The 144,179-nt window shown below is 39.1% G+C and overlaps 2 protein-coding genes and 1 non-coding gene across 5 annotated transcripts; all 3 read right to left on the reverse strand.

Moving 5' to 3' along the window:
• Window positions 1-9,776: 9,776 nt before the first annotated feature.
• POC1B (POC1 centriolar protein B) lies at window positions 9,777-116,991 on the reverse strand. 3 transcript variants are annotated; one of them, XM_036866292.1, is made up of 12 exons: window positions 116,816-116,991; window positions 116,064-116,148; window positions 95,354-95,525; window positions 90,884-91,063; window positions 68,668-68,775; window positions 68,422-68,537; window positions 67,196-67,260; window positions 65,040-65,108; window positions 64,150-64,302; window positions 49,814-49,894; window positions 14,739-14,957; window positions 9,777-11,311 (listed from the first exon to the last, which is right to left on the reverse strand). In XM_036866292.1, the coding sequence occupies exons 1-12, from the start codon at window positions 116,828-116,830 to the stop codon at window positions 11,207-11,209; spliced, it is 1,368 nt and encodes a 455-aa protein (XP_036722187.1). In that variant the 5' UTR covers window positions 116,831-116,991; the 3' UTR covers window positions 9,777-11,206. The 3 variants fall into 3 exon arrangements, with proteins under 3 accessions (XP_036722187.1, XP_036722188.1, XP_036722186.1); XM_036866291.1 differs by having other exon boundaries at window positions 10,153-11,311; window positions 67,196-67,329; window positions 116,816-116,990; XM_036866293.1 differs by lacking the exon at window positions 49,814-49,894 and having other exon boundaries at window positions 67,196-67,329.
• On the reverse strand, window positions 34,138-34,239 carry LOC118902902. Its single transcript, XR_005021619.1, has one exon. It is a non-coding gene; the product is annotated as a U6 spliceosomal RNA (small nuclear RNA).
• Window positions 113,370-115,744, reverse strand: LOC118902204 (polypeptide N-acetylgalactosaminyltransferase 4). The gene has a single exon (XM_036866290.1). The coding sequence runs from the start codon at window positions 115,493-115,495 to the stop codon at window positions 113,747-113,749; it is 1,749 nt and encodes a 582-aa protein (XP_036722185.1). The 5' UTR covers window positions 115,496-115,744; the 3' UTR covers window positions 113,370-113,746.
• Window positions 116,992-144,179: the final 27,188 nt, after the last annotated feature.

Genomic DNA, 144,179 nt, shown 5'->3' on the forward strand with positions numbered 1-144,179 from the left:
AAGTGGGGTGTAAAAGACCCACCCCCTTATTATTGTGTTACTGTCAGTGTCTCCTTTTATGGCTGTTAGTGTTTGTCATATATATCGAGATGCTCCTATGTTGGGTGCATATATATTTCAATTGTTATACCTTCTCAGATTGATCCCTTGATCAGCACGTAGTGTCCTTTGTCTCATGTAACAGTCTTTATTTCAAAGTCTATTTCTTCTGATATGAGTATTGCTACTCCAGCTTTCTTTTGATTTCCATTTGCATGGAATAACTTTTTCCATTTCCTCACTTTCAGTCTGTATGTGTCCCTAGATCTGAAGTGGGTCTCTTGTAGACAGCATATATATGGGTCTTGTTTTTGTATCTATTCAGCCAGTCTATGTCTTTTGGTTTGAGAATTAAATTCGTTTATGTTTAAGGTAATTATCTATATGTATATTCCTATTGCCATTTTGTTAATTGTTTTGGATTTGTTTTTCTAGGTCTTTTTTTCTTCCCTTCCTCTTTTGTTCTCTTCTCTTGTGATTTGATGACTAACTTTAGTGTTGTGTTGGGATTGCTTTTTCTTTTGTGTGTGTATCTATTGTAGATTTTCAGTTTGCAGTTACCATGAGGTTTTGATATAGCCATATATATATATCTCACACACGAAATTGTTTCAAGTTGCTGGTCTCTTAATTTCAAATGCATTTCCAATATATTCTGCATTTGTACTCTCCTCATGATTGCTGGTTTTGATATCATATTTGTATGTGGATGACTTCTTACCTTTACGTTTGCCTTTATCAGTGAGCTTTCCCATTCATAATTTTCTCATTTCTAGTTGTGGCCTTTTCTTTTCTGCCTAGAGAAGTTCCTTTAGCGTCTGTCATAAAGCTGGTTTGGTGGTGCTGAATTCTCTTAGGTTTTGCTTGTCTGTAAAGCTTTTGATTTCTCCCTTGAATCTGAACGAGAGCCTTGCTGGGTAGAGTATTCTTGGTTGTAGGTTTTTCCCTTTCATCACTTTAAATATATCATGCCACTCCCTTCTGTCCTGCAGAGTTTCTGCTGAAAAATCAGCTGATAACCTTATGGGGATTCCCTTGTATGTTACATGTTGCTTTTCCCTTGTTGCTTTTAGTATTTTCTCCTTGCGTTTAATTTTTGTCAATTGGATTAATGTGTGTCTTGTTGTGTTCCTCCTTGGGTTTATCCTGTATGGGACTCTCTGTGCTTCCTGGACTTGGGTGACTGTTTCCTTTCCCATGTTAGGTAAGTTTTTGGCTATTATCTCTTCAAATATTTTCTCAGGCCCTTTCTCTCTCTCTTCTCCTTCTGGGACCCCTATAATGTGAATGTTGGTGTGTTTAATGTTGTTCCAGAGGTCTCTGAGAGTGTCCTTATTTCTATTCATTCTTTTTTTTTTAATATGTTCCATGACAACGATCTCCACCAATCTGTCTTCCAGCTCACTTATTTGTTCTTCTGTCTCATTTTTTCTGCTAATTGATTCCTTCTAGAGTGTTTTTCATTTCAGTTATTGTATTGTTCACCTCTGTTTATTTGATTTTTAAATCTTCTAGCTCTTTTTTAAACATTTCTTGTATCTTCTCGGTCTGTGCCTCCATTCTTTTTCTGAGATCTTAGATCGTCTTTACTATCATTACTCTTAATTCTTTTTCAGGCAGATTGTCTATCTCCACTTCACTTAGTCGTTCTTCTGGGGTTTTATCTTGTTCCTTTGTCTGGAACATATTTCCCTGCCGTTTCGTTTTGTCTAACTTCCTGTGTTTGCAGTCTCCGTTTCTGAGGCTGCAGGTTTGTAGTTCCTCTAGCTTCTGGTGTCTGCAACCTGGTGGGTGAGGTTGGTTGGGGGGTTTGTGCAGGTTTCCTGGTGGGAGGGACTGGTGCCTGCCTACTGATGGGTGGAACTGGGTCCTGTCCCTCTGGTGGGCAGGGCCGTGTCAAGGGTTGTGTTTAGAAGTAGCTGTGTGCTCAGGATGACTTTAGGCAGCCTGTCTGCTCATGGGTCGGGCTGTATCCTACCCTGTTGGTTGTTTGGCCTGAGGCATTCCAGCAGTGGATCCTGCAGGTTGTTGGGTGGGGCCAGGTCTCAGTGCCAAAATGGCGACCTCCAGGAGAGCTCACAGTCATGAATATTCCCCGGGGCCTCCACCACCGTCGTCCTTGTCCCCACAGTGAGCCACAGTCAACCCCTGCCTCCCCAGGAGACCCTCCAAGACCCGCAGGTAGGTCTGGCCCAGGCTGCTGTGGAGTCACTGCTTTGCCCTGCATCCCAGTGCACATGAAACCTAGTGTGGACCCTCCAGGAGTGGACTCTCTGTTTCCCCCAATCCTGTGGAGCTCCTGCACTCAAGCCCCACTGGCCTTCAAAGCCAAATGCTCTGGGGACTCCTTCTCCTGATGCCATACCCTCAGACTGGGGAGCCTGACATGGGGCTCAGGATTCTCACTCCTGTGGGAAAACCTCTGTGATATAATTATTTTCCAGTTTGTGGGTTACCCACTCGCTGGTTATTGGATTTGATTATATTGTGAAAGTGCCCCTCCTACCATCTTGTTGTGATTTCTTGTCTTTTAATATAGAATATCTTTTTTGGTTGGGTCCATTCTTTTTTATTGTTGGTTGTTCAGAAGTTAGTTGTGATATTGGTGTTTTCATGAGAGGAGGTGAGCTCAAGTCCTTCTACTCCACCATTATGTCTCGAACATGTTTTGTTTTGCTGTTAAAATAAGGAAACCAACTCCTGTTGAGCCCCGAGCTCACTGTTTTTTTGCTGCCTCTGGAGTGGCAGGTAAATCCCTCTTGAATTCTGGATCCTTGTGCCATGGCTTCTTTTCCCCCCTGAGCTTTCAGAATTATTCGAAGCTTTTCCTGGGAGTAAACTTTCTGAATCTTGTATAGGCAGCATCCTTCCCAGTCTCTTCTGGGAATGCCTCTTGCGTCATATTGATTTGAGTAGATATTAAGAGATCTCGTTAATGGCTGGATGATGAATCCTTTACATTAGAGAAACTTCTAAATTGGTAAATTTTTAGAGAGTTCTCATTACTAACAGCTGCTTCATTGGTAACTATAAAAAAACAAATTAGAAGGTAGAAAAAATATTTAGTGTTTAACCTGAGAACTCCCTTAATTTAAAACAAACAAACAAACAGAAAAACGGTTTGGGAAGCCTTATTTGTGGTCTCCACTTCCCCTCAATGAGTCTCACAGATGCTAATAAAAACAGTAGGATCATTAATAGGTTGATTAACAGAGAAAAAGAAAAAACTGAAGGAAAGTCTAGAGACTTCCTCCCAATGAGGTGGAAATTTTAAAAGTACTTGTCCCAAATGGATAAAGAAGTCTTTAGGTGGTTATTAAGAATTGGGATAAATTAAATGGACATCAGTGGTATTAAAACAAAGATTTGGTACAACAGTACCTAAGGCTGGATGACCCAAAGAGACCCCCTTTTTGATTCCCAACATTAAAGCACTCCAAACGAGTTTGCTCTATTTCTCCCAGCTTATACATATACTTAAAAATGTTGGAAGAAAATTACTCTGAGATACTTGACAAATAATTACTTGCGCAACAGTTAGGCCTAGTTAAAATCAAGTTAAAAGATTGATAAAAGGGCCTGAGTCCCTTGGCTCAACCCCTCACTGGGGACCCCAGAGCCTTTTATACGAAAATTGATAAATGGTCAGGAATAAAAAGAAAGGAAAGCTTCTAGGACTCCTTGTAACAGCAAGGCTTTTTTATTGTGTCCTAATTGAAACTAAAAGCTAAACGTGTAAGAGTTGATAGAATTGAGATGAAAGTTTATAAAAATTGGTATATTTAAATATGCATTATTGAAGATGGTTACATCTCTTTTGCCTAATTGTATTGTGGGATAAACAGTATGTCTCACTGGGGAATGCTTCCCCTGCTTGGTATTATAAGTCAGGGCATATGAATCTGTCTCTCAGGAAACATTAATTAAACATACTAAGGAAACCAATGGGGTTACCTGAGACTGTACACTACAAAGTAAAAACTGCAAGGTAATATTCAGGGGCTAATAAAAGAAAAAAAAAAAAACAACAGAAACTTTACTCTGGGTCTAGCCTGTGCACTCAGAAAGAGGGACTTAGTTGAATGCTTTGTGCAAGCTTTTGAAGGCTTGATAAACGAAACTAAAATTCTAAAACATAGAACTCTTAAATTTCAGTTTAGTTGGAAATCTTCTCACTTGTATGAAAAAAGCAAATGAAAGAAGCTGTAGTTGGGCAAATCAATCTTTTAATATCATTTAGGAGGCAGACCAGTTCTTTGGAGAATTAAAAGCAGCTATCTTTGTCTTGCAAATCTCTACAAATCAGAAATTTAGATATAACCCACAATGACCTGAGACTGAGCCTAATCAGTTCAATCAGAAAGAACCTGAAACCAAGGAGAGAAAAAGTGGCCTTTTAAAACTCGAACAACTGGAAAGGCTCCCTCACCTAGAATCTAAATTATAGCCTCCTTAAGTGTTTATCAAGGACAAATAAAAATCTTATGTCTTTTCCACAAAGAGTAAAGCCCTAGTCATCTGAGCAAATAAATTTAGCTTATTTCAACTATTATTTATAAACTAAGTTTATATTATGTTTATATTGTTTATAAACTTACTTTATATTGTAAGTTTATATCTATGTAAGTTTATATTGTAACACCTGATTCATAACTAAGTGTTAAAGTGAAGCTATGAGATTTCTAATTATGTCTTTTTATGTCTGTGTATATTATACATATAACATATCTCTACCTACAGAAAATATGACCAAAATTAAATTTATAAAAGAGCTTTGTTTGACTTGAAAGTAAGCACTTACAAATAAAATATTTCTAAATATAATAGAAACTGGTCAGAATGAATTTGAGGTTCACATGATCTAAGAAATATCCAATATTAAGTTAATATCTGGTATTAAAGCTAGCTTAGGCTTGTTGGTTTATCAATATAGACATGTCTTACTTTTATTGTACCTAGGTTAACTGAAGGTCAGTAAGGTCATGTTATTTCTGTTGGAGAATTTGTCAGCAAGAAGAAAAAATTAACTTGGTATATTTTCATAACTTGTAAAACAAAAGTAAATGAGGAGTTTTCAGGTGAACTCTTCAGGAATTATATTTTGGGTATGTCTGTCTAAAATAGTTTCTCCAGATTTCTGGTAACCTGAGTTTTGCTAAGTTAAATGATGGGAAACCATTGAATATCAAAGTCATTTCAAATAAGATAAAATACTGCAACATTAAATGCTAAGCAGGTCTAAAATTACCTACCTTTGTATCCTTATGAGAAGGAAAGAGGAAGGAAATTATGCTATGAGAAGATGTATGTTTCTGGAGGTTATGGATTATTCCAGTCAGGAAATGCTGGTATGACAGAGAGTTCACAATTACTTGCTGCTTGTCAGTTTTTGCTAGAGATTAAGGTTTTTAAGGGTTAAAATTGTAATATGTAGTTAAAGCTACTAAAAATGAGGGAAGCATTTCAGTATGCAAGGAAAATAGGATGTGTGTCTTCAGCAAAAGAAGGTATGAGGAATGGAAATATATTTTGTTAAGTGAAAAGAGTGATTTTTGTTCTAGAGCTGGTTCTTGATGGAAAAATACAGGACAAACTCATACGGATTCAGAAAGTCGTGAAAGGTTTATGGAAAGGGAGCCCTGAAAAGTAGTTTTGTGCATGGTTAGGCTGAGATTAAATTTAATTAGGTAAATGGATTTTGTTAAAAGTGGGCTGGTGCAGGACTGGATTTGGTTCCTCTCTTTGTTAAGAGAACAAATTTTTCTTGGAATACTGCTTTTGATTGTGTTCCTTTACCTTCAAGTGATTTGTATTTGCTTTTGAAATATTTTGTCACTTATGTTAAATAAGTATTGTTTCACAGTGACCTATGATCCTATTTGACCAAGTGTCTTGAAACCTTTTTGATATTTTTGACAGACTTCTCAAATATCAAATTCTAATTGAAGTTCTTTTGACCTCCAGCTAACTCTGGAATGCCTCAGAGGAACCCTGAGGCACCTTAGAGAAATGTTAAACTAATTAAGCTTATTCGGTATGTTAAATTACTTGAAGCATTGTTAAATGATTGGAGACAAACTTTAGGTTATATTGTATGGGTAAATGTCATTAATATAGATATTCCAAAATTTATATGAAATTCCTAAAAATCTGATATGTCCTGGTATGTTATCAGTCATAATTCTATTTATCTCAAAATGTTGTATGTCACAAAAGTATCCCAAATTTCTTGTCAGTTGCATTGTAATCAGATCTTTAACAATGCCATTTTAAGTCTATCATTTAAAAACAATCATTGTTTTACTCTGATTTTATAAAATGAGAATCTTCAAGAAGATTCATAAAAAGGATTTTTTAACAAATTAAGTTTCTGATAACTTTTATATCATACAACTGAACTGGGTAGGAAATTTTAAAACTCTAATGAAAAAACCTGATGACTTCATCCAGATCAACAGGAGGAATTAGTTACATGGGACTGAATGAACTGATACATAAGACAATTTTATGACTCTTTTCTGAAATATACTGCCTTTTACTCTTTTCCAGAAAATCTTTCCTCTTATGCTGTGACCTGCAACAAGTTGATAAAGTATACTTTTGTAAATGATTATGAAACATTTAGCTTTTTCTCTCTACCTGATTCTTCCAGAATTTGGCTTCTCCAGGTGGCTCCCCTGTGGACTTGATGGCCTATTGCAACCAGATTATAACTAGTTATACTAATCATTGTTTTAATTTGCTCTCTCTTGTTGTTTTCAAATTATTTATACCTTGTGTCTCTCTCTGCTGTACTATGATCTTATTAATGCTACTAGCTATAGTACTTATTCTGTCTATTTTATAGGATTGTTATCTCTTGCACTACCCAATGTGTAACCAGGCCTCTGACAAAATTAATGATGGCTAAAAGTCTTGAGGTAGTTGATCATATATAACTCTACATAGAATAATTGTAATAGTGCAACTCTAGATATGGGAAGAAGCAACAAAGGAAAACATTACCTGGATCATAATAGTCTAGTAAGACAGCTGATCCAGAGAATTTTAGAAGATCAATAGCCCTAATCCAAAAAATGAGCGGATTGAATAGCCTATCACACAGTCTTCGCCTGATCTAGGAATGAGCCTTCCTAGCACTGTGGGACAAAATTGGTCATTAAATGCCTCCCAAACGTTGGTTGAATTTATGACCAAGAGGAAAGTTGTGGACATAGAATGTTACCAGCATTTCAGTAAACAAAGGATGCTGCAGCCACTGAGGCCACCCCCAGCTGTGCACCCTGAGGGGAATTCAGGATGGAGAAAAACAGGATGCTGGCCCTAGATAGTTAAGGTGCATATCAAAGGAATAATTTCAATAGGCCCAGACTCTTGCATCTTCTCATACGTGGAAAAGTGCTAAAATTCATTAACTTGAGATGTCTGGTTTTTCTCTAACGGTAATCTTTTGATGTTCTGACTACCTGTTTTTGTTCGTTTGTTTGTATTGTTTTGTTTGCAAAACTCCTTTATATCCTGGCTCCTGTTTTAACCTCTTTGGAAATAATCCCTCAGAGCTATCTGAGAAGCTGTATCTTAGGCTTAAGTCCTTAGTAAGCCCACTGAGTAAAACATAATTCTCAACTTCTAGGTTGAGCATGTTTTTTGGACACCTATCTGTTGAGCTCCTCCTCTGCACGAGGTACTGTGGTAGATGGGAGTATAAAGATGACAGTGCTTGGTTTTTGAGAAGGTCAGGTCGCAGTGGAAGAGGCAGTACTGTGACTGTGTTGCAGCCTGTGTTGTACCAGAGCTACATGCCAGAGGGGGTGAACGGAGGGTTACTCTTCCATATAGGCTGCTTAGGAAGAGCACCTCTGAAAAGGCGGCATGTGAGCAGGGCTGGAATGTTACGAGGGGTACCTGGGGACAGAGCTCCAGGCAGAGGAAACGGCAAGTACAAATGCCCTCAAGTACAGATGCCCTTAGGTAGGAACCATTTTGCTTCTACAAAGGGAAGCAGAGAGGCCACTGTTGCCAGAGGGCAGTGAGTAAGGGTGACCCCCAAGGGGGAGGGGAGGTCTAAGGTGAAGGGCTTAGGAGCACATCACTACTGGCAAGTCTTGGGCTTTTACTCTAAGATGGGAAGTCCTGGAGGGTTTGGAGCTGAAGAGCCACATGTTTGAACTCCGGCTTCTCTTTTTTTTTTTTTTTTTTAACACCTTTATTAGAGTATAATTGCTTTACAATGGTGTGTTAGTTTCTGCTTTATAACAAAGCGAATCAGCTATATGTATACATATGTCCCCATATCTCCTCCCTCTTGCGTCTCCCTCCCACCCTCCCTATCCCACCCCTCTAGGTGGTCACAAAGCGCCGAGCTGATCTCCCTGTGCTATGCAGCTGCTTCCCACTGGCTATCTGTTTTACATTTGGTAGTGTATATATGTCCATGCCACTCTCTCACTTCGTCCCAGCTTACCCTTCCCCCTCCCCATGTCCTCAAGTCCATTCTCTCTACATCTGTGTCTTTATTCCTGTCCTGCCCCTGGGTTCTTCAGAACCATTTTTTTTTTCTTTAGATTCCATATATATGTGTTAGCATATGGTATTTGTTTTTCTCTTTCTGACTTACTTCACTCTGTATGACAGACTCTAGGTCCATCCACCTCACTACAAATAACTCAATTTCGTTTCTTTTCATGGCTGAGTAATATTCCATTGTATATATGTGCCACATCTTCTTTATCCATTCATCTGTCGATGGACACTTAGGTTGCTTCCATTTCCTGGCTATTGTAAAATAGAGCTGCAGTGAACATTGTGGTACGTGACTCTTTTTGAATTACGGTTTTCTCAGTGTATATGCCCAGTAGTGGGATTGCTGGGTCGTATGGTATGAACTCAGGCTTTTCAAGAACCACTGTGGCCTGCTGTGCAAGGGTGACACTGGGAGATAGTTAAGAGGCACTGCAGTCATCCAGGTAAGAGATGATGGTGGCCTGGGTTTTGGTGGCTGATGGAGGTGTGAGAAATTATCAGGTGTTTCATATGTTCTCATGAGATTTGCTGAAGGAATGGGAGTGGAGTGTGAGACCAAGGATTCAAGGATAACTGTGAGGTCTTCAGCCTGAGCGCCTTGAAGGAGAGTTGCCATTTATGGAGATGGGAAGACGAGGGGAGGAGCTGGCTGTGGGTGGGGGCGAGGCGCAGCAGAGTTTGGCTTTGGACATCTTCAGAGACTGCCTGCCATGTCGTCCAAGTGGAGATGTTGATCATGCAGTGAACATGCAGCTAGGACAGATGAGAGGCTGGCATCTGAAGAAAAGAAGCCTCAAAAGCATAAAAGAGGTGTGGGGGGATTATAAAATAACCCTCCTGAAAAAGTGTCAAGGCTTTTAAACTTACGTCATCACTGTTTTTATATCACTTATAAAGTTCTATGACTGTAAAAGTGTGTGGCAATACCATGTTGCAGGAAGTGGCTATAGCTGGTCAGTGGTTTCTGAAGTGTGGGCCTGAGGCTAACAGCATTAAATCTCCTGTGAGCTTGTTAGAGATGCAGATTATTGGGCCTCACCAGACCAGACCTAGTGAATCATAAACCCAGGGCAAAGGGCCGGAACTGTTTTGACAACTTCTCCGGGAGATTGTTATGAAGGTTAAAGTTGAGTGAGCTAGATAAGAAGTTTGGTATTTCTAGATTTTAATCATTTAAAAAGAAACAACTTTTTTTAAAGGTAAAATGTCTTTATTGTTTGAAGCATTAAAAAAGTAGACAAAAATTAGTATGACATTTCATTTCTTAGTCTTCTCAATGAGGTTATAAAAATACAGTGCCACTTAGTCTTATAAACTCTTGAAACTGTCTAGACGTTCACACTTAGTATTATCTGAAGTCATTAAAACACACGAGATGATAAAACAAAATCACCTCATAAATACAATCAAAATTGCTTTGAGAAATTTCTAAATATAGACTCCTAGATAAATAGGACTTTTTTCTTTTCCAAAACATAGACAGTATTTCCCCCATGTTATGCCTACAGGCATCATAAATGTGGACTGCCTTCTCCTACCTTCTGTTCTAGATATAGATTAACAGAAATGCAAACTAAATTCAGTTTTTTTCAATTTAATCTCTTATTTTGTTTAAGATAAAATTCTTAATTTAAAACCAAGATCTTTTAGAATGCCTGGCTCATTTTCATTTTGTTTCAAATCACAATTCATTAAAAAAAAAAAATAGGAAGACGATGCAAATGTTCTTTTAAAGTACTTATATTCAGCTACAAAATCACCTTAAACATTTCTGAAGAATGTGAACATGCATGTGTGTATATTTTTAAATATTTTTGCTGTTGCATCGTTCTGGGTTTTGAGGATTCTGCACTAACTTAATCTTCGTAAACTGAGATCACAGGTTTGGATACAACCCAAATCATTCAGTGCATTCATCTACGGAAGCAGATTCGTGCACTTTACATATTTCTAACTCTTCATTTTCCTTCAGGTTGGTCAAAGAATAAACAATGTATACCATAAATTAAATCGAAACCCACTGCCATATGTCCTGTATGTGCTGTTGCTAATTAAAATAAGTGTATTCTTGCTGTGGAAATTCTGCAGTTTGGGAGTTGTATGAGATCATCTTTTCAAGGCATAGGTAAAGAATAAATTTTTTTTTAACGGAAAGAAATACAAATCAGATCATTAATTCATTCTCTGCATACAAAATGCTATTTTAGAGGTAAGTGAATTATTTCACCCCAAGGGTACTGTTTACACGAAAAAAGTACACCAATTGTTTAAGGAATTGCCTGAACATGGTCAATTTGAAATAACAATGAAATACTGAGATTTGATTACTTTACTGGCAGGATTTGGACAATTAATGAAAACTGACATTTAAAATAATATGGGGGAAAATACAGAGCCACTTGAATGCTTATCACTTTATTACTGCAATCATAAATGGTAATGATTTGAATTAGTCCTCGACATTGATTTGTGTGTTTACATTAGTCCTTAATTATGCCTTTTCTGCCTTTTGTTTTGTTGCTCACCCTTTTAAGAAATGCCATGATAATTAGCACATGGTTGTGTTGCATAAAGCATCTTGTACTACCTTCCTGAGTACGTGTACATGTGTTCATTTCTCATGCCTCTGCTCATATTTTTCTATTTAACTTTTCTGTTGGATAGCATTGAAAAGCCTTTGCTGATTTTCAAGGCAGTCTTTCAGTTTATCCTCTGTCAAAGTCAGTCGCTGCTCCAAGATTGAAACAGTCTGCAAAAAAGGAGGGCAAAATAATCAATGCCCGGTGACCTGGTGGTGAGGATGATGATGATAATCTCAGCATTGATCTTTTTCAGAACTGGAATGCCACCCTTTTGCCAGGAGGTTGGCTCAGAAATGAGCCCCAGAACTTGCCCCGCTTCTGTGCCCTAACACAAGGCAAAGCACTGTCAAGCAGTTTGAGGAAAAGAAAAAAAAGGAACCATTTGAGGAAAACGGAGTAAATGATCAAGCCTCTGTAGGTAATTCTGAAGTCTGATCTTCTAAAGCATCGATGCCAGGGAAGAGGCCACATGAGGCATGTTACGTAGTGTCACAGGTGACATGGAATGTGGGAGGTGGGGATGGAATGCCACATAACCCCACCGCTACTTAAATGGCATCACTGGTCATTCTGTCACAATCAATCCATGACGGACCATACCTATATTACCCTAGACAGCTGGATACCTAGCTTACTTTGAAAATATAATGACTGCTACCCCTTTCTGCACCCAGAAGATGACAGCAACTCATAGGGTTGTTAGGAAGACTGACTAAATGAAATACGGCATGTAAAATGCTTAAGCTAGTGCCTGGCACACAGGACTTCATGAATCTTAGCTATTCTAACTCCTTCAGCTCATAAGTGAGTATATAACTACACACACACGCGTGACTACTTTTAAATCTAATTGTGATAGACGACTTCATCTTCAGTCTTTTATCTTTAAAAAAAACTATACGATAAAATAGATTCAGGAAGTTGCACAAAAAACATGTGGCACTTAATGAACTCTCATGAGAAAAGCACCGTTATGACCAACACCCAGGTCAAGAACTAGAACTCTGCCAGCCACCCAGAGTGCCTTGCGTGCGCCTTCCCCCATAACAGCCCCTATCCTGACCATTATAATAATCACTTTTCTGCATGTCTTTATGGTTTTATCTTTCAAGTGTACATCCCTAGACACTATATCTTACCCATTTTCAAGATTTGATGTCATTTAAAGTCTTTTAATCTACAGATCCCCACTCTCTCCATTTATTTTCTTTATAATTTGTCTTTTGACAGGTTCAGGCCATTTGACCTGCAGAGCCTCTACCAGTCTGGATTTCAGGGACTGCGTACTCTGGGTACAGTTTAATCTGTTCTTCTACCCTCTGTATTTTATGTAAATTGGAAGCTGGATTCAAAGGCTTGGTAAGACTCAGGTTAGATCCCTCGGTAAGACTATTCTTTCTTTTGAGGGCACAATAATAACATTTGCTTCTTTTTCTGTGTTGTTAGAGATTGCCAGTGATATTCTAATTCCATCACTTAAAAAATTTATTAGTTGGGATAATTTATACAAGACACTTCTCTCATATATTATTTGGTTACCTGGTAGTACAGTTCATATAGGAAAAGCAACATAAATGCTTGGTTACTTTAGTTGACAAGTTTCAAAATAATGAATTGATTCCCTACCAGCCTCTGAAGGTAATCAGTTTAAAACAAAAACATTATCTATCTAATAGTTTTTGCTCTCATATTCCATACTATAGATCATGATTCATTGAAATTAATGGCAATGCTGATAATACTTTCTACTATTTCTTGAGTGCCTACTATGTGCCAAGCATTTTGCCTGATACTTTACATATATTATCACAATGTAAGATGCAAAAGCTTTTGATATGTGTATTATCAACACCTTTAACACTGGTTAACTCCACTTACCTACCAACCATCTTAAAAGTTATAATGAGAAAGTGATACTACAATCTGTACTGAATTATAAGCACTGCCACTGGGTTAGGAGATGTTCAGTCATCTGTAATTAAAGTGAATCTGAATGTGTTTATTTTACTTGTTATTTGCCCACAGATTCACACTGTTCCCATTTTGCAAGTGTGCTGTGCCTGCTTTTAACTTTTCATATTTGAAGGAAAGTCCTTCAAAATTAAAAGTAAAAAATTACAGACTTTCAGTAAAGTTTAAAGTGATCCATTTAACCTTGAATCAGGAAAAAAGAAGGCAAACTGAGTCACGAAGCTGACAGAGTAGAAGATGGAAAGACCCTAAAGAGTACCTGCCACCCAATGTGACAGTGCAGGTGAGGAAGCCAGGGCCCTGGGAAACAGGCCAACCAAAACTAAAGCTGGCATGAAGCTGAGAGAACAACTGCCTTTTAAAGGAAAGGAAAGTCTGATAAACACGAAGTCACCTCTAGCACAATACTGCAAAGCAAAATTGATGATTTTCCTATGATTTTCATTGAACAGATCTTATGACTCCAAGGTCTCACAAGGCTCGTTCCCACAATGTCATGACCCACATCCACATCCCTTAACTCCAAGGCCCTGAGATGTTATCTAAAGGGTAAAAATTTTAATTACTGGCTCTTAACCCAAAATGGAACCTTAAAAGTCCGATGCCAGGGCGTTGAATTCTCTGGAGACGAGAACTGGACATCTGGATGATTCTTAACTGCCCTGACGATTATAATGTACAGCCAGGGTTGAGAATAAGAATTAGATGATTTCTATGCATGAGCAATTTCAACTTGAAATATTTATTCTGCAAAAGTAATTGACGTCTTCTCTAGTTCACATTATAGCCTCTTTCTGTATAATTTAGGACGGTGTCTGCTCTAACAAATATTAATATCCTCATTCTGTTTATCAAAGAGGAACAATAAGAATTCTTCAAAGGAAACACTGAGCAGAGCTGGAAGGGCAACCTCTGATGTATCCATCTTAATACACCACTTCCATTAAATGACATCTGTATTTCCTGACCAAGAGTTGGAAGACCTTTGATATATTAAGATCCATGGTATCCCTTCTTGCAGAAGTATATTGACATCAAAGGACTGGGTAATATTCTAAAAGGGGAATGTGGAAACCTCACCTCCAGAAGAACAGAGCATCAACATAAGGAGCTTTGGAATGAGGGAAGTTATACAGTGGACAGAGAGAACTTCTTCAGAGTGAAAAACTAAAGCACTGCCAATATTTCATTCTAACCGAAATGATTAATCCCAATACATCTTTCTTATTGCCCGAAATATTTCTTTGATAATGTCCAAATCTGAATACATGGCATCAAAAATTCTTAGGGCAAAACAAATATTACTGTCCAAAATCAAATAATACATTTGTAGCATGAAGTACATGGTCTCCCCCATTCGCTTGTGGTCCTCAGATGCCAGATGATTGATAGAGTACAGTGTGTGTGTGCACACATGCATACGTGTATATGTGTGCATGGGCTCTGACTTTGCCTCTATAAGGTTTAGAGCAGCTCAGCACAGCAGGCGCTGCTATATTAACTACCACCTTTGAGCTTGCCTTGCTAAGAAAGAACATTTTCTCCCTGCTCTGCTAGTTCTGCAATCTTCTGTAACTAGGATTTTGTACGTCTTACCCCCAAGTGAAAAGCGCGCCAACCCACCTGTGTCAAAACATTGAGCTGTTCCATAATATGCTCTAACGCATCGGTCACAGCGAGCGGTATGTTTCGTTGACTCTCAGAAGGGAGGTAGCTCATTTCTTCTGTTTTCTTTTTCAAGGTTGTAGGTGAACATTCTGATGACATTAAAGAAGGGTTCAAGAAATAGCCGCAGATCTCTTCACCCTTGTCTGGTAGAGTTCGAACAGTGGTTTCTGTTGTCTTTGACACCATAGAAAAGATAGGAAGAGTTATATTTTCCAAACTTTAAAATGATATAAAAGTTTTCAACATTCCTCTTTTAAAAGCCCAGCTTTCATTTAATTGTTCATCTTCAACTACAGCAGATTATGGAAATTACAATTATAAGGAAAAAAAGGCTACAAAAGGATGGACGAAATTCACAATTTTCCTTGATTTTTTTTTTCAATAAAATATACTTTGTATGTATCTGTCTGAAAGATCAGGTGTTCTACCATTAAAAAGGTGGTTACATGCTAATTCTTGATTTTTAAAAAGTCACATCCATTAAGATGACTATTATTTGATTTCTTTGGGGAGGAGACAAGATGGCAGAGTAGAAGGACTTGAGCTTACCTCCCCTCATGAAAACACCAAAATCACACAGCTAACTAACTGCTGAACAACAATCGAAAAAAAAAAGAGAACCTACCAAAAAGATACTCTACATCCAAAGACAAAGAAGAAGCCACACAAGACAGTAGGAGGGGCGCATTCACAGTATAATCAAATCCCATAACCACCAGGTGGGTGACCCACAAACTGGAAAATAATTATATCACAGAGGTTTTCCCACAGGAGGGAGAGTTCTGAGCCCCATGTCAGGCCCCCCCCCCAGCCAGGGGGGACTGGCATCAGGAGGAAGAGGAGCCCCCAGAGCATTTGGCTTTGATGGCCAGTGGGGCTTGAGTGCAGGAGCTCCACAGGACTGGGGGAAACAGAGACTCCACTCCTGGAGGGCCCACACAAGGTTTCATGCGCACTGAGATTCAGGGCAAAGCAGTGACTCCACAGGAGCCTGGGCCAGACCTACCTGTGGGTCTTGGAGGGTCTCCTGGGGAGGCGGGGGTTGACTGTGGCTCACTGTGGGGACAAGGACGATGGTGGTGGAGGCCCCAGGGAATATTCATCAGCGTGAGCTCTCCTGGAGGTCGCCATTTTGGCACTGAGACCTGGCCCCACCCAACAACCTGCAGGCTCCACTGCTGGGACGCCTCAAGCCAAACAACCAACAGGGTGGGAACAACCACCGCCCATCAGCAGACAGGCTGCCTAAAGTCATCCTGAGCCCACAGCCACCTCTAAACACACCCCTTGACATGGCCTTGCCCACCAGAGGGAAAAGACCCAGCTCCACCCATCAGTGGGCAGGCACCAGTCCCTCCCACCAGGAAGCCTGCACAAACCCCTGGACCAACCTCACCCACCAGGGTGCAGGCACCAGAAGCTAGAGGAACTACAAACCTGCAGCCTCAGAAACGGAGACTGCAAACACAGGAAGTTAGACAAAACGAAACGGCAGGGAAATATGTTCCAGACAAAGGAACAAGGTAAAACCCCAGAGGAACAACTAAGTGAAGTGGAGATAGACAATCTGCCTGAAAAAGAATTAAGAGTAATGATAGTAAAGATGATCCAAGATCTCAGAAAAAGAATGGAGGCACAGACCGAGAAGATACAAGAAATGTTTGTTTGAAAAAGAACTAGAAGATTTAAAAATCAAATGAACAGAGGTGAACAATATAATAACTGAAATGAAAAATACTCTAGAAGGAATCAATTAGCAGAATAAATGAGGCAGAAGAACAAGTGAGCTGGAAGACAGATTGGTGGAGATCACTGTCATGGAACATATTAAAGAAAAAATGAATAGAAATAAGGACACTCTCAGAGACCTCTGGAACAACATTAAACACACCAACATTCACATTATAGGGGTCCCAGAAGGAGAAGAGAGAGAGAAAGGGCCTGAGAAAATATTTGAAGAGATAATAGCCAAAAACTTACCTAACATGGGAAAGGAAACAGTCACCCAAGTCCAGGAAGCACAGAGAGTCCCATACAGGATAAACCCAAGGAGGAACACAACAAGACACACACTAATCCAATTGACAAAAATTAAACGCAAGGAGAAAATACTAAAAGCAACAAGGGAAAAGCAACATGTAATATCAAGGGAATCCCCATAAGGTTATCAGCTGATTTTTCAGCAGAAACTCTGCAGGCCAGAAGGGAGTGTCATAATATATTTAAAGTGATGAAAGGGAAAAACCTACAACCAAGAATACTCTACCCAGCAAGGCTCTCATTCAGATTCGAGGGAGAAATCAAAAGCTTTACAGACAAGCAAAAGCTAAGAGAATTCAGCACCACCAAACCAGCTTTATGACAGATGCTAAAGGAACTTCTCTAGGCAGAAAAGAAAAGGCCGCAACTAGAAATGAGAAAATTACGATTGGGAAAGCTCACTGATAAAGGCAATCGTAAAGGTAAGAAGTCATCCACATATAAATATGATATCAAAACCAGCAATCATGAGGAGAGTACAAATGCAGAATATATTGGTAATGCATTTGAAATTAAGAGACCAGCAACTTGAAACAATCTCGTGTGTGTGTGTGTGTGTGTATATGGCTATATCAAAACCTCACGGTAACTGCAAACTGAAAATCTACAATAGATAAAGACACACACAAAAGAAAAAGCAATCCCAACACAACACTAAAGTTAGTCATCAAATCACAAGAGAAGAGAACAAAAGAGGAAGGGAAGAAAAAAGACCTAGAAAAACAAATCGAAAACAATTAACAAAATGGCAATAAGAACATACATATAGATAATTACCTTAAACATAAACGAATTTAATGCTCAAACCAAAAGACATAGACTGGCTGAATAGATACAAAAACAAGACCCATATATATTGCTGTCTACAAGAGACCCATTTCAGATCTAGGGACACATACAGACTGAAAGTGAGGGAATGGAAAAAGGTATTCCATGCAAATGGAAATCAAAAGAAAGCTGGAATAACAATACTCATATCAGAAGAAATAGACTTTAAAATAAAGACTGTTACAAGAGACAAGGGCACTACATGATGATCAAGGGATCAATCTGAGAAGAAGGTATAACAATTGAAATATATATGCACCCAACATAGGAGCATCTCAATATATAAGGCAAACACTAACAGCCATAAAAAGAGAAACTGACAGTAACACAATAATGGGGGGGGCGGGTCTTTAACACCCCACTTACATCAATGGACAGATCATCCAGACAGAAAATCAGTAAGGAAACACAGGCCTTAAATGACACATTAGACCAGATAGACTTAATTGATATTTATAGTGCATTCCATTCAAAAGCAGTAGAATAGACATTCTTCTCAAGTGCACATGGAACATTCTCCAGGATAGAGTACATGCTGGGCCACAAAGCAAACCTTGGTATATTTAAGAAAATGGAAGTCATATCAACGATCTTTTTTGACCACAACGCTATGAGATTAGAAATCAACTACAAGGAAAAAAACTGTAAAAAACACAAACACGTGGAGGCTAAACAATATGCTACTAAACAACCAATGGATCACTGAGGAAATCAATAAATACCTAGAGACAAATGAAAACGAAAGCACGATGTTCTGAAACCTATGGGATGCAGCAAAAGCAGTTCTAAGAGAGAAATTTACAGTGATACAATCTTACCTCAGGAAACAAGAAAAATCTCAAATAAACCTAACCTTACACCTAAAGCAACTAGAGAAAGAGCAACAGACAAAACCCAAAGTTAGTACAAGGAAAGAAATCATAAAGATCAGAGGAGACATAAAAAATAGAGACATAGAAAAGATCAATGAAACTAAAATCTGGTTCTTTGAAAAGATAAATAAAATTGACAAACCTTTAGCCAGACTCAAAGAAAAAAAAGGAGAGAGCTCAAATCAATAAAATTCGAAATGAAAAAGAAGTTAAAACAGACACCACAGAAATACAAAGGATCATAAGAGACTACTACAAGCAACTCTATGCCAATAAAATGGGCAACCTAGAAGAAATGGAAAAATTATTATGTATAATATTCCAAGACTGAACCAGAAAGAAATAGAAAATATAAACAGACCAATCACAAGTACTGAAATTGAAACTGATTAAAAATCTTCCAACAAACAAAAGTCCAGAACCAGATGGCTTCACAGGTGAATTCTATCAAACATTTAGAGAAGAGTTAACACCTGTCTTTCTGAAACTATTCTGAAAAATTGAACAGTATAGAGGTTCCTTAAAAAACTAAAAACAGAACTGCCATATGATCCAGCAATCCCACTCCTGGGCATATATCTGGAGAAAACCATAATTCGAAAAGATACATGCACCCCATTGTTCATTGCAGCACTATTTACAATAGCCAGGACACGGAAGCAACCTAAATGTTCACTGATAGATGAATGGATAAAGAAGATGTGGTACATATATACAATGAGATATTACTCAGATGTAAAAAAGAATGAAATAATGCTATTTGCAGCAACATGGATGTACCTAAAGATTATCATACTAAGTGAAGTAAGTCAGACAGAGAAAGATAAATATATGATATCACTTATACGTGGAATCTAAAAGGATGATACAAATGAGCTTATTTACAAAAGAGAAACAGACTCACAGACTTTGAAGACAAACTTATGGTTACCAAAGGGGAAAGGTCGGGGGGAGGGATAAATTAGGAGTTTTGGATTAACATCTACACACTACTATATATAAAATAGATAATCAACAAGGACCAACTTATAGCATAGGGAATTCTACTCAATATTCTGTAAAAACGTATATGGGAAAAGAATCTGAAAAAGAATGGATATATATATATGTACAGCTGAATCACTTTGCTGTACACCTGAAACTAAACATTGTAAATCAATTATACCCCAATATAAAATAAAAAATATTACTTTTAAAAGTGAAAATAATAAGCATTGGTGGAGAAATTGGAACCCTCCTGCATTGCTGTGGGAGTATAAAATGGTCAGCTGATGTGGAAAACAGTTTGGCTATTCCTCAAAGGTTGCAACACAGAATTAGCATACAATCTAGCAATTCCACTCCTGAGTATATATCCACAAGAACTGAAAGCAAGGACTTGAACAGATACTTGTACACCAATATTCATAGTGGCATTATTCACAATAGTCAAAAGATAAAAACAACCCAGTACCAATCAACAGGTAAATGTATAAACAAAATGTGGTACACACATACAATTGAATATTATTTAACCATAAAAATAAATAGAATTCTACTACATGCTACAACATGGATGAACCTTGAAAACATACTAAGTGAAAACAAGACACAAAATACCATATGATTCCACTAATATGAGGTACCTGGAATAGGCAAATTCAGAGAGAGTATAGGTTACCATGAGCTGGAGGGGAGAAGAAACATGCAGTTTATGTACCCATTGCTTAATGAGGACAGAGTTTCTGTTTGAAATGATGACAAAGATCTCAAAATAGTGATGGGTACACAACATTGTGAATACTTAATGCCAGGGAAGCGTACACTTAAAAATGGTTAAAATGGTCAATTTTATGATATGTGTATTTTACCACAATAAAACAAATAAGCCCTCCAAACATATAGCAATAAAAATCTAAAAATAAAATTAAGAAAACAACTCAGTCTACATGAGCATCAAAAAGAATAAAATGGGGCTTCCCTGGTGGCGCAGTGGTTGAGAATCTGCCTGCCAATGCAGGGGCACGGGTTTGAGCCCTGGTCTGGGAAGATCCCACATGCCGCGGAGCGACTAAGCCCGTGAGCCACAATTGCTGACCCTGCGCGTCTGGAGCCTGTGCTCCGCAACGGGAGAGGCCACGATAGTGAGAGGCCCACGCACCGCGATGAAGAGTGGCCCCCACTTGCCGCAACTAGAGAAAGCCCTCACACAGAAATGACGAAGACCCAACACAGACATAAATAAATAAATTAATTAAAAAAAAAAAATAAAATGTTTAGGAATAAATTTAACAAAAACAGTGCAAGGCTTATATACCAAACACTACAAATAAACCATCAATGAAAGAAAGTAAAGACCTAAATAAATGAAAAGACATTCCATACCCCATGTTCATGGAACAGAAGACTTAATATTGTTAAGATGGCAATATTCCCCAAATTGATATATACAGGTTCAATACAATCCCCATCAAAATCCCAGCTGCCTGTTTAAAAGAAATTGACATGCTGGTCTTAAAAGGCATATAGAAATGCAAGGAACCCAGAATAGCCAAAATAATATTGAAGGACACAGTTCAAGACTCACATTTCCCAGTTTCAAAATTCACTACAAAACTACAGTAATCAAGACAGCATGGGACTGGCATAAGGACAGACATATAGATCAATGGAATAGATAGACCTTTCCATATATGGTCAATTGATTTTTGACAAGGTTCCCAAGATAATTTAATGGAAAATAATAGTCTTTTTCAAGAAACTGTGCTGGGAAAACTGTGTATTTAAATTCAAAAGAATGGATTTGGGCCCCTACCTCACACCATATACAGGATTAACTCAAAATGGATCATAAAGTTAACTATAGGAGCTAAAACAATACAAATCTTAGAAGACAACATAGGAGTAAATTTTCCTCACCTTGGATTAGACTGAAGCTTCTTAGATACAATACCAAACTACAAATGACAAAATAAATAACAAATTGGACTTTATCAAAACATAAAACTTTTGTGCTTCAAAAGACAACAAGAGGGACTTCCCAGTGGTCCAGTGGCTAAGACTCCATGCTCCCAATGCAGGGGGCCCGGGTTCGATCCCTGGTCAGGCGGCTATATACCATGTGCCGTAACTAAGAGTTTGCATGCCACAACGAAGATCCTGCACGCAGCAAAGAAGATCTCGCATGTCTCAACTAAGACCCGGCGCAGCCAAATAGATAAGTAAATATTTTTTAAAAGTAGGTAACAAGAAAGTGGGAACAAATCACGCAGAATTGGGGAAAATATTTGCAAATCATGTATTTGGTAAGAGACTTGTATGAGAACATATAAAGAACTCTTAACAACTCAACAATAAAAAGGCAACCCAATTAAAAATGGTCAAAGGATTTGAACAGACATTTCTCTAAAGAAGATACACAAATGGCCAATAAGCACATAAAAAGACGCTCAATATCATTAGTTATCAGGGAAATGCAAATCAAAACCACAATGAGATACCAATTCATACCCATTAGGATGACTAAAATAAAAAAGAATATAACAAGTGTTGGTTAAGATGTAGAGAAACTCGAATCCTCATACATTGCTGGTGGGATTGTAAAATGATGCAGTCACTTTGGAAAACAGTTTGGAAAAATTCCTCAAAACATTAAACATTGAACTACTATGACCCAGTGATTCCACTCCTTGGTATATACCCAGGAGAAATGACATCCTTTACATATATCCACATAAAACTTGTACATGAATACACAGCAGCATTATTTAGAATAGCCAATAAAATGGAAACAACCTATATGCATCAGAATGTTGTGATAATTAATGGAAAAACAAAATGTGGTATTATCCTTACAATGGATATTAGTTACCCACAAAAAAAGAATGAAGTACTGATACATGCTACAACACGATGAACCTTGGAAACAGTAGGCTGAGTTAAAGAAGCCATATACAAAGGCCACATATTATGTGATTCCATATGTATGAAATAGTCAGAATAGACAAATACAGGAAGACAGACTGAGATTAGTGGTTGCCAGGGGCTGGGAGGAGGGAAGAATGGGCAGAGGTTGATAATGGGTATGTAGGTGATGAAAATACTCTAAAATTATTTTTGGAGTGATTAAATATTCTAAAATTAGACAGCGGTGATGGTTGCACAGCTTTGTGAATATTCTAAAAATCGTTAAATTGTACACTTTAAAATGGCGAGTTTTCTAGTATGTGAATTATCTCATTAAAGCTATTTTAAAAACAAAGAATCCAAATAGATGCATCACAGAAATCACAGAATTTTTTAAAATTTTAATCAATTTTCCATTCCTGGTTATCACTGGCATATGAGAGTTCCAGACAGAAGGTACCTCAAACATGGCAAGTGTACTTCTAATGATGACGATGGTGGTGACAACCAGCATGTACAGAGCTTACTGTGTACTTGGCATTGTTTCAAGTGCTTTACGCATGTTAACTGGTTTGATCTTCACAATAACCCTATCAGGTATGTTCTGTTCTACTACTATTCTCATTTTTCAAACTAGGAAGCAGAGATACAGAGAGACTAAATAACTTGCCCAAGCTCACACAGGTAGGAAAGGTGTATGAAACATAACCAGTCATAAATCTAAGAGATGCCAAAGCACTCTGGGTATTGTGACCTTGGGATCAAATCCACTGTTCTCCATGATCTTCCCAACCATTTTTAGGAAGATGAAAACTTTCAAATTTCCCTCTGTCATAATCTTACTAATTCATCATTTGTTGAAAATAATAAAAACAAACTCAAAATCCACCACCCCCAGTTCAAGCTTATTTTAAAATATGCATAAAACACATCTTAGTACTCCTACCCAGCTGAGTGGATCTGCTCAGGTTCTTTTCGTTTGTTCACTTAACAAACACTTCTGGAGCCTCGCTCTGTGTGAGGCGCAGTTCTCAATGGTGAGAACCCAGCAGTGGGTGGCAGTACCCAAGATTCTGCTCTCCTGAAGCTTATGTTCTGGTACCTTCAGTCATTTGGTACTTTATCTTTTCTACTTTTGTTTTGTTGCATACCAGCCTATGTTTATCTCCAAAACCATCCTGGTCTCTGAGCAGTTATGCTCTGTACCCCCAGTTTTCCACCTTTGTGATATACCTGACAATATTAGGGTCTGAACCTAAAATACCTGAATGAAAATGACTTTTTTGGGCAGAAAGCACTCATTAAAATCCACACCCCCCCAAATAATCCTATTACTAACGCTTTGAATTACTTAACTCTGTGTGACGAAGAAAATCTGAAACTGTCCTTGAAATGTTCAGAAGCAAAACTCCGAGCAATCATAGATCATAGAACAAGGTCACATAAAGGATTTTTAATGCCACTCATTAGCTGGGCCCAGGAGCACCTATGACCTACTTATTCATGTCTTGAGCTAAGGGAACTTAGAAAACAACCTACAGCACTTATCTACCTGGGTCCCCAGCTATTGGCTGGTGGCAAACACTGAATGAAATGAAAGCAGTGTAAAAATGGTATGGAATATGTGAAGAGTTCACCAAGAAGTCCTGTCTCACAGTCACAGTCTGCATTCCTGATCCTAGGCAGCCGCCTCATTGACTGGGGACATTGTATGGACGGCCGTGCACAGCCATCCTCACCCTAAAATAAATAATTCCTGCTCAAAAGACAGACTTTTTTTTTTTTTTTTGTAACATTGCTTCTGCTGTGCCTTCTCTGCCCTCCTAGCATGACTGAATCTTTTTTGATCTCCAAATTTCAGCTTAATTGTCATATCTTCAGAAAAGTAGTCCCTGACCACCCTAATGAAGGTGGTCTGTCTACTGGCTACCATGGCATCCTGATGTCTTCTTCCATAACTGATGAGAGTTGTCTTTTCCTTCTCTATTGTCTGTCTCCCTCACTAGACTGTGCTATGCCTACTCTTCTGACCACTGTACCCACTGGATTTAGCAGAAACGTAAATATTTTTGAATATGTTAACCACTCACATGCAGAGTTTATCACCGTTCTCACAGATGGAAACCAAACTCTCTATGACCAGGACAGTCTTTTTTACACGGATCACAACATACCTAAGTATGTACACACATGGTCGCAAATATAACTAATCTTATTGTAGTAGCAGCTCCAGCCCTTCATGGGAAAAGGCCTCTAATCTAATTAACACATTGGTCATCGAACCCTGGGGGATTGCAGTCAGGGTGGTTAGTGAAGAAAGAGCAATAGGAAATGGGCAAAGAAAGATTTAAGGCCATAGACAGTCTAGGCAGGAAAAGATCCCCATAACCTTAACAATAGTTTTCTTGTTTGGGACCAAAAAAAAAAAAAAATACTATCATATGACACATAAAGATGAATAGAACAGGGAAAAGGGTATGGGCAGAGAGAGAAAAAAAGTACGAGATCTCCATCCCACATTAGCCAACTGACAGATCTGTTCTCTGGTCTCTCAAAGCTATTTGGACCTAGATATTAGCAGATTCTTTCCCACCGACCAAGCCTGCCTTTGCTTCCTGTTTGTACAGGAAAAGAGCAAGATGCACAGCTTGGGGAAGTTCCAACGCTCTCATTCATAAAATTAAAAAAAAAAAAATGAAAAGGGAAAAAAATATGTTTAAGATTCTGGGTTATTAAAAGTCTAGCAAATGAGGCTGCAGTACCTGCTTGCTCCCAATATATTGAGGTCCTCTCCTACTTCAGAGTTGCTAATATTCATTTTTTGCGTGAATGCTTACTGAACACTGACATTATACTAAGCATTTACCAATGTTAAATGTGAGTACAATGTGATACCGGCAATCAAGGAGGAGTCTCTATTATGGGGAGAGAATTAAGACAGAGCAAGGCCGGGATCCCCTGCAGTGCCTGGCACATACCAGCAGTGAATAAACAAGAAACACAAGCAAATGACTGTAAGAAAAGAACAAATGCTTTGGAAGTCCATAAAAGGAAGAAATCACACATGTTCCCTTACCTCTTACTTTTTTGCAGACACTTGAAGTACAGCAGGGTAACAATAACATTCATTGATTGATTCAGCAAACAAAGGCCTCCTATACGTAGGCATTAAAGCTACAGCAAAGAACAAATCAGATATGGTACCTTCCTTCACGGAGCTTACAGTTCTCCAGGGAGCCAATTCCTTCAAATGGATGGCAGGGCAATTACCACGCTTAAGTTCTCCTTGGATAAACTCATGGTTGCCATCTCAAAGATGGGAAAGACAGCCTCACCAAGTGCACAGAATGAAGGTGTGTGGCTAAGAAATCCTTATCTCTACAGGTTAAAAGGCTCCACTTTCCCTCTGAACATATACAGTAGAGTAAAAAATACAGAGTTGACTGATGCAAACTACTTTGATAGTCCCGAGAGCTATATATAAAACCTGTCACATTCTGGGGACAAACGACTCTTAACAGGTTGTTTAAATGCCATGATTAATTTTAATGCATAAAGTTTCATTTGTCACATTAGAGAATGAATTCTTTTAAAGCATCAACAGAAAGTGAAAATTGTGGCATTTGCAAGTAAATTTTTATTGGGAAATTAACCATTCAACAATGTAATCAAGGTCTACACATTTAAACTACTACTATTTATATCATTAACAATGAAACATTCAAGATACTGTGGTGCCCAATTACATATGGAAGTTCATGCATTATATTTATTCTCTTTCTTCCTCTCCTCTCCTCTCCCCCTTCTACTACCCTTCCTACTTACCCCCACTCACTGTCTGGGCTGGCAAGTCAGAACTAATCACTGGCACCACTTCACTCTCAAGGAGGCAAAAGACCTGTACTCTGAAAACTATAAGATGCTGATGAAAGAAATCAAAGATGACACAAACAGATGGAAAGATATACCGTGTTCTTGGACTGGAAGAATCAATATTGTGAAAATGTACTACCCGAGGTAATCTATAGAGTCAGTGCCATCCCTATCAAATTACCAATGGCATTATTCACAGAACTAGAACAAATAATTTTTAAATTTGTGTGGAACACAAAAGACCCAGAATAGACAAAACAATCTTGAGAAAGAAAAACAGAGCTGGAGGAATCATGCTCCCTGACTTCAGTCTATACACAAAGCTACAGTCATCAAAACACTGTGGTACTGGCACAAAAACAGAAATATAAATCAATGGAACAGGATAGAAAGCCCAGAAATAAACCCACGCACTTATGGTCAATTAACCTACAACAAAGGAGGCAAGAATATACAATGAAGAAAAGACAGTCTCTTCAATAAGTGGTGCTGAGAAAACTAGACAGCTACATGTAAAGGAGTGAAATTAGAACATTCTCTAACACCATACACTCTCATAAGTCTTTGTTCATGCCTAGTAGAGCATTCATCACTTCTCATTATATTTGTGCTTTCATGTCTATATTCCCTACCAGGTCATGGGGGTTACTCTCTTGAGGGTAGGAGCCATAACTTGGTCATCTTTCTTCCTCGGGTGCCTAGCACAGTGCATGAGACACATACAGGGCTCAACATTTGTTGAACTGAATTCAACTGACCATCCTGCATCTGCTGAGCCATCCTCAAAATGTAAATATTAATAATTTGACAGTGTTTGGAGAGAAGTATTGATATAAACCCAAAGTCAAGCCAGTACGATTCTCTACTAAAAATTACTATCTTAAATGCCTCCTCAAAGGCACAATGAGGGAGCAATGGAAGCCTTTATCACTTAACTGCAAATCACTTCTTGATTTTTATCCCCCAAAAGTATATTTGATGGTTTCTGGTGAAATAGCATAAGGATCTTCTGACAAGTGTGAACATGCAAAAGGAGGTACTTCACTTGTAAAGATAAGCAGTGACCTGAACTGCAGATATATATTTAATAAATTGGTTAAAATAAGTCAGTTTGGGCTTATACTTAACATTTCTAGTTTTGATTTAATTCTGTAAGTAGAGAACAAAACAGACCAAAGTCAGAAAAGTCTATCCAAAAGTGGTCTTGATCCCTCTAGCTAAAGTGAGTTTCCCATCACTGAAGGTTCTAAAATAGACTAGGGATGATCACTTGTCAGGGATATTGTGAGAAGTATACAAACATCAGATCAGGAAATTCAGACTGAATGCCCTTTAAAAGTCTGTTCCATTCCTGACATTCTGAGATTTTTTAAATCACTACACACACACACACACACACACACACACACTCACTTATAAAATGCCTGCCTGAAATAGACTAGGATAACAAAAAATACCTTTTGCCTGGACAAAAATAAAAGCACATACTGCTTTTCAAAGAAAGAATGGATCATTTATCTTCAACAATAACATTTAGAATAGGGATTAGAAACTCCAATAATCTTTATATGGGATATAAAACAATGAAGACATACCATTTATTCAAACAAAATTGTTTTTATTTAGCACCTACGTGCCAGGAAAATTCTAGGTGCCAGAGATATAGGAGTATATTAGTTTCCTACCACTGCTGTAACAAATTACCACAAGTTTAGTGGCTTAAACCAACACAAATTTACTTACTATCTTGAAGTTCTGAAGGTCCAAATAGATCTTATGGGGCTAAAATCAAGGTGTCAGCAGAGCTGTGTTCCTTCTGGAGGCTCTAGGGGAGAATCTGTCCTTGCCTTTTCCAGCTCCTTGAGGCTGCCTACATTCGTGGCTCTAGGCTGCATCACTCCAATCTCCACTTCTCTGATTCCTATGCCTCCCTTCTTCCCCTGTAAGGACCATTGTGAGTGTATTGGACCATAATCTAGGATAATCTCCCCATCTCAAGATCCTTAACTTAATCACATTTGCAAAGCCCCTCTGCCATGTAAAGAAACATATTCACAGATTCTGGGGATGAGGACTTGGACATCTTTATGGACCATTACTCTGCCTAATACAAGAAATGGTTAAACAAAAGAGACCCTGTTGACATGGGGTTATATTCCAGTGAATAAATATAAAGATATGTGATGTAATGTCAGGTAGTAACAATGGTTATGAAGAAAAATAAAGCTGGGCAAGGTGTTACATTATGATTTAGCTCCACTGATGATACATTTTTAAATTGGGGTAGAGAATAAATTGGGGGCATGTTAAGTTTGAGATGCCTATGAGCCTTCCAAGGGGAAAAATCATGAATACAATTGGAAATATATGATTCTAGATTTCTGCGGAGAGGTTGGAACTAAAGATATAAATTTGGGAGTTATCAGAATATATATACATATATTTACCGGTTTTTATAAAGGATACAAATGAACAGCCAGGTGAAGAGGTACATAAGGCAAGGTCTGGAAGGGTACCAATTGCAGAAGCTCCTATTCCCTTGGAGTTGGGGTATTCGGCATATAACTACTTACAGCCATGGCTCTACGATCAAACAAGAGGGAGGGGCCAAACAAGAGAACAGTGGCAAAGACTTTAGAAGGCAGGAAGAGAAGGAGCAGGAAAGGTGACTAGCGACCCATGAGGTAGGAGGAGTACTGGACCAGAAGGTAGGTAAGGAAAATGTTTCAAGGGGAAGGGAGTGATCACTAAGACCAAGTCCTATAGAAAGGCTGATTTGGATGAATCACTGGGACCTTCACATGAGTGGAATGGTGGGGACAAAAGCTTAACTGAAGTGGATTCAGAAGAGTAGAAAGTGAAGAAATGAAGACTGAATATATGCCTTTCTTTTGAGGAGTTTTGCTATAAAGGGGAGCAGAGCAATGAGACAGGACTTGGAAAGGGATGAGGGGTCAAATGAAGTTTTCCTTTTAAAAGATGGGAAATACATTACAAACGTGGGCTGATGGAAAAGATCAAACAGAAAGAGAGCACTGATGTCACAGGATGGTGAGGAGACAACTACTTGGTAAATGGATTGCTAGGCAGTACTGAGTGCCCCTGGAGCTTTGTATAAATAAATTTAAAGGGAGATCAGTCAGCATGGCTGTCTAGTCGAATTCAGTTGCTTGGGTGTAGGTATAGAGTCGGCAGAAAAAAATAGATTTAACCAGGCTGAAGTTTTTTGGGGTGAGTACAATGGAGAGAGAAAGGGGCAAGGGTATGGCTATGATGATGGACTATAGAATCTAAGCCCATAAAGGTGAGACACATAGACACAGAAGGTGGGCAATGAAAAGGCAGAGGCTCAGTGGATTGGAGGTCCTTCTGGGGTTGATGAATTATCAAAACTGAAGGACTAGAGGAAGTGGTGGCCAGTGTGTGGGAGGCTTTACACTGAGTTTACCATTAACACAAAGGATTTAGACAGTCACTGAGTTCCTCTGAGAATCCTGACCAAGAGAGGATGGCTGTCTTTCAGAAGTGACTCAGAGTGTTGCTCTGTCTTTGGTTCTTTCCTTGCGATCAAAAGCCAGTGTTAACCAAGAAGCGGATGGATTAATCAGAAAAACAGAACAAAGAGCTATGGAGTCACCCATGTGGGGCTGTCACAGGACCACAACACAGGCAGGATTCGTTCCCAATTTCTAAAACTCTTAAGAAGAAAAGGCTGTTGATCCTGAAGAAGAAAACTGCATCTCTTCTATGTTATATCTGCGCAGTGTATTGTATATCCCTGTAGGGACATACCCACCTGATTCAGTCTGATTGATTTAAAAATACTTCTAGGATAAAATCAGAGACTGTCATGTGAAATTTGTGTCTCCCAGACTAAAGTCGCTGAGCTGAGAAAGCCTTCTGTTTATCCCTTGGGAAAAATCATACATCTTTTTCTCAAAGAGAGAAAAAGAGGCTTTGGGGATAAGGTTTTACTGAGGGCTTTGATTTTTCTTCTTCAAACCAAATTGGAAATTTCATGTTTGTCAGAAGACTTGAAAAACACCCCCGCCCCAATGCAACTATCAACTAGAATATCTGAGTGATTAATTCAGTGCCCTTGAAAATGACAGCCGAGGCCATAAATCTGTCTATCTTTGTCTTTGATCTTTACTGTCATCTCCAGAGAAGCTTATTAATTTTGAAGCCACGAATAGGTAGGATACAGCTAGGACAAATAAAATCTGTACAAAAATTTCCTTTCATGTTTCACTATTTACATGATTAGGCAAACATAACCTATGAATCCCTTAAAGGAATATTTGTCTTCTAATGCCCTATGCTGAGTCTAGAACTGTGCACTGCGCCAGATAAATTTTAATTAATGATAAAGTACTTACCAGAATTATCTGGGGGAGGTGGAGGGAGACAGCAGGTAGTCAGTGAACTAGAATTAGTACTCTCTCTTCTGAGTTAATATAAAACTAAAAATTCTAATCCCAGTATTCTAGACAAATAGAATACCAATAAAACTTTCTGTAAATTACAAAGAGAAAACAAGTAGTCATTACATCTTTGGTGAATCCTGCTGTTATACCCCAAAGGCCTACAGAATAAGGGATTCATTCTTATTATCTCTTTCATATAGAATCAACAAGAATATTTTATGCAAGTTGCTGAAATGACAAGGGCAGAAATCAACCATTATTTATAGCGATACCTTACTGTGTTCAAAAAAGGTGTGTGCATGTGTGAATCTAAATTCTGAGGCAGGTAATAACTTATATTGTACAATGATGTACTTTTTTAAAAGATATTTTACATTCAAGTAAGGATTACATCTTGGAAAAAACTGAAGTTTGACTTGGAAAACCACATTTGGTTTAGTTTCACCCACATCATGTCTCAAAAAAGCCATCTGTTCACCTTTCAGAAAGCTGCCCCTTCTTTGCATGCAGAACAGCAATCAAGTGAAATTAATACAGGCATGAATAAGCAATGCAACCTCACTGCAACACTAACATTTCTGAATGAATCTGTAATCCCTCTTTTTATCTCATAATAACTGATTTTTTTAAGTTCCAATTTTGCTTTCAAAAATTCGTTGAAAATAAAACTACTAAGTGAAGTAAGTCAGAAAGAGAAAAATATCACATATCATTTATATGTGGAATCTAAAATATTACACAAATGAACCTATCTATGAAACAGAAACAGACTCACAGACATAGAGAACAGACTTTTGGTTACCAAGAGGGTGGGGGAGGAATGGATTGGGAATTTGGGATTAGCAGATATAAACTATTATATGTAGAATGGATAAACCACAAGGTCCTACAGTATAGCACAGGGAACTATATTCAATACCCTGTGATAAACCATAATGGAAAAGAATATGAAAAAGAATGTATATATATGTATAACTGAATCACTTTGCTGTATGGCAGAAATTAACACATTGTAAATCAACTACAATAAAATAAAAATTTTTTTAATTCAGTGAAGAGATATAAGAATAATAAAGCAACCCTCTCCCCTACCTTAAGAAACAAAGTATACCCTTTTATGATCTATCTCCCTACCTTTCCCTCTTGAAGGATACCACCATCTTGAATATTGTGCCTATCATCCCAATCTATGTCCCTTTACTTTTATCACATAGGTAGACATCCCTAAACAGCAGTATTGCTTTTGTGTGTATTCGAGCTTCACATAAAATAGTATTAGATCTCTTTAGTATTTTCTGTTAACCAACATCGTTGGATTTGTCTATGGTGTTGCAGGTAAGTCTACTTCACTTATTTTCCCTGCCAAATAGTATTCCATTGATTGGGTATTCCACAATTTATGTGTCCTTTGTACTGTTAACTAGCATTGAATCCCACAGTAAGCATTCTTATAAATGTCTCCTGTACACAGGTAGGTGAGTTCCCCTAACGTGTCATAGTTGAGTTATAGTTTTACCAGATACTGTCCCAAATGGTAGAATCAACTTACTCTTCCATGAGCAGAAGAAAATCCCCCCTTTTTCTACAAGGTCAAAAATATTTGATTGTCAGGCATTTTAAATTTTAACAAAATTATGGGCAGGAAATGGTATCCCATGGTTTTAATTTCATTGTTTGTTTCCTTGATTACTGGTAACTTGAGCATATTTTATGTGTATATTGATCATTCTTCTGCAAATTACCTATTTAAGTCCTCTGTCCACTTTTTAGTTGGTCTACTTCTTTTTTCTAATTTATATTTAAGAGTTCCTTCTATAGAGAGAAATGCAAATCAAAACAACAATGAGGTACCACCTCACGCCAATTAGAATGGCCATCATTTAAAAGTCTACAAATAACAAATGCTGGAGAGGATGTGGAGGAAAGGAAACCCTGTTACACTGTTGCTGGGAATGTAGGTTGGTGTAACCACTGTAGAAAACAGTATGAAGTTTCCTCAGAAAACTAAAAATAGAACTACATATGATCCAGCAATCCCACTCCTGGGCATATATCCAGACAAAACTATAATTCAAAAAGACACATACATCCCTATGTTCTTAAAACAGCACTATTCACAACAGCCAAGACATGGAAGCAACCTATATGTCCTTCGACAGATGAATGGATAAATAAGATGTGGTACATATATACAATGGAATACTACTAATCCATAAAAAAGAATGCCGTGTGCGGCAACATGGATGCAACCAGAGATTATCATACTAAGTAAAGTAAGTCAGAAAGAGAAATACCATATGATATCACATATATGTGGAATCTAAAATATGACACAAATGAACCTATCTATGAAACAGAAACAGAATCAGGGATATAGAGAATAGACTGGTGGTTGCCAAGGGGGGAGGGGGGTGGGGGAGGGATGGAGTGGGAGTTTGGGATTAGCAGATGCAAACTTATATAGAAAATGGATAAGCAACAAGGTCCTACCGTAGAGCACAGAGAACTATATTCAATGTCCTGTGATAAACCATAATGGAAAAGAATATGAAAAAGAATGTATGTGTGTGTGTGTGTGTGTATGTATATATATATATATATATATATATATATATATATATATATATATATATATATAACTGAATCACTTTGCTGTATGGCAGAAATTAACACAACATTGTAATTCAACTATACTTCAATAAAAATTTTAAAAAGTTCCTTATATATTATGGATACCAATACCTTGTTTATATGTGTAATACATCCCCTACTCTGTGGATTGTGTTCACTTTTATTTTATGGGATTTTTTACAGAAGTTTTTTGTTTTAAATGTAGTCAAATTTAGTAAACTTTTTCTTTTATGATTTGTACATTTTATATTTTGCTTAAGCAATCCTTGCCTACCCAGAATACATAAATATATTCTTCTGTTTTCTTTTAGAAGTTTTGAAGTATGGGGTTTCACACTTAAGCCTTTAACCCATCTGGTATTGATTTCATTTGTGGTTAAAAGTAAGAACATAATATATATTTTTTTCATATAGCTAGCTGTCCCAGCAACATTTATTGAACAGTTGACTTAGTGACAAACCCATCTTCATGGGTCTACAAAATCAGGCCTTTCATAGACCAACCATCTGCACTTGTGTGGGTCTGCTTATGTGCTCTCCATTGTGGACTCTTTGTCTCTCTGTGTAACAATATCACACTTAGACCTTAACGAGTCCCCAACCTTCAAATTTCTTCAAAATTGTCCTGTCTGTTTTGGGCCCTTTGCTCTTCCATGTATGCCATAAAATCAACTTTTTAGGTTTCATGAAAAATCTTAATAGGATGTTTATTGGAATTGCCTGAATTTGTAGATTTATTCAGGGAGAACTAACGTCTTTATGACACTGAGCTTCCCTAACTACAAACATAATATTCCAAAACACATGGAACATTTAATAAATTTCAACTTATCCTCTCGTGGAGGCCACTCTAATATTTTCTGTATCTTTTCAATTTTAGTATACGTGCTGCAAAAGCAAATACACCACCACCATTTTAGTATCATTATAATGTACATGGAGAGCCAACCAAACCAACAAGCCAAATGTTGTCCTCAAATAACTATCCTCATTATTTTTATGAAACACAAAATTATCACAGAGTCAGGATTATTTAGAATAAATTTCTGAAAAATTATTTCCTGGGCTTGCTGACTAAGATAAATAATGCCATTCTTTGACCTTTTTTACAGGCCTATTTTCTGTTCCTCAAAACTCTTCAAGTGCCAAGTTCAGGAGAAGTGAGCTGTGTGTTAAGTCATGAGATAATTTTTTTTTTTAATTGCACATACACAGTAACTCATGCTTTGCTCACTTGAATAAGACTAGCTTCTTTACTGTGTTTTAATACTATGAAGAGGCAATTTTAAGGCAGGAATTTATCCAATCATTTAACAAAGCTACATTCAGAAAACTGGCAAGCTTTTCCGAACATCTTTTAGAGGGCAAATATTATATTTATTTATGTTCTATTCACCATCTAGCATAATGTGAACATTCTAGTACGATTAATGATAACTGTGATTATAACAGTAATGTATATTCACAGCTGGGTATTGAGAACCACTCTTCTATTTATTGTTCATTATATCATTCAAAAGACAGAGAGTGAAAGCTTTCTATGTGATCTCAGTATACACAGTGCACTTTATGTAAGTTGACTTTAATTTGCATTTGCAAAATAATGAAGCCTTTCCTCATCTTCCCCAAATAGATGCAATTTGCCTGTTCTAAATCTCTAGAAAAATTCAATTTTGTTTCTTAAAGGTAATTATCGATTTTCCCTGCATTTCTGCTGTTTGTGATACTGTATAATTATCCATGCTATCATATAATATGGCGCTATATTAATGGGGCATCAAGTCACACAGACTTGGGTTTAATCTTGTCTCTTCTGTGTACTGACTGTATGACCTTGGACAAATTACTTGGCTTCTCTAAGTTAGTTTCCTCACCTGTAAAATGAAGAAAATAACCCTGGGCTACATTATAAGGTTGCTGTGAGAATATAGGTAAAGAGTTTAATCTATAGTTTGTGATCAATTATCTATCATTATCAATATTATCATATTGTGTCCTCCCCCCAACTCCACTAAAATCTAAATTGCACCTTTCTAGAAGGCAGAAGCCATAGCTCACCTTCTTTCAGATAGTTGACAATACGGTGAGTGCCTCCTATGTGTAAGGCACACATAAAGTAATTAATAAAATTTGTTGAATTAAAGATATTTTTCTATCCATTATATTCAAACTAAAAAAAATTCTTCTATGTCTGGTTTCTCAAATTAGTTAATAGGCTACTTAAGGGCAGGTGGAAGTTCAAAAAATAAATGAACAAGCCATACTAAATAAAGTAGTAAATGGATAAGCATATGCTGAATATACATTTAAAATGAAAATCACTGTTCAGCAAATCCAAAACAAAATATTAAGACATTTTCAGATATAGTTAAAAAGGAAAAAAAGTTTCCATTTTCAGGCAGCTGCCTGAGAAATGTACATAATACTTTTTTAAAACACTTAGTAGACAAAGGTCCAACATCTTTTTAAAAATTCTGGTCCCATCATTTAATGGGTGAAAAATGATTTCCTAATAATAATACAGGAAGCCAGTCTAACATCAAGCATTTAAATCTATGAATCTCATCTGAAATATTTAACCCCTTGATAAAGATTATATAACTGGACATAGTTGAAAAATTATGGCATAAAATCTTCAGGACAAAGAGCTTATGAGTAGAAAATCAGTAACAAATACTTCATTATAAATAAAAGGCCATGATAACAATATTACTGTTTGATAGACATACTATATTTTTCTTTCCTACATTTTTGTGTATAGAAAGGTATGGGTGTTTTGCTCCTTTCTAATTTTGCTGGTGGAAGAAACTCAGAAACCAAAGGATAACAACAATCACTGATAACTAACAAGGACCTACTGTATAGCACAGAGAACTATACTCAATATATTTTTAATAACCTGTAAGGGAAAAGAATCTGAAAAAAAAAAGTATATATATATATATATATAAAACTGAAACTAACACAACATTATAAATCAACTATACTTCAATTAAAAAATTAATTTTAAAATGACTGTCTTTATAAGGAAAGATTTTCGTTTCTTTTTTTTTTTTTTAACCAATTATCATGGGGAAAATGGTCCAGGAGAATTAATATTCAAATGCTACCATAAAGTTCAAAAATATTTTTCACAGATGTCATGAGTCAAAGAGAATATGAACTACATTCTATAACTTTATTACAAGTGTGGTTAAGAATCATGAAAATTTATCTACACTAAACACATACCCAGAGGAGTAAGCAGGAAGTTCTTAAAAAAGAAAGCCATTGACACCACTAATGCACATCTGCTACTTACAGCCATTAAATGCAACCAGTTTTATCTGCTTTATATTTCAGTCGCCGTATTTACCAAATAACCAGCATTATTCAAGCAAACAGTCTTCTAATTACCACTCCTGATGAATGAGATGAGGTTCCTGGTGATCATCTATCTGTCATGATCATTACCGTATTTAGTATGAAGCTGCAGTTCGGGGATCATCCTGTGGGCCCTCACGGCTTGAGCAATCAGTTAAAGGTTCCCAGATCTGTATTTCTGCCTGGATGCTCCATGCCCAAGACCTGTCTCTGTCCTGTCTTGGTAAACAGTGCCATTATCTACGCAGGGGCTTCAAATGTGGGAGCTGTTCTAGAGTCTTCCCTCTCCTATGTCTAACCAGTAAACAGAACCTTTAACTCTTTCTCTTCAAGATCTCACGGCTCAGTCTCCTCTTCTTCATTTCCCCCTATGTTACTGCTCAAGATCAAGCACCCCCCCACTCCGTATCTAGATTACGACTGCACTTGCCTCCTAATTTTCATGCCTCCCAGCCTCACCTCCCCCTAACCCCTCCTTTATCACGTCTCTAGAGTAACTGTCCTAAAACTCAAATTTGCTCTTGTCATGGTTCCCTGAATTCACCATCCCCTCTTAAGCCTTGTCACCTATACAGATGCTGAACTCTGTCCTTGTTCTCCATAATGGTAGGCAAATTCTTAAAGAAACAGCTCAAGTTTCAACCATTTCCAGGAAGTTATCTCTGATTACGTTTTCTGTCCCCCACCCAAATTTTCTAGCACTCACACACATGCGCATATGTGTGTACACACACACACACACACACACACACACACACACACACAGTCCTTATTTAACCACTCCACTGATGTACTCCCATAGCAACTTAGGCATTTATCACTATTATTGGACTCTTTCATCTGTGCATTCTCATTGCTTGGTATATAATAGATGCACAGCAAATGTATTCAGTAAAAGAAAGAATAATCTATTCTAGCTGTCTATTTGCTCACCCTGCCCCCTCCACTCACTGTTCAACTCACTTCATACTGGCTCGCACCTGTATTAGTCCATTGAAAAAGCTCTCCAAAAGGTAACCAAAAATTTCTGCTAAATTGATTATTATAAAAATCCTTCTCTTGGCTTTCAGCAATGTTGACACTCCCATCTTCTTTAAACACTCCTCTCTTGGCTGTCCTGACATCACATTCTCCTGCCCATGCCTGGGCTCCAGCCCTCTTTTCAGTCCCTAGAGCATACCAAGGTCCCTGCAAGCCAGTCTTTGCATACACAGTTCCCTCAGCCTAGGACACTCCAGTACTCCTAATCTTCTCACACCAACTCTTACTGGAGCTTTAGATCAGCACTTTTCAAACTTTAATGAACACGTAAATCACCTGGGGATCTTATTAAAATGCAGCGTCTGATGCAGTAGCTCTGGGGTGGGACCCAAGACTCTGCATTTCTAAGAAGCTCCCAGGTGATGCTCAAACAAACCATGGACCACATCTTGAATAGCAAGGTTTTATATCTCAGCTTAAAACAACTTTTTCAGGGAAACTTTCTCTGATTTCGCCTCACCTATACTCCTGACTTAGTCAAATGCCCACAATTCATACTGTCACTGTACTATGTAACTTTCCATGATAGCTTTTGCTTATCATTATAACCCACATTCATCCTCCTCCCTCTCAACCCCCTACTCCTATCTAGTGCCTGGCATGTTCATTTTTGAGAAATGAATGAACAATGTCTACTGAGTTAGCCCCTAACTTAGGCTGAGTCACTTCCCTTCGTGATGCTGCACACCAAAGCTTCACTGCCCTGAGCTCAGCTCCTGCAGAAATACAGCTCATCTGTGGTTAGTACTCTGAAAGATTTTCTATTCCTGCCAAGATTCACTCATTTGGGGTCTGCAGAGCTATGGCAGGAGAGTAATTAATTCCATATGTACTCGTTTTGCTACTCTAACAAGCTGGTTGGCCACAGTCTCCACATACAGTCTACTAGTACTCCAGATTTTCTTGTGCCAGGTATATAAGCAGCAGAGGACAAAAAGCAAATCCTAGTTAATGTGGTCAGATCCAAATCTCCCACCCTGCTGTGAGGACTGGCACCGGGAAGGGTAGAGGCAGGAGGAAAAGACAAAAACTTTCAGTACATTCTGATTTTTTTCCATTCAAAATTCATTGTTTAGCTTCTCATAAAATTCATTTTTCTCTTACATTTAGGAAAATAATTTTGACTAAAAATACTGTAGGAAAAATTATATAAGTTAATGGCTGGATACAACAGCTAGAACATTTGCATGAAATAAGTTGTGATGGGGAATATACTGGAAGAGCTTAATTGCATAAAACACGACAAGCAGAAGCAATGCCACTGCTGCCAAGAGAACTGCCTGGAAAAAGTGCCAAAGTAAAACTAAAAATAAACAAATAAAACATAATTTGAGATAAACTCCAGGAATGTCATTTCGCTTGACTAATAAATACAAGAAAATAATCATAGCACATAGTAACAGAAATAACAAGATCCTAATGCTTGATTAAAATATTAATCATATAATACCTTAGGGAAAACTATTGCTCTCTAAATAAAAAGTTTCAAATACATTTCAGGGAAGAGATAATTTATTTTTAAATAGAAAAATTTTTTTCTCAATTCTGTTTCATAAACCTATCAGTAAACTCAATTTTAAAAATGGTGATATTTTAAAAAACATATTATTTGTTTAAAATTTTTCATGTCATTTAATTGTATATCAGAAAGAGGTTGTTTTCCCTGAGTTGGGAGGAAGAGGGTGTGACTCTCTGATAGATTAGTGCCCAAAATGTAAAACAGCCATAGTTTTATGGCATTTATAATTCATAGAACATATATAAACGATTTCTTGAAAAAGAACAAAGTTTTTAAATAGTGTTCACAGCTTGAATTTTTTTCAGTAATTTTACTGTGTACTGAATTTTACAGAAAGTACAGAGAATTTTCTAAAAGTACAAATCTGGGAGAGTGCATTTCTTAGTCAAATTCTTCAAAATTTCAGCTGATTTTCCAAAGCACACAACTGTCTTCACTTTATCTTAAAATAATGCATTTCCAGTTCTGTTTAAAACAAGTAATTATTTATCAACAAGTAATTAAAATTTCATTAGATGATTAATTATTATCCCTAAAATGCATTGTTTCTGAATTTAGAATAACATTTACTCTGGTACTTTGCCTGATGCTAGATGTTATTTAAAATGAATTTAGTTTACACAATATCAACCTTAGAGAATGGACAAAATGGGACACAGATTCATTCAACTGAACATGTAGCTTCAAACAGAAGAATTTTCCAAGTGAATTACAAAATGTCTTTTAAAGTTTCACCTATGGGAACAAGGTGTACTATTACTGTAACACTGTAATTATGGATTTGGGCATGATTTCAAGCCTAGCCCATAAGATTTCCAGCCCAATAAACAGAATATTTACCAAGAAAACATAGCGCTGCTTAAAAATAAAAGTCAATGGAAAAATAGGATTCACTTCATAAAATTCACACTGTAACCAAATCTGATGGAAACTAACTATCACCTATTCCACAAAGGAAATAATATCTGCACACACCAGAACGAATAGCAATAACACCACCAAAGAAACCTTATGCACACACAATTCTTGCTACAAAGAATACTCTTTCTTAAAAAAAAAAAGAAAAAAGAAGAAACAAAAAAATGAAAATAAGTGACAGAGTGAGGTTGGGGACCTGGGAAGACCAGTAAAAGAAAAGTAACTACAAAGCCCTACCAAGGAGGTAAAGCCCATGCTCACTTTTTGTCAACTGTCATAGTGATGTTCTATATAGCGATTCTTCTACTGACCCAGAATCAAATTCAGAATCATACACATGCATTTAGTTGTTGTTAAACATGGCATGGCTATATAATATTCCATCACTTGATATACTATAGTTTTATTTAACTAATACTCTCTTAAAGGATATTTGACTTGTGTCCATTTGTTGTTATAAGTAATGCTGAAATAAACATCCTTGAATACAAGTCTTTTTCTGTACTTCTATTTCTTTAGGATGGTTTAGGATCTTTAGGATGATCATTCAGGATCCAGCAGGAAAACAGAAACCACAACAGTTATTTTAGCAGAGAGAATTTAATATAGGGAACTGGTTAAAAAGGTTTGGAAGTCTGCAAGGGCTAAAAGGGATCACAGAGGTGAGAAGAAATAGTAAATGCATGAAGCAACTAACTCTCTAGGGCTGAAGGAACAAAGGAAAGAAGTTGGTTTGTTAGAAACTTAGACACTTAGAGGCCCCTCACTGAGTTGAGATGGTTTGTTCATAGGAGGGAAGAGGAATGTTCATTAAAAAGACATTCTGAAAGGAAGAGGAAATGCCTGGCATTCCTTCTCCATCTCCCCTTCAACTTAAAACAAACAACATGTAACTCTTATGTGCTTCAGTAAAATAATCCAAACAAATACACGAAAAGTAAAGGAATTTTGCCACCATAAATGCTGAAACCCACCAAAATTCTGTAGTGATCTGGAAAGCAATTTAAAAAGAACATATGATATAAAAACTGGGCTTTACAGTGGCCATCACTATCTCAAGTAAAGGAAAAAGAAAATACGTAGGAATTAGGGGAAAAAAATTATACCAGAACATTCTTCAGTTGTAAAAGTCATTCCAAGTCAGTCTCAATTTTTAAATTACAGGGGTGGGTGGATTGGCTGGTTTGAAGCAGCAGAGTGTTCTGTGTGCTCGAGGATGTATGATCGTGCACACAGTATGTTATCTTCTACTGATGCCTGACTGTTTCCGAAAGTAAAAGCAAGGAGACTGAAAGACACAGATGGAACTAGACAAGAACCAGCACTGGGCATCAGCAGCCAGTTCACGCAGATTATGAGGATTTTAATCTCTCTGAAGTCCTAATATAGTTTACATAACCTGACTTCGTAAAGCACAAAGAACTGACTGAAAAATTCACTTCAGCAGACTTGCTGACCACTTCCACCAAACAATTAGCTGTCAGGTGGCGAAATAAAGGAGCAAAGCCAACTAGCTTCACTGTATAAGCAGCACCCAATTACTCAAAACCAGATGGGTGTAATGTACAGAACAGCTGAAAGCGAAGCGCGCTATCTTCCAGGCAACCCTGACAGACCTGCCAATGGCATTTAGCTCCATAGTAAACCATCCTCCAGGTCAGCAGGAAGCTCATTATGGGCTGACAGTCCAGGAGACAAGCACTTTGCAGAATGCTCCCCTAGTAATTTCCTGTGTGAAAAGCTCACTGCTGTTCCTGCATTCCTCAGGGTGCATTTCTTCTCATCTCTGAGGATGTTGCTCTTCCACAGGAAGAGGAAGGAACCAGTTGTTACTGGATGTGTGGGCTGAGGCTGTCGGGCATTTTCGGCACGCCTCAGTCTCAACTGTGGGAACTGGGGATGCGGCTTAGATTCCCAGGCCTGCGACAGTCTGGATGACTGCAGCAGTTTAGAAATACAGTAGCTCAGGAAGTTGGAAGGCAGAAATAATACCTGGAACGTCAACACCTCCAGTTCCCAGAAAGGTGCTAATTTTCTAAAGGAAATTAAAAAACGTATTTACTCTGTTGGGCTCCCAAATAGCACGTTTTATAAAATCCTTTTGTAGAGTTCTCTCTCTCTCTTTACATTTCATAAAGAAAAGTTTAAGTCCTAAATCACTTTTGTCAACAGGTTATAAAGACCAGTTTCACTACATAAATTTTTAACTAGGACTATGCTTAAAAATTTACTTAGTATAAAATTTTTGGTAAAAGGAAATACTCATTAATGTAAGCTTTCTTTCTCGGTGACCTTGAAACTTAAAGGGAATGAAGCTCAAATTAGTAAGTCGTTAAGGATAGTTAAATCAAACATTTGGGACTTATGATTATTATGATTTTTATCAAAAAGTATATTTTATTTGGAGGAAAAAAGAAACCCTCTGACCCACACTATTACTCTCTTTTTACAGTGGTACTATCTTAGTAAATCAGCTTTAAAAAAAAAGCCACGTTCCTTTAACAGACTAAAAGTTTTAGTTGCTTGTTTTTTTTTCTATAATCCCCCAAACACATTTTTTTTAAAGGTCAGCTATCACATTCACAACTGTTGGTAGGTCTTATAACATATAGGTCATGTTGTACTTCTAAAGCAAGGATGCAACTAATTTGGAAATCGTCTCTTCCTCTCTAATGTTTTCTCTATCTCTAAAATAACTTGTATCTGAAAAAACCATAAATGTGTTTTCTATTCTAAAGGGTGAGAGATTTGTGGAAGTGTATTTTTGCTTATTTACTTCTGTTAGTTTTATCATGTATGTCTTATTTTTAAAATGCTTTGACAATTTAATTACTTTATTTCTTTCAATTTCAAAGGGTGATGTTTTAAAATTATTTCTCAGCCCTGATAAGAATTCATCTTTTACTCCTACTAAGCATCCTAACTTTTTGAGACACTGGATTATTAACTTTCTGAGACACTGGATTAAAAAAAAAAAAATTACTGTATCTCACTTGACATATTCACTATCATTTGAAATTAAGACTAAATGTCTTTTAATAAAATGAGGATAAATTGTGGAAAGCACCTCTGTGTACAGTCCATAGGCGGATTTTACAAATGCCTATGTTCATTTTCTTTCAAACACTTAGAGTGGGAGCAGGAGAAAAATACCGAGGGCCACTGAACTGATGCCTAAAGATACGATAAACATGTCTGTTTCCTAAAGCTTAGCAAGCAACAACAAAGTTACAAACATATCTAGTTTCAGAAATCATATGCCCTGAATTTACAAATCAAATGCTACCTTATAAACTGTTGCAAAGTTTAAACACTTAAAAAAGAATTTCACCTACCTCCAAATTTAGAAGCTGTTTATATGTAAATGCAGGAATGTTAGCATACAGAAAAGCAGTGTAAGCAGGAGGTTTGCGCAACATGATTTTTATTGATTTTCCTGTAAAGGTAAATGAGGTATCTGGGGACAATACATCACATATTGCCATTTTACACTTTCAAGTTACAAATTTTAGTTTTGAACATTTAGGTTCGCATACACTGTGTTCTTTCAAGTAAGTCTTTCCAAATCTTTGCTTACATAAGCAGTTAGGAACTGGAATAGCTCTGAACTGGTTACGCAATGTTGTCTAGTAACCAGGACGAACTGTTGCCACAACAACCATGGAGATATCCTCTCTGTAGCTGTAAGTTTACTCTTTGTATGTCCTTTTATTTTACCAATATATCAATATTTTTCAGAGAGTATATATCATATGACAATCTCCATGAAAGTGGATAACTTTTTTCTTCCTAAAAATAGGCTGATGCGACAGCCTTTCCAAAAGGGAAACCAATAAACCTCGCTGAAAAATGCAAACCTAAAGGACACCTAGGAAGGACTATGTTTTACCACTGTGCTTCTCAAAGTCACAGAAACAGCACAGCATCTCTTGCTTTGATTCAGCTGATCACTTTCCTAATCCCAGAAAAGAAGATAGGAAAATCACAAATCTTTTTTTCTCTCAGCAACCCCTCTGGCAAAATGATGCTGAGCCAGGAGATAAGCTTGGCCAGCCTGAGATTACTCAGGGCTGCGCCTTACTACCCCTGGGGAAAGGAGACAGGGAATCCCACAGCGGACATCCAGTCCATCAGGAAATCCTCTTGGCTCCACCTTCAAAATACATCCAGAATCAGATCACTTAACACCACCTCCTCTGCTATCACCCTGGATCAAGCCACTTCTGTCTCCTGTCTGATGATTTCATTAGCTTCCGAACTGGTCTCTTTGCTCTCCTCCACCATCACCCCCAGCTGATTCTCAACACAGTAGCCAGAGTGAACCTGTTAAAACACTCATCAGATTATGCCCCTTTCTCTGCAGGAAACCCTCCAGTGGCTCCTCCTCACTCCCAATCTGGCCTTCCAGCACTGCTCCCATGGGCTGGAGTACCTCCCCAGATATTCATCTAACTTGTTCACGTCATTCCTTCAGTTCCTTCCACAAATGTAGAAGTCACCTTTCACATGACTCTTGTCCTGGCCATACTATCTAAATGCACCCTTCTTCCTACCTAACTTTGGTGCTATTTACACCTTTGCATTGTTTCTGTCTACTATACTATATGGTCTACTTTTTTTAAATCTGTGAATTGCTTGTCTCCTCCTCTAGAATATACAACGTAGGCTTCTCTGGGGCAGGTATTTTTTGTTACTCAAGAAGTATTGATTGAGAGCTAAAAATGTGTGTGAGTATGTATGCGCCCAGCATCCTACCACATCTGCTATCCATTGAGTTAGGCAACGCAGAGACTCCAGATTAGACGGCTGCACTTTCATTACCATGGTACGTATTGTATTTTCAATTACTTCTGAGGCATCTACTTATACCTTGCTTTCCCCACCTGGAATGTCTCTATCAAAATCCTACCCATCTTCCGTCAGGTCAAGAACTGGTCAAATGTTTTCTTCTAGAGAAGTCTTCTAGTTTCCTCTAGCCCATTCATGACCTTTTCTGAATCCTTCTGTTAACAACCTTTCATTTGACAATCATATACCCTTGGCATCTAGTATATTGAAACTGCCACTTACTTCTTACACTGTTATTTCTCTCTGGCTCGGCTGTAAGTTTCTCGAGGTGAGGCGGCCAGCTTGGCATCCTGCCTTCAGTATATCATAGCATGCCTCCATGCAGTGTGGTATAAATATTTGACTGATGGAGCAAGAAAAGGCTGTAGACCTTGATTTTCTTCTGTGATATAACTGCAGATTCTCAGTTTATTGTGAATAATTCATTTAACCTGAAAACTGTCCCTAATTCTAAAGAAAGGCATCAATATTACATTCATACTCTACACAGCTGCCAGAGTGAAGGAAGGCAAGGACACTCTTTGAGTTCTCTGAGTCCAGTGTTTTGAGTCAATCAGAGTAATACTAGCAAGATCATCAATTTCATTGTGTTCATTTGTTGGACAAATAGTAATAAAATACATCAAAACCTAGGAATATAGTTTACCTAAAAATAACAATTTTAATAATCCTAGAGTATTTTAAATAAATTCTGTTTAGTTAGTATTAAAAAACAAAACAAAACAAAAAACACCACTTTATATTAGGACCCAGAAGAGAAATTACTGTCCTATTTGCCTTTGCGGGGAGAGGAGCTGAGGACGTAGCCGCACCCCATGTGCTGATGCTAAATGCCTTGTACAATTCTGATGACAAAACTTTGGTCTATTTCTAATAGAATAAATTAAAACAGTAAAAGACTCAATGGGACTCTTGAACTAAATAATCTTTAGAAGATCAGCAAATAACAAGAGACAACATAATTGGAACAAGATTCAGAAATTTGAGATCAACATTTTTAAACTATGTCTATGTGACAGCCAGTACATCCCTTTACAGAAACTTTTTTTTTTTACAACAAAACTTTAAAAATGCAGATTGGGAACAGCTTATTTTGATCCTGAAATATTGTATCAAATTTCCTGCCTGGCATTAGAGACACAAGTGCAAGCCACAAAGATACCAACTGTTACACTGTATGCCATAATTCCTTCTCTGTTGTAAGAAGGCATCAGAGCATAGATATCAATACACTTAGATCTAGAAATGATCCTGAATGTAATATTAAATCAAGTCAAAACAGGAACAGAAGCCAACTATTTCTTACACCATAAAAAACCTGCTTTTATCCTACTAAGAAATTTCACAAATTAAGGTTTAAAGAGTAATCTTTTTACATCTCATCTTGATGAAAATGAATTTCTAAAGAAACTTTCTTCCAGTCTGCAAAAACCAAACAAACAAATCCCCAAAATAAACAGTAACCACAATAACAAAAACCAAAACCACCTGTAAATACTGCTTTTTTTTTTTTTTGCTTCCAATACTTCTCTGTTTTTTCATTATAATTACATGCAAAGTTCACACCACAGTAGTGCTTCATGCCAGAATAGAAACAAATCTCCTTTACATTTATGTTTGATTTGTTGTGCAGAAGCAAAAGAAAAGCAGCCAATACAGAGGAGATGACAGATTAAGAATTACCACTAGATTAATGGAAAGGCAAACAATTACCGTGATTGCGCTTTAGTTTTCTAACCACTTATCTACCAATGAGCTAAAAGAAAGACACATACATTGAAAATTTAAAGGAAAGCTCTTTAAAGATACTCTTTATAAAAATCTAAATGCTTCATGAATATCTGTCTTCAGAAAATGTGTTAGTAAAATAAATAAAATCAGGAGTCCTTATGTCTTGCCAGGAGGCAAGCAGCTATCTTCCAGATTGTAAAAAAATCTATCTAAGTGGGACATCATTAGCCTAATTCCAAACCAATTTATAGCAAACAAGTTTTTGTTTTCTTGTTTGTTTTATTTTTATGTAGCATCAAGCACACAACTCAAAGTAACAGTGGAGTCTTCCTTCTAATGCTTATGTGTGGGGCTGAACCATGGGAAATCACTGATATGTATTAGATCGTTTTTGCCTACAAAATGGCAATATCATATAATTCAGTCTAATAGTACCCCTTATGTGGGTAATAACTGTACTCTTCAATCTTATTATTCTGCTTTGTAACACAACTGCAAACGTGTCACATGTTTATTATAAAAATTGTCTTCCCTGTAGAGAACAGACTTGTGGTTGCCAAGGGGGAGGGGGGGGAATGGACTGAGAGTTTGGGGTTAGCAGATGCAAACTATTACATATAGAATGGATACACAACAAGGTCCTATTATATAGCGCAGGGAACTATATTCAATATCCTGAGATAAACCATAGTGGAAAAGAATATGAAAAAGAATTATGTATATGTATAACTGAATTACTTTGCTGTAGAGCAGACATTAACACAACATTGTAAATCAAATATACTTCAATTAAAAAAAAAAAAAAGAATTGTCTTTTTGTCCCACGTACCCTGTATTCCCGAGTTAGGGTCCTATAACGTAGACACTTGACTTTGGCACTTCTACATTACCATCCAGGGACAGACATCCTGCTATCGCTTGCTAGGTGGTACTTATGCCCACCTCCATAGCACACTACTGAGAACACCTGGATTCCTCAGGTCATGAGGTTTTGCAAATTTCGAAGGGTACTGGCAGGGAGAGTGAGTCTCAAAGCTCCGATCAAAGATTTTTGATGATCTCTGATATCTTCTAGGCCAGAAACACCCAATTTTAGTCTACCAACTACCTCACAAGAAGGCAGCACGTCTCAAAAACCACCTATCTTTTGCTCCTCTCACTAGTGGGGCAAAAACCCAACTCACCAGAACTTGTAAATTTCAACAGTGAGACTTTTGAGTAATTCATTGAACGTAAGTATTGAGCACCTACTATAAGCTAAGCACTGTGGCAAGAATTTGATGTCTAGTTAATTTTTAATGTCATAAGTAAGTTATTAATGCAGCAATGTTTGTAGTGTTATTTTATAAACATGAACATTGTAAGAGACCAGACCACAGATCCACTTAAGGTCCTAGCTGTCACCAACAATTCTTGGACCTCTCTTTGACAATCAGCCCCTGGGTTGACCCTCCAGCTGATTTCCTGTCTCTGGAACTTCTCATGAGTGATCTAGGAGTCTTCTCTGCATGAATTAACACTGAAAAGACCCTGTAATAAGCAGACTACTTTCTGACACAGCATAGACTCAAGATAGACTAGTTCTCTGCAGAATTCCTCTACAATAAATACAATTCTTGAGATCTACTGGAGAGTTTGTAATGTTGTAATGTCAAGTGTTTTTCTTATTTGTTTTCTTTTTTGGCCGCGTATTAATAATTTACCCAAAATATTTAACTATACTGACATCATCACAGTAGTGTCACCAAAGATCATGCCATTCCTCCTATTTGTTCTTTTTTTTTTTTAAATTAATAAATTAATTAATTTGGCTGTGTTGGGTCTTCGTTGCTGCATGAGGGCTTTCTCTAGTTGTGGTGAGCAGGGGCTGCTCTTCATTGTGGTGCGTGGGCTTCTCGTTGTGGTGGCTTCTCTTGTTGCGGAGCACGGGCTCTAGGCACGTGGGCTTCAGTAGTTGTGACACGCAGGCTCAGTAGTTGTGGCTCGCAGGCTCTAGAGTGCAGGCTCAGTAGTTGTGGCGCATGGGCTTAGTTGCTCCACAGCACGTGGGATCTTCCCGGACTAGGGCTCAAACCCGTGTCCCCTGCTTTGGCAGGCGGATTCTTTTTTTTTTTTTTTTTTAGAATTTTTTTTAGAAAATTTTATTTATGGCTGTGTTGGGTCTTCGTTTCTGTGCGAGGGCTTTCTCTAGTTGTGGCAAGCGGGGGCCACTCTTCATCGCGGTGCACGGGCCTCTCACTATCGTGGCCTCCCTTGTTGTGGAGCACAGGCTCCAGACGCGCAGGCTCAGTAATTGTGGCTCACGGGCCCAGTTGCTCCGTGGCATGTGGGATCTTCCCGGACCAGGGCTCGAACCCGTGTCCCCTGCATTGGCAGGCAGATTCTCAACCACTGCGCCACCAGGGAAGCCCGGCAGGCAGATTCTTAACCACTGCACCACCAGGGAAGTCCCCCCATTCGTTCTTATTACTAGTTTTGCCCTGACTAGCAGAATTGATGGCAGAAGTAATCTGCTTTGCAAAGATTAAGCAGACTCAAATTGAAATGCTAAAACTCTCAATTTTTGAAGTCTTTGGATACATTTAGTAAATAAATTATATGTATGCAATTTTTTAAAACAAAATTGCAAGTGTTAGAAATACTTCTTAATTTCTGGATTATCCATCAAGAGAGACGAACAAAGGGAAATGATTGCTTTTCTTACACCTTCTAAGGAGACTAGACGTAAGTTTAGCCTCTGAAAGGCAATTACCAAAGAAGGAAATCTGTTCTGTGACAGCAAGTGAAATGTCACATGGGTGGCACCTTAGGAGATGAGACGGTATGGATCCTACTGAGCTCAAGGTCCTCAAATTGAAGCTTTTCTGGAAATTGGTACTGCTCCCCCTTGTGGCTATTTAGACACATTGTAAATATGACTTTTGTACAAGGTTCTTTCTATGCTAAGATGTTAGGCTATTTAGCCCATTTTTTATCTTCTCTCCCACACACTTTTTAAGGAAAATGGATTGTGCCAAACAATTAAATACCATTTAAATGCCAAAGAAAACTTACTGTGGTAGAATCAAAAGAAAGGATGTCCACAACAGGGGGAGTAGAGGTCTGCAAATCGATTACATCAAGCTTTGGATTAATCTGTATATATACATTAAAAAAAGCTAATATTAGATTTTTATACCATAGGAAAGTGGATGCCATTTCTAATAATCTAGAGGGTATTTCCTAATATATTCTAAAATTAAAATATTCATATATTAGCATGGATACAAAAATTTTAAATAAAATATTAGCCTATCAAATCTAACAATATATAAGAAAAGATCATTGTGAGCAAGTTGAATTTATCCCAGGAATAAAAAGTTGCTTTTACATTAGAAAATCAATGGGATTCACCTATAAAGGGATTTTAAAAATAAAATAAAATGACCCACCTCAAAAGATGCAGAAAAAAATCCTAGCCAGTTCAGTAAGACAAGAAAAGGAAATAAAAGCATTAAGATGTAAGAATTAGAACAGAAGAAATAAAAATTGTCATTCATATATAATTATCTATAAAGAAATCCCAAAAGAATCTACTGCTGAATCATTAAAACTAAGAGAGTTTACTAGATCCAAAATTGATATACAAAATCAATTACCTGTCTGTACTTCAGCACACAGAAAATGTAAATTTTTAAAAATCATAATTTACAATACTATAGAAATTTTTAAATACATCAGGAAAAAAGCCCAAAAATGCATATGACCTTTACAGAAAAAAAATAAATAAAACTCATGTAAAGACATTAAAGAAGTCTTTAAAAAATAGGAAGCAATACCATGAAGAGTTCAGAAGCAAAGCCCTGTATATATGGAAAACAAATACAAAGGAAAAATGGTGTTACAAATCAATAGAGGAAGGATGACTTGTACCTAAGAAAACGGGCTCACTAAATAGATCCCTGCCTAATACTACACACAAAGATGGACAGCAGATAAATTATAAACCTAAATGGTATGTTAAAACTATAAAGTTAGTAGAAGTAAATGTGTAAGAGTATCTTTCTGGGGGGCTTCCCTGGTGGCGGAGTGGTTGGGAATCTGCCTGCCAATGCAGGGTACACGGGTTCGAGCCCTGGTCTGGGAAGATCCCACAAGCCGTGGAGCAACTAGGCCCGTGAGCCACAACTACTGAGCCTGCGCATCTGGAGCCTGTGCCCCGCAACAAGAGACGCCGCGATAGTGATAGGCCCGCGCACCGTGATGAGGAGTGGCCCCCGCTTGCCGCAACTAGAGAAAGTCCTTGCACAGAAACGAAGACCCAACACAGCCAAAAATAAATAAATAAATAAATAAATTAAAAAAAAAAAAAAAAAAAAGAATATCTTTCTGACCCAGGGTAGAGAAGAACATCTTAAAAGCTGCAAAAGTAAAACCATCAGGCAAAAAATAAATATATTAAAAAAAAATTGATCCATCTGTTTACCCCAAAATTAAGGATTTCTGTTTAACAATGGTTACCACAAAGTTAACAATCAGATAATGGAATAGGAGGAGATATTATATCTGAAACTGAAAAAGGACAAATATCTAAAATATATAAGAAAAACCTACAAATCAATGTGAAAAGAAGAGCAATCCTAAGGAAAAAATTATAGAAAACCTAACAGTTATCTAGAATATGAAGAGATTTTCAGAAACATTAGTAGTAATTAGAAAAGGGACGATTAAAGCAAAATACCACTTAACACCTACAAGATTGCAAAAGCTAGAAAGTTCAATGATGCTGACATTGTTTAGAGCAACACTGTAATGGCAAAAACAAAAACAAACCGTAGTCTTGCAGAAACTAACACAACACTGTAAATCAACTATATGTCAATAAACAGTAAATTAATTAGAAAAACAAACCACAATCAGAAATCTCCACCTGTTTATCAACAGTAGAATAAATGTATAATGGGAATTACTACTGTAGTAAATTCACTGGAATCCTATACAGCTGTGAAAATGAATGAAATACAACTATGTGCAACAACATATGAATGTATGAATTCAGAATTCATGTACATGAATCTCAGGATTTTAATGCTGATTTATATATTTATATATATATATAATATATAAATATATATTATATATATATATTTAATGCTGATTTATAGTAAAATATATGCAGTATGATTCCATTTATATAAAGTTTAAAACTATCCAAAATGAAAAAATATCTAAGTATTGATTCAATCATAAATAGTAAAATTTAAAAGAACAGCAAGGGGATAATTAGAGTGGTGACTACTTCTGAGGGAGATTATTTCAGAATTCAGAAAAACAAAAAAGGAAAGAAACCACATGATCACCATTTATTTACTAAACATTATGAATACAAAGAAGTAAACAAAGGGCAACAGAGATAGCAGAACTTGGTATCAAATAAATGCTACCAGCAAAAAGCATACTGGCGAACCTCAAAAGAGAAACTGTTGACTGAGCACTTAGTGAGAAAGGCTTCCTGTGGAGGAAACAGAGCTTATGATGGCTCCTTTAGAAAAGGTTTATAAAACAAAAGCAAAAAGAGAGAGACAGAGATGAGGTTACAAGCCTCCCTGAGCATAGAGGCAAACACAACTGCTGACACGATACTGCTGCACAGGGCAGCGGCGAGAGAGGGTGGCAAGGGTCAAATTGTGAGGGGTGAAGGAATTTGGGAAGGCAAAGAAAAACTGGAGGCTAAAATGTGCTTTAGAAAGATCAATCTGACAGGAACCTGTAGAGTGTCAAGAATAAAGTAGGGGTAACAGTGAGGACAACACTGCAACAGTCAGGGACTGTGGTAAGAGGAGTGGAATGATTTTAACGGCACTTATCAAGTTTGATGGGTACAGCTGTAGTTTTGGAAATATTAATAAGCATTTACATCTATCCAGCCACTTGTCTCAGAAGTAGAGGTGTATACTCCCAATAATCCCCACACTGCAGTAAAGAAGGAATTAGAACCATGCAGGACTATCTGCTTGGCCCACCAACACCTATGTTTCTTTCTGGCCATTCCACAGAGCAGAACGCACAACCTTCTTCCTATCAGCTCTGAGGCCAGAGTTGAGGCAAAGATAAGAAACCTGAGGCTGACTCGCTCTCCTTTTAATCTTGGGCGAGCTGTCCAGAAAGAGTGCTTGCAGACACATTATTCTCATTTACCTACTGCCACCTAGTGTAGATATGAAATTGTTTACCAATGAAAAATACAATCTGGTTTTGCCATCTGAAACTGGAATTGCTCAAAAAAACACTAAATCACATGGAAACGGTCAGCATTTCTCATAGAGAAATCCTTGAGCTTCTATGGGCTGGGAAACTTTTGATGTAACAATATTTTACTGTATTGTACCACAGTTGCTGCCATATACATTAAATGGAGCAGGAAATTCTTACTAAGTAAAAGTTTACAGTCTTCTCTGCAAAGAAAATATGCTGAGGCAGTGACACTTACAGTTCAGGTCTTTGCAAGCTAACCTCCATGAATATTAACAGTACTGTCTATCTCTCCATTTTTATTAAAGGAAAGAATGCTTCAGTAACTACAGTTGCCTTGAAATGGGGTTGGCTGCCTTATGAGAGGCTGAGTTCTCCATCACCGAACAAGGGATTCATGCATGAGGGAGGGTTAGTATACATGACCTTACCAATACCATCCCACTCTGAGGTTCTGGTGTATCCATCATACTGAGGAGTCCATGAGCACAAACCCTGCTTCTAACAAATTCTGAAGGGCAAGAAGGGCAAGAAATATGCCCATCTTGTTCACTGTTGCACACTTTAAAGCTAGTACGATGTCCAATATCTGTTAACAGGATGAAATTAAATTTTTATTCTATTGAAGCACTGTTGAAGGTACAGAATGGAACCAGAGTGACTGGGTTGAAATTCTCATGTTGTTACTTACTAGCTTTAAGATTTAATTCACAGACTAGGAACCAAGATGGCGGAGTAGAAGGACATGCTCTCACTCCCTCTTGCGAGAACGCCAGAATCACAACTAGCTGCTGGACAATCATAGATAGGAAGACACTGGAACTCACCAAAAAAGATACCCCACATCCAAAGACAAAGGAGAAGCCACAATGAGATGGTGAGAGGGGCGCAATCACAGTAAAATCAAATCCCATAACTGCTGGGTGGGTGACTTACAGACTGGCGAACACTTATACCACAGAAGTCCACCCACTGGAGTGAAGGTTCTGAGCCCCACGTCAGGCTTCCCAACCTGGGGGTCTGGCAACGGGAGGAGGAATTCCTAGAGAATCAGACTTTGAAGGCTAGTGGGATTTGATTGCAGGACTTCGACAGGACTGGGGGAAACAGACACTCCACTCTTGGAGGGCACACACAAAGTAGTGTGCGCATCAGGACCCAGGGGAAGGAGCAGTGACCCCAGGGGAGACTGAACCAGACCTACCTGCTAGTGTTGGAGGGTCTCCTGCAGAGGCGGGGGGTGGCTGTGGCTCACCGTGGGGACAAGGACACTGGCAGCAGTAGTTCTGGGAAGTACTGCTTGGCATGAGCCCTCCCAGGGTCTGTCATTAGCCCCACCAAAGAGCCCAGGTAGGATCCAGTGTTGGGTTGCCTCAGGCCAAACAACCAACAGGGAGGGAACCCAGCCCCACCCATAAGCAGTCAAGCAGATTAAAGTTTTACTGAGCTCTGCCCACCATAGCAACAGTCAACTCTACCCACCACCAGTCCCTCCCATCAGGAAACTTACACAAGCCACTTAGATAGCCTCATCCACGAGAGGGCAGAGAGCAGAAGCAAGAAGAACTATAATCCTGCAGCCTGTGGAACAATAACCACATTCACAGAAAGATAGACAAGATGAAAAGGCAGAGGGCTATGTACCAGATGAAGGAACAAGATAAAATCCCAGAAAAACAACTAAATGAAGTGGAGATAGGCAACCTTCCAGAAAAAGAATTCAGAATAATGATAGTGAAGATGATCCAGGACCTCGGAAAAAGAATGGAGGCAAAGATCGAGAAGATGCAAGAAATGTTTAACAAAGACCTAGAAGAATTAAAGGACAAACAAACAGAGATGAACAATACAATAACTGAAATGAAAACTACACTAGAAGGAATCAATAGCAGAATAACTGAGGCAGAAGAACGGATAAGTGACCTGGAAGACAGAATGGTGGAATTCACTGAGCGGAACAAAATAAAGAAAAAATAATGAAAAGAAATGAAGACAGCATAAGAGACCTCTGGGACAACATTAAACGCAACAACATTCGCATTATAGGGGACCCAGAAGGAGAAGGGAGAGAGAAAGGACCCGAGAAAATATTTGAAGAGATTATAGTCGAAAACATCCCTAGCATGGAAAAGCAAATAGCCACCCAAGTCCAGGAAGCGCAGCGAGTCCCATACAGGATAAACCCAAGGAGAAACACGCCGAGACACATAGTAATCAAACTGGCAAAAATTAAAGACAAAGAAAAATTATTGAAAGCAGCAAGGGACAAACGACAAATAACACACAAGGGAACTCCCGTAAGGTTAACAGCTGATTTCTCCACAGAAACTCTACAAGCCACAGGGGAGTGGCATGATATACTTAAAGTGATGAAAGGGAAGAACCTACAACCAAGATTACTCTACCCAGCAAGGATCTCATTCAGATTCTATGGAGAAATCAAACGCTATACAGAGAAGCAAAAGCTAAGAGAATTCAGCACCACCAAACTGGCTCTACAACAAATGCTAAAGGAAATTCTCTAAGTGGGAAACACAAGAGAACAAAAGGACCTACAAAAACAAACCCAAAACAATTAAGAAAATGGTCATAGGAACATACATATCGATAATTACCTTAAACGTGAATGGATTAAATGCTCCAACCAAAAGACACAGGCTTGCTGAATGGATACCAAAACAAGACCCATCTATATGCTGCCTCTAAGAGACCCACTTCAGACCTAGGGACACATTCAGACTGAAAGTGAGGGGATGGAAAAAGATATTCCATGCAAATGGAAATCAAAACAAAGCTGGAGTAGCAATACTCATATCAGATAAAATAGACTTTAAAACAAAGAATGTTACAAGAGACAAGGAAGGACACTACATAATGATCAAGGGATCAATCCAAGAAGAAGATATAACAATTATAAATATATATGCACCCAACATAGGAGCACCTCAATACATAAGGCAACTGCTAACAGCTATAAAAGACAAAATCGACAGTAACACAATAATTGTGGGGGACTTTAACACCTCACTTACACCAATGGACAGATCATCCAAAACGAAAATAAATAAGGAAACAGAAGCTTTAAATGACACAATAGACCAGATAGATTTAATTGATATTTATAGGACATTCCATCCAAAAACAGCAGATTACATTTTCTTCTCAAGTGTGCACAGAACATTCTCCAGGATAGATCACATCTCAGGTCACAAATCAAGCCTCAGTAAATTTAAGAAAACTGAAATCATATCAAGCATCTTTTCTGACCACAACGCTATGAGATCAGAAATCAATTACAGGGGAAAAAACGTAAAAATCACAAACACATGGAGGCTAAACAATACGTTACTAAATAACCAAGAGATCACTGAAGAAATCAAAGAGGAAATCAAAAAATACCTAGAGACAAATGACAATGAAAACACGATGATCCAAAACCTATGGGATGCAGCAAAAGCAGTTCTAAGAGGGAAGTAGCTTTATAGCTATACAAGCTTACCTCAAGAAACAAGAAAAATCTCAAATAAATGATCTAACGTTACACCTAAAGGAACTAGAGAAAGAAGAACAAACAAAACCCAAAGTTAGCAGAAGGAAAGAAATCATAAAGATCAGAGCAGAAATAAATGAAATAGAAACAAAGAAAACAATAGCAAAGATCAATAAAACTAAAAGCTGGTTCTTTGAGGAGATAAACAAAATTGATAAATCATTAACCAGACTCATCAAGAAAAAGAAGGAGAGGACTCAAATCAACACAATTAGAACTGAAAAAGGAGAAGTTACAACAGACACCACAGAAACACAAAGCATCCTAAGAGACTAAGAGACTACTACAAGCAAATCTATGCCAATAAAAGGGACAACCTGGAAGAAATGGACAAATTCTTAGAAAGGTATAACCTTCCAAGACTGAACCAGGAAGAAATAGAAAATATGAACAGACCAATCAGAAGTAATGAAATTGAAACTGTGATTAAAAATCTGCCAACAAACAAAAGTCCAGGACCAGATGGCTTCACAGGTGAATTCTATCCAACATTTAGAGAAGAGCCAACACCCATCCTTCTCAAACTCTTCCAAAATATTGCAGAGAAAGGAACACACCCAAACTCATTCTATGAGGCCACCATCACCCTGATACCAAAACCAGACAAAGATACTACAAAAAAAGAAAATTACAGACCAATATCACTGATGAATACAGATGCAAAAATCCTCAACAAAATACTAGCAAACAGAATCCAACAACACATTAAAAGGATCATACACCATGATCAAGTGGGACTTATCCCAGGGATGCAAGGATTCTTCAATATATGCAAATCAATCAATGTGATACACCATATTAACAAATTGAAGAATAAAAACCATATGATCATCTCAATAGATGCAGAAAAAGCTTTTGACAAAATTCAACACCCATTTCTGATAAAAACTCCTCAGAAAGTGGGCATAGAGGGAACCTACCTCAACATAGTAAAGGCCATATACGACAAACCCACAGCAAACATCATTCTCAATGGTGAAAAGCTGAAAGCATTTCCTCTAAGATCAGGAACATGACAAAGATGTCCACTCTCACCACTATTATTCAACATAGTTTTGGAAGTCCTAGCCACGGCAATCAGAGAAGAAAAAGAAATAAAAGGAATACAAATTGGAAAAGAAGAAGTAAAACTGTCACTGTTTGCAGATGACATGATACTATACATAGAGAATCCTAAAGATGCCACCAGAAAACTACTAGAGCTAATCAATGAATTTGGTAAAGTTGCAGGATATAAAATTAATGCACAGAAATCTCTTGCATTCCTATACACTAATGATGAAAAATCTGAAAGAGAAATTAAGGAAACACTCCCATTTACCATTGCAACAAAAAGAATAAAATACCTAGGAATAAACCTACCTAGGGAGACAAAAGACCTGTATGCACAAAACTCTAAGACACTGATGAAAGAAATTAAAGATGATACCAACAGATGGAGAGATATACCATGTTCTTGGATTGGAAGAATCAATATTGTGAAAATGACTATACTACCCAAAGCAATCTACAGATTCAATGCCATCCCTATCAAATTACCAATGGCATTTTTTAGGGAACTAGAACAAAAAATCTTAAAATTTGTATGGAGACACAAAAGACCCCGAATAGCCAAAGCAGTCTTGAGGGAAAAAAACGGAGCTGGAGGAATCAGACTCCCTGACTTCAGACTATACTGCAAAGCTACAGTAATCAAGACAATATGGTACTGGCACAAAAACAGAAACACAGATCAATGGAACAAGATAGAAAGCCCAGAGATAAACCCATGCACCTATGGCCAACGAATCTACGACAAAGGAGGCTAGGATATACAATGGAGAAAAGAGAGTCTCTTCAATAAATGGTGCTGGGAAAACTGGACAGCTACATGTAAAAGAATGAAATTGGAACACTCCCTAACACCATACACAAAAATAAACTCAAAATGGATTAGAGACCTAAATGTAAGACCGGACACTATAAAACTCTTAGAGGAAAACATAAGAAGAATACTCTTTGACATAAATCACAGCAAGATCTTTTGTGATCCACCTCCTAGAGTAATGGAAATAAAAACAGAAATAAACAAATGGGATCTAATGAAACTTCAAAGCTTTTGCACAGCAAAGGAAACCATAAACAAGACGAAAAGACAACCCTCAGAATGGGAGAAAATATTTGCAAATGAATCAACGGACAAAGGATTAATCTCCAAAATATATAAACAGCTCATGCAGCTCAATATTAAAGAAACAAACAACCCAATCCAAAAATGGGCAGAAGACCTAAATAGTCATTTCTCCAAAGAAGACATACAGATGGCCAAGAAGCACATGAAAAGCTGCTCAACATCACTAATTATTAGAGAAATGCAAATCAAAACTACAATGAGATATCACCTCACACCAGTTAGAATGGGCATCATCAGAAAATCTACAAACAACAAATGCTGGAGAGGGTGTGGACAAAAGGGAACCCTCTTGCACTGTTGGTGGGAATGTAAGTTGATACAGCCACTATGGAGAACAGTATGGAGGTTCGCTAAAAAACTAAAAATAGAACTACCATATGACCCAGCAATCCCACTACTGAGCAGATACCCTGAGAAAACCATAATTCAAAGAGTCATGTACCACAATGTTCATTGAAGCTCTATTTACAATAGCCAGGACATGGAAGCAACCTAAGTGTCCATCGACAGACGAATGGATAAAGAAGACGTGGCACACATATACAATGGAATATTATTCAGCCGTAAAGAGAAATGAAATTGAGTTATTTGTAGTGAGGTGGATGGACCTAGAGTCTCTCATACAGAGTGAAGTAAGTCAGAAAGAGGAAAACAAATATCGTATATTAACGCATGTATGTGGAACCTAGAAAAATGGTACAGATGAACTGGTTTGCAGGGCAGAAGTTGAGACACAGATGTAGAGAACAAACGTATGGAAACCAAGGGGGGAAAGCCGCGGGGGGGTGGGGATGGTGGTGTGATGAATTGGGAGATTGGGATTGACATGTATACACTGATGTGTATAAAATTGATGACTAATAAGAACCTGCTGTATAAAAAAAATAAATAAAATAAAATTTAAAAATTAAAAAAAAAAGATTTAATTCACATGTGCCTCAGTTTCTCATGGGATAAATATGGTGCTTACTTTATAGAGTTTTTTTTTTTTTTATTTTTTTTTATTTTTTTTTTATAGAGTTTTAAGGAAGATTTAATGACAATTTGTGTAAGGCTATTAGAAAAATGTTGCATGTGTTAGATATTATTATTATTACTGCTTTTATTATTATGTAATCTCTGAAGAACAGTTTTTGAGGCCCAAAACAGTGTAGACATATAGCACAGCTAGAACTAAAATACAAAACTGATAAAGGAGTGGTCATTTTTTTAATCATAAATTATAATGTGTCAACCTTAATAGAAGGTTGAGATAAAACCCAATCTCAGACTCCAAGACTTAAATTGATCACTTGTAGTTTTCAACTATGAACCGTGGCCGGACTACCATAAAATATCATTATATAAATATTTGGTTAAGTTAAAGGAAGTTTTCCTTCCTGATCAATGTCATACAGAATTTCCTATGCAATGTGTAGATTAAGGTAATCTCAAGTGGCCATTACAAAATTAGAAGCCATCAAAACAATTATTTTATTAACAAATTCTTTTTAACAAACTAACCATTACCCCTTCCTACAATATTCGGCAACTCTCCTAGAATAGCTATTTTGATGCCTTTCTGTCACCAAGATCTACCACCATCTCTTAGAATGGCTCTATGTCTTCCCATCAAAATATGCAAAAGGGTAGGGAACTGCTTGGAGAAAAGTGTCAGGCACACACATTAAGTTAGTTCCTCCTTCAAGAAGGAAAGTTTGGTTTTGTCTGGGCGGCTGGACTATGCAGTCCAGCTCGTGACAGTCTGAAGAAGACAAAGTCAGCACGAATTAGTGATGTGCCATTGCGCAATGCAGGCAGGGTTAAGATACCTTGTTTTAAAAGTGGGCTTCTTTCCCACCAAAAAAAGAAAGAAGTTGTTCTTATGTTTTAATTAAGACAGAGTGCCCAGGCCAGGAGCGTTACAAAGGCTCCGCAGTTACATGAGCAGAAAGGACAGAGGAGGGGTCTGACACAGCAAGGGAAAGGATTTCATGCTTCCTGCTTTCTTTCATGTGGCCTTCTTCTCTCATTTATTCTAAAAGCAATCTGGCTATCACCCTCTCTATCTGTGCAGGAATTAGTAATTTATATCTGTAGTCAGCTGGTACCCAAGGTCTAAGACTCCATAGGATTCCCCACCTTCAAACAAGTGATGACTTTAAGACTGGCAAATGGATGGCTTTTGCAAAAGGCCAAATAATTTCACCCAGAAGACTGAGATTATATGTGATTCAAATGAACCTCACAGAAAACACAATAAAATACAAATCATAGGAATGCTATGTTACTTCAAATTCAGAAATGAAACACTCGTGGTTACTGTAAAAAGAGAAAGCTGGGTAAATTAGATCATTTAGATGCCATTTATTTCACATCTTCTAATAATACATTTTTATTCCTTTAATCAGGAATTCTGACCTCAAAAAAAAAAAAAAGGTTTACTAGTTTCCAAATATTTCCAAAGTAACATATGTAAGCTGACCTTGCCTAAAGCTTTGAAAAAAAAATCCAATCCATCAAATTTAGTATTTCAAAGTAAAATTTGCTAATCTTAAATGAGCACAGTACAACTTCTGATTCATACTATTCTATTCTAAATGATATTTAAAAATTTATAGTCTTTTGGCTCTATGAGGGATTCACAGACATTAAAGTCTTTAAAAAATAATTTGATATTTAATAATTATTTATTCATAATATTAAGGACGTCCTCTGTCCAGAAAACTTCACACCCTTGCTTTATTACAAGAGATTTTAAGGGGAGAAAAAAAATGAACAGTTGGTTGTTCATATGCAGAATCCTATATCATAAAATCTCTGGCATTTCATATCACACAATCTGAATTTTGACATATATTAAGTCATACTGTATACTTAAGCAGATAATAAATGTAAAGTGCCCAGGTAGTAACTGATATTTAATAAATGTTCAATACTCTCTATTATGTACTGGCATCTAGTAAGAACCAAGCCTTTTGGTAAATATGAAAAATAAAAATAGTAAGTAGAGTTGTAGAGAATATCTATGTGCACAATCTGTATACTCTCTCAGGACATTTCTCTCATCACTGTCCTGTATACAAGCCATATTTAGAGTGGTAAATCATAATTACTTGTTTGCGCTTAGGGAGACAGAGCACTGGTTCCCCCAATCATCTTCTGTAACTAAGAAAAGGGAAAGAAATGGATAACGACTCTTTATGAATTGGTCTCTGATCCCCTAGGATTAGAAACTGACATTCACTTTCTCAGAAGTGCCATTTTCTAAAATTTTTGTGGTAGATAAATGATAGATACTACAGTTGCTACTATAAGTTTATTTCAGTCCCCATTCAGTGAGTATGTATGAGTGTGTACAGATAATTTAAACTGTACACAGAGGCTGACTTTCTTAAGGCAACAAACGTAATTCAGTCACAGTGTTCAAGATTCTGTATAGTGTAACTGAGGTGTAACTCCAAGATGAAAAGCCAGTTTTTAATAGATTTTTTAAGGGTATATGTGAAAAATATGGGTTGAGAGTGGCTCTGCATGGCCTGGGTCATCTTGACCTAGCCACAGAAAGCAACCCAGCTGGTTTTACTGCTTTCTGGCTGCACTGTCAGAGAAGAGCTACTCAGAGAACTTGTTGACAATTTAAAGAAAGTCTAGCACTCTTAAGTGAGCTGGGGCGGAGAGTAAATCACAGAGAAAATGGCTTGAGTCCCCAGTGCTGAGGCAGTGTGATGTCATGGAAGTATAACTGAATTAGGAGTAAGGAGACCTGGGCTCAGCCTGCAGCTCTGTCACCTACCACACTGGAAAGGTAGGTGGCCAAGCGGATGAGAGGGCAGCAGCAATGTGGCTGATCAGGCCCAGCTAAGCTACAGAAATACTAGAATAAAAAACACCAAGAGTCAATAAAACCAGCTTAGGTAAAACAAGAAAAGAAAACTCAAGTTAAAATATATTTCACATATATTTGATGTGAATGCATGGGATCACAGGGGATCAACAAATGCATCCATAATTGTAGAAACTGAAACAAAAATGTGGTGAACCACAAATTACATTACATTCTTTCTTTCAAAGAAACAAAAGAGGGGGAAATGATAATACAGTAAGTGGCATGAAGAAGTAGTAAAGCACAACGGTAAACACTTTATTTAGAAGGTCTGGAAAGATGGTCGGAAGTTGGAGAGGACAAAAATTATAGCAAAGAACTGAAAATAAACACTACCATTGAAAAACAAGGAAAGAAATCCCCAAAATGTGGCTAGATTAAGCAAAATCTAAAAAACAGTGTAAAAGAGTTAAAAGTTTTAAAAACTTAAATTTATCCGTGCGTGCACATGCACACACACATACACAAAACCTGAGACTAAAAGAAATACCTGAGGTAAGAGAAAAGGCTAAGACCAAGGAAACCAAAATTAAAGAACTGACATGGGGGAAGGGACCCAGAGACCACAGAAGGGGGTCTGGAACCACAGCATGAGTAACAAGCAGGAGGTGGCTGTGAACTGCCACTCAGGAGTAATAGCTTAAGAATTTTAAAACATCTACGTGAAAAGCAAAGAAAGACTCTGCCAGTGATTGGAAAAAAAATTCAGATGAACAGATGATAGTGATTCCTGATATCTGCTCTTTCTGAGAGAAAAAAGAACTTAGGAAGAATAATGCAATGGGAATTCCCTGGCAGTCCAGTGGTTAGCATTCGGAGCTTTCACTGCTGTGGACCCGGGTTCAATCCCTGGCTGGGGAACGAAGATCCCATAAGCCAGCAAAAAAAAAAAAAAATCACGCAAAATGGAAAGAAATAGACTAATACCAGCAAAGTACCCAGCAAAGACAGAACTTTTTTCTTTGAAGAGAGTAGAACATTTAAATCTATAGGACCTAAGGGAACTTGCCAACAAAAATTTACAGCTAAATAGATAATTATATACTTGAAAATGTATGTTGGCTAACAGTAAAATGGTCTCAACTATTAGGTTTAATGCTTAAGTCTCTTCTTTTTACTGTTCATAAGACCTTTTATTTTATTTTTTTGCTGTAAAAGGGCTTCAAGATACCTATTTCAATAACTGCTCTAAAAATTCTTGCCCTTCAGCCCTGTTCTCATGACAGCCATCACATGAGCTCCCTAAACATGTCTAGAATATGAAGCCAGCTCAGACTTTACTGTCATCAGAGGTCTTAGATTTGATTCCTCATTTCCATTATTATTAACACAATTTTTAAGTTTTATTTCTAAATCTTCAAGAAGCAAATATGAGCGACTTTAGTACTATTACACACTACCTTATTTATAGTTTTATTTTATTAGTGAAAATAATTGTTTCTTGAAGTGCTGCTGTTTTAAAGCAGAACTAGGTTTCATCTAATTAAGTATAATTTCAAGCATCTAGTTGACCAATAGCCCCAAAGTGTATGCTTAACAAATGGTAGGACAAATATGCACAAAGTACTCACTTCAACAGTTTCAATTTTTCCCTCCTGGGGATGTGGTGTCCTTGGGTAGATATCGAGAAGATGTGGTGGTGAATCAAAGTGTAATCTTTTGAGGTTTCTTTTAATAACATCTTTACAATTCAGTTCATCAAAGTTAGTCCTCCATAATAAGACCTATAAAAATTAATCAGGTTTGCAGTTATTGATTTGCATGTACAAGCAGTAGAAGTAAATTTTTAAAAAGATGACTATATAGAATTGTCTCTCAAAATAGTCAGAAAGGCTAGATATATATTCTGACAACATTACGTCTCAACACTTTTTTTTTTAAAGGGTGATAGGGAGAGATTTAGCATTTCAAATTGCCTTTATGTCCAGTTTAAAATTCATATTAAGAAAATAACTTATTACCTTAAAATCCTCTTTTATTTTTCCCAAAACCCAAAATCATGTTTTTGGCTTTACTGTCCACCTTATTCAATAAATCTGGCTCTGAATGACTTTTGGTCATTTCAAATAAATGCAGATTTGCTATACAAACAATTTAATTTTACCATCCTCAAGGAGCTTAATCAACATTTGAAAAACAAGGCATACAGACAATAGATTAGGCAATAATTCAAGTGAAAGGGCCACACCAATATTAGGTATTCAGTAAGTGTCAATTTTATGTATTATAATTAAGTGTAAAGATGAGCAAAAGAAAATAACTGCTATTTGAGTTCCAAAAACTATCAGAACTGGCACTATTTCAGCTATGAGATAGCAGACTTCCTGGCACTAAATTAAAATATAAACTCATTGATAATCATCTTAACATATACAAACTAGCTGGTTGTAAAAATCTTAGCTGAGGTCTCAGATTCCATTCCCCTAACCAAATCAAAGAGGGAGCTGAGAGATTTACAAACCTGTGCATCTGCACCTCCTGATGTAAACAGTTCTCCACCTTTTGAAAATGTAACAGTGAAGACAGGCCCCTAAGAAATAAAGGGAGATAAAAGAAAAAATTACTTGGTAATGTGTTCTCATGGCCAAGAGGGCAGTGAGTATTAATTTTTCATCCTAACTTATGCAGACTATTTATGCAATGTCTTGAGAACATATCCAGCTGTTAGCAACTTATGCAGGCAAAGAGAATCAAAGAATCAACCCAATTACATGAAAACATCTATAAATGATACTAAATGAAAAAAGAGATACTAATAAAAATGAGAAAATACACTTTTCTCCCCTTTAAAGAAAAGCTTGTGCATAGGTAAGTTAGTAAGAATTTCTGTTAAGATTTTCTGGCTTTGGATTCTTTATTCAACAAATCACTAGCAGAAACTGAATGATAATTCTGTAGGTGATGGGAATGAGGCTGTACGAACAAAGCTCATTTCCTGACCACAACAGGCTTCGCCGAGTTCTCCCTTCATGTGGGCAACATTGAGCCACTCAAAGTTTTAAGAACAGGACATGGATAGAAGAGCTGTGATGATGAAAATTGATATCACAATTGTGAGAATGATGAGTTGGAGTCAGAATAAATGGTTGCAGGCCAGTTAGGAAGTTACTGCAACTATCTGGGTGAGAGGTAACAGGAACATGAAATTGAGCAATGGCTGTGGAGCTGGACAAGACTATACCCGGCACAGTCACAACATGACCTCTAGGTCAATTTTCAGTCAAGATAAGAGTAAACATTCCTCATTTCAAAAATATTAGTATACTGTTTGTTTTTAATATGTCCTTAATCTATGCAAGAAAATCTTGGGGGGAAAACATCTTATATTTTTCAAGTAGACCATCCCACAGACTCAGGTTATTATAGCCTCATAAACACCTTCACCTCCAGACTGTGAAAAATTCCATCTTCATGTGTAGTGCTTTTCTCTTAAATTATTTTATTTATCTTTTTTCTATTACTCTGTCCTTCTTCCATGGATATTTTAATCCTTGGCCACTTTTATTTGTTGTTCATCCAGCCTAAATCCATGGGTACACATATATCTGAGCTGGTTAGTGTCTATTTCTGCTTCACTCTAACACAGCTGCAGAACAAATGATAAAGCAAGCAGGAAGTCCGGCAGGATACATGAAGGCAGAAAAAAAAACTTCTCGCTTAGACCACAAAACCCATTCTATTTCTGGATATAAATAACTTATACTTGGTTAAAAGGAAGTACCTAGTACATCTTATTAAAAAAAAAAAGAGGATGCATTCTAAAAAATTTAGAGAAGTTTGAATATTTACCCAGAAAGGAAGGATAGTTTCTACATTTAAAAAGTTTTTCTTTAGTACATTATATACTAGTGAATATGTGTGTGTGTGTGTGTGTGTGTGTGTGATTGAACAGGCTCAATAAACAGCACCCCACTTCCCCACTGGGTTCCTAAAACAATTGAAAAATAAGACAAAAGAAATATTATCTTTCTTACTGATGAAGGCTTATAAAGAGAAAATGTGGCTTTATCTGTGGGCAACTGGGCTTTCTAGAACTGAATCCCAGAATGAGTAAGATTTGAGTACCCAGTCACAGGCAAGGCTGGACAAGGGCAGGCCTCCCCACAACAAATATCAGAGGAAAACCATACGGACAGGCACAGGCTCCCAAGAGTAGAGGGCATTGGGCTCGACTTGTCAAATTTCTCCTTCTAAACTCGCCAATCAGATTAGTGAAAGGAGAGAGTGAGGGGGTGTGGAGGCTAAGAGGGTCAAAGCTAGTGGGACAGCCTCCGCATGAGGGGAAAGATCAGAAGTAAGAAAAACATGTATCCATCACCATTTAACCAGTCAAACCTATACTACTTACTGAGGAAGATAGCAGTAGAGGGTTAAGTTAATGTCCACTGAAAGATACACATTGATTTTGACATGAATTACAATAAATAATATTTATTTAAAGCTAAAAAATAATATTTATTTAAAAATAAAAAACATAGCCTTGGAAGCAAAAAAAAAAAAACATTGTGATAGCAGCAATGTGTGCTACACTTGGAAAAATAATAAAGCCATATAATAAAATGGATCAAAACTTTTAAAGATATATTATTTAAGAAGCAAAAATCTTAGTGTTCATACCGTATGTCCTTGAAGTGTATATATGAGCCTTCCTTCTAAGAGGTCCAGAATCTTAAGCGTACCATCTGAAGAAGCAGTGATGAGATAGTTACCCGAAGGATGGAATGATACACAATTAACTCCACCGCTGTGAACTGATTTGTAGGAAATTAAAGCAAAAAGTTCAGAGAATAATTCTTAATTCTAGAGATGCCCCTTTACCCTATTAGCAATACTAGGCTGAAAGCAAGAATCAATTAGGGGCAATGTCTCCACAGCAACCAAAATTCCACATAGCTCATGAGACAGAATAGCTTTATAAATGAGAGTGTGTCATGGAAGGATGATCTTAATAAACACATAACTATAAAATCTTCAGATATATTACCAATATAAGCAACCATTGATTACCACCAGCTCACATAAGGTATACATCTTAGCCTTAAACTAAATTTAATAACCAGTTAACAAGGACAAGGGGTGAAGAGTATGGAGATATATTTGGAGAAGGGCAGTCTTGCCAGCTTAAGAATTCATTTCTGGACAACCTCCTTCCAATAGGAGGCAGTATAACACAGCGATCAAAAGTTTGTTCATCACTGTATTTTATAAAAATGTACTTTATAAACAGAAAGTCCCATGTCAGTTCTATCAATATTTTAGCAAGTAACTTAGCCCCTTTAAGCCTCAGTTTCCTTATCTTTAAAGTGGAGGTAATAGTAATACCTCTTAGGGCTGTTGTGAGGATTTAGCAGTGTCTGCTACATTATAGTTATTAAGAAAGGGAAACGTGGATTTAATATACATCTAATATACACTAAGAAATCAATTCATTTCTCTTTTAACTTCAATATATGGGCACAGTGGGATGTTGTTTTCTACCAGTTATAACACCTATCTGTGCTCAGGTATCTCCTTCTGAGTCAATTTCTATCCTGGATTCTTATACAAAGCAGATAACCAAAGTCTGAAAATCTTACAGTAACCTTTTTTCTTTTCTTTTCTTTTTTTTTTTTACAGCCCTGGCATCATTTTTAAGGTCACTCTACCCCCTTCTGCAGGCTGGCCTCTACTCCAGCTCCTTGGACCATGCTGCTGATAGGGGCTAACTCTTCTCTAGTCAGTTCAAAGTCAGCCCATCTTTCTCATTAAGAGGGCCAAGCCACACTGAGAAGGACAGTCTGTCAGCGTAAGAACTTCCTAGAGGAGGCCATTTTACAACTGAATTTTGTTATGGAAATTGTTACCTTGATAATGCTGGAGTAACTTGTTCACTCTTATATCCCAGATTTTCACGGTATGATCAGAACCTGCTGAAGCTATGCATGTACCACTAGGGTTAAAATCCACAAAATTTGCAAACCTAGGAGGAAAGAATAAGATGGTCTAATATTTCAATTTCTCTTTCCTCTCATTTCTTTATTTGAATTGTAATAATTAAATGTCTCCTTAGCAAACTAACCCATATAAATGCAAAAAGAGAATGGACTTACCCTACAAAATCTGAGAAGTTATTAACACATTGCTTATTTGTGGTATCCCAGATTTTAATAGTTTTATCCTCACTACATGATACAATTAGTCTTCCATCAGGTGAAAACCTGGAAAGCATAAGAAAGATAATTTTTGTGGAAGGCTCCTGACAATCACCCCCACCCCCACCATGACATACACATGACATACATGTACATATTAAATACCATAGGCCAGTGTTAGCACACCACGCAGCAAACTCCTATTCTGCTACCAACATCTTTTCCAACTAAAAATAAGCACAACGAATGACACTGATAGACCATTAAAAAGACGAAAATATACTATATAGACTAACCAAGAGTCTTTTAACCTTTTATTCTTTTATATTTAAATAATTTAGTTTCATGGTAGTTTCTGTCTGAGGTCTGCACTGCTTCCAAGCCAAGTACCTTGTTGTTTAAAAGTATTCTCTATTTCTTTCTACTGTCGTTTTCCGGTGTTATCCATATGACCCAAGAGAGCATTTATTACTCATCTTACCAACCCTGCAGTGAGACTTTTTGTAAGAAAAGAACTGGTGTGTTGAGAATTAAAATTGAATGCTATCATCAACAAAAGAACCAACTCCCCAAGCCTGTAACTTCCTGGATTTGGGGAGGCCAGAGAGCTCCAACAGACTGAAAATAGGACAACTCATTTATACAAAACTGAAGTTCCTTCATGGACACACCTATTATCCGTACGCCCCATTAAAAAACAAATGAGAAAATTCTCAGACATCTTGTCTACTGCCTTTATACTCTCTTTCCCTTAAAAACCCATTCCAAGGTTCTTTTTCTCTCTTAAGTGCCTTTTTAGAATGGAGATAGAAAAGCAGAAGGCTGAAAAGAAAATGAAAAATTTTAGACTATTAAGAAACTATGGAGCAGAAGCAAGAAGAACTACAATCCTGCAGCCTGTGGAACAAAAACCACATTCACAGAAAGATAGACAAGATGAAAAGGCAGAGGGCTATGTACCAGATGAAGGAACAAGATAAAATCCCAGAAAAACAACTAAATGAAGTGGAGATAGGCAATCTTCCAGAAAAAGAATTCAGGATAATGATAGTGAAGATGATCCAGGACCTCGGAAAAAGAATGGAGACAAAGATCGAGAAGATGCAAGGAATGTTTAACAAAGACCTAGAAGAATTAAAGAACAAACAAACAGAGATGAACAATACAATAACTGAAATGAAAACTACACCACAAGGAATCAATAGCAGATTAACTGAGGCAGAAGAACGGATGCATGACCTGGAAGACAGAATGGTGGAATTCACTGCTGCAGAACAGAATAAAGAAAAAAGAATGAAAACAGCATAAGAGACCTCTGGGACAACATTAAACGCAACAACATTCCCATTATAGGGGTCCCAGAAGGAGAAGAGAGAGAGAAAGGACCCGAGAAAATATTTGAAGAGATTATAGTCGAAAACTTCCTTAACATGGGTAAGGAAATAGCCACCCAAGTCCAGGAAGCACAGTGAGTCCCATACAGGATAAACCCAAGGAGAAACACGCCGAGACACATAGTAATCAAACTGGCAAAAATTAAAGACAAAGAAAAATTATTGAAAGCAGCAAGGGACAAACGACAAATAACATACAAGGGAACCCCCGTAAGGTTAACAGCTGATTTCTCAGCAGAAACTCTACAAGCCACAGGGGAGTGGCATGATATACTTAAAGTGATGAAAGGGAAGAACCTACAACCAAGATTACTCTGCCTGGCAAGGATCTCATTAAGATTCGATGGAGAAATCAAAAGCTTTACAGAGAAGCAAAAGCTAAGAGAATTCAGCACCACCAAACCAGCCCTACAACAAATGCTAAAGGAACTTCTCTAAGTGGGAAACACAAGAGAACAAAAGGACCTACAAAAACAAACCCAAAACAATTAAGAAAATGGTCATAGGAACATACATATCAATAATTACCTTAAACGTGAACAGATTAAATGGTCCAACCAAAAGACACAGGCTTGCTGAATGGATACCAAAACAAGACCCATCTATATGCTGCCTCTAAGAGACCCACTTCAGACCTAGGGACACATTCAGACTGAAAGTGAGGGGATGGAAAAAGATATTCCATGCAAATGGAAATCAAAACAAAGCTGGAGTAGCAATACTCATATCAGATAAAATAGACTTTAAAACAAAGAATGTTACAAGAGACAAGGAAGGACACTACATAATGATCAAGGGATCAATCCAAGAAGAAGATATAACAATTATAAATATATATGCACCCAACATAGGAGCACCTCAATACATAAGGCAACTGCTAACAGCTATAAAAGACAAAATCGACAGTAACACAATAATTGTGGGGGACTTTAACACCTCACTTACACCAATGGACAGATCATCCAAAATGAAAATAAATAAGGAAACAGAAGCTTTAAATGACACAATAGACCAGATAGATTTAATTGATATTTATAGGACATTCCATCCAAAAACAGCAGATTACACTTTCTTCTCAAGTGTGCACGGAACATTCTCCAGGATAGATCACATCTCGGGTCACAAATCAAGCCTCAGTAAACTTAAGAAAATTGAAATCATATCAAGCATCTTTTCTGACCACAACGCTATGAGATTAGAAATCAGTTACAGGGGAAAAAATGTAAAAAACACAAACACATGGAGGCTAAACAATATGTTACTAAATAACCAAGAGATCACTGAAGAAATCAAAGAGGAAATAAAAAAATACCTAGAGACAAATGACAATGAAAACACGAAGATCCAAAACCTATGGGATGCAGCAAAAGCAGTTCTAAGAGGGAAGTTTATAGCTATACAAGCCTACATCAAGAAACAAGAAAAATCTCAAATAAACGATCTAATGTTACACCTAAAGGAACTAGAGAAAGAAGAACGAACAAAACCCAAACTTAGCAGAAGGAAAGAAATCATAAAGATCAGAGCAGAAATAAATGAAAAAGAAATGAAGAAAACAATTGCAAAGATCAATAAAACTAAAAGCTGGTTCTTTGAGACGATAAACAAAATTGATAAACCATTGGCCAGACTCATCAAGAAAAAGAGGGAGAGGACTCAAATCAATAATATTAGAAATGAAAAAGGGGAAGTTACAATAGACACTGCAGAAATACAAAGCACCCTAATAGACTACTACAAGCAACTCTGTGCCAATAAAATGCACAACCTGGAAGAAATGGACAAATTCTTAGAAAGGTATAACCTTCCAAGACTGAACCAGGAAGAAATAGAAAATATGAACAGACCAATGACAAGTAATGAAATTGAAACTGTAATTAAAAATCTTCCAACAAACAAAAGTCCAGGACCAGACAGCTTCACAGGTGAATTCTATCAAACATTTAGAGAAGAGCTAACACCCATCCTTCTCAAACTCTTCCAAAAAATTGCGGAGGAACACTCCCAAACTCATTCTATGAGGCCACCATCACCCTGATACCAAAACCAGACAAAGATACTACAAAAAAAGAAAATTACAGACCAATATCACTGATGAATATAGATGCAAAAATCCTCAACAAAATACTAGCAAACAGAATCCAACAACACATTAAAAGGATCATACACCACGATCAAGTGGGATTTATCCCAGGGATGCAAGGATTCTTCAATATACGCAAATCAATCAATGTGATACACCATATTAACAAATTGAAGAATAAAAACCATATGATCATCTCAATAGATGCAGAAAAAGCTTTTGACAAAATTCAACACCCATTTCTGATAAAAACTCTCCAGAAAGTGGGCATAGAGGGAACCTACCTCAACATAATAAAGGCCATATATGACAAACCCACAGCAAACATCATTCTCAATGGTGAAAAACTGAAAGCATTTCCTCTAAGATCAGGAACGAGACAAGGATGTCCACTCTCACCACTATTATTCAACATAGTTCTGGAAGTCCTAGCCACGGCAATCAGAGAAGAAAAAGAAATAAAAGGAATACAAATTGGAAAAGAAGAAGTAAAACTGTCACTGTTTGCGGATGACATGATACTATACATAGAGAATCCTAAAACTGCCACCAGAAAACTGCTAGAGCTAATTAATGAATATGGTAACGTTGCAGGATACAAAATTAATGCACAGAAATCTCTTGCATTCCTATACACTAATGATGAAAAATCTGAAAGAGAAATTAAGGAAACACTCCCATTTACCATTGCAACAAAAAGAATAAAATACCTAGGAATAAACCTACCTAGGGAGACAAAAGACCTGTATGCACAAAACTCTAAGACACTGATGAAAGAAATTAAAGATGATACCAACAGATGGAGAGATATACCATGTTCTTGGATTGGAAGAATCAATATTGTGAAAATGACTATACTACCCAAAGCAATCTACAGATTCAATGCCATCCCTATCAAATTACCAATGGCATTTTTTAGGGAACTAGAACAAAAAATCTTAAAATTTGTATGGAGACACACAAGACCCCGAATAGCCAAAGCAGTCCTGAGGGAAAAAAACAGAGCTGGAGGAATCAGACTCCCTGACTTCAGACTATACTACAAAGCTACAGTAATCAAGACAATATGGTACTGGCACAAAAACAGGAACATAGATCAATGGAACAGGATAGAAAGCCCAGAGATAAACCCACACACCTATGGTCAATTAATCTATGACAAAGGAGGGAAAGATATACAATGGAGAAAAGACAGTCTCTTCAATAAGTGGTGCTGGGAAAACTGGACAGCAACATGTAAAAGAATGAAATTAGAACACTCCCTAACACCATACACAAAAATAAACTCAAAATGGATTCAAGACCAAAATGTAAGACCGGACACTATAAAACTCTTAGAGGAAAACATAAGAAGAATACTCTTTGACATAAATCACAGCAAGATCTTTTGTGATCCACCTCCTAGAGTAATGGAAATAAAAATAAAAATAAACAAATGGGACCTAATGAAACTTCAAAGCTTTTGCACAGCAAAGGAAACCATAAACAAGACGAATAGACAACCCTCAGAATGGGAGAAAATATTTGCAAACGAATCAATGGACAAAGGATTAATCTCCAAAATATATAAACAGCTCATGCAGCTCAATATTAAAGAAACAAACAACCCAATCCAAAAATGGGCAGAAGACCTAAATAGTCATTTCTCCAAAGACATACAGATGGCCAAGAAGCACATGAAAAGCTGCTCAACATCACTAATTATTAGAGAAATGCAAATCAAAACTACAATGAGGTATCACCTCACACCAGTTAGAATGGGCATCATCAGAAAATACACAAACAATAAATGCTGGAGAGGGTGTGGACAAAAGGGAACCCTCTTGCACTGTTGGTGGGAATGTAAATTGATACAGCCACTATGGAGAACAGTATGGAGGTTCCTTAAAAAACTAAAAATAGAATTACCATATGATCCAGCAATCCCTCTACTGGGCATATACCCAGAGAAAACCATAATTCAAAAAGACACATGCACCCCAATGTTCATTGCAGCACTATTTACAGTAGCCAGGTCATGGAAGCAAACTAAATGCCCATCGACAGACGAATGGATAAAGAAGATGTGGTACGTATATACAATGGAATATTACTCAGCCATAAAAAGGAATGAAATTGGGTCATTTGTAGAGACGTGGATGGATCTAGAAACTGTCATACAGAGTGAAGTAAGTCAGAAAGAGAAAAACAAATATTGTATATTAACGCATGTATGTGGAACCTAGAAAAATGGTACAGATGAACCGGTTTGCAGGGCAGAAATTGAGACACAGATGTAGAGAACAAATGTATGGACACCAAGGGGGGAAAGCGGCGGTGGGGGGGGGGGTGGTGGTGTGCTGAATTGGGTGATTGGGATTGACATGTATACACTGATGTGTATAAAATTGATGACTAATAAGAATCTGCTGTATAAAAAAATAAATTAATAAAATTCAAAAATTAAAAAAAAAGAAACTATGAACAGTAATTTTACTATTAATATTTTAGCAATAACAAAAACCAAAAAAGACAGATTTAGGTCATAGACCAATTATGTTTCGATTTTATTTGTAGTTTCCCTCTCTGCCCAGATTACTATAAAAGTCATTAACTAAGGGTGTGGATTACAAGTGAAGGTTTTTCTTTTTGTTTTCTCACTGTCCCCTCCCCTGCCCCTCCCATTCTTAAGGTTGGCCTAAAAATAATTCTTCCTAACAGAAACTTTCAATCTGGAATTTATGAATTCACCATATTTTAAACGCAACATAGATGCAAAATTAAGTTCTATGTGAGATAGTTTTTAAAAATTCAAGAAAATAACCTTGCAAGGAAATATCTTCCACACTGGGCAGTTCAGCTTGATTTTATAATAATATTTTATTAATCTTTTCCTTTAGGAAAATATGTGAGGAAGATTCAAATATGAAAGACAGTTTTACAGAAATGCTCCAAATAGATGTAACTTATTTTGTATAGACACAGGGGAAGAAAAACCTATACAGTATCCCCATGAAAATAAACTTTGCATAGTACTTGTAAAGAACTAATGTAAGAAATCAAATTGTGTTTATTAATAAGCTATCTTTTAAAAAAATTATTTAATGTGAGCATTCTAAATGATAAGAATATTTCTAGGAGATGAGTTGATTCTGACATTTTAAGAAAGCAATGATGAAAAAAATGTAATAGAATGGAAGGATTAGGTTAAAAACAGAGTACAAATATACTCATTCTATGACATTATTGGCCAAATACCACCACCACCACCATCATCATCATTATCCTGTCAACATTTACTGAGCTTCTGTGTCCTAGAATGGTTCTTAACACTTTACCTGTAGCAACTCATTTAATCCTCAGAATAACCCTACAAAACAATTGCTATTGCCGGCCTCAATTTACAGATGAATAAACCAAGGCACATAAAGGATCAGTAACTGCCAGTCACACAGCCAGGAAGATGTGAACTAGGCAGTCTGGTTCCAGAGCCAAATCTCTCAGCCACTCTGTTTAAGTCTCTGACAGAAAGGAAAGTTTCTTTTACTGGCCAAAGTACAGCACAGGAAGTTCTGTGTGGCTTGTGTAACCACAGAAAGTTCTAAAGTGGAGAAAAACCACAGGCAATGCTCTTAGGAGGCTATATGGCTGGGCTCTGCCTGATAGGCTAACCACTAGACAATCCTTTAACAAAAATCTGTGTGTCTGCTGCCATACCTGATCAGTGTCCTTGAGGAGTTTATGGGGAAGATAGTCATTCATTGGCTCATTCGAATATTTACTGAGCACCTGCCAGAACCAGGCACTGGGCACTGGCCTGGGTACTAGGAATACCACAGTGAAGGAGACTGCTAAGACCCCTACTCTCATGAGGCTTTCATACTAGGAAGGAGGGAGGGCACACAAATAATATAACTTTAGATAACGGTAAGAACAGAGTTGGTAACAAAAAGGTGCCAATTAGTTACCAGAAGCTCCACAGAAGAAACAGGATTTTAAAGAAACTTGTGAATCAGGAAAAGAAGGTATCTTGACCAGCCAGAAATTCATCCTGAGCAGGAGGGGCCATAGCCTGGGAGAAATTTCCCCAGCACTAGAGAAATGAAGGGAATGTGAACCTCAGATAAGTAAGGAGTGGAGGAGTCGACTGGGATGAAAGAAGGCGGTGCCTGAGGGGGGCGTTTCTACCTCCCCCCTCTGCACGACCAAAGCGGGGCTCGGGGTTAGGGCCTCTCACTTGCTCCGGACACTGTGTATAATCCCCGCATAAACTCTCTGTCGGCTCTTTTCGCCTTTGGAGGGGTTGAAAGTGAGTATGGCGGTTTGTATCTTCTCCTCCCTTTTATTTTTAATTAGATACATCAGAAATAGGTTCGCGCCAACAAAACAGGCTTCTCTTTGCCCTGACTTTGATCAGGAAAGGATAGTCCTTTTTTTGTCAGGGCTCAAACAACATCTAATGGGGTTATTAATTTGAAGAATTAAGAGAATACAAAATTTCTATCAAGACATTAAAAAAATTTCTAACACAACACTCTAATTCAGTACCACCTAACCACCTTTTAAAACTTCCAGCAAGTGTGTCAAGAAGACGGATGTCACATTAGTCAACAGTGACTAATGGGTCAGCAGACGTGAGCTGTCTGTAAGGCATCTGAGAAGTTAACTGCTTCCTATTCAAGCCCGTAAAATGCACTGGTACTCTTTGGAGAAAATGAGGGAATTCTTGAACTTTTTTCTAGAAAAACTGGTTCACATGTCCTTGAGAGTAGCCCAAGTTATGTAACAGGATTTCTTTAACTTTGAATCTATGGAGTTCCTGAAACTATATATAAAATTATATGTCCATAAGCACAGTCACTGAGTTATTCGTTCATTAGCGAGCCAAACAGGTCCATGAACCCTGAGAAGTTTTAAAGTGCTTTCATAAGAAATCAGAACTTTCATTTGGCTATTTCTTATCATTAGACTAAACCGTCTATAAAAACACAATATATACATGCATGTATCGAATCACCACATTGTACACCTTACGCTTATACAAGGCTATATGTCAATTATATCTTAATAAAGCTGGTGGGGGAGGAACAAGGGCACACAGCCCCTGCCAGACACTCAGCTGCATGGAGGAAGGGCTAAGCCTTCTGAGATGAGAGCCTGTGACTCAACCGTCAGCCCTCCAAACAGGAGGAGGACACAGAAGACTAATTTGGGGGTTAGATACGCCACATTTAGGAACTGGATATTGTCCCTGAGGACCAACCTGGACTCCAGGGGCTGAAGGATATCTATTTAGCATCCAATGTCAGCCACACTCACCAGCTCCAACTCTGGGGGCGGGGGTAGGGTGAAAAAAAGAAAAGAAATTAAAAATACGGGAGGATAGAAAGGGAATAGTGGGAGAGAAGGAAAGAATGAAGGAAATACAGAAAGAAAAATATTCTCCAAAAAAAAAAAAAAAGCAACCAACCCTACATTTCTGGCCCTCAGGGCTCTGAGACCAGAGTAGGCACTGTTTCATGTCCCTTAAGAAACAAATCATTAGTAAGTGGTACTCTGAAGCCAGCAGCTATTCAACAGGAGGGGAAAGCAGTAAAAAGCAGTGAAAATAAGACTGCCCAGTCAGTACAGAGTCCTGAATTCTAAAGCCAATTTTGCAACTGCCCAGCTATGTAACCTTGTGAAACTCATAACCACTCTGGCCACCATTTTCTATTTGGATAATGAGAAATTCTGGATTGCATTCAGGCCTAAAACTTCCATAGACTCATTAAAAAAAAAAAAAAATTGGCAGTCTCAGAGTTTGCTTTGATGGGATTTTGGGTTTACATAGTGAAGCTGGAGTTCAAGGCAATAAGCAGAACGGTTATGCTTTTTAAGGGTTGGTCAGCATTAGAGAAGAAACCGTCTGTTGATCACAGTAACAGGATTCATTCCTGTAACTGCTGAGAGACAAAAAGCAGACGAAAGAGACATAAGAAGATTTAAGTATGCCATGAAACATGCTAATTATTGCTGGGTCATTTACCATTTACACGCCCAGACTCCTCTCCCGGGATTTCCACCCATAAGTACAACTGCCTACTAAGCGTTTCCTCTTGGATATCCTGCAGGCACCTCTGACTCTGAACTTGTCCCAATCTGAACTCATTATCTTCTTCCCCGAACTGCTCCTCCAGCGTTCCTTTTCTCAGTAAGTGGTTTCTCAAGACAGAAACCTAGGAGTCAAGCTTGATTCCTTTCTCCTCCACTTGCTGCCACATTCCAATCCATTATCAGGCCCTGCTGACATTCCATTCTCCACAATCAATAAAATTGATCTTTAAATCTTAAATAAATTTTTTCTGATTAAAACCTTTCAGTGGTTTCACATTTCCTTTGGGAAAAAGTGACACACCACTGCTTCCCGGGTCCTCCAGGATCTGCCCTCCTGTCTCTTCATCTCCATCACCTTACTCTTCCTGGCACCACACCCCTCTTCTCTCGGGTCTTTCTCTTGCCTCAGGTGTTCCCTCACATGCTGTTCCCTTTGCTTCAAACACCACTCCCTACTCTTTATCTAGTTTTAAATACCGAAGGGGATTTTACTCATCCTTCAAGTCTCTGCTCAGGGTCACTTCCTCAGGAAAAGCTTTCCTGAACTCCTCCCCCCAGTAGGTCTGCTCTCCAGTATGCATCTTAGAGTAGCTCACAGTCACACTTACAACCAATTATTCTTTTTGCTTCCCTAAGAGAATGTAAAACTCCAAAAAGAGAGAAACAACATCTGTCTTACTCACTCACTGCTGTATTCCCCAGGCACAGTATATGGTACTGAGTAGGTCCTCAGTAAATATGTAGGGCATTAAAAAACTTTTCAAGGGGATTTTCATCAGCCAATGAAAGCTGATGTTTAAAATCTTTGCAATTATTTGCACAACATAAACGTACTTAATGCCATTGAACTGTATACCTGAAAGTGGTTAAATGGTAAATTTTATATTATATGTAGTTTACTGCAATAAAGAAAAATCCTTGCAATTCAGATGATCAAAGATCACTTGTAACACTACCAAACACTGAAAACTAAGGTCAGATATTCCCCCTAAAATTAATGCTAGAAAAACAAAGTTAGAAAAGTCGTTCATTAGCCGCTACTTTTTTTTGCCTGAGGACACCTAAAGAAACATAAGTTATCCCACAACACACATTATTTTTTAAAATACAGGATTATAACAATCTGAACTTTTAGCAAAATTCATCTGCCACTAAAAATAAATATTTCTCAACCCGCATATGTAGATATTTCAAACGATACATGTTTTCTTCATTACTCGTTAAAGACAAATTGCTTGTTTAAAAAAACTGGGAAATATAGTAAGTAAGAAAAGCCCACAGTGCCATCACCCAAACAAAATCATGTAATATTTTATGTATGTAGGTACTTTATCTTTTGTTCATGTACAGACCTTTTCTATTATAATCATGAGTTCTGAATTTTGCCCTTCTTACCCCACACATAAACATGTTTTTATGCCACTACTTACATATATTCTCCTTTTAATGGGTAAATAATAATCTAAATTTTTTTAACCAGCTTTCTTTATTTGGAAAACTTGGTTATTTCCAGTTTCTCATCATTATAAATTACACTGAAAGCAATATCTTTAAATACAAAGCTTTTTCCTTTAAATACAAGAGTATTTATTTAGGATAGATTTACAGTTGTGGACTCACTGCAACAAAGACCCCTGATATATTTTGCAAATTGATTTCTAAAAAGACTAGAGTAATTTATATTTTTAAAGCATGAATATATCTCCCAATAGATGACATATCTTAAAAATATGAAATATTTCTGTGAATCAAGATGTATGATCATAAACGGTAGTTAGTCCAGAAAACATAGCTACTCATCTCTTCTTACACTAATGGGCACCATCTCTGTGCCACATGGAGTAGGTCTGGACTCCAGGGACAAACTCATAATAAGTACTAGGCCCAGAGAGAGACACAGAATTTTAATTACTTAAGTCCATGGCACATTTAAAATTCAAATTCTTAAGGGAGAAATAATTGCTCTGTTGACCCTCTACATTCATTTAAATATGCTGTCCATGCATTGGAAGGAAAAGCAGTATCACTTAGACTATTTTTAATGTTTAGTTGTTTAATTCATCTACAATTTTTGTAAATGTGTGGTGTGCAATATAGATCTGACTTTAAATTTTTCCAAATAGAAACATAATTATCTTAACTACATCTAAACCACTATTTTAATATATTAAATAACTATTTAATATTATCTTTTTTTAACATCTTTATTGAAGTATAATTGCTTTTACATTGTTGTGTTAGTTTCTGCCGTATAACAAAGTGAATCAGCTATACATATACCTATATCCCCATATCCCCTCCCTCCTGCATCTCCCTCCCACCCTCCCTATCCCACCTTTCTAGGTGGACACAAAGCACCGAGATGATCTCCCTGGGCTATGTGGCTGCTTCCCATTAGCTACCTGTTTTACGTTTGGTAGTGTATATATGTCCGTGCCATTCTCTCACTTCATCCCAGCTTACCCTTCCCCCTCCCCATGTCCTCAAGTCCATTCTCTACGTCTGCATCTTTATTCCTGTCCTGCCCCTAGGTTCTTGAGAACCATTTTTCTTTAGAGTCCATATATATGTGTTAGCATACAGTATTTGTTTTTCTCTTTCTGACTCACTTCACTCTGTATGACAGACTCTTGGTCCATCCACCTCACTACAAATAATTCAATTTCGTTTCTTTTTATGGCTGAGTAATATTCCATTGTATATATGTACCACATCTTCTTTATCCATTCATCTGTCGATGGACACTTAGGTTGCTTCCATGTCCTGGCTATTGTAAATAGAGCTTAATAACTCTTTAATATTAACATTTTAAATAACTATTCATCCATTTCCCCACTGATTAGAAATGCCATATTTATCAGAAAACATATATGGATCTGCATCTGAGCTTTCTATAACCTATTTTGCTAACGTGGTACTATGATCACCACACTTTAATTTCTATAGCTCTATACTGTGTTCTGAGAGCTGGTTAAACAAGTTTCTTCCAATTTTTTCTGGTCATTTTTTTCTTGGCTATTCTCACACATTTAACTCATCCGTACAAATTTTGAAACTGGCTTGGCAGTTTCCACTAAATTCCTTCGGCAAAAACTTCACATTCTGGATAGGAGCAGTAATGATTATCAGACTTACTTCCCTACCATAAACAATCATACAACTCAGCAAAATACATGAAACAATTGTTTGTAGGCACTGGACAAGAGACAGCACAGGGCTGTGAAACTTGAGAGATAGAAAACAAATGAGATAAACACAACATCCATCCCAGATTTCTACCCAGGAGCATTTTCAGGCATGGCATAAGGACGCAGAGTCCAAGGAAACAGCTGCAATCTCACTGGGCAGAGGAAATAGCAATTAGAATTCAGAACTGCTAAAGGGCTGGAATTTTGAGGGCAGGGTAGGTGAGAGGACCTGTGAAGAGCAGAAATCCCCCAAAATCTGCCTAGGCATCTCACTGAGTCTTTGGTCAAATACAAACCTGATAATGCACAGGACAAGAAGACTCGGCAGAGAACAACGGAGACTGTGAGCCAAACAAAGATTCCTGAGGTTACACAGTACTGAGAGATGTTCAAGTTCTGAACCGATTTGGCTGAACACTCCAGGCATTCAGCTGAGGCCCTAGAAAGTCCACTAGTACTATAGCCCAAGAGTAAAGGCCACTCTGGATCCACCCTAAAAAGTCTAAATCCAACACAATCTAGCCAGGCCAGCAGAAAGTTAATTGTTTACCAAAACAAAACTCAACACTTTTTAGAAGATGATAGAGTAACTCATACTCTCAAACATTGAGCAATGTTTGTGCATACAACAAAAAACTTAAAAAATACAAAGAAGCAAAAAATTTTGATCAAGATATGACATAAATGTTAGAATGAACAGACAAGGACTTTAAAACTGTTATTATAAATATGTTCAAGGATTTAAAAGAAAAGATGGGCATAATGAGCAAACAAATGGAAAATCTCATCAGAGAAATGGATAAGCTTACATTAGATTGGACAGTGCAGGGTAAAAAATACCATGGAACTTGAAAACAGGCCAATAGAAACTATGCAAACTGAAGCACAAAGAGAACAGAAGTTTGAGAAAATGAACAAAGCCTCAATAAATGATGGGACAATATCAAGTGGTCAAACGTGAATTTGGAGTTCCAGAAAAAGATGAGAAAAAAATTAGGGCAGAGAAATAATATATGAAGAAAAGACAAAAATTTTCTAAATATGATGAAAAAAGATCAATCCACAGATCCACACAGTTCAATGAACCACAAGAAAAATATATAAAACCATACCCAGGTTCATCATGGTCAAATCACTAAAAACAAAAGATTAAGCAAAAAAAAATCTTAGAGCAGCAGAGAAAAAAAAGACACATTACATACAGGGGAATAATGATAAAAATGACTGTTGCTTTCACTTTAAAAAAAAAATGCAAACCAGAAGACAATGGAATGATATCTTTAAAGTGCTGAAAGAAAAGTTATCCACTGAAATAAAATTCTACATCTCAGCAAAAATATCCTTTAAAAAGGATAAACAAAAAGCTGACAGAATTCATCACTAGGAGTCCTGGGATACAAGAAACAGTAAATGAAGTTTTTTAGGGTGAAGGGAAATGATATTAGATGGAAACTTGGATCTACACAAAGGAAAAGAGTGCAGGAAAAGGTAAATATAAAAGCCTTTTTTGTTTCTTTAGAAGAAAATGGTTGCTTAATGTATTATGGGTATATATGATATGTAGAAGTAAAACTGTCAAGAGGTGGGTGAATGGAGATGTATTTTTTTAAGTTCTAACATTAGAACTTTTATAAGTTCTAACATTATATATAGAATGGCATAAAATTAATTCTAGACTATGATATGCTAAGGTTACCACTAAACAAAAATATAAGACCAAAAGTAAAGCTAAAAAGACAATAGAGGGACTTCCCTGGTGGCACGGTGGATAAGATTCCATGCTCCCAATGCAGGGGGCCCCGGTTCGGCCCCTGGTGAGGGAACTAGATCCCACATGCATGCCGCAACTAAGGAGCCCACGAACCGCAACTACGGAGCCCGCCTGCCACAACTAAGACCCCAGGCAGCCAAATAAATAAAGATTTTAAATAGATAAATAAATAAATAAATAAAAAGACAATAGAGGAGATAAAACGGGATACTAAGAAATACTTGATTGATCCAAAAGAAAGGAGTAAAAAGAAATAAACAAATGAGACAAATAGAAAACAAAGAGCAAGATGGTAGTGTTAAAATAAATTTAATCATAGGACTAGTTACATAAATTTAAGTGGACTAAGCACTCCAATTAAAAGGCAGAGATTTTCAGACACAAGCACTTAAAAATAAAGTTACCCTCTATAGTTAAGTACATAAAATGCATTCAAAGGTTAATAGTAGTTACCCATAGTAGCAACCCCAAACACTATGTGCAAATGTGTGAAATGACTTTGGAACACAACCTAAAGGTGACTCCAGTAGAATCCCAAGGAGAAAAGGCCGGAATGTGAGGGTAGTTAATAGCTGACATTATTTACATTCATTAACTTGTTCAGTTTTCAGGATGACTCTCTGAGGAAGGTACCCCTTTGTATCCATTTTATAAGGGAGCAGACTAAGGCCCAGAGGAGTTATGTCATGTTTGCAGGATCCCATGCTAGTGAAACCAATCAGCTCTACTGCACCACCTAAAAGATACTACGTCAACAGAGAGGAGGTGCCCAGGAACCACCCGAGGCAAGAGCAAGAGCAATCATCCATCAGGGTGTCTCCAGCCTGGCCCAGGGAAGAGAGTACCTGACCAGCAGAACCGATCGTGCAGCTTCCTTGGCAGGTACGTACATGTGGAGGAGATAAGCCCATCTCACTACCCTAACCTGAAAAAACGATCCATCAAGATTTTTTTCAACAAACTTTCTTGCCTTAGTTCCAGGGCCCACTGAGCCCTTATTCTGACTTTGTTGACAGAGGAAGAAGGCCCTGACTGAGGCATGCAAATGCCCTAGCCCCTCTGAAAGTTAGCGTTGTCACTGTAAATAAATTGTAAATTTGGCTTCTGTTTCAGACTCTCCTCCATTTATTAAGCCTGACTTAGTTCCCCCTAAGCCTTCTCACCTCGGGCCAAAACAGAACTTCTGATCCTTCAGACATTTAGAAGAAAGTCCTAGACTAGAACGACCCCATCAAGGCAAAGCTCTCACAGGAAGCTGCACAAACACTGAGAGGCCGGGCCTGAGTGGTCAGTTAGGCCCTCCCAACTCTCTTGGTCTCCATCTGCATTAAGAGGAGACAAGAAAAAGAATGATAATAAATGTGTGAGAAAGAACTCATGTTGTCGAGCACATATATGGAAAGCTGGCCAAAAGATGAAATCTTTATTCATTAAATTTAGCCAAATTTGTTATCAAAGAACATTCCTCCAGAGAGGCCTCTGCAGAATTCCACAGGAATCACTCACTCCAAATAGTAAGAAAACAACTGATTGAAAAATAAATAAATAAATAAATAAATAAATAAGTAAGTAAGTAAGTAAGTAAGTAAGTAAATCCCTCAGATCCACAAGGTACCAGCAAAATAAAGGCATTCCATTAAGACCAGGTGTGCAGAGTATAAAAATTATCAATTTGATCAAAAATAAAACAAAACGAAAAAGTAGTGAAGCCACATAAATATTCCTCATGCATAACATGCATGTATAGTACTCCTGAACTTGGTATAAAAAAATCCACAAAAATGACTCTTCCCTGAAGAAGCCCATGAAAACTCCCACCAAAGCCACCTGCACATTAGCGGTCAACCTTTCATTGATTCATTCAACCCACATTTTTACACAACTCCTCTGAGCCTTCCTCACCCTATAACTAACACTCTGCAGTGTCTCTCACACTGTACCTGGCTCTAAATTGAACACTCTCCCCTGATACCCACCTTATTAGTAGCTCCACTTCAGTCCATGTCACCTTAATAGAGCTGCCTTCCCTGGCCACCATATGTAGAAGAGCACCTCCCATCCCCGTCACTCTCTGTCCTGTTACCCTACAGCACTTTTCTGCAGAGCACATATCACTAGTATATTTGGTTATTGTCTGTCTCCTTTTGATAGAAGGAGTTCCGTGACAGTAGGAATTTTGTCTGTTTTACTTTCTGCGGTATTTACAGAATTTAGAATGGTCCCTGGCATGAGAATACACAATGAATAAAATACTTGTAATTCCAACTCTCATAGGGAAGTGAGGCCTAAACTGGCAAACAGACCTCATTAACAGGGTAATGTGGTGGCATAAAGGAATCATAACAGGCTCCGCCTGGGAGAGTCGGAAACACTTCTTAGAGGAAGAGATGCAAAGCAGGCTGGTGAAGGGAGGGTGGAATTGGGGGCATTCCAGGTATGGCAGGCAACATGTGAAGGGGCACAGAACATAACAGAGCATCGCAGACTTGGGGAACCTTGTGTAGCTGCAATAAGGTGAATGGTGAAAAGGAAAGAAAGGCGAGCTTGTAACAGGAAGGCAGAGCAGATATGGCAGGACAAGTGTGCCCGGACAGCAGTCACCGAGTGGCTTTAACCTGAGGAAGAGCACAGTCAGATTTGCATTTCACAAAAGTCTCTTTGGAGGCAGTAGGGGAAGGAGGGAATAAGTGCCAATCTGGAGTCATGGAAAACATTTAGGAGTTTATTGCAAAAGTCTCCACAAGGGATAATGATGCTGAAAACTAAGGCCGTGTTGGGGATGGAGATAAAACAGGAATCACGAGTGCACATGACTGGATGCAAGGATCAATCCCACTTTTCCAAAACTCTCCTTCACTATCACTTCCTATGGAAAGTGCCTTTTAAAAAAAAGAGTGAAAAGAAATATTTTAAGGCTCAGGTCTCTGTCTCCCTCTCCGGCCCCTCCCCACCCACACTAATAATTCCAGGCATGGCTGTACCCAGAAACCACACCATGTAATCAGACAACAATTTCTGTCTTCCTCTCACAGCTCCACTCTCCTCTGAAAGAACCAGCATCATTCTTAGGTCAGTATTTTGGGCACGGCGTCCCTCAGCAGTTCAGGTTTAAATAAGCCTCAAGATAGCAATCCCACAACAAAGGCCTACAGTTCTAACAAGGCTCACTCTCTCCTGTAGGAAGGCAGATGCTCTGTCCCGGATGGCAAACCTGAGCTGAGCCTCCTGCTGGACTGGAGACAGGGCCACCACAGCACATAGAGGGACCGTCGGGGAGGGCTGGCTCCTCAGGGAAAATGTGGGCACTACTACCAGAAAACGGGGAATGATGCTAGGCAAAGCGCAAAGTTCCACCATGGCTTCCTTCTCTTGATTTAAGGAAAAACAACATTTTCAAAGGCTCCCCCCACTCCCTGAGTTTCACCCTAGCCGATGGCGCTCAGCTGGAGGAATGGCAGCCCTGCGGCGTCACTCAATCCCAAACGCTGTCAACTTGTATTTCTTATCCTCGCAACAGTCCACTTGGAGGAGCCTCAACACCCTCACTTTCCACAGAGGCAGAGAGCCGTGAACTGAAACATGCCCGAGGGTAACAAGGTGCTACATGTGGGCACAGGAATCTTGGACTATCTCATGCCAACCCTCTAAACGCAAAGTCATGGCAGTAGGATAGACCAATTAATAAAGAAGAGCTCAGATCATGCTTCTTCCAGATTCCAAGCTCTCTGGTGTCTCCGTATCACCTGTAGGATGAAGTCCAAAGTCTTTTCACATCATCCAGGACCCTGAGCCTTTCCGTCTCCTCCTCCACCTCACCCCACCTCATTTCCTGAGCACGGCCACAGCTGAGTAGCTGACAGCAGCACACTCTCTCAGCCACGGCGCTCGCTCCCGCTGATTCCCTCTGGGAGGTCTGCCACCCGCTTCCCGGCCGATGATTCGCCACTCCCTCCTCTTCTCCTCCCCCTGACCCCCCCCCCCCCAGTTAGGGGCCCACAATGTCTCTTTTGACTTTTCCTCACACAAGCCTAGTTCAGTGCTCCACTCGCACACTCCCTCCTCATGTATATCATTTTCCCAAAGGACACACCCTTTTATAATTATTTATATCTTTTTTCTTTCCCTTGAATTACAAAAGCTCCTTGAGGCTAAGATGGTGTCTTTCATCTCTCCATACTTAACACCCAGCACAGACATGTGGCTCGTATTGGGGGCTATGCTTATTAAAGGAATGTTTTGATGACGAAAATTTCACATTACTGGCGATCTTTCAACCTTTCGTAAGTTCTATCTTACATTAGCGTTACCTTTTTTTCTTTTTAACATTTATATTATACATAGATAATTCAATACAAGGGCAAGGAATAAAGTATTTCCTAGAATCTACTCCAGGAAAAATTTTCTCTTATCTGAACAACTTGATAGGATTCCTTCTTGTTATTAGAAAATGAAAATATGTCAGCCTCCATCATTCCATTAATACCTGGGCTTCAGGAAACTCAGGCTACACCTCATGCCAAAACTGGACTAACCCAGGTTACGTGGTTCTAGATAGAACTGTCTTTCCGTTCCCTCCAATGACTGATGTATACATAGGTATGTCAGTTATTATAAACCACTTTAAATTCTTTTTGAAAGGAAACAGAGATACATAGGTCACAGTGGATAAAAAATAGCTCTTATTATTAGTCAGAATACAGAGGACACATTCTGTCTTGATTAGTTAAATCAATATTCAGTGCTTTTGCTTATGTTGAGCTCCCTGATGAAAGTAACAGAAATCAGTCTCTTTACCGAACATATCCAGAGTTGGCACATAGTGGGAGCTAAATGACCCTTCCTAGCACCCGGCCCTGCCACCTATACCTCTGCTCTCCAGGCCCCAACCACTAGATAATAGATCTCTGCCTCCTCTTATTTACAATATCATTTCATAAATAAATACAAATGATTTGACCAGCCTCTTGGGACCATAACACGTGCCACCTCCTTAGGTGGGGAAAAATTATCAATTCAAGTTACATAATACATGTAAAAATTAAATAAGAATGAGATGTCCAATGATGGTGATGGGGATGATGGCTAAGATTTATCTACTGATTAGTATGTGGGCTTTTAAATTTACTCATTTAAATACCATGACAACCTAAGTGGCAGGTTACTATTATCATCCTAATTTTTTTTTTTTTTAAAGATTTATTGATTGATTGATTGATTGATTGCTATGTTGGGTCTTCGTTTCTGTGCTAGGGCTTTCTCTAGTTGTGGCAAGTGGGGGCCACTCTTCATCGCGGTGCGCGGGCCTCTCACTATCGCGGCCTCTCTTGTTGCGGAGCACAGGCTCCAGACGCGCAGGCTTAGTAGTTGTGGCTCACGGGCCTAGTTGCTCTGCGGCATGTGGGATCTTCCCAGACCAGGACGCGAACCCGTGTCCCCTGCATTGGCAGGCAGATTCTCAACCACTGCGCCACCAGGGAAGCCCTATCATCCTAATTTTACAGATAAGAAAACTGAGGCATGAGAAATCAGATAATTTCCCCAAAGGTCATACAGCTAGTAAGTGGTGGGGCTGGGATTTGAATCTATATATTTGTAACCACACAGATATATGGCATATATAGAAAATAATACTAAGATGGCCAGAGACAAAAGTAGCTAAGCCCTTTAGAAGGAAAACAAAACAAAACAAAACTATTGACTAAAAATATGATCTTCTATCCTTTTTTAGTCTGCTTAGACTCATTACCATAAATTATAATCAACACCTCCTGGGCAATAATGCCCCCCAGAGAGCATAACAAGGGTTAAGAGTTTGGACTGTAAGGCAAGACAGAGAGAGCTGGGCTCATATGCTCACTCCACCACATCCTAGCTGGGGACACCTGGCATGTTATGTCATACGGTGGGCACAAATCCAGGTGACCACAGGGTTCACAGTTTCCCCCACTGATTACCTCTGTACCAGCCCCCTTCTTGTGAGAACTCTCCTCTCTCTCCATCACCAGAGAACATGGTTGGTATGACCCCTCCTCCCCAGCCAGGGTAGCTTGTCTCAGTTGGGTGCCTGGATAAATTTGAACAATCACAGTGTCTCACTGCCTGGTGAAGGGATGGGTACAGGGTCCTAGCTGGGCCAGAGTCACCCCCGGGTGCTTTTCTAACTGGAGCTAGGAGAAGCTTTTCCTCTCAAAGCTTAGAGTTTCCTCTCAAAGCTTAGGGATTCTCAGAGAGTAAAGCTGGCATGTAGAGAGGCCTAGAGAGAGCTAACAGCATTGGAGTCCCTCGTTCTGGTCTCTCCTTCCAGCTCCAAGGTTATCAAACAGCCAACAAAACCACCTTGAGAAGTGAAAAAGAATGGGTTTCTGTCACTTTCAGCTAGATGAGCTCTAACTCTAAGTCTGAAACTTAGTTTCCTCATCTGTAAAATGGGGAATTTAGAACAACAGCCCTTTCCTCCCTCCCTGGCCAGTTCCGAAGGGGAAAGGAGATACGGATTTTAAGTACTGTAGCATTGTGTCTTAGGAATAGAGGGCTCCGCGGCTGTTAGCAGACCTTAATAACACAACAGCACTTGTCCCAACAGACTGTTGCCAAAGATATTGGAGTCATTCTTGGTTTCTCTCTTTCTCGTCACATCCAACATGACAGCAAGTACTTTTGGTTGTAACTTCAAACTACAGCTGACCCTTGAGCAACACGGGGGTTGGGGCACCAATGCTCCACAGAGTCAAAAATCCATGTGTAACTTAGTTTGCCCTTGGAATCCAAGGTTCCTCCGTATTCACGGTTCCACAACTGTGGATTCAACCAACCTTGGTTTGTGAAGTACACTAGTATTTATCGACACTATTGAAAAAAATGCATGTATAAGTGGACCCCTGCAGCTCAAACCTGTGTTGTTCAAGGGTCAACTGGATAGATTATCCAAAATCCAACCACTTCTCGAAATCTCCACGGCCACTACCCTGGACCAAACCAGGATGAGAACCACTGCAACAGCCTGCACCTCCGGGCTCTGCCCTGACTTCTGACAGTCTACTCTCCACGCAGTGGTCAGAGGGGTCCCAGTAAGCTGTAAGTCAGAGAGACGAACATGCTCCAATGGCGCATCTACTCAGCGTGCCCGTCAGGGCTGTTCCCCGGCTTCCCCGCACTCTTGGCCACCCCTGCCTTCTTGTCCTCACACAGCCACCCAGCTCCCGCCTGAGGGCCTTCACTCCTGCTTCCTCCACGCGGACTTTCCTTTCCCAAACATCTTCAACCCTCACTCCCTGCCCTCCCTCTGCTCAAAGGCCACCCTCTCTGGGAGCAGTCGCTGAACACCCTGTTTAAACTGGCAGCCCCCCTTCCCATCTAGCTCTGTTTTTCTCCATAGCACTTACCACCATCTGACCTACCATATCTAGTTTCCTGTTTGTTTATTGTCTGTCTCCCCTCCCCAGAATATAAGCTTCATGAGAGCAGCGGTTTTTGACTATTTTGTTTACTGTTGTTCCTGGCACATAGCAAGCACACAATAAATATTTGCTGAATGAATGAACAAATGAATGAATGAATGAATGAATTTGCCCTCAATCTCCTTTTCTGGGAGTTGGGGGGGTAAAACATGGACTACAGCAGGAAAAAAAAATGTGGAAACCTTACTGTGAAACTTTGCACTTACTTGGCACAGCGAACCCAGTGTGTGTGTCGGTACAAAGAATATAAGAAGCGCTGGCGATACATGTTCCATACTTTGATAGATTTGTCTTCAGAAGCTGTAGCAAGAAACTGGCCATCGGCTGAAAAGTCCACACTTCTAACTGGAGCTGTGTGAGCTTTAAATTCAGAGGATTTCCCTCTCCTGGAGACAAACAGTTTAATATTTATAACATTTGATTTAATTATCAGTATACAGACTTTGAAACATATAAAACAGTTTGTTGTAAAAACTGACAGAAGTGTGAAAAGGCTGTGTTGTACTGTACTCTTCATCGACACTGCTCCAAGCTGGTTCTGTTAGTTAAAGTCACAGCTGACACTAAACAAGTGAGAACCTAGCGGTCCCCACCCTGAAATGCATTTGCTGACTTTGCTTTAATTGGAAGCTACAGAATGATATTTTGAACAAATCTCTACCATGCATTTTAAGTTCCTGTTGTTCCTCTAGAGAGAGCAACATACAGTTTAAATAAACTGCAACCTAGAAAACCGAAGATTCATTAAGTGAAGAGCTCTAAGGTAGGGTTTTCAAACTGGGCTCACGTGGAAATTGTGTGGAATGGCAGTCCGGCTTGGGAAGGAGGAGATGTCCCCTATGTCACTTGCCGCTATACAGAATGTCCCTGGGTGATCTGACTTTCCTGCTTTCACCCACCAGCAATGCGAATGAGATCCTGAGGTATACCTAAGGCCTTGCTCACCCCTGAGCCCAATCTTACATTCACAAGCAAAACAAAAGATAAATGGTAATAACATATTGACCCTTCAGTTCTCAACACCTTGAAATTTCAGATACTTTTTTTTTTTTCTTGGCTAGGGTGGGAAAAAGAGAATAGGAAAAACAGATGGAGAAAATAATGTGTGGCATTTAAGGAGAAGCAGCAGGAAAAATGTTGACATAATTAGGGGTAGGCTAGTAGACAGCGCTGGAGTTAAATGGTGACATTTGGGAAATGCTACTTTGTGTCAGCGTTTCCAAGTTCCCAAGATACTTTCACTTTATACTACATTTAGACTTAGCAATTTTTCCATTCAGAAAGTCATATTTATACAGGTGATGCCTTATGGGAAAAATCACCACAAGTGTTTGAAGAAGATCAGGCAGCAGAATTTGCAGAAGACTGGAAGTTACACTCAGGTCCTCCCCCTCCTCCCCAACATCCGACAGGTCAGCAAACCTATTTAGTGATAGTGAGATTGCTATCACCTCCTAAATATCTTTTGAATCCCTCCTCTTCTTTCCATCCCGGCTATGCTTGCATTAAGGTAGATATACATACCCTCAATATCCTTCACCTAGATTACTGCAAAAGCCTCTTAACTGGTCTCCCTGTTCTAATCTTTTACCTCCCTCCAGTCACCTACATACTGTGCTTACAGCCTTGCTAAATGTATAATTCTAAGCGTGTAAATCCCAGTGTAAACGTGTCACGGGCTGCTCTCCAAGAAAAAGTACAACACCCAAGCTCTTTGGTGAGACATCCTGCCACTGTACTGACCTTTGTACTCTTACGACAGTCTCACTGCTTCAAACACACCTCTGGCTTTGTACTTACAGCTTTCTTAGCCTGACTACTTTCCCCTACCAGCAAAGCCCCCTTGACCAACCCAGACAGGCTTAATTGTTCCCTTTCTATTATATCTATTTTGCTTATTACATTATACAGTAATTTTTGTTTTAAAATAGTCCTGTTTCTCTCCTATTAGGCAGTAATTTTTTGAGGACAGGAAAGATGACTTATTCATGTCTGAAAGACCAGCATCTAGCACAATGTCAGGCACGGAAAAAGGACTCAGTACATTTTGTTGAATTCTGCTGGGAAGAGTCAATACTTAAAGGTTCTTAGATCCATCCTGGCTTTCCCTTCCCGTGGCCTGTAGAAGGCAGAGGTGACGTTGTCATACATCTCCATCACCTGATGTATGACAAACCAAGAATAATTAAAATCAATATTTAAAAAAAAACAGGAGGGAGCATTCAGGGACTAGTTCAGTGAGGTTTCAAGGGAAAGTTCTTTGAGTAGGAGTCAGGAGTACAGTATGGCCTGATTTTAAGTATAAGCCCTAGAGAAAACAAAGAAAAGACTTGGCATCTGCTATGACCAGGAAGCCAAGAGACAGTTGGTATCATCGAAGTCTGCCCTGATCTTTACTCTGCACTCCGTACTGCAGGAGGCTTTCCTGCTTGCATTCTTTCTAAAAGCCGCTCCTCTCGGCTATAGGCTGGCCCAACTGCCAGATCCAGATCCGGTCTCAACAGGAAGCGTATAGGAAACCGAGATAAGAGTGCCTAGTGTTTGTTGTGCTGGTGCCTAACTGGTTTCTAGTTCCTCACGTGGCCTTAACACAGACTTTCCACCTCCCACACATTTACCTGCCCTTTCTGCCCAAATTCTCTTGACTGCCGACTGTGACGAACGCCAGGCCAGACCTGCCTCCGAACTCGCTCCTACTATTCTTCCTTAGCCTTCCGGTCACCAGCTCTGGTGTCTGCTCATCTGGCTGCCCACAACTCCCCTCACCCCTGTGCACACACGCCACTCCTCCCCATGGGAGGTGGAATCCATCAATTTCTCCTCCCTTTGAATCTCGGCTGGTGCTGTGACTTACTTTGACCAATAGAATGTGGCAGAAGGGATACATACTGTGTACGTTTCAGGACCAGCCTTTAAAAAGTCTAGCAGCTTCGGCTTTTACCATCCTAGAACCCAGCTGCCATGCTGTAAGGAAGTCCATATAGAGCTGGAGAAAGGGCATATGGAGGACCAAGGTGCCCCAGCCAATAGCCGGCACCAAGGCCACAGGTGTATGAGGGAGGCATTGGACCTGCCAGCCCAGCTGCCAGCTTAATGAAGCTGCGTGAGTAGGAGCCAACATCCATGGGGCAGAGGAGTCATCCGGACAACCCGTAAAATTGTGAGAAATGATAGTTATTGATTTAAGCTACTAAGTTTTGAGGACTGTTATGCAGCAATAGGTAACTGGTTAATCAGTTTCCTTCTCATTGCCATGACCCACTATTGCCCTGGCCCCACTATGATCTGACTTAGGAAGAGGAACTAGACGTGTCTACACAAGCCTAATTGTTGTACTTAGATTAGCCAGTACAAGTTAATGATTCAGTGTGCTTTTAGCTCATCTACCCTTGTGCAGTTTACTGAGATTTCCCTGAATTAGTGATGGGAGACTGAGGCTGCGCTGAAAATAACAAAGCACTAGTCCTAAATTCCTAAAGTGAAGGATTTTAAAAAATGCTTTCACTTTTGGACCCCAAATCAGCCTCTTGTCCTTACAATTCCCTCTACATTGCCATCTGCAGTGTCACAATATGTCACTTCTCCTCAGTAGTGTTTGCTACCTCGAGATAATGTGCAGATTTCTCAGTATGGAGATCCTTTGGGTAGTGGCAGGAAAAAAGTGCCCACTGGCAGGGAAATGCCCCTGGAACTTTCATTCATTTGCGAGTGCCTGAGCCTCTTCAGGCACGTACCACAAATCAAATCCTGCCACAACAGAGTGAAGGAAAACACTCGTTTCTTATTATCCGAAGTATTTATGGAGGAAATGATATGATGTGTGGGATTTGTTCTAAAAATACGTATTCCAGAAAAGAAAAAAAAAAGGTGTGTGGCAACAGGGGAAGAGAAAAAACAAGATTGACAGAACACTGATAACTGTTGGATATGGGGGATGGTTATATGGGGAGGGAGTTGTCACGTTACCCATTCTGTTTTCATGTATGCTTGAAATTCTTTATAATTGAGTTTAAAAACTTTTAAAATAATCAAGGCTCAATAATTGCTTAAAACAGATGGGCTATCAGCTAGGATTTAAAAAACCTCTTATAGAGAGGTTTGCTATGACAGGATAGGACTGTGCACAAATGCAATGGGGTTTATACATTTGTCAGGAATTCTCTTTAACAAGAAAATTCTGGAGCCCAAATGAATGATATGCATCAAAGAATAGCTAGCGCCGGGGTTTTTAATAGAGGTTCAAAGTCCCCTCAAGGATCCACGATGGGTGGTTGTAGGTTAATAAACTGTAAAATCTTGGTTAGACAGGCTGAGGTAAATCTCTCTGGGGAGACGATCTAAAGCTTACATCAGATTTATAAAGGGATTGATAACCATCACCCTTCCTAACCACCACCCCCCCACCCCAAGAAAACCTTAAGACATATTAAGCATATTTCCATGGTTAGAAATAGTTTTCAAACAGAAGACACAATTATGAGTTAAAGATGAGGAAAAAATGGTATGAAATAGTTTGACTTTACGACAAGGGCAGTACACCTTGTTTGTGACTCAGACTAAAGATGTGCAGGTAACTGGGGGTGTAGGCATTCCAAGAAGGGCACAAGGAACAGCCTGCCTCCAGTTTTCTTTCACATTTCTAAATCCAGAGCATAACAAGTGTTTGTTTCTCTTACTTATCAGGAATCCAGAGTCTAACGGTCCTGTCTCGTGAAGCAGATGCCAGTAAGTTTCCAAGTGGAGAAAACTGCACGCTGGTTACAACGTCCTTGTGACCCACATATCTGAAAGCTCTAGCTTGCGGCTTGAAACTCCATAGCATGAGAAACGTATCCCAAGAACCAGTAGCTATTAAGAAATAGAAGAACAAAACCACTGTGTGTTAAAACACAAATGTAGGCATGTCTCGTTACAATGGGCAGCATATCTAACAACAAGACGTCCAGGTAACAGAGGGGCCTGGAGGTTGTAAGACAGACCAAGTAATGGCAAAAACATTTGTAAAAGAAACCCAAAGCCACATCACTAATATGCAAGCTTGGCTGTGTCCTATGTAGCCACAGAGCAGGATTATTGGCCCCTGTATTTGGTTAGAACTCAATGACTATTTACTAGAAGAAGGCAGCACAATACAACAGAGACACAGGACTAGGAGGCAGTTCTGTCTCTCTCAGGTTGACTGCGAAAGTAACTTAATCTTTGTGTCATAAGACTGAATGCTTTTCCTGAGAGGGCTGGATAAGAATGATTTCTTTAAACTGTTTATGCAGAGATAACTTCACAGTTACAGAGCAGTCATAATAATAGTATAAAGAACATTAATATACCCTTTAACAGATCCACCTGTTACTATTTTGCCCCATTTGGTTTATAATTTGCTCCTGTGCTCACTCTTTTTCTGTACACAAGCATGTATGTGCGTGCGCACATACAAACACACAATTTTTTTTTCCTAAGCGATTTTGGGGTAAGTAAATTCATCATCATGGCACCTTTATTCCTAAATACTTACGTGTATTTTTCTAAGAATAAAGATATTCTTTTACATACCAATAGCACTGTAATCAACTTCAGAAAATTTACCAGTGACAGTACTTTAATCTACCGTTTTCCAGTTCTGTTAATTGACCAGTAATGTCTTTTTATAGCTAGATAAGGTAATCTTAAAACACACTTTTTGCTCTGTTATGACATTCTACAATTAATAAAAGAATCATGTGTTTCAGACATTAACTTAAGGCTTTAAGGAAAACAAACGAAATCAATAGTGGAAATAAATGCCTTAAACAAGGAATGAAGAAATAAACAAATGAAAGATAGATCTAACTCTTGCCCTAAAACCAAATTTTATATATTCATGTAGCCCCAAAATAGCCCCAGTGAGAGGAACCAGGTCAATGAGAATCACTAAGTCTAGATTGTAGAATGTTTAGAAAAAATACAACTTTATAAACTTGAAATACAATTAGTATTACTGTTAGAAGAGAAATATAAAGTCACTGAAAACCTTCTAAGTTCCTTAGCCATAGATAAAATTCATCTGGACTTGGCCTATGCAATGTTTCCATGTAAAATAGTTAAAGTGAGTTTATAAGCTGTATACTACCCCCTTTTTTTAAAAGTACAAAAAGTTGATATTCCATTACAGCTCATCAAATTATTAAATAAATCAGGGTTTGAAATATCTGGGGCTAATGTGGACAAAATAGGGAAAACAATGAATTATCATATGCATTATATTGGGGACTCTATTTGAGTTCTAAGGTATTATGCTACAAACAAGAGCTACAAAAGGGAGTAAGACACAATCTCTCGCCCTCAAGGAATCACAATAGAGCAGGAGATGGTTCATTAGATTATAATATCGTACATGTTCAGAGGACTTTTATATATTATTTACTCTTCTTTTTCTTCCAGGTTTGAGATATACATCATGAAATGATTACACTATAGGTTTAGTGAACATTCATCATTTCATATTTCTCATTAAAGAAAAAGAAAAAAAAATGTTTTTCCCTGTGATGAGAACTCTTCTAAGATTTACTCTCTTAACTTTCACATATAACATACAGCAGTGTTAATTATATTAATCATGTTGTACATTACATCCCTAGTACTTATAAGTGGAAGCTTATACCTTTTGACCATATTCTTAATGTTATATGGGGTAGTTAGTGGTCCTTTCCAAGGAAGAGACATTCGAGCAGAGACACGGGTGAAATGAGGAGTGATCCAGGCTAAGACGTGAAGAAAGAGCACTCTGGGCAGGAGGACTCCACGTGCGAGGGCCTGAGACAGCAATGCACTTGCCAACCTGAGGAGCAGCAAGGAGACCAGCATGTCCACAGGGAAGGGGAGAAAAAGAGAACAAGGGGTGGGAGCCCAGAGAGAAGCTGATGCCAGCAAGGAGCCACGGTGAGAGGTGTGTATTTAGTTCTCAGCCGCTGAAGGATTATAAGCGGGAGGATCTTGTGATCTGACTTAAGAAAACTGCCACTCTGACAGTGAGGAAAGGATCATCTTTGCAAAAATGATGTTGGGTCAACTGGGTATTCACAAGGAAAAAAAACGTACCTTGACTTCTACACTTCATACTGTACACAAAAGTAATTCCGCATGGATTGCAGATCTAAATGTGATCGGTAAAACAATAAGCTTTTAGAAGAGAACTTAGGGGAATATCTTCATGGCCACTGGGGTAGGCAATGATTGCTTAGATAATACCTGAAAATGACTAAATTACTAAAATTACTAAAAGAAAAGAATGATAATTTGTACTACACTAAAATTAAGAAATTTTGTTCATTGAAAGATACCGCCAAGCAAGTGAAAACACAAGCCACAGAGAGGAAAAAGATATTTACAATACATTTATCCAACATATAATAAAGAATATATAAAGAGTCCTACAAATCAATAAGGAAAGTCAGGAAAATACGATAGGCAAATACATAGGCAAAGGGCTTAAACAGGCACTTCATAAAGGAGGCTATGCAAATGGTCGATGAACATATTTAAAGGTGCTCAAATCCATTAGTCACTAGGAAAGTGCAAATTAAAACCACAATAAGATATCACCACACTCTCATTAGAATGGCTACAATAAGAGAGATAAATAGTACCAAATCTTGGTGAGTATGTGTAACAAGTGGAGCTCTCAAATAATGCTGGTCGTTTTAAGCACCCTTGGAAAATTGTTTTGAAATCTGTTGAAGCTGAATGTACACTTACCATCTGACTCAGAATTTGACTCCTAGGTATATACCTACAGAAATTCTTATGCATGTTTAGCAGAAGACATGTACAATAATGTTTGCGGAAGTACTATTCAAAGAAGACCAAAACTAGAAACCCAACTGCCCATCAAAGTCAAACAGATACATAAATTGTGGTATATTCATACTGTGTACCTAACGTGTAATTAAATTTCATTTATATGAAGTTCAAGAAGAAGCAAAACTAATCTATGGAGTTAGGAGTCAGCATAGAGATCATGTGTGTGGCAGGGAGGGAGGATAGTGGCTAGAAGGGAGCACATGAGGGCTTCTTACTCTGGATGTTGGCAAAATGGGCATGTCACAGTTGTGGAAATTCAGCAAGCTGTCCAATTTTGGTACACATCTTACACTTTAATAAAATGTTTAGACGAAACGAACAAAAAATCTCACTCTGGCTGTTGTGTGGAGTACACACAGCGGGAAGAAGGAAATCAATCAGGAGGCTATTGCAATAATCCGGCCAGAAGGTGGTGGTCTGGACTAGGCTGAAGGCTGTGGAAATGGTAGAAGCAGTCAAAACCTAGATACATCATAAAGACGGAGTCCACAAGGCTTGCAAACACATTAGATGTGAGGGGGAAAGAAAGAAAAGAAACAAAGGTGCCCAGCTTTTGGCGTGCGTACCCAGGTGAATCTTAGAGAGATTTAATGAGATTAAGGCGTTTAAAGTATTAAGTGAAATAACACTCAGAAGACATGCCTGGCACACAGAAAACGCTCAAATGTAGCTATTATTACTGTCGTTTTAATTTTTGTTGCTGTCAGCAGCAACAGTGTAGATAATACATTAAAGACTGGAAACTGGATGGGATCACTCAGGCAGTGAGTCTAGATGAAGAAGAAGGTGCAGATACTTAACCTGGAGAGAAGGAAGAGACAGGAAGGAGCCATAAATGGAGTGGGAGGGGCCAAGGAGACTGTGGTGTCCAGGAATTCAGGATGTGTTCCAAGAGGCTGACAGGCTGTGTCAAGTGCTTTGAAGAGACCTGGCTAAGATCAGGCCTGAACACGACCAGCTACATAATTTGGGGGGTCCAGTGTAAATGTGGGGACCCTTGTAGGAAATCATTAAGAATTTCAAGACCATGACAGCAGGGCATTAAACCAAGTATGGGACCTGCGCAACGATACAGGTCATTTGCCCAAGAAGCCAGCCCTAGGCCCGAGGATCAAACGTTGGCTTGGCAACAAGAATTGTTTCAGTGAAGTGGTGGGATCAAAGCTGGAATGGTGTGGGTTGAGGAGAAAATGGGAGGGAGGCAGTGGAGAGAGTTAATATACACAATTGATCCATGAACTCATTGAAGGTTTACAGGGTCACTAACGTTCAATATGACAAGGACCAGAAAAAATGTTATTATAGGATCATGGCGAAGCAACAATTGATTGGGGGTGGCATGGGCGGGGGAGGGGGAGAAGGGCAGAGGGCAGAGCCAGAGGAATAAGAACGTGACACTTAACTGAGAAGGTGCCACAGGACTTGAGCCTTTACATATTTTGTCAGAAAAGGAAAAGGACATCTTAAGCAGAGTGGATGCTCAAAAATCATAAATTTAGAGTTGATGGCTACATACCCACATTAAAGCAACACTTGGCTATTATCAGCCTGGGGCCCGCTAAAGAGAAGTGATGAGAGGGCAGGATGAACGCATGGTTTAAAGGACAGCCAATCCTTACAGCAAGGTGGCATTTCCAAGCCCTAATAATTATGAAACACTAGAAGCAGGGATGTCCCAATTACAACTGTGTGGCTCAGGGTACACTCTACATTTTCTTCCAAATTTCAAGAAAACAGAAGAAAAGACTAACAATCTACAAAAAGCCCATGAATGCATTCTTATTGGAAACTATAAAAACCAACCCTGAATTTCCCTCCTTACTTCCTTAACCCTGCCCCACCAAACCCTAATACCACGATAATAAAAGGTGTTTGATTATTGGTGTCAATGCTATACAGTGTCAACCTGGAATTTGCTTTCATACATTTCTAGTGAACCACACCCTCTATAAACATTACCACATCATTTAAAATGTCAAAGTTGTACCTAATCGTCATCTGACTCATCTATTTTAAGATAAACTATCAAAGGGAGGAAGTTAAAAATTTAACTAGTAAATCTACCCATTAAAAAAAAAAAGTATTTATATTTTATAACAATAATCTATTGTTTCAAGCAATCCTCATTAGGACAAAAGAAAGAACAAAGTCCACAATCACCTAGGCCAGTGTCAGGTCTCTGGAGGTGGCAACAAAGAGCATACTAATGGCTTGCTCTCCATAATGTCCAAAAGGCCAACAGCTATTGTGTCACCTTAAGCAGCAACAACTTTCTTTCCTCAACCCGAGCTCTCTCATTGATTCAACCAAAATCCGCTACAGTTAACTGGAGGTTTGCTTTGCGAGGAATACCTTTTTCTGGAAAGAGATGGTACTGCCTCCCAATTATTGCATTTGTTGTTAAATTATCTTATCTTTTCTAATGGTAATACATGTATATGACGCAGAATTCTAGTATTACAAGAGTACTTACCAAATTTCCTTCCAGCCCTTGGCTACCTGGTTTCCCTTCCTAGAGGCATAGTTACCATATTTGTTTAAGCACATAGGAGAGAGGATACTCATTTTCTCGAGTATCCTCCCATGTGCTTAAGCAAATGTGTGTGTCAAATCACTTTTTTTCTGGATTATTTTACATTTTTCTTCCATTTTTATTGAGATATAATTGACATACCACACTGTATGAGTTTAAGGTGTACAGCATAATGATTTGACTTACACACATCAAGTGATGACAACAATAAGTTTAGTGAACGTCCACCATCTCATATAGATCCAGTAAAGAAATAGGGAAAAAAATTTTTTTCCTCATGATGAGAACTCTTAGAGTTTGCTCTCTTAACAGCTTTTATATACAACGTACAGCAGTGTCAGTGATATTTATACACCCCTAGTGCTTATTTCCCTTACATCTGGAGGCTTGTACCTTCTGACCACCTCCATCCAAATTCCCCTTCCCTCACTACTGCCTCTGGTAATCACAAATCTGGTCTCTTTTCTAATGAGTTTGTTTTTTCCTGTTGTTTCCTTGTCATTAGATTCACGATATACACTTTTGACAAGAACACCACAAAAATTATGTTGTGCCCTTATCAGTGCATGATATCAGGGTATGCTTGATATCTGTCCCAGTATTGGTGAGATTAACTTTGATCACTTGGTTTAGGTAGTTTTTGCCTTGTAAAGTTAGTATTTTTCCCCTTTGTAATTAGTTAGTATTTTGTTGGGAGATACTGTAAACTATATAAATATCTTCTTTCTTAATAATCTGTCACCCACTAATTTTATTTTTTTTTAATTAATTTATTTATTTTGGCTGCATAGGGTCTTTGTTGCTGTGAGAGGGCTTTCTCTAGTCGCGGAGACTGGGGGCTACTCTTCGTTGCAGTACGCGGGCTTCTCATTGCGGTGGCTTCTCTTGTTGCGGAGCATGGGCTCTAGGCACGTGGGCTTCGGTAGTTGCGGCACACTGGCTTTGTTGCTCCGCGGCATGTGGGATCCTCCTGGACCAGGGCTTGAACCCGTGTCTCCTGCATTGGCGGGCGGATTCTTAACCACTGTGCCACCAGGGAAGTCCATCACCCACTAATTTTAGCATCCTTCAATGATTTTCCAACCCATTATCCTTTCTATGATTTACTAATTGATGTTTAATTAATTAATTGTTTGTTAATTTGTTATTTTAAGGAAGAATCTTCTCTTTTTCTCCACTTATCTACTTATTCAAATACTTGTTTATATCAGTGTGAACTCAAGATTATTTTACTCAGTGGGTTATAATCCAAAGCTATCATTATTTATTTTGACTCATATTGTTCCAGATTTGGCTAGTAAGAGCCCCTTAAAGCTGGCCTCTGTGTCCTTCTGATATGTGTCCATCATTCTGAGTACTTCCTTACTTCTAGAATTACAAGATGTTCCAAGATGTACTTTCCCTGCTCCAGCCCTGGAATAGGTCTTTTCTCCCCAAGAAGCTCTGATTCCTCTTAATAGAGAGTGGTGTTTAGAAACCAAGATCTGGAAACTATGTTTGCTCATTGCTACTGTTGTGACAGCTAACAGAACTAAGAAATAAGATATAAACAGAAATCTCAGCAGGCAGAACTAAGAAATTAGATATAAATAGAAAGCTGTATCTATCAATATGTAGAAATGAAGATAAAGATATTAAAAACCATGAGTTCATATTGATAACTCTAATTCAATCTAACCGCCCCGAATACATTCCAGCCCTCCCTCTTCTTACATTTATAACTCTCTTCCCCCACAGTAAAAAACCTGGCTCACATTACACTCAATATATTTTTGTTCAAGTCTAGAGCAGGCAAACGGTTTCAGAATCACTAACCCACACCCCTGCAAAAAGCGGTGCTACTAACTAGAGTTTAGGGTGCAGTTTTACTCCTTTTGATCTTGCCAGGCTTGGTTTTATTCTTTGTTAGAGCGAATCTACTTCAGTTTTAAATTTAGTTTTCGGGCATGCCCTTTATTTCAGATGTGGTCCTGATGCCTAAGGCCTGGCCTCCCTGGCGTCTCGCCTGAGGTGGTGGGCAAGATCTCCCCTTTGTCTGAGCTAGAGCTGGAGCTCTCTAGCCCAGCATGGTCACTGGGATCACCATTCCTCTTCCAGCCTGGCAGGAAGGGATCTCCGCTAGACCTCACACTCTCTCAACTTGCACCTCAGCCAAAACTGCAGCAGGCCCCACAGACATCTGAGGCCACATACCCCACTCAGCAGCAGCTTCTCAGGAACCCTGCCACACGCATTCAGCCCATACACAGCCAGAAGAACTAAGACCTCTGCTGCCTCAGCTCAGCCAGGCTGTCTGCTCCGCTTTGCTCTACCTCTGCTGTGCAGCAGGAAGAGTGCCCCCGGGGAGAAAGCCAAGGCCATGGCGGTAGGGAGGAGCGCACCTTCCTTGCAAGAAGGTGTTTCCTTCTTGCAAGGATCACCGGTTTACATTCCCTGTTGCTCAATGCCCGAAAACAGTTGCCTCATATATTCTGTCTCATTTTACAGTTGTTTTCAGCTGGAGGGCAAGTTTGGTTACCAGTTACTATCGTGTCTGGAGGCAGAAGTTGGCCTTAGTCTTTTTAATAGCTGCATAGTATTCTATGGTATAGCTATACCTTAATTTATTTAACCAGTCTACCCTGTTTAGGTTGTTTACAAATGATGCTGCAATGTACACGTGTCATTTCTGACATATGCAAAATAACACTGTGATAAATGCCCAAAAGAATTATTGATGGGTCAAAGAGTACATATTTTAGAATTTACTAAAAAGGTCCATGTTCATAATATAGTATCTTTCACAACTTTATAAATTTGGATTATATTCCTCTTAGGCCTTTTCATTCCATAATCAAGAGAGTCCTAATAACTCAATCACCTCCATATAGAAATTCTTGAATTTTTCAATTATTTCAGAAGTCCCTCAATATATTTCCTACCCTCATTATGTTCTGCTTTAAAACCCACTACCAGAATGAAACTCAGCTCTCTAGTTTGAGGGCACCATGATTTTGTACTTTCTGTTGCATTTCCAGGTTCATGCTGGTCTTTGGGTCACAACAGAAACACTGGACCACCTTCTTCAGGAAAATATAAACAAGGAAATCTTCTAAGGAAATCTAAGAGAAGGAGTTCACTATAAATATTTTTAAGAAAAGAAAAATAAAATGTAATCCCCAGGCATACACATCCATAAACCCAGACAGAAGCAAGACGGTTGCACAATAAAAAGACAATATTCTGGGGCTTCCCTGGTGGTGCAGTGGTTGAGAATCTGCCTGCTAATGCAGGGGACACGGGTTCCAGCCCTGGTCTGGGAAGATCCCACATGCCGCGGAGCAACTAGGCCCATGTGCCACAACTACTGAGCCTGCGTGTCTGGAGCCTGTGCTCCGCAACAAGAGAGGCCGCGATAGTGAGAGGACCGCGCACCGCGATGAAGAGTGGCCCCCGCTTGCCGCAACTGGAGAAAGCCCTCGCACAGAAACAAAGACCCAACACAGCCATAAATAAATAATAAATAAATAAATAAATAAATAAATAAATAAATAAATAAAATTAAAAAGTGTTAAAAAAAATCAAAAAAAAAGACAATATTCTAATCGTAACTAGATAAACTTTAACACCCTAATACTTTCAGAATAGTTTGTACAATCCAAGCGCTATGTAATAGTATAATTAAGTGATGGCACTGACTTAAAATTCCTGTCTGAATGAGGGAATAATTTTCCTGCTAGCTGACACTAAGTAGTTAGCTTGCTGGTGTAAGCAATGTCTCAAAGGAGCTGTGACTGCTTTAAGAATAATCTTTAGTAATGACAATGTAGAGAAATTTAACTTATTCAAATTCTGTATCTCAATGAGGGGTGACAATCTTAAGGACACAAACCCTTCTCGAGTTGTCACTGTGGGCCAAGTACTTTTAAGAACTTGGTAAACATCCTTTTACATAATCCTCACAACGAGGTAGGTGACTATCATTATCCCTTTTTTACAGATGAGGAAATGAGGCTTGGTGAGGTGAAGTAACTTGCCCAGAGTCACGCAGATGGAAAGGAGTAGAGCTCCATGTTTAACCGGGTCTATCAGACTCCACAGCCTGGGCATTCAACCAAGAACCCAGCGCTTGGAGAAGCTCTGGAGATTTACTGATTATCCCCATTGGAATTACTTGGGGACCTTGTTAAAAACGTGTATTTCTAGTAAGTTACATTCTCTGGAGTGAGACCCAGGAATCTGAACTTTTGATCACTTTCTCAGTCAATTCTGATATACGTGGAAATCTGAGAAATACTGCACTCTGCTACTGCCTCTCAGTGCGTACCCGAGCTTACTTTAGCGCTTGGGAGCAATTTTTAAAACTATAACAGTAGGAGGAACTTCAGTAAAGCTGCTACACAGGTTGCCATCAAGAACTAGAATAGAAAAAGAATTTCTGGCAAACTTTAATTATAGTTTCACTGTGAGGAAAATAACTTAAAAAACTTAAAAATTCACAATTTCATTCTGCCTCTATTCAGAAAGAAAAAGGAGATATAAACTTGTCCTATACTGTCATTTATTCTACAAACATCCCACAGATTAAATAGGGAATGAATCAATGACAGGGTAGCCGTGAACACAAAAAGAGGAAAAGGTGACAACATCAGTGTTAAAATATAGCATTTTAAATGGAAACTTCTAAAGTGCAGCTCAGATTGTGCACGTCACATGAAAATGCTCTTAAACTCTTCTACAATTTGTATAAACTTAAGTGTGGCCCTCTGGGAAACTGCCCTAATGGAAAAGAGCGTGGCTCCAGAGGCCGACTGGAAGTCAGGCTCAGCCAGGCTCTGCTGCTTACCGGCTATACCGCCTCAGCAAAGTTACTCAGCTTCCAGTTTCTGTCTGCATAAAGAGGGATGATATTTCACAGGTGGTCATTTTTTCCCATCCTCTCCTCTCTGATCACCTTCCAACTCATCCTGTGAAACCCAAGAGCCCACCACCTTCCAAGAGGCTATTGAGTATAAATCCACCATGCTTCATGCTCTGTTTCCTCCCGTCATGACCAGGAATTTAAGCCTTCAGCCCCTCTGGTCATCAATTACCCTGCACTCTCTCCCATAATGCTCCAGATAGCCCCTTAGCTGACCCTGGTACCCATGCCTGCTCTCCTTCCCCAAAGCTACCACAGGCCAGAGAAACACCCACTACATGATCCCTCTTGTATACACATCCTCCTCTCTGAAAGTCCCTCCTCCTACTAACCTACTTACACTTTGACTCTGCTTGGGGACATCAAGTTCCCTGCAACCCTTTCAAGCGACAATCATTTTCTCTTTCACACTTCACCTACCTCAGGTCACAGTCTTTCTCTCCGTTCTAACTCCTGGTATTATCAGTTCATTCAACAGATATCTCACCCCTACCACATGTAAGGCATGGTGGGCAGGGCGGGGAGAGTCCTAAGTAACGATATAGGCAAAATCTCTGAATAGGGAGCTTAATTTTTTTTTTTAATTTAAGTTTGTGTGAAGCTTTATTTCATTTAAGTAACTTCTTTGGGTTTCAGTAGACGCATTGTTTTAACGAACATTTCAATAAACGCAAAATCAAACATGCTGGCAGGTCACAAACTTGTCTGAAAATTGCAGGAGAGCTCTTGACTCGGGCAGCATTTTCAAGTGCTAAAATCTATATTGCATCTCAGACACAGGATCTTAATGGAAGAAAATATCATCTTTCTCCAAAGCCATATGAACAGTACACCTATCACCATTCTCTCAGCAAAGTCTGCTTTAGCCATGACAACACCCAAAGCAAAGACCAATGATTATCTTGCCAGCACTTTTCCATGTGCCTCTTTGTGCCGAGCTACTTTATTTGTAAAACAGGGAGCCCTGGTATAGGCTTAAATTTAAGCAGAGAAGAGGGAAACAAGTCAATTAGCAGACAAACATATCACTTTAAGTTGTGCTAAGAGACATGAAAGATAAAGCAGGATGTCACATGAGAATTTTTCATGGGCATAGAATACTTTATTCAGATGGAGTAATCAGTGGCATTTTAAGTGGAGGCGTGAAGGACAAGAAGGAGCCAGCCAACCAGAGTGAGGTGGTGAAGAATATTCCAGACCAAAGGGACAACCAGGCCTCTCCAAAGACCTTTTCTTCCATGCTTCCTCAGCAGCCCATTCCATGGTCAAACCCTGGATCTTGTCCCCAGCAGAACCAACACTTCCCTGATTGCTGAATGAAACCCACTATCCTTTGACAACATGCTTTTCTTATAGCTTCTTTTCTGGATGAGCTTCTAACTCATCCAGAACTCCAATCCATTGACCTTTGTTCTCCACTGAGGCTCTCTTTCTCTATCTTCATTTCACTATCTGATTTATAATCCTCACTTCTCTCCTTATCCAGATTATAAACCCCTTCTTACACATATATTCAATCCTTTGACTTTTCCTCCTTCCTTTAAATTCCCCTGGCAAAATCCCAGTCACTCTGCCTTTTCTGAGACTATATCTGTGCCAGTGAGAATTGCTAGACACACTCCCAGGAAGACTGGAAATACTATAAATTCATGATCGCTAATTGCACACGGATCTTCCACACTGCCCGGTGGTGCTCAATTCTATAATAGTTTCCTTCCCCACTCTTTCTAATGACTATTTAATATCTTCTTCTCTCTCTTCTACATTTTTACTCCACTCTATCTACACCTTGGCTTTCATAATACCTTACTATAATGGGTTTCCCTCCTATTTTTCCGACTATTCCTTCTTTGATTCTTTTGTCATTTCCTCTTCTGATCCGAAGGTTGGAGAGCCTTAGGACTCAGAAATGGACCATTTGCCCTCATTGTTCTATGTTTTTCCCAGGTGACCTCATCTATTCCCATGACTTTAAATACCATTAGTATGCTAGTAACTCCCAAATTTCTCTCTTTCCCAGGCTATCACCTAGTTTGAAGTCCACCATCCTAGTCTGAACCACCATCATCTCCTGCTGACATTACTATAATAGCTCCTAATTGATTTCTCTACTCACAGTGGTTCAAATCTCCACATAGTAACCAGAGTGATCTTTTTGAGGTATAAATCAGATTGTTTCATTCCCTCGTTTAAAATCCTTCAACAAATTTCCATGACTCTCAGAACAAAAGCCTAAAACATGCCCTCTTAGTTTCCTGTGGCTGTCATAACAAATTACCGAAAACTTGGAGGCTTAAAGCAACAGAAATTTATTCTCTCACAGTTCTGGAGGCCAGAAGCCCAAAATCAAGGTGCTGGCAGGATCACACTTCCTCTAAAGGCTCTAGAGATTTCATTCCTTGCCTTTTCCAGCTTCTGGTGCCTCCAGGAGCTCCTTGGCCAGTGGCTCTATCATTCCAATCTCTGCCTCTGACTTCATGTGGCCTTCTCCTCTTATCTCCTCTGTATGTCTCATTTTAGGGCCCACCCAGATAGTTCAGGAGGATCTCTGCTCAAGATCCTTGATTACATCTGCAAAGACCTTTTTTTTCAAATAAAGTCACGTTTACAAGTTCCAGAGATTAGGACATGGACATATCTTTTGGAGGGTCGCCCCGTTTAACCCACTATAGCCTCCAAAGACAACGCAAGCTGCCTCCGCCTCCCCCTGCAATTTCACCTCCCAAAGCTCTCTTTCTTCCTTTGTTTACAGGCTCTACCCATTCTGGCCTTCTTTTATTTCCTTGATCAAGGACAAGCTCTTTCCCACCCTTGATTTTTGCTTATTCTATTCTGTCTCTAGTCTTTGCCTAGCTAGCTCCTCCTTCAGGTCTTGAGTTAAATCTAACTTCCACAGAGAAGTGTTCTTTGACCCCATAAACTTAAGTATGTGGCCCCAGTTTTCATCCCTCAAAGAAACCTGTTCCTTTTCTTCACAGCATTTGATTGTTTTCCAGTTTCATGTTGTATCTGCACATGATTTGTATGTTTACTTGTTAATATCTGTCTCTATCACTGGACTGTGAATTCTTCGTACCATCATAAGAAGCACACCTGTTTTGTACATCTCTGTATGTACACCCAAGCATAGGACAGCACCTGACACAGAGCAGAATTAACTTTAAAAAAAAAAAAGTACTAAGTAAATAGAGTACCTCCTGTTCCTTTTATGAAGAGGATTAGATAAGTGTAAATAAATGGGTTAGAATCATGATCAGACAGCTGAGGACACTGCTGGCCTGCAGTAGACACCCCTCCCCAGCCAGCCTGGGAAATGGTCAAGTTGGGCACAAAAGGAAAAGTAGTATCCGACTACTAGCAAGTTAGAAGGAGTTCTCTAGTCTTCAGTTCTGCCACAGACAATTATATACTCTAGGAACTCGTTTCACCTTTTATAATAATCTCTACCTCCTGTTGAAAAGGACTGAGGTTTTTTTGAAATTTTAAGAAAAAACTCCAATACAAACTGGTTTCCACCTGCACCCTCATATGAAGCTGGGAGATTCACATATTTATCTAACTTCCTTAATTCTGCTGAATTACAGCATGACTCAAGTATCAATAAATACTGCTGGCCTGTTTTAAAGTCTAGTATGCACAGAGGGACAGAGAAAAGAGCAATCTTTTCTGAGACACATTCTCAGAATGTGAAATTCTCCAGCCTCTTTTTCTACCCGAAAGTTTTTCTTTTTAATTGAGATACAATTCACATACCACAAATTCACCCTTTTAAAGTGTACAATTCAGTGTTTTGCCCAAAGTTGCACAACCATTGTCACTATCTAATTCCAGAACATTCTCACCGCCACCACCACACCCTACAAAAAAACCCATCCTCATTAGCAATCATTCTCTATTCCTGCCTCCCCCAGGCCCTGGCAGCCACTAATACTGTCTCTACGGATTTTCCAGTTTTTTCTAACGTTCATGAAACTGAAACACAGAGAGATGAAATGATTTGCATAGGGTTGCAGTCACTTAGAAACTTACTAGCAAGATTATATTACTCATTATTAGGAAGATCATAACATGTATATTTATAGTAACGTTTTCAACTGTACATAAAAAAAACAAAAGATCAGTGAAAATATGTTTAGCTTGACTACACATATCCTAAATGTGGCTATAAGACATCTGATCTATAAAGCGGAGTCCTTAGGCTGGTGATGCGCAGGCAGTGTTTCAGGCCAGGGGGAGGCAGGGGTGGAGGGTGTTTGGCAGGAATCACTAAAAGAGGAACAAAGATGCTGCTGGTGGACAGGAATTGCACTTAGGGACAGGGTGATGCAGAGAGAAGGTTGAGGGAAATGGGAAGCTATGCAGTTTATAGGACAGACATATTTCTTTTCGGCCCAGGGTTCTGAAATTTGTGCTAAGGTGCCCACGTATCCACTTGCTTCCTTTTATCATGTCCCCAATTTGCCCCAGAGATCTCGGATCCTTTCCAGTTTGTTTATGAGTAGTTAATTCATGAGTAGTGTTAACACCACTTCAGAATACTTGCTGGTTAATGACACTTCGCAAAATAATACATGAAAGTCAACTTTTTAAAATATTCTACTGTCTGCATTGTCAAATAAGTAAAATAATTACAAGCTTAACTTACTTCTATTACCATCAATAAATGTGTACACAGGAAGAGTGACCCCAGAGACTAAAATCATCAGAATCCATTTGCAAAAATAAGTAGGCACATATTTTATTTTATATGTCTTAATCAATACTGCAAATACCATTAACAAAAGGAAAAAAGGATGGAAACCGCTCACCACACACACAAAAATTCATCGTTCAAAAGAGATTAATCTGAACCTCAACATTCTTTGTGCTCATTTTAAAACATTATTAAAACATCAATAGAAAAGGACAAACAAGTCAAAACTAAGTATTTTATTAATTAAAATCGAGACCCTAAACCAACTAAAATTACACAACTGAAAATTAACCTCCTATCATCACCTAGAAAAGTTAGATTTGCCAACATATAATGAATACTCAGGAGCCTACTACTGGGTGCATAGACAAATTTTCTTTTACAAACAAGTTATTTTGAGTTATAGAGATCCTGTAGATGACTAGATTATCATTTTTTTAAATGGCTGCTAAAAATGACTATTTAGTCAACCTATTCATAGAACTGAACACTAAATAACATAGTGACCATTTAAAGTTGAAACTTCTTGTCTACCAAATTTTTTATAAAACTGTTTTTAAGCATGTGAATTAACTTAAAAGATCAACTCTTAATTATCTACCGCAAAAGACAGCTTTGGTACCAATAAGTTAGAAGTAGGCAATCAAAATATACTTTGTAGTTTTACAGTGTATTTTAGGAATTAAATTGGAAATGCCTATATATGAAAATTGGGTCTCATTCTTCTGTTACCTACATTACTGTGAGGAATGAACAGCCCACTGATTCCAAATTACTGATATAAATAAAACGCTAGCCTAAAATTTTTTCCAAAAAGGTTAATAGGTCACACCCTGCAATTTAGGCAAAAGGTAAATAAAGAATTAAGCACTTTACTTTTCAATGCTCCCTTTTTCTTTCGATGGGAGCAGCAAGATTCTAGAATAAAAATAATTCCAGTAAGTACATTTAGAATATGTCAGTCTTAGTTTCCCATTTGATAGGGGGCTAAGAAGAACAACAAAAATAAATAAAAAGAGAAAGGGTGATTTTAAAGACGAAAAGGCAGACTGAGCAAGGGGTGAGGGTGGGTTTAGGAGCATATCTGCTGCCAATTAACCAAATCAGAGCAGATTACAAACCCTCCTAAATTGTACCCAGGGCCATGCACACTGCACATGGAATCTGGACAATTCTTTGCTACATAACATACAGAAAGTTATTAACACATTTTTATTTTAAGAAACAAAAGAGAAACAAAATGTTCAAAATACATAGCAATTTTACTTTTTGAAATGGTTATCCTACAAACTTTTCTTAAATTTAGATTTTGCAAAGTTCCTATTCTCCAAGTCAAGTAGACACCGAAAACAACCTCCGAGTACTGTGGACTGATGTTTTATGGAGCATGCATTTTTCACAAATCTAGACCACAATGAACTAATTAAGATTTAATTCTGAATTCAGCCTGTGATTGAATCCTGGATACAACATTGGAATAAAACCAGTAAAAATAATTTTTTTAAGTATGTTTACTTCCTGCATAATTTAGTTTGGAAAATATTCATATTCTTAACCCAAAAGATTACTTTTAGAGTTTGAAAGATTAAAGATGAAAAACAGAAATTGGTTCAGCAATTGTCAAAATAAAATGAATACAAACAGTGACCACAACTTTCCATTCAATCCAAAATAAACCATTTCAGTTGAGCTCAGCTCACTTAATTTTTAAAACCATTTCTTTTTTCCAGCTTCATAACTGGACTGAACGTTGCTCAACAACATTACCTGCCTTAGCAGGGAGGAAATAAAAGTGTTGTAAAGATTGCACAGTGACTGAATGTCCAAACATAACATTTCAGAGCTGGAGGGATCTTCAAGACCTGCTCCAGCACCCACATTTTACAGATGAGAAACTGAGGCCCGAACTAAGTCAATCAAATGACTTGACCATTCATTCATTCATTCAGTCAGTCATTCACCCACAACTACTGACAGCTGCCTAAGCACCAGGCTCAGGGTTAGGGGCAGAAAACAACCTGGAAGGCAGCATCCACCATTGCCAAGGCTATCTTTTCCCCTTGTTTTCTTAAAATTGATCCTTAAAAGTCCTAATCAGCAAGAACTCTGTAGGAGAGTTCCGAAGCCTTTGTAGAAGTGGGCCCACTTTCAGTTTCACACATTTCAGTAAATGCAGCTGTCCTCTATTGTGTTAATTTTAAGTGATTAAGCATTTACTTTAAATGATTAAGCATTAACAAAGAGAAGCACAGTATTTTGAATGAGTCCCTCTCCAATACATTCATAACTTAAGGAAGTGCAATCAGAAAATGCCCTACACACACAAACAAGTTCAAAGAGAGGACAGCTTACAAAATCAGAGTGATGTGAGGTATCAGTATAGATCAGTTAAGTCCAATAGCTCAAGTTTGCAGTGTGGAATGTAAATATCTCTCATTTCATTCAGATATGGGTATATTTTTCTGAGATGTCTGTATGTTAAAAAGACCTCTAAACTCACATTCAAATTCACATCTAATGACACATATGTCTAAACCAGGTCTTTCTCCTTAAGATTAACTTTCCTTGATTTCTATTTGAGTAAAGGAAAATTAGAATTAAAAAAATAAACAAAACCTAAAATTTAATGTGCTGGCTAAAGGAAATTCAAATTCTATGTACAATAAAAATAGCAATAGCTCAAACTGCACATTTCTGAGTTTTTTGTTTGTTTGTTTTTGTTTTTTTTTGATGGGATGTGCAGTGAACTTACCCATCAACATAAATCACCCCTCGTTTTGCATGGACTTTTATGTTCTTTAACATTAAGTCTGGCACTTAAATGTTTTGTGTATCTCAAGACAAGTTCTTTCAGAAGAGACCATATTGACAAAGCTCTTAAATAAAACAACCCATAAGTAAGGCACTTTGAAATATTAAACAGCAGCTCTCTGTGTACCCAGTTTCAGTGTTTTTACCAAAATGATCCACAGCTTTTACAGAGCTCTCGCAGATGACCGACCATTGGGTGAATGCTGATAAACTCAATCTTCACTGAGGCTCTCTGAAGGCTCTTTGACGTTCCTCAAGCTATTGTCAGCTCAGGACGAAAGTGCTGTTATGCTCTTCTATTTCTCAAACTTCCAGATTTGATTTTTATCTAGAGCATCACAAGTTCGCATTTGAACATCAGGTCGGCCCTCAGGTGTCCGGTAAGCACTAAGACACAGTCCTGAGTGGGGATGAAAAATGGTTCCATCTTCTTTAAAATACCAAATAATGTTTGCTGGAACAGGAAACCCATCTTTGGGACAATTTTGCATTCCCACGTGACTTTTTTGCTCAGCAACCTCTGCACATAACTCTGTCACTGAATTAAACCTTATTTCTTTGTTTGAAGTATATTCAAAGAATTGATTGCCTCCTTGACCGTGGCATCCAAACAGTGAAAGGTTAGCACCTGTGGGGTTGCTGTCAGGAGAATTATAATCTAAACATTCAGAAGAGATCCCAATACTGCGAATAGCTCCATGCCAGCCTGGCCTATCCTCTGGAACATGTAAATTAGAAAACACATTTTTCAAATACCAGTCAAAGCTCTTGCACCTCAGCCGTTCTCGTAGTAATTTTCTTTCAGAAATATCGCCATAAGCTTCTTTCCTTGCTGGAGGGTTTCGATTGTAGAAATGCTCTTTGTACCCGTCCATCCACACTTCTGCTGCCCGAGCAGTATTCTGCAGGAAATTGGGACGAGCGTATGGCGCCCGCTTGGGGAATACGTGGCCCACGTGAGAACAGGGGTGGATCTCCAGTTTACCTCCACACTGCCACACCCTAAAAGACAGCTCCAGATTTTCACCTCCCCACACTTCCATCCCAGTGTCATAAGTTCCAAGGTACTGAAAATATTTTTTGCTGACAGCAAACAGTCCTCCAGCCATGGTGGGTGATCTGATTGGGTCAATTCTCGATTTCCTCCTCTCCCTTTCGTGTTTGGGGACAGAATGCCACTGGAACGTTAGACGCCAGTCAAACCCACCAATCATCGGCTCCCCAGTCTGCATGTAGAATTCAAAAGTATTCCAGTCAATGGTGTCTATAACCGGACAAACAATTGCTGTTTCATCTTTAGCAATCCTTTCCAAAAGTGGCTCCAGCCAACCAGTATTACACTCACAGTGACAATCCAGGAAAGTGAGGACATCCCCAGTGGCAAAAGTGGCCCCAATCAGACGGGCCCTAACCAGCCCCTCCCGCTTATTTGTTCTAATCAAGCGGACTCTATCGAGATTGCTGATGTAAGTTTCAAGTTGTGTCTTCAAATAAACTCTGTCGCTCAAGTCATCGACTAAGATGATCTCCTTCAAAAGGACTGCAGGAGAAGTTTCTAAAACACTGTGGATGGTGCGGAGCAAAGTCGACCAGGCTTCGTTATAGAAAGCAACGATAACAGAAGTGGTGGGAAGTCTCCTATAGTTAAATTTCTTGGATTTACACTCATACATTCTTTTATCCTCTATGTGGCGGTGCAGGGAAATCCTGTCACTGAGGTAAATATTAATGGCATATCTCTCAATGAGTTCTTCTTGCTGCTTCAGTTCACCCTCCTTGAGCTGGAGTTTGCTGGCTTTCCCCCACTCCCCAAGTGCATGGGAATCTGCAGGGGGCTTCTCATAAAGCGGTCGAGACAAATCCACTGATTTCTTCCCGGAGTCTGAGAGCTGTCTTGGCCCCCGCTCCCTGGTAAGGCCGGCTCCTGGGGAGGCATGGAAAGTGGAGACGGAGAGTTCCACCAGGAGATAGGCCACTGTTAAAAGCGCCAGCAGCAGGCAGCTTTTGCCTGCCCACGTCCACCTCACGGCCATCCGGATCCTCATGGCTGGGGCGCGGACGCGGCCACCAGAGTCACCACGCAGGGGAAGGGCTGCGGGACCCGACGCTGGAATTCTGGGCTCAGGTAGAAGCGAACTTCCCAGCAGGTCCCTCCTTTCATGCAAGCGCTCGGCTCCTTTCCAGCCGCGGGGGCTCCCCGGGGGTCACCTAAGACCACCCCGTGCTCGGCCTCCGGAACAGCCCCAACGCCTCTCTCCCCACTTCCTCCTGCTGGTCTCACAACTTTTCACAAACTCTCCAGCCAACACCCCACCCTCCCCGGGCCGAGGACAAACTCCGCCCCTTCCCACTTACTCCTCCTGGTGGTTAGTTCGCGAAAGTGGTCGGCCAGGCCCAGGCCTACAGGCGACTCTGCGGGGCCGGGCTGGGGGCCGGGATAACCAAGGTATCCCTGGCTCGGGCCCACTCTGGCTCCGAATGCATCTCGGCCGCTTTCAACACCACCTCCACCCACAGGTCCTCAGTGGTTCTCGCGGGGGCCCGGCGTGGACAAGAGGCAAGGGTTCCGACCGGTTGAGCGTCTCATCACAAAAAGAAAAAAAGAAAACTTACCAAGTTGTTTGCCGTCGGGACTAAAGTCCACGGAGGTGATCGCCGCTTTGTGGCCCTTAAAATAACGCTGCAGAACGGGGTCCTCCTGGGAAGGAAAGTTGTCAAGTTTTGAAAGCAGATGCTGACCTTCAATTTGGGGGGTCGGGGATCAACGCTGTCCCCTCCCCCGGGGGCCGGCCCGGGAACGGCCGCATCGAAGGTGGGTGTGCGGAGCAGGAGCGCCCCGCGCGAGCACACGCGGCCACCGCGACAGGGGGACGCCGAGCGCCAACTTCCCCAGCAGAGCCGGCCGAATCCTCCACTCGCGCTTCCCAGAACCGAGCGCACGCGAGGGACCACCTGGGCAGCTCCATTGAAATGCACGTTCCGGGGCCCCGCCCGCTGGCACGCAGTCACAGGTGCGAGGCGGGGCCCCGGCTTCGGTACTTCTCAAAAACCTCCCAGGTGATTCTGACGCAGGCGCTCCACGGAAACCCTCAGAGAATTCTGGGGTCCATGGAGCTGCCGGGGCTGTCGGAGCTCCGGGACTCCGGGAGGAGTGCCCGGGAGCTCGGCCAGGGCTCTGCGCTCCCGGTGTCCCAGAGGCAGAGGACGAGTCACCGGCACCCCGGGGCGAGAGGCGAGGAGCTAGCGGCTCGGGACCCAGCTGAGGACGTCTGCCTCCATCTCCCGCCAGGTGCGGGCGCGGCCCCGACCTGGCCCCCCAGCCGGCGGGACCGGCTCCGGGGAGGCGTACCCCAGCCCGTCCTTACCGGGGCGGAGGCCATGGGGGGAGCGGGTGGCTCCTGGCTCCTGCCCGTGTGGGGAATTGGGGGAAGGGAGGGGGCGAGATAGGAAGGGGGACCGTGCGGCGCCCGGAACCCTCTGCCCGGAGCGGCAGCGCCTCCCGGTCACTACAACAACGGCCCAGTCAAACCCCGCGCTCCAGGCATGGCCAGCCGAGCCCCGAGGCTCCGCCCGCGCCGTAGAGAGCCTGGCCTCCGCCACCTGGCAAGCGGGAAGCCCCGGGGTCAGGTGCCGGCACACATCAAAGCCAACGTTTACTAACACCTGCGCTCCCCCCGACTTGACACAAGTAGGAGGGTAGTAACCGGGATAGAAAAGAGACCGATGGGTGGGAGAGGGTAATGAGCCTGTGATCGATGCAATCAGAGTTCTATTACACGTTAAAGAGACAGCCCGCGCGAATTTCAAGCTGGTCCCAAACAGCTTATGACGCACAAGAGAGTTTGATGCGAAATGGGGCCGCTTGCTATTTATTAATATACCCAAAGAAACTAAACCTCTGGAGGACAGGCTTGAATTTATTTAATCACTAGTTTTCACACAATGCCTGGCTTGTTATAAATGTAGATGCTGGATAAACGTGATGAATGAATTAATGTTGTGCATCCACTTAATGTTTTTCTGCTGTGCGTTTTCTATTCCAATCTCATTTGCATATGCGTTAGAGCAGCAAATTGATACAGCAGCATATTTAAACTTTTTAGGAAGACTTAGAAAGAAACATATTGTTTTGTTTTGTTTAAATTATTGGGCAACATAGTAACAATAGGCTTTGCTACAGTAGGCTTTGTTACACACAGTATCATTGAGCTTCAGCAACACTATGAAGTTAATAGAGTTACAAAATGTTACCAACCTTTACAAATTATAAACTTGATTCTTAGATATTTTAATTTAATTATCAAAGATCACACAAACACAGCTCTTCCAGTTCCAAGTCCGTACCCTTTTTTACCCTGCTTCAAAGCTTGAAGGACTCAGCTGAAAATTACATACAGAATAAAGATTCTTGGCAGCATAAGATGGCATAATAGACCACAGCTGGTAATATACACATTCTATGCAAATGAAAGATAAACTATACACCAAAATTATAGATTAACTAGTTGTCTAGTGATAGAATTTAGTTTTAATGAATACTATACATAGCAATCAAGCAAATAGGAAATAGCTTTAAACTTCAATATTAGTTCAAGTATATGTTTGTTGAATATCTCCTGTATATTTGGCTCTGAGGAGTACAAAGGTGAATGAGGTATTTTCCCTGCCTTTAAGAACTCAACAATCTAGGTTTCTGAGTCTCATATTTTAACATGCATAATGATGATTTAGGGCAGGGGTCCCCAACTTCCGGGCCGCGGACCGCTGCAGGGCCGCGGCCTGTTAGGAACCCGGCCATACAGCGGGAGGTGAGCAGCGGGCGAGCCAGCGAAGTTTCATCTGCCGCTCCCCATCGCTCCCTTGCTCGCAGTACCGCCTGGACCTTCCCCCCACCTCCCCCGCCACACATACACACACCCGCCCCCCGTGGAAAAACTGTCTTCCACAAAACCGGTCCCTGGTGCCAAAAAGGTTGGGGACAGCTGATTTAGGAGACCTCATTCCCCAAAATGCTGAATCAGCATATAGGGGGTGGGATCGAGGACCCTATAGATGTAATAAGCCCCTTAGGTGATTGCCATGGGAGTCTCAGCTGTGTACATTGAGAAACATTGCTCTAGTTTAGGAGGTGATGTGTCCAGATTGTTGATACCAGCAACTTATCAGCAAACTGTGGCAGGACTCTAAGCTTTGCTACTTATTCCCAGTCTAGGTTTGACTTTTTTTTAAAAAAGAGCAATATATTTAAAAATAATGCTGGATGCTGGTGGGAATGTAAAAGGATATAGCACTGTGGAAACAGTTTGGCAGTTCCTCAAAAAGTTAACTCCTAGGGCTTCCCTGGTGGCGCAGTGGTTGAGAATCTGCCTGCCAATGCAGGGGACACGGGTTCGAGCCCTGGTCCGGGAAGATCCCACATGCCGCGGAGCAACTAAGCCGGTGCGCCACAACTACTGAGCCTGTGCTCTAGAGCCCACGAGCCACAACTACTGAGCCCACCCGCTGCAACTACTGAAGCCTGTGCGCCTAGAGCCTGTGCTCCGCAACAAGAGAAGCCACCTCAACGAGAAGCCCACGCACCACAACGAAGAGTAGCCCCCACTCGCCGCAACTAGAGAAAGCCCATGCGCAGCAACGAAGACCCAACACAGCCATAAATAAATTAATTAATTTAAAGAAAAAAAAAAAAGAAAAGCCAATGTTTACAAAAAAAAAAGGGTACACAGCTAGGAAGTGGCAGAGCTTTAGATTTTAGTGGGTACTTGCAGACTCTACCTCTTAATCACTAAGTCATGATGCCTTTTTTGTGGTTGCAAGGGTATGATAAATGTAAAATTCTGTATCCTACCTAATGCTTTACCAGTTTACAAGTTTTACAAAAGAAAAAAATGTAACACCTCCTTTATTTCCATTCCACTGTCCTCATTTATTACTCCCAACTGCCCCTCCCATGATTCTTTTCCATATTTGATTTTATTTCTTTTTGCTCTTCCTAACCTTTGCAAACAGCAAAAGCTCAGAGGTGGATATTTGGAAATGTGGCCCAAGTTGGGGATTTTTTTTCTAACCCTAAGCCTGCTTCAGTTCACGTAATTCTACTTGCTACAGTAATTATTTGGGACCACCTCAAACTGCAAATTTATTAATCTGGATGGGAGTCACAATATTTAAAAATCTAAGGTATCATTGGAGGCCAGGTACAAAGGTCGGGTAAAACTGACTCTTTAATTAGCCCTCCTTTTCCAGATCCCCTTCAAATCAGAAGTTGAATTTATCCACTTGAACACTACAAAGGGTTGTTTTTGTTTTAGCACGAGTCATTCCGAGGTTACTGCCCTTCAAAGTTGAGAATTCAGGCATAGCACAAAAGTGCCATCTACTGTTCATTTCCCTATGTGGCACTTGGACTGAAAATACAGTTGACCCTTGAACAACATGGGTTTGAACTGTGCAGGTCCACTTATATGTGGATTTTTTTTTAAATAAAGATATTGGAAATTTTTTTTTAAATTTGCAACAATTTGAAAAGTACTTTCTAGGCTACTTTTTTGTAGCCTAGAAATATCAAATAATTAAGAGAAATTTAGGTATGTCATGAATGCATAAAACTATGTAGATTAGTCTATCCTTCATAGGCATAAGGTGAGTGATATTGAATATTAAATTAATCATGTATTAGTCTTCTTACTGTTTTATAACTTTGCTTTCAAAGAATTACATTACCATACGGTATGCCTCTCTCTCTCTTGTAATTAGAGAAACTGCCTATCATCCTATCATCACAGGTGTTTTTTTTAATGTAACAATGGTTCCAATACTGCACTATGAATATGACTGCAATACTGTATGCCATAAAATTTTTATATTGATTCATTCATTTAGTGTATAGGCTAGGCTACCATGAAGCATTTGCATTGATTGCACTAGACTACACAATAAAGCAATGATATTGCTGCTGCTTCATTATCAGTGCATGAATCGTTATACCTGTAAATAAACATGGATTTCCTTTTCACATTATCTTTTCATTTTTGATGTCTAGTGTTAGTAATATGTATAACATATACAGTGGTTTGTATTATATAAGATAATATTGATGTAGATACAGGCAGATGATTCATCTTGTAAACAGATGACCTAAACTTATGGTATTGATAAATATAGTACAGTACTGTAAATGTATTTTCTCTCCCTTATTATTTTCTTAATAACATTTTCTTTTCTCTAGTTTACTTTATTGTAAGAATTTAGCATATAACACATATACAAAATAGGTGTTCATCAACTGTATATGTTATCAATAAGGCTTCCAATCAATGGTAGGCTATTAGTAAACTTTTTTGAGAAGTCAAAAGCTATACATGGGTTTTCAACTGCCCCTGGGGGGTCAGCATTTTTCAGGGGTCAATTATTTTGTAGCCTGTTGCCCGGCAGTGTAACTCTCTTCTGGATGCAGTTACTTCAAAGTATAGGAGAATACATAGAAAGGAAAGTACCAGATCCTTCTGAATCATTAAAGCATTAACCTTTAAAAAAAAAAAAAAAGACTGTGAATGATTTGTCAATCAACATTAAGTCACGAAATCCTATCCACTATATCCTCACAACAGATTTTATCTTCCTATCCTTCTGTTCTTTGGCTCCAGCCCCTCTGCCTCTGCCTTCTGAAGTATTTCCATAATCCCTAAATTACTTTCTGACTTCAAGACTTACCTGTGTCTGTCTATCCTGCATGTTGCCAACAAATACATAAGAATCACCTGGATAGCTTAAGTACCAATTCTTGGGCCCCACCCCAGATATTTTGATTTAGAAATGCTGATGTGAAGGCAAGAAATCTATATGTTCTTAAACAAGCTTTCCAGGTGATTATAATGTACATCAATATTTGGGAGCCATGGGGCAAATCATGCCACGGGACTTTTTAAAATGCATTTTGTGGCTGCATGGTCTGAACCTCAAACCAACTCTTATTTTATATCCAACATCCCAGCTTCCCTAGGCCAATAGTTAAGCCATTGCAGAAAACTCCTGCAGGAAATGGGCATTAGGATCACCTGAAGGACTTGTTAAAATGCAAATAGCTGGGTCCCACGTGAGAGTTTCTGGTTCAGTAGGTCAGGGGTCCAAGAATTTGCATTTATATTTCCTAGATGTGACACTTATGCTATCAATGAACCATTCTGTGGCAATCAGCAGACTAAATAAAAAGTGTTGTTGGAGAGGTTCCTGGTGGTGCAGTGGTTAAGAATCCGCCTGCCAATGCAGGGGACATGGGTTTGATCCCTGGTCCAGGAAGATCCCATATGCCGCAGAGCAGCTAAGCCCATGCACCACAACTACTAAGCCTGTGCTCTAGAGCCCATGAGCCACAACTACTGAGCCCACGTGCCACAACTACTGAAGCCCACGCGCCTAGAGCCCGGGCTCCGCAGCAAGAGAAGCCACCGCAATGAGAAGCCCGCACACCACAATGAAGAGTAGCCCCTGCTCGCTGCAACTAGAGAAAGCCCGTGTGCAGCAACAAAGACCCAACGGAGCCAAAAATAAAATAAATTAATTAATTAATTTTTTTAAAAAGTGGTGGTGGTGGTGGTGGTGGGACGCAGGGAGGAGACAGGAAGTAGAATGGTGGTTGCCGGGGGCGGAGGGGAGGAGGAGATGGGGAGTTACTATTTAATGGGTACAGAGTTTCAGTTTGAGGAGATAATGAAGCTCTAGATGGATGATGGTAAGAGTTGCACAACAGTGCGAATGTACTTAATGTCACTGAGCTATATACTTACAAATGGCTAAATAGTAAATTTATGTTGTGTATATTTTACCACAGTTGAAAAAAAAAAAAAGTAAGAGAGACGTATTGAAGGGGAAGAAAGTACATAAATAAAGGCATCCCGTTCGTGGGATGAACTTCAGTAGAATGGAGGGCACTACAGGAATGGGGGATTCTGGCATTGTTGGAGTACTGGCAGTAGGGATGTAAAGAAATTGATAGGTGTGTTCAAGTGTGACATAAATAAAATGAAGGGGAGGGGGCAGAAAAACTGTGAATGCTGTCCTTGGTCCTGAACCAATAGTACCTGTTGGCAAATGGTTATCTGACCTACTTTGAGGCACTGGTAACTCCTCTTTTCGGGCTTACAGTTCAATATTTAATTTTTTAAAAAAAGAACGAAGATTTTACTGTCTCAGAACAAATAAAATCCCGAATTATCATCAATTTACCTAGCTTATTACGTGTATTTTGACCATTGTATCAGGTTACCACTTGTAAGAATTTTCTCCTTTTTCCCATTAGAAAGAAAAGGCAGTACATGCCCCCTTTCCCTCTCCATCCTAATCATAAGCTTATGCATTGGAAGGTCAGTTGAGGTGAAGCATCACTAGGAATTGTCAAGTGACTGTGTAAGAGGGATGAAGGGGAAGATGGAATTGAAGATGGCTGGCAGGTTTTTGCTTAAACGACACCCCTCAAAGAGGCTTCAGAGACTACCCTATTTAGTGTGGCCCTTCTTTCCAGTCATTCCCTATCCAATTACCATGTTTTATTTTCTGCATAGCCCTTGCTGATCCCTCTGCCTTTACTTCTCTAAAATCTTTGCATGACCCCCTTCTTTTACTTCACTTAGGTCTCACAAGCTTTTTTAAAATTCATGCCCCCTCTCATTCCTTATCACATTTAACTTCTATTTTTCTTCAAACATGTATGCCTCACAACTAAAAAATAGGCAAATGATTTGAAAAGACATTTCACCAAAGAAGATATATAAATGGCCAGAAAGCACATTAAAAGATTCCCAACATCATTAGTAATTAGAGAAATGAAAATCAAAACCACAATGAGATACTACTTCACAGCCACTAGGATAGCTATAATCAAAAAGATGAATAATCCTAGGTTGCAAGGATGTTTCAACATATGCAAATCAATAAATTTAATATACTACATTAAAAGAATGAAAGACAAAAATCATATGATCATCTTAATAGATACAGAAAAAGTACTTGACAAAATTCTACATACTTTTATGATAGACACTCTTAATAAATTGAGTATAGAAGAAATATACTTCAACATTATAAAGGCCATATATGACAAACTCACAGGTATTCATACTCAGTGGTGAAAGGTTGAAAGCTTTTCCTCCAAGATCAAGAACAAGACAAAGGTGCCCACTCTCACCACTCCAATTCAACATAGTACTGGAAACCCTAGACAGAGCAGTTAGGCAAGAAAAAGAAACAAAAGGCATCCAAGTTGGAAAGGAAGCAGTTAAATTGTCTGTTTGATGATGACATGATCTTGTATATAGAACATCCTAAAGACTCTACCAAAAAAAGCTGTTAGACCTAATAAACAAATTCAGTAAAGTTACAGGATACAAAACCAATGCACAAAAATCAGCTGCATTTCTACACACTAACAATGAACTATCTGAAAAATAAAGAGAACATCCTGTTTACTACAGCATCAAAAACAAAATACTGAGGAATAAATTTCACCAAGGAAGTGGATGATCTATACATGAAACACTATAAGACACCTGATGAAAGAAATTGAAGAAAAATAAGTGGAAAAATGTCCTGTGTTCATTAATCAGAAGAATTAATATTATTAATATTAATTTGTCCATACTACCCAAAGCCATTTATAGATTCAATGCAATCCCTATCAAAATTCCAATGGCATTTTTCACAGAAATAGAAAAAACAATCCTAAAATTTGCATGGAACCACAAAAGACCTCAACTAGTCAAAGCAATCCTGAGAAGAACAAAGCTTGAGGCATAACCATTCTTTATTTCACACTATAATACAAAGTTATAGTAATCAAAACAGTATGGTAATGGTATAAAAACAGACACACAGTCCAATGAAACAGAATCGAAAGCCCATAAAAACTCTCACATGTATGGTCAACTAATATTTGACAAGGGAGCCCAAGAATACTCGATGGGAAAAGGACAGTCCCTTCAATAAACTGTTTTGAGAAAACTAGATGACCACATGCAGAAGGATAAAACTGGACCCCTATCTTACATCACTCACAAAAATTAGCTTGAAATGGATTAAAGACTTAAACATAAGACCTGAAGCCATACAACTGCTAGAAGAAAACATAAAGGGAAAACTCCTAGACACTGGTTGTAGCAATGATTTTTTGATATGACATCAAAAGCATAAGCAATGAAGACTAAAATTAATAAGTGAGACTACATCAAACTAAAAGGCTTCTGCACAGCAAAAGAAACAATCAACAAACTAAAAAGGCAACCTATGGAATGGGAGAAAATATTTGCAAATCATATCTTTGATAAGGGGTTAATACCCAAAGTATATAAAGAACTCATACAACTCAATAGCAAAAAACAATCTGAATAAAAAATAGAGGAACTAATAGATATTTTTCCAAAAAAGACATACAAATGGCCAACAGGTACATGAAAAGGTGTTCAAAATCACTAACCATCAGGGAAATGCAAATCAAAACCATAGTGAGAGAATCACCTGTTAGAATGGCTATCATCAAGAGAATGAGAGATACCAGGTGTTGGTAAGGATATAGAGAAAAGGGAACCTTTGTGCACTGTTGGTGGGAATGTAAATTGGTGCAACCACTATGAAAACAGTATGGAAGTCCCTCAAAAAGTTAAAAATAGAACTACCATTTGATCCAGCAATCCCACTTCTGGGTATATATCCAAAGGAAATGAAAACAGGATCTCAAAGAGAAATTTGCACTCATATTTATTGCAGCATTACTCACAATAGCCAAGAAATGGGGGAAAAATATATATATATATGCCATTAAAAAACAGAAGGGAATCCTGCCATTTGTGACAGCATGGATGGACTTTGAGGGCATTATGCTAAGTAAAATAATTCACACAAAGACAAATACTGTATGATCTCATATGTGGAATCTAAAAACATCAAACTCATAGAAATAAAGTAGAATGGTGGCTGCCGGGGCTGAGGAGTAGGGTAAAAAGGGAGATGTTGGTCAAAGGGTACAAACTTTCAATTATAAGATGAATAAGTTTGGGGGATCAAATGTACAGCATGGTGACTATAGTTAACAACACTGTATTGTAAATTTAAAAGTTGATATGAGAGTAAAGCTTTGATGTTCTCACCCTAATAACAACAACAACAACAAAATGGTAATTATTTGAGGTAAAGGATGTATGAACTAACCTTATCATGGTAAACATTTTGCAATATAGCTGTTTATCAAATCATCACATTGTACATCTTAAACTTACACAAAGTTATATGTCAATTATATCTCAATAAAGCAGGGGAGAAAAATGGAAAATAAAAAGTGTTGGTGAGGATGTGGAGAAACTGAAACACTCCTAAGTGGGTGGTGGCAATGTAAAATGATGTGGCCACTTTATACCTAGTAGTAGAATCGTTGGGTGATATGGTAACTGGATGTTTAACTTTGTGAAGAATTTCCAAACTGTTCCTCAAAAAAGTTAAGCATCGAGTTACCATATTACCAACCAATTCCACTCCTAGGTATGTACCAATGATAACTGAACATATATATCCACACAAAAACTTGGACACAAATGTTCATAGCACTATTACTCATAATAGCCAAAAGTAAAACAACCTAAATGTCCATCAACTGATTAATGGGCAAACAAAATGTGGTACATCCATACAATGGAATATTATCTGGCAATAAAAAGGAATGATTTATGCTACAACATGGATAAAACATGAAAACATTACGCTAAGTGAAAGAAGCCAGTAAACAATATTTGATCCCATTCAAAAGAGATGCTCAGAACAGACAAACCCATAGAGACAGAAAGTGGATTCATGGTTGCCAGGGACTGCAGGGAGGAAAGAATGAGGAGTGACTACTAATGAGAAAGGGGCTCCTTTCTGGGGGAGATGAAACTATTCTGTAATTAGATAATGGTGATAGTTTCACAACTTAAGTATAAAAACCTTGCTTTTTATACTTAAAAATATTAAATAAAATTTTTTCTTTAAATGAATAAACACAGGTAACCACTTATCTTTTTTTTAAAAAACATCTTTATTGGAGTATAATTGCTTAACATTGTTGTGTTAGTTGCTGCTGTATAACAAAGTGAATCAGCTATATGTATACATATATCCCCATATGCCCTCCCTCTTGTGTCTCCCTCCCACCCTTCTTATCCCATCCCTCTAGGTGGACACAGAGCATGAGCTGATCTCCCTGTGCTATGTGGCTGCTTCCCACTAGCTATCTATTTTACATTTGGTAGTGTATATATGTCCATGCCACTCTCTCACTTTGTCCCAGCTTACACTTCCCCCTCCCCATGTCCTCAGCTCCATTCTCTACCTCTGCATCTTTATTCCAGTCCTGCCCCTAGGTTCTTCAGAATCTTTTTTTTTTTTTTAGATTCCATATATATGTGTTAGCATACAGTTTTTGTTTTTCTCTCTGTTTTTCTTTTTTTAACGGCTTTATTGGAGTATAATTGCTTTATAATGGTGCGTCAGTTTCTGCTTTATGACAAAGTGAATCAGCTATACATATACATATATCCCCATATCTCCTCCCTCTTGCATCTCCCTCCGACCCTCCCTATCCCACCCCTCTAGGTGGTCACAAAGCACTGAGCTGATCTCCCTGTGCTATGTGGTTGCTTCCCACTAGCTATCTGTTTTACATTTGGCAGTGTATATATGTCCATGCCACTCTCTCACTTTGTCCCAGCTTATCCTTCCCCCTCCCTGTGTCCTCAAGTCCATTCTCTACGTCTGCGTCTTTATTCCTGTCCTGCCCCTAGGTTCATCAGAACCATTTTTATCCATATACATGTGTTAGCATACGGAATTTGTTTTTCTCCTTCTGGCTTACTTCACTCTGTATGACAGACTCTAGGTCCATCCACCTCACTACAAATAACTCAATTTTGTTTCTTTTTATGGCTGAGTAATATTCCATTGTATATATGTGCCACATCTTCTTTATCCATTCATCTGTTGATGGACACTTATGTTGCTTCCATGTCCTGGCTATTGTAAATAGAGCTGCAATGAACATTGTGGTACATGACTCTTTTTGAATTATGGTTTTCTCAGGGTATATGCCCAGTAGTGGGATGGCTGGGTCATATGGTAGTTCCATTTTTAGTTTTTTAAGGAACCTCCATACTGTTCTCCATAGTGGCTGTATCAATTTACAATCCGACCAACAGTGAAAAAGGGTTCCCTTTTCTCCACACCCTCTCCAGCATTTACTGTTTGTAGATTTTTTGTTGATGGCCATTCTGACCGGTGTGAGGTGATACCTCATTGTAGCTTTGATTTGCATTTCTCTAATGAGTAGTGATGTTGAGCATTCTTTCATGTGTTTGCTGGTGATCTGTATATCTTCTTTGGAGAAATGTCTATTTAGGTCTTCTGCCCATTTTTGGATTGGGTTGTTTGTTTTATTGATATTGAGCTGCATGAGCTGCTTGTAGATTTTGGAGATTAATCCTTTGTCAGTTGCTTTATTTGCAAATATTTTCTCCCATTCTGAGGGTTGTCTTTTGGTCTTGTTTATGGTTTTCTTTGCTGTGCAACAGCTTTTAAGTTTCATTAGGTCCCATTTGTTTATTTTTGTATTTATTTCCATTTCTCTAGGAGGTGGGTCAAAAAGGATCTTACTGTGATTTATGTCATACAGTGTTCTGCCTATGTTTTCCTCTAAGAGGTTTATAGTGTCTGGCCTTACATTTAGGTCTCTAATCCATTTTGAGTTTATTTTTGTGTATGGTGTTAGAGAGTGTTCTAATTTCATTCTTTTACATGTAGCTGTCCAGTTTTCCCAGCACCACTTATTGAAGAGACTGTCTTTTCTCCATTGTATATTCTTGCCTCCTTTATCAAAAATAAGGTGACCATATGTGCGTGGGTTTATCTCTGGGCTTTCTATCCTGTTCCATTGACCTATATTTCTGTTTTTGTGCCAGTACCATACTGTCTTGATTACTGTAGCTTTGTAGTATAGTCTGAAGTCAGGTAGCCTGATTCCTCCAGCTCCATTTTTCTTTCCCAAGATTGTTTTGGCTATTCGGAGTCTTTTGTGTTTCCATACAAATTGTGAAATTTTTTGTTCTAGTTCTGTGAAAAATGCCATTGGTAGTTTGATAGAGATTGCATTGAATCTGTAGATTGCTTTGGGTAGTATCGTCATTTTCACAATGTTGATTCTTCCAATCCAAGAATATGGTATATTGCTCCAACTGTTTGTATCATCTTTAATTTCTTTCATCAGTGTCTTATAGTTTTCTGCATACAGGTCTTTTGTCTCCTTAGGTAGGTTTATTCCTAGGTATTTTATTCTTTTTGTTGCAATGGTAAATGGGAGTGTTCCTTAATTTCTCTTTCAGATTTTTATTATTAGTGTATAAGAATGCAAGAGATTTCTGTGCATTAATTTTGTATGCTGCTGCTTTACCAAATCCATTGATTAGCTCTAGTAGTTTTATGGTAGCATCTTTAGGATTCTCTATGTATAATATCATGTCATCTGCAAACAGTGACAGCTTTACTACTTCTTTTCTGATTTGGATTCCTTTTATTTCTTTTTCTTCTCTGATTGCTGTGGCTAAAACTTCCAAAATTATGTTGAAAAATAGTGGTGAGAGTGGACAACCTTGTCTTGTTCCTGATCTTAGTGGAAATGGTTTCAGTTTTTCACCATTGAGAACAATGTTGGCTGTGGGTTTGTCATATATGGCCTTTATTATGTTGAGGTAAGTTCCCTCTATGCCTACTTTCTGGAGGGTTTTTATCATAAATGGGTGTTGAATTTTGTCGAAAGCTTTTTCTGCATCTATTGAGATGATCATATGCTTTTTCTCCTTCAATTTGTTAATATGGTTTATCACATTGATTGATTTGCGTATATTGAAGAACCCTTGCATTCCTGGGATAAACCCCTCTTGATCATGGTGTATGATCCTTTTAATGTGCTGTTGGATTCTGTTTGCTAGTATTTTGTTGAGGATTTTTACATCTGTGTTCATCAGTGATATTGGCCTATAGTTTTTTTCTTTGTGACATCTTTGTCTGGTTTTGGTATCAGGGTGATGGTGGCCTTGTAGAATGAGTTTGGGAGTGTTCCTCCCTCTGCTATATTTTGGAAGAGTTTGAGAAGGATAGGTGTTAGCTCTTCTCTAAATGTTTGATAGAATTCGCCTGTGAAGACATCTGGTCCTGGACTTTTGTTTATTGGAAGATTTGTAATCACAGTCTCAATTTCAGTGCTTGTGATTGGTCTGTTTACATTTTCTATTTCTTCCTGGTTCAGTCTCGGAAAGTTGTGCTTTTCTAAGAATTTGTCCATTTCTTCCAGGTTGTCCATTTTATTGGCATAGAGTTGCTTGTAGTAATCTCTCATGATCCTTTGTATTTCTGCAGTGTCAGTTGTTACTTCTCCTTTTTCATTTGTAATTCTATTGAGTTGAGTCTTCTCCCTTTTTTCCTTCATGAGTCTAGCTAATGGTTTATCAATTTTGTTTATCTTCTCAAAGAACCAGCTATTTGTTTTATTGATCTTTGCTATCATTTCCTTCATTTCTTTTTCATTTATTTCTGATCTGTCTTTATGATTTCTTTCCTTCTGCTAACTTTGGAGTTTTTTTGTTCTTCTTTCTCTAATTGCTTTAGGTGTAAGGTTAGGTTGTTTACTTGAGATGTTTCTTGTTTCTTGAGGTAGGATTGTATTGCTATAAACTTCCCTCTGAGAACTGCTTTTGCTGCATCCCATAGGTTTTGGGTCATTGTGTTTTCATTGTCATTTTTTTCTAGGTATTTTTTGATTTCCTCTTTGATTTCTTCAGTGATCTCTTGGTTACTAAGTAGTGTAATGTTTAGTCTCCATGTGTTTGTATCTTTTACAGATTTTGTCCTGTTATTGATATCTAGTCTCATAGCGTTGTGGTCCGAAAAGATACTTGATACGGTTTCAATTTTCTTAAATTTACCGAGGCTTGATTTGTGACCCAAGATATGATCTATCCTGGAGAATGTTCCATGAGTACTTGAGAATAAAGTGTATTCTGTTGTTTTTGGATGGAATGTCCTATAAATATCAATTAAGTCTATCTTGTTTAATGTATCATTCAAAGCTTGTGTTTATTTATTTATTTTCATTTTGGATGATCTGTCCATTGGTGAAAGTGGGGTGTTAAAGTCCCCTAGTATGATTGTGTTACTGTCAATTTCCCATTTTATGGCTGTTAACATTTGCCTTATGTATTGAGGTGTTCCTATGTTGGGTGCATAAATATTTACAATTCTTATGTCTTTTTCTTGGATTGATCCCTTGATCATTATGTAGTGTCATTCTTTGTTTCTTGTAATAGTCTTTATTTTAAAGTCTATTTTGTTTGATATGAGACTTGCTACTCCAGCTTTCTTTTGATTTCCATTTGCATGGAATATCTTTTTCCATCCCCTCACTTTCACTCTGTATGTGTCCCTAGGTCTGAAGTGGGTCTCTTGTAGACAGCATATATCCGGGTCTTATTTTTGTATCCATTCTGCCAGTCTATGTCTTTTGGTTGGAGCATTTAATCCATTTACATTTAAGGTAATTATCAATATGTATGTTCCTATTACCATTTTCATAATTGTTTTGGGTTTGTTTTTGTAGGTCTTTTCCTTCTTTTGTGTTTCCTGCCTAGAGAAGTTCCTTTAGCATTTGTTGTAAAGCTGGTTTGGTGGTGCTGAATTCTCTTAGCTTTTGCTTGTCTGTAAACGTTTTAATTTCTCCATCTGATCTGAATGAGATCCTTGCTGGGCAGAGTAGTCTTGGTTGTAGGTTTTTCCCTTTCATTATTTTAAATATGTTCTGCCACTCTCTTCTGGCTTGCAGAGTTTCTGCTGAAAGATCAGCTGTTAACCTCATGGGGATTCCCTTGTATGCCATTTGTTGCTTTTCCCTTGCTGTATTTAATATTTTTTCTTTGTATTTAATTTTTGATAATTTGATTAATATGTGTCTTGGCGTTTTTCTCCTTGGATTTATCCTGTATGGGACTCTGTGTGTTTCCTGGACTTAATTATTTCCTTTCCCATATTAGGGAAGTTTTCAACTATAATCTCTTCAAATATTTTCTCATTCCCTTTCTTTTTCTCTTCTTCTTCTGGGACCCCTATTATTCAAATGTTGGTGTGTTTAATATTGTCCCAGAGGTCTCTGAGACTGTCCTCAATTCTCTTCATTCTTTTTTCTTTATTCTGCTCTGTAGCAGTTATTTCCACTATTTTATCTTCCAGGTAGAACTTATCCATTCTTCTGCCTCAGTTATTCTGCTATTGATTCCTTCTTTAGAATTTTTAATTTCATTTATTGTGTTGTTCATCATTGTTTGTTTGCTCTCTAGTTCTTCTGGGTCCTTATTAAACGTTTCTTGTATTTTCTCCATTCTATTTCCAAGATTTTGGATCATCCATACTATCATTACTCTGAATTCTTTTTCAGGTAGACTGCCTATTTCCTCTTCATTTGTTTGGTCTGGAGGGGTTTTACCTTGCTCCTTCATGTGTTGCATATTTCTCTGTCTTCTCATTTTGTTTAGCTTACTGTGTTTAGGGTCTCCTTTTCACAGGCTCGTAGTTCCCGTTGTTTTTGGTGTCTTCCCCCAGTGGGTAAGGTTGGTTTAGTGGGTTGTGTCGGCTTCCTGGTGGAGGGGACTGGTGCCTGTGTTATGATGGATGAGGCTGGATCTTGTCTTTCTGGTGGGCAGGACCGTGTCTGGCGGTGTGTTTTGGGGTGTCTGTGAACTTAGTATGGTTTTAGGCAGCCTCTCTGCTAATGGGTGGGGTTGTGTTCCTGTCTTGCTAAGTTGTTTGGCATGGGGTGTCCAGCCCTGGAGCTTGCTGGTCATTGAGTGGAGCTGGGTCTTAATGTTGAGATGGAGATTTCTGGGAGAGCCCTCGCTGATTGATATTACTTGGGGCCAGGATGTCTCTGGTGGTCCAATGTCCTGAACTCGGCTCTCCCACCTGAGACACTCAGGCCTGACACCTGGCTGGAGCACCAAGACCCTGTCAGCCACACGGCTTTCCAGGTTGTTGACACAAGATCGAAGTACTGACATCCTAAATCAATTCTTGTTCCTGTCTTGAGAACTGCTGTCAGCTTTCTGCTTAAGCACTAGCCTTTATCCCCATGGTTTCAGCTGCTTGCCTTGCAAGTGACCCAGTTAACCCAGCTAGCTCGTATGGGATAACCACTTAGCTTTTACCAGAATGTAAACTTTATATCAGTCATCCTCATGGAACAGAATGAAAACATTACAAACAAGATAAAATTTATTAGTAAAGGACTCAACTATGTTTATGCTAGTGAAAAGTTAAATACCAGTGTGTTTTCAAGTCAAATGAGTAAGTAATTGGGGGGAAAAAAGCTCAGAGAGTAGCCTGGAAATTTCCATTTATTTCCATGAAATAACTGAGAGTCATCCATTTTAGAATGTAACACCACAGAGCTAACATGGGTATTATTACCGCCTGCTGCGTGACAGATAGTAAGTGTTTAATAGCAGTTGGAGACTTATCCTTCTGTTTTCTGACCTCCCCTAAGTTTTGAGTAAATACTCTTTTATCACAGAAGGGAGATGGGAGGCAGGTCAGAGGACAGCATTGTTGTGTCTTAGCTTCCCCAGGTCCAGGAACTCAGTCTGAGTCTCATGGAGAGAGGGGGCAGAGGGAGAAGCAGGAGAAGCTGCTTTGTGGTTGAGTCTGGTGAGACACTTAACACAGGCTGCACTGCTTGGGCACCCTGGAAGCTGAGTGGAAAATGAGGCACCAGAGGAGAAGGCCCCCTCCCAGGTCTGCATGGCCCACAGCACGGCCTCAGCACGACGAAGACTGCAAGGACCTTACCCTGCTCCGTTTCTGTGAACTATTCAGTTCAATTGGATCATTTAAATCAGTGGTTCGTAACTAGGGACAATCTCCCCCCCACCTTCCTTGGGGGGACATCTGGCAATGTCTAGAGAGAGACACTTATGGTTGTCACAACTGGGGGTGTGGGTGCTACTGGCATCTGCTGGGTAGACAGCAAGGATGTTGCTAAACATCCTGCAATGCATAGGACAGTCCCTTGCAATAACTATCCAGTCCCAAATGTCAATAGTGCCAAAGTTGAGAACTCGGGTTAAATGAAAGCACTTAGCACAGTGCCTGGCACTTGTTAAAAGCTCAATAAATGTTGATTCACTGTTATGGGCTGGTCTTCTCCTGGTGTTCAGAATGTTTCAAATAATTGGCAATCCCGTAAACTCACCATATATATACCACAGTTTCTTCACTGTAAGACATATTTTTTTAAAAAATCACTGTTTTAGTTTTTTGACTTGGCATGAGATGTGATCATTTATATATTTTCTCCCTAAGTAGCTGTTATCAAATCTTGGTGGATGTCAGTTAATTGCCTCTTGAACTTCTGAAAAAGCAGTCTACTGTGTACTCTTCTAGGTTTCTATTTCCTGTGTTAGATCAGGAGTTCCTGAAATAGTGCCTGGAGACATGAAAAAGTAACCTATTCATATGTGAGTTGATTTATTATCACCAATACAGAGTCACTAATTGACTTTTCTCCTGCTGCTGCTGAGAAATACTGCTGTCAAATTCTGCACATGCTAATCTTTTTCTGATGAATACTCAGAACAACAAAAAGCTGCAAAACATTAGCTTTGGTAGGGGCCCTGGGAAGTCTTTCGATTCCTTTCTATTAGAGATAAGAAACTAGAGATCTCTGAAGGCTCGTTGACTTTCCCAACTCCATTCAGCTAGACCATCACGGAGCCAACCCTACAAGTCAGCGCTCCAGAATTCCAGTTCAGGGCTAGCCCTTGAACACAAATATATCTTCTTTATTCAAGATGAGCTCAGCAAGAGGTTATGACTTTTTATCCATCTTGTGTGACTTAGTGACCTTCTCTATGGAATATAATTTTTGTCCTCAGACTATATTGATATATTCATGTTATAAACATTATTAAGCACACAGTACTATGAACCATGTAATATTTTAGATAAAAATATAAATATAAGTAAAAACGAGTACAAGGGTAGAAAACCCACCTACCTTCTGGGCCCAAGCAGATAACAAAAATCAGTGAAACAGGTTAGACTGTAGGGTTACCAGATACAATACAGGGTACCCTAACTGAATTACACGAATTACATGGGACATACACTGAAAACAATAAAATATAATAAAATCGCTGTTTATCTGAACTTTAAGTGGGACATCGTACATTTTTATTTTCTAGCCCAACAGGAATTGCAGAGAACTGGAAAGTGCCTGCCCCTCTCACCTAAAGGGGACAGCTGCCACTCAGTCTCAAATTGTTGCCATGAGGAAGGCAGCCCTGGTGTCATCGAATCATTGAAATTATCATGACAAGCTGGAAATCCAGATGTTTAGTTAAACTCTTCCACATTTTTTTTTAATTTATTTATTTTATTTATTTATTTATTTTTGCCTGTGTTGGGTCTTCGTTTCTGTGCGAGGGCTTTCTCTAGTTGCGGCGAGCGGGGGCCACTCTTCATCGCGGTGCGCGGGCCTCTCACTGTCGCGGCCTCTCTTGTTGCGGAGCACAAGCTCCAGACGCACAGGCTCAGTAAAAACTCTTCCACATTTTAAAAGTTGTAAACTGATTTGGAAATATTCACAGACTATTTGGAAAATAAAATCATGTGTATGGATTGTGATGGTGTTTAAGGGAGGTCCCAAAGAAGACCTCTCTTTCCCACCCAAATGGAGAAGCAGTTGAGCCCTACAGGTTTCAGACAGATGGAGGGCAAAATGCCAGTCTTGATACCACTGATGCTGTAACAGTAAAGGATTTGGCTTAGGTACTAAGTATATAACCAAACAGGCTTGCTAGCAGGCTTCTAAACTGAACTAACCCTGTTCTCACCTAATCCAGCCCTTCACTCCAGCAAAGCAGAGTTTACCCTACAACTAAGAGAGCAAACTAGAATACTCCCTCTTTGCAGATGGACAGATGTGAAGAGAGAGGAGCCGGGGCAGAGGAGGAGATGAGTGTGCCCTGCCCTTTCTTCCCGACTCTCCTGCAACTCTGTGATACCCCTGCCTCCACCCCGCCACAAGGAAAGCAAAAGGGGAGAGAGATGGATGTTTTAATTACTAAAATAACACTATTTTGAATTAGAGGTGACTGGAAGACATTTTATTGTCATTGAAAGAACAGATAAGGCATGGGGCTTCCTACTCCTCCTTGCATCCCACCCAGATTTCATACAGAGACAGAGGAAGAAGTAGTCCTTTGGGTGAGTTTGAATGGGCAGAAGAAGAGAAGAATTAAGTTGTCATCACTTCTAAACAGGAAAGGGGATTGGGGTTGGGTAAAGGCCAGGGATGAGAGTGGGTTGTAAAGGGTTTGGACATGGAGTGTATAAGGGCACTGCAGATAGATGAAGTAATCTGACAATCCTGGAGCGCTAAGCAGCATATTATAGCATGGAAACTGTAAGTAGTTGGTTTGTTGGAGCGCAGGGTACCAGGGAGGTGAGGGAGAGGTGAGAGTTTCAACCTGAGGAATTTGGACACAGTATGAGTAGAATCTGTCAGGAGCCAGATGCCACTCTCAAATAGCGGAATTGAGGAGAGCTTAATAAAGGGACTGTTTACAATGGTGTGGCAGGATTAGGCGAAACAACTGAGATATGCTGTGCTATGGGGGTAATAACAGCACAAAGCCATTTCCATCCCTAGGTCTGAAGGGGGAACATGGAGAGCCAACACCGAGGGACCAGATATCTCAGAGTCTGCATGACAGGAGCTGTGGGCTTTGCTATAAGGGTACTGTCTTCTCTTGGCAACCTGGCTGGGAGGGGCCAGGGGAAATAATACCCCAGACCTCAATGCTGGTGACTTCCATTGGTTAAAATAAACTGGAAGTTAGTGGGCAAGGGAAGCAATGGAGGCAGTCTTTACAGGTCAGCATCCAGGGGCCCAGAGCAGAGCGGAAAGTGGTAGAGAGTAGACCCAAAGGGACAAACAGAAAACATTCAGTACAGAAGAAGTGACAAACAGCTGGAGGAATCAGCAAAATCTCAGAAAGCATCCCGTGGGTCTCAGGACATCACTGAAGATTTCAAAGTTGGAGCACCACTGGCCTCTAGAGGGCGCTCAAGGATTTCTCTCCTTACACTCAATCGTGCCAGAGAAGAAACGTCAATAGAGGCTAAGGACAAAATAGATTCCACAAAAAGAGCCCTTCGGTAGGGGATGGAACTCAGAATTGGAAAGGGATTGTTCCCAGAAATGGAAATTTCCCCTTTGCACTTAGATTTACTACATTTGGATTGATTTGTAATAATACCAATTAAATAAATCAAAGCTAACTCTAAGTGTTCTTCACTGTGTGCCAAGTTTTAGCACAACATTTAGTACAACTCTTCGAGGTAAACACCATTTAAAATCCCATTTTACAGATTAGGAGACTGAGAGCACCTGGATTTAGACCCACATTACACTGGACTATTCTACTCTGTTTTTCTCCTGGGTTGCTGGTTTAGTCCACTAGGTCAAAGCTTGCCCTTCCTTAGAAGCTTAATAAAACCAGGGCAGTGTGAAAAGGAGGGTCCAGTGAAAGGAGGCTTGAAAAGAGAGGAAACTTTCTATGTAAGGATTTATTTTCATTTAACAATTTTAAGCACATATTTAATGATTGAACACTGACTACCTGCTAGGCTTCGGGCTGGGTGCCAGGGATACCCAGGTGGACAAGATGAGAGGCACCACAGTGTAACACCTAAGAGATTTCAGAGCCTGAAGAACAGATGTAATCCTGAGTCTACCACATGCTACCCATGTGACCAGGGTCAGTCACGTAAATCACTTACCACTCTGTTTCCTCATTCTCTAAAATATAATAGATAAATACACTTAGGGCAACGCCAGGCATGTTGTTAATACTACAAAGGTATGAACTGCTATCCTTACAACATACTGTCAGGCTCTGAAGCTTTTACAATAGATGGAGAGACACAGAGAGAGACAAGGTCAGGTTCTGGGCCAGGTGCAAAAGAGCCAAAAAGGCCATGTTGTCTGTCGCTTTGGCAAGGCCCGGGGTTATAAGGGCAAAAGGGGTTCTGGAGGCTCTACTTGGTCCAGTTCAGCTATTGGGTTTGGGGTCAAAGCTCTAGTTCCGAGGTGGCAGACAGGTTCCTGTCTGGCATTCTGACTCTGACCAGTTGATACTGGCTGCCTGGACCACTAGTAAGAGGGATTCTCAGACTGCACGTAGAATTAATGAGAAAGAATGCCATGAGCCATAAAGGCTTTCTGCCATGGACAGAGTATTGAGAGGAGATGCCTCTTGGTTCTAGAACAGTTCTTTGCCTGGAATGTCCCTTTAGCAGGGGGATCTGGGGAGGCCTCAGAGGTCCTGACTAAAGTCACAGATTAAGGTAACCAGTCACCCCAGTTTGTCTAAGACTGTCCCACTTTCAGCTCTGAAGGAATCATCCTGCATCCGAGGAAGCCCCTCGATCTTAGACACAACCCAATTAACGTCACAGGCTTTTTCTACCTGACAACACTTTAAAAAAAACAACTATAAACTCTGACCAGTAGGGATTTCTTTTTCAGCCTGTGAAAAGGCATGTCTTCTGGCCTGCTGTAATATGCTGGCCTGTATAACCCCAAATTTCCCTTCACCTCACAACAGCCAACGGTATAGCTCTCTCATTTCTCAGCTATTTTCCCTGCTCTATCCATTGAAGTCTTAGCAGGAAACAGATGGCACCCTCAAAGGAGTTTAACTGAAAAGCATTTCACGCAGGGATTATTTACAGAGGCGTGGGCATGGTTAACGGAACCAGCAAGATCTGGGGAGACACGCGGGGATTAGCCCTCAGCCCCAGAGAGGGGTGCTGCTCCTGGCCTGCGGAGAGCTGAGCTGGGCAGAGAGGCCCTGGAGCCTCAGCGGGAGGAGCGAGGGGGCAGGAGGAGGAATCCCTGACCTGGCCCTCCGCCTGCCCTCCAGCCTCTTGCCAGGGCCTCCCGATCAGAGGGCAAGGGAAGCACACCAGGCGGCAGCAGGTGTAGTGGCGGTCAGCCTCCCAAGCCCCAGAGTCTGGCCAGAAAAGAGCTAAGAATAACCAGGCCAGGCCATCCTGTTGTCACTCAGCTTCCGTTCTAGTCCTTTCCTCGGCCGAAGAAACTCAGGCCCCCAACAACGAGAACACTCAAAATCTCATCGCCGAGGGGTGACAGAGTTCAGTCCTGCTCCTTCCTGGAAACTAAAGCCAGCAGGGTGCAAGGCAACCAGGAAAGCGAGACAAAGAAACAAGGACCCCAAAATGTAGTGGTTCCAGCCCTGCATCTGAGGGGAACGAATGTGACAATCCTGACTTCCTTCTTCCACCGTTCAGTCCGTGACGCCCCTACTCTCGACAGCACCTTGGCAGTGAAGGTGTTCTTACCTGAAGGGATGACCAAAACTTCAGGCCCACAGGATCCAGGTACTTAATGGCTCTGTCTTTATCGAGTTGCTGCAGTCTCCCACTGACCATGACTATTGAACAGGGAGTGCGATAAATCCCATGGGCTCCAGACATAGCGTTGTCCCCATTTTGTAGCAACAATCCCATTTCTCCCTGATAAGCAGAATCAATCACACTGGCCCATTACAGGCACCCAATTCTCTGCCCTTAATTAGTGGCAGGCACAGCCTGAGATGGCCAGGGGGCAGTTTCATTGTTGTCCAGTGGAAATATTCCTCCCCGTTTGGCACAAGGACCTCAAACTCACTAGATACAATGTTTCAGGGACAGGAAGATAATCTTCTTGAAGTGGGTTATTAAGGGTAACACTGAGAGAAGCCACTGCCACCTCCACCCCTGGGTTCCCAGGGCCATATACTCAATACCTTGTATTGACTACTGATCTGACCGCTTGACAAACAACACCCCAGCCTCACAAGATGTTGTGTCCCCCGGCTCCATGAACTGAGCCTTCAATAAGTCAGACAAAGACAAATATTATATGACATCACTTATAAGGGGAATCTAAAAAAATGATACAAATGAACTTATTTACAAAATAAAAACGACTCACAGACTTAGAAAACAAACTTTATGGCTACCAAAAGGGAAAGGTAGGGGGAGGGATAAATCAGAAGTTTGGGATTAACATATATACACTACTATATGTACAATAGATAATCAACAAGGACCTACTGTATAGCACAGGGAACTCTACTCAATATTCTCTAATAACCTACGTGGGAAAAGAATCTGAAAATGAATAGATATCTGTATGTGGATAACTGAACTGTACACCTGAAACTAACACAACATTGTAAATCAACTATACTCTAATATAAAATAAAAATTGAATTGAAAATAACCCTGCGTCTTCAATATGACATGCCATCATTCCATCAAGCCAGGTGCTTCTAGGTGATGTAAGAACAATGGATTTCTTGATGTCAGCTCCCAATACCACAGTTATTTCTCTGTAAATGAGTTCCTCGGTCAGAGGCAATGATGTGTGTGATACCAAGGGGGTGAATAGGCAGCCTATCAACCACATATGGTGGTGCTGGCAGAAGCATCACTGGTAGGAAAGGGGAGTCACTCTCCAGAATATGCAATTATTTCCATAAAGACACATTACTGCCCCTTCCAAAATGGAGTGGTCCAAAATAATTGACCTGAGTGGCAGGTGCTCCCAGGAAACGATGGCAAGTAAGGGCTCAGTGTTAGATTCCGGTTTAGAAAGTTGGACACTCAGCAGTGGCAGAGGCCAGCTCAGCTGCGGTGAGAGGATGTGCCTGTCTTCATTCCCATACATCGTGTCTATTTCTTCCCACAGCCACTTGGTACTTGGGCCATTTATGCAAGCACAGAGATGGCCGGGGAGGGGGCTCGCTGACAAACAAGGCATAGGCCGTCTTGACCTCCTCCTTACTTAGCCTTCCATGAAATGGATGTCCTCTGGGGGGCATTTACATGGGGCTCAAATGGCTTTGAACACTGTAGCCATTCTTAGGGATCCATGATGTAATTTCCCTACAGATGATCTTGGCCCCAATCTTCCAATATGTTTAAAAATTGCTAAGTCCCTGATAAGTTGACCAACCTGGCTAGCCATTGCCCATGAATCAGTGTATTTCAGGAAAACTCAGGTTATCTCTTTTTTCATGTCAAGTGACCAACCAGATGTAGTGCCCAAAGTTCTATCTACTGGGAGATTTCCCTCTGACTTGCAGAACCACCCTAGACAGATACCTCCTTGAATCAGGCCAGCATCCCCCTGTCTTCTGATTGTTTGGTCAGAGGGAATTCCCTGGGGCCAGAGGTAGGGTTTGAGGGAGAGGCAGGAAACAGTAGGAAGTCTGAGTCGTCTGGCTCTGCAGGGAAGAGAAGGGCTTAGAATAGAATTGGGGATGTGAAGGGATAGAGGATAACAGCTCACCCACATACGTGCAAGTTCTTTACCCTTAAACTTAAATGGAGCTTCAGTAAGCTTCTTCTTACTTTATATGAGAAAATTCTGACAGACAAAACAGCATCAATATTCAAGCCAAGAAGGCAATAAAGGAATAATAACTTAGCACTTGACATATATTTCTGACAAATAATGTATTTCATGGTCCATCCTAAATGTACCTGAGGTAAAAGTAGATGTATCCAACATCTAAGCTTAATTGATTTTTGCCAGAAAGTCTATTTTGAAATGTGAGCTTCTGATACATTCCTTATGTTTGTGCTTTTTAAAACGTTTCATTTTTATATTTTCTTTGTCAGCAGGGGAAAAATCAGATCAATTCTATAAGATCAGTTCTATACAAGCATTATTGAAACTGTTGGAGTCCCAATATGGAGTCTTTAAAATAAATGTGCTTAAACTAACCTATGATGTCAGAAGTCAGGAAAGGTAGCACAAGGGGGCATCTAGCGGCTGATAATGCTGTGTTTCCTCCTCGGGGCATTGGTTACATGGGAAACTTCATTTCGTGAAATTACAACAAGCAGTGCACTTATGATAGATGTACTATTGTATATGTCTATTACACTTCAATATGAAGGGGAAAATGGAATATGTTTTATATAATCATGACATTCTTGCAAACGTTTTCATGAACTAGAAACTAGATTAGACAATTTCACAAAATGCTGCACAATTAGTGCATTCTTCCAGCTAACCAGCCCATCAAAATCATTTATTGAAGGTGTAGAATGCAAGGCATTGCATTAAATATTGTCTGTAGACTTGCGTGGAAGGCAACATATCTACGTTAAAAACAATTAATCACAAGACAAATATTTACTGAGTATCTGCTAAGTAGCGGGCACTAGTCTAGACCCCTGAGCTTACATGAGTAAGCAAAACAGGCAGAATTCTTATCCTTGTGGAACTGATGCCTAGTGAGAGAAGACAGCCAATTAACAACAAACAATAAGTAAACTGCATGATTTGTCAGATGGTGATAAGGGATGTTCAAGAAAATCGAGCAGGGTAAGAGAGATTGGGAGTGTTGTAGGGGAAGTTTGCAATTTTAAATAAGATGTTCAGGTGGGCATCACTAAGGAGGTGATACTTAAGCAAAGATGTAAAAAAGATGTTACCCATGTGTAGAGCTGGAGAAGGAGAATCCAGGCAGAGGACACAATGAGTCAGAAAAGGACCTGATGAGTTCAAGCCAAAGAAACCAGTGTGATTAGGATAAGATGAGCTAAGGGGAAAGGAGTAGATGTGAGGTCAAGGAATTAATGAGAGGAAAGATAATTGTAAACTATTGTATGATTCTGGTTTTTACTTTCAATGAAATGGGACACCATTGCAAGAACTTGAGTAAGGGAGTGGCATGAGCTGACTTACATTTTGAAAGTATCTAGCTGCTATTTTGTGAATAGACTACAAAGGAGGAAGAGTAGTAGAAAGAGGAAACCTCCTACACTGTTGGTGGGAATGTAAATTGGTGCAGCCGCTATGGAGAACAGTATGGAGGTTCCTTTAAAAACCAAAAATAGAGCTACCATATGATCCAGAAATCCCACTCCTGGGCATATATCCAGAAAAGACAAAAACTCTAATTCAAAAAGATACATGCACCCTAATGTTCATAGCAGCACTATTTACAATAGCCAAGACATGGAAGCAATGTAAATGTCCATCAACAGATAAACAGATAAAGAAGATGTGATAGATACACACACACACACACAGTGGAATATTAGTCAGCCATAAAAAGAATGAAATAATGCCATTTGCAGCAACATCAATGGACCTAGAGATTGTCATACTAAGTGGAGTAAGTCAGATAGAGAAAGACAAATAACATATGATATCACTTATATGTAGAATCTAAAAAAAATGATACAGATGAACTCATTTACAAAACAGAAATCGACTCACAGACATAGAAAGCAAACTTATGGCTACCAAAGGGGAAAAGGGTGGGGGGATAAATTAGGAATTTGGGATTAACAGATACACAATACTAATATAAAACAGATAAACAACAAGGACCTACTGTATAGCACAGGGAACTATATTCAATATCTTTTAATAACCTAATGGAAAAGAATCTGAAAAAGATTTTATGTATAATATCTTAAAATATATATTATATATAACTAAATCACTTTGCTGTATACCTGAAACATTGTAAATCAACTATACTTCAATTTTAAAATATTGACCAAAAAGAAAAGACTAGTAACAGGGAGACGAGTCAGGAGGCTGTTGCAATAATCCAGGTGAAAAAGGACGGTGACCTGGACCAGGCTGGTAGCAGCAGACGTGTAAATAATTGTCAGAGTTTGGATATATTTTGAAGATTGAACCAACAGGATTTGTTGAAGGATTGGATATGAGATTTGAGAAAAGAGAGGAGTCAAGCATGGTTTTGAGATTTCAGGACTGAACAAAGGTGAAGTTGTCATCACCTCAGATGAGGAAGGCTGTGGGTAGAGCGGGACTGAGGAGGAACGTGACAAGTTCCGTGTTGGGCACAGTAAGTTTGGGATGTCTCTCAGACATCCTAACAGAAAAGTCAAGTAGGTACTAAAGTATATATGAGTTTAGAGTCCAAAATAAATGTGTGAATGTGAATGTAAATTTCAGGTTAATAGGCATAGAGATTATATTTATAAGATTAGATGAGTTAACCAGGAAGAGAACATAAAATAGAGGAGAGAACCAAAGACTAAGCCCTGGAGCATTCCGAGAGAAGCACCGAGCAATAGAGAAAGAACAGCCAGTTCTGTCCTAGGGTATTCCAAGCCTGCGACAGGACTGGTTGACTTACCACTTAACACTGTAATAATTACGTCCCAGGAAAAGAAGTCCAAGGACATTTTACCAGTTTCTATGCCAAGCCATGATCATGAGCAATCACACAGTACCTGGCATAGAGTAGCAAGAGCTTCTGAATTATTGCAAATTGTTGAATGAATTATTTCAAGGCTCTGGAGACAGGCCAAAATCTCTTGAGGCTTTAGCTCTTATTATTAGAGAGACCTGGTATTCTAAATACATTTAGACTCCCTCCCCTTCGTACCCTCTGGGCACCCTGGGGACCAGATGGGTCAATGTGGTTCCTACTTGGGACTGAGCTGAAAGCCTATAGGCTGCTTCACTCAAAACATCTGTTCTTTCCCCTGATCAACACTATCTGATCAATTCTTTTTGGTCCTGAAATATCTACCTGCTGTAACCAAGCA

Source organism: Balaenoptera musculus, chromosome 10 (assembly GCF_009873245.2).
Source record: "Balaenoptera musculus isolate JJ_BM4_2016_0621 chromosome 10, mBalMus1.pri.v3, whole genome shotgun sequence".
In the NCBI taxonomy this organism is placed as follows: domain Eukaryota; kingdom Metazoa; phylum Chordata; class Mammalia; order Artiodactyla; family Balaenopteridae; genus Balaenoptera; species Balaenoptera musculus.

What these genes read in the sequence shown, in the direction of transcription:
- LOC118902204 (XM_036866290.1), bottom strand. Translation starts at nt 115,495, where the DNA reads ATGAGGATCCGGATGGCCGTGAGGTGGACGTGGGCAGGCAAAAGCTGC.
- POC1B (XM_036866291.1), bottom strand. An exon ending in AGACTCTGGATTCCTGATAA is followed by an intron (nt 91,064 to 95,353) that starts GTAAGAGAAACA and finishes GTTTGTCTCCAG; the next exon opens with GAGAGGGAAATCCTCTGAAT. An exon ending in GTTACTCCAGCATTATCAAG is followed by an intron (nt 67,330 to 68,421) that starts GTAACAATTTCC and finishes CCTACAAATCAG; the next exon opens with TTCACAGCGGTGGAGTTAAT.